The sequence below is a fragment of the Pelodiscus sinensis genome, chromosome 2 (genome assembly GCF_049634645.1).
Source record: "Pelodiscus sinensis isolate JC-2024 chromosome 2, ASM4963464v1, whole genome shotgun sequence".
NCBI lineage: Eukaryota > Metazoa > Chordata > Testudines > Trionychidae > Pelodiscus > Pelodiscus sinensis.
The window spans coordinates 255,930,852-256,053,307 of NC_134712.1; the positions used below are offsets into that span (position 1 = coordinate 255,930,852).

General features: G+C 54.3%; 5 protein-coding genes and 4 long non-coding RNA genes across 9 annotated transcripts; 5 read left to right on the top strand and 4 right to left on the bottom strand.

Annotated features, from left to right (window-relative positions):
- The first annotated feature begins 1,695 nt into the window (after nucleotides 1-1,695).
- LOC102461857 (cathelicidin-2-like) lies at nucleotides 1,696-12,832 on the top strand. The gene is made up of 4 exons (XM_006114417.4): nucleotides 1,696-1,965; nucleotides 5,867-5,977; nucleotides 10,336-10,422; nucleotides 11,760-12,832. The coding sequence occupies exons 1-4, from the start codon at nucleotides 1,786-1,788 to the stop codon at nucleotides 11,874-11,876; spliced, it is 495 nt and encodes a 164-aa protein (XP_006114479.2). The 5' UTR covers nucleotides 1,696-1,785; the 3' UTR covers nucleotides 11,877-12,832.
- Nucleotides 12,833-16,555: 3,723 nt separating this feature from the next.
- Nucleotides 16,556-23,055, bottom strand: LOC102463052 (cathelicidin-1-like). The gene is made up of 4 exons (XM_075922993.1): nucleotides 22,788-23,055; nucleotides 20,128-20,241; nucleotides 18,035-18,118; nucleotides 16,556-16,841 (listed from the first exon to the last, which is right to left on the bottom strand). Exons 1-4 carry the CDS (start codon nucleotides 23,007-23,009, stop codon nucleotides 16,749-16,751), a joined length of 513 nt encoding a protein of 170 aa, XP_075779108.1. The 5' UTR covers nucleotides 23,010-23,055; the 3' UTR covers nucleotides 16,556-16,748.
- Nucleotides 23,056-46,383: 23,328 nt separating this feature from the next.
- On the bottom strand, nucleotides 46,384-54,179 carry LOC102462075 (cathelicidin-2-like). The gene is made up of 4 exons (XM_075919840.1): nucleotides 54,081-54,179; nucleotides 51,951-52,058; nucleotides 49,852-49,935; nucleotides 46,384-46,650 (listed from the first exon to the last, which is right to left on the bottom strand). The coding sequence occupies exons 1-4, from the start codon at nucleotides 54,177-54,179 to the stop codon at nucleotides 46,546-46,548; spliced, it is 396 nt and encodes a 131-aa protein (XP_075775955.1). The 3' UTR covers nucleotides 46,384-46,545.
- Nucleotides 54,180-58,703: 4,524 nt separating this feature from the next.
- LOC102462321 (cathelicidin-2) lies at nucleotides 58,704-63,500 on the bottom strand. The gene is made up of 4 exons (XM_075922994.1): nucleotides 63,200-63,500; nucleotides 62,010-62,117; nucleotides 59,967-60,050; nucleotides 58,704-59,031 (listed from the first exon to the last, which is right to left on the bottom strand). Exons 1-4 carry the CDS (start codon nucleotides 63,377-63,379, stop codon nucleotides 58,921-58,923), a joined length of 483 nt encoding a protein of 160 aa, XP_075779109.1. The 5' UTR covers nucleotides 63,380-63,500; the 3' UTR covers nucleotides 58,704-58,920.
- Nucleotides 63,501-72,935: 9,435 nt separating this feature from the next.
- Nucleotides 72,936-89,595, bottom strand: LOC102462847 (uncharacterized). The gene is made up of 7 exons (XM_075922995.1): nucleotides 89,239-89,595; nucleotides 86,107-86,214; nucleotides 85,117-85,200; nucleotides 79,137-79,358; nucleotides 75,259-75,366; nucleotides 74,129-74,212; nucleotides 72,936-73,220 (listed from the first exon to the last, which is right to left on the bottom strand). Exons 1-7 carry the CDS (start codon nucleotides 89,422-89,424, stop codon nucleotides 73,110-73,112), a joined length of 903 nt encoding a protein of 300 aa, XP_075779110.1. The 5' UTR covers nucleotides 89,425-89,595; the 3' UTR covers nucleotides 72,936-73,109.
- Nucleotides 89,596-110,027: 20,432 nt separating this feature from the next.
- Nucleotides 110,028-114,153, top strand: LOC142827415 (uncharacterized). Its single transcript, XR_012902151.1, has 2 exons — nucleotides 110,028-110,427; nucleotides 113,935-114,153. It is a non-coding gene; the product is annotated as an uncharacterized LOC142827415 (long non-coding RNA).
- Nucleotides 114,154-114,906: 753 nt separating this feature from the next.
- LOC142827413 (uncharacterized) lies at nucleotides 114,907-115,985 on the top strand. The gene is made up of 2 exons (XR_012902149.1): nucleotides 114,907-115,332; nucleotides 115,766-115,985. It is a non-coding gene; the product is annotated as an uncharacterized LOC142827413 (long non-coding RNA).
- Nucleotides 115,986-117,368: 1,383 nt separating this feature from the next.
- LOC142827416 (uncharacterized) lies at nucleotides 117,369-118,442 on the top strand. The gene is made up of 2 exons (XR_012902152.1): nucleotides 117,369-117,784; nucleotides 118,222-118,442. It is a non-coding gene; the product is annotated as an uncharacterized LOC142827416 (long non-coding RNA).
- A 556-nt stretch (nucleotides 118,443-118,998) lies between these two features.
- Nucleotides 118,999-121,001, top strand: LOC142827414 (uncharacterized). The gene is made up of 2 exons (XR_012902150.1): nucleotides 118,999-119,539; nucleotides 120,578-121,001. It is a non-coding gene; the product is annotated as an uncharacterized LOC142827414 (long non-coding RNA).
- The last annotated feature ends 1,455 nt before the right edge of the window (nucleotides 121,002-122,456 follow it).

Below are 122,456 nucleotides of genomic sequence, written 5' to 3' on the forward strand. Positions count from 1 at the left end.
GGGCTCTAGGCCTGACCTCCGAGCAACTCCTTGCTCCCAGCCCTGTGGTCCGTCTGCTTCCCCATACTACTTCCGCAAGGTGCTTTGGACTCCGTGTGAAATGTCCCATGCTAGCTTCAGCAGGGTGACGTGCCTTCACACATGCCAATTGCTACTCTAAACCCTTTAAAAAGTTTTCTCTCCCAGGACTGCCAGGCAAGTTTGGCGATGACTCACCACAATGTTTATGGTGCTGACTCGCCAGTGGAGACAAAACTCCTGCCATAAACTGCAGCCTCCCTTCTCCTCTGCCCTCCCAGCAGAATAGTAATCTGAAGAAAGCGTGGTTCAGAGAGTTAAGCTTCCAAAGGATCTCCCAAAACTAGGTGACTGGGCAACAAAAAGGCAAACGAATTTTAATGTTGATAAATGCAAAGTATGGAAAACATAACGCCAACTAAACATACAAAACGATGGGGACTAAATCCTCTATTCTCGTTCAAGAGAGAGATCTTGGAGTCATTGTGGATAGTTCTCTGAAAACATCCACTCCACGTGCAGCGGCAGTCGGAAAAGCCAACAGAATGTTAGGAATCATTTAAAAAGGGATAGAGAATAAAATAAAAAATATCTTATTGCCTCTGTATAAATCCATAGGACACCCACATCTTGAATACTGCATGCCAATGTGGTCGCCTCCTCTCAAAAAAAGATATATTGGCATTGGGAAAGGTTCAGAAAAAGGCAACAAAAATGATGAGGGGTTTGAAATGGCTTCTATAGGAGAGATTAAAAAGATTGGGGCTTTTCAGCTTAGAAAAGAGGAGACTAAGAGGGATATGATAGAGATTTATAAAATCATGACTGGTATGGAGAAAGTGAGTAAGGAAAAGTTATTTATTTGTTCCCATAACACAAGAACTAGGGGTCACTCAATGAAATCAATAGGTACCAGGTTTAAAACACAAGGAAGTTTTTCTTCATGCAGCGCACAGTCAACCTGTGGAACTCCTTGCCAGAGGATGTTGTGACGACTAGGATGTTAACATGGTTCATAAAAGTACTAGATTGATTCATGGAGGTTAGGTCCATCAATGGCTGTCACCAGGATGGGTAGGGATGGCGTCCCCCGCCTCTGTTTGTCAGAGGCTGGAAATGGGTGACAGGAGAGATCACTTGGTGATTCCCTGTACTGTTCATTCCCTTTGGGGCACCTGGCATTGGCCACTGTCGGCAAGCAGGATACTGAGTGACATGGATCTTTGGTCTGACCTGGTCTGGCTGTTCTCACGGTTTTATTCTCTGTCGGTGAAGGAGTGACTCCTCCCTATGGTTTGAGTTTCCAGGGCCTCTATGCCAATCTACTTTGGGCCAGCCGGGAACTTTCTCCCTCAGATAGGGGTGGGGGAAAGGAGTCTCTCAAATGTTGCTGCATGCCAATAAACCTCGCAAATTTGGCTGCAGGTGTTCTGTTTTAGAAAAGCCGGAATTGTTGCCAGCTGCATAAATACCCCTGTTAAAGCGCCCCTAAGCGCTGAGGCCAAGAAAGTGCCGTGTAGCGTTCGGATGCTGAGACAGTTGGGTTAATCCCACTTGAATATGTTGCACCAGCCTGAAAGGCTTGGCGAGTGCTGCGAAAGCTTAGAGGGTTTGTTTTTGAAAGGGATGTGACTTGCCAAGTTGACGCAGCAAGTTCAAGGCCTCTGATTCATGCACCTTGTTTTCTTTCAGCTGCGGGGGGAAAAGTGCTGCGTTGGCGTATTCCACTGAGTGGGCGAAGCAGCAGCAGCAGCAGCAACCGTGGCCATGGCGCTACTCCTGGGGGCGCTGCTGGTGTCTCTCGGGGTGTCCGTTACTGCCAATCCCCTTTTGGAAGCTCAGCTGTCCCCACGCGATGTGGCTCGGGCTGCGGTCGAGGCCCACAACCAGGAAACGGGAACGCAGGCAGTGTTCCGACTGCTGAAGCTGAAAAGCTTCCACAAAACAGTAAGAACACGTTGGTTTTGGTTTCTCCTTCTCTCCATAGACTTTAGCCCACCGTGTGGGGGAGGGGGCTTTTAAAGTTTTCTTTTAGCAGGAAGAACAACAGACCAGAGGCAGGAAAGTAAGTGCTGATGGTACAGTGGGTGCTTTCGAGGACAGCCTATTAAATCAAACGCTCTATGAACCCAGATTTCCTGTGGAATTCTCCCCATGGGAGTTCACCCGGTTTAACATAAGGCGTGAATGTAAACCACTACGCTAATGAAAGGTGTGAATCGAAACCCATCCAGCTAGGCCAGTCTGTGGAGGGGACACGTTGTTTCAGTGCTGCTCTACGTAGGCTGAAAATGGATTGAATGAAAATAAAAAGGAGTTCGCATCGCGTTCGCCAGATGGGCTTCAAACCTCGTTTGAAATGGGTCCGGCGTTCCTAGGCGGACAAGACTTGAGTAACTGCTCTGGTGCTAGCAAACGAGCCTCCGCCTTCTTCTCTACCCCCCTGGGGGCTTGCACAATGCTCTGCAGGACTCTGCGTGCCGGATCCCGTGTGCTGCACACACACGGCCTGTAGAGCCCTGTGTTCTTACTGCAAGCAGCCTCCTGGTATTCGGGGTGGAATTTTTTTTTTGGATGGGGACCCCAAAACAGCTGCTCTGGGGCGGAGGAGCCTAGAGAATGCCAAAGATTCTGGGTCAATGGATGTGGGTTGAGTTTAATTCTGGGGTGGGGGAGTGTGTTATGCATGGAGTGAGAGGGAGAGAAAAAGCAGCAGAGAGCAAGCAACAGCTCCTCCCCCTGCCTGGAACTGGGTGAGGGGGGGTCTGGATGTAGCTGGGTGGTTGAAAGGCCGGCAGCAGCTAGCGCCAGAAAAGAAGGGGTGTAGTCGGTGGGGAGGCAGCTGTTGGAAAAAGGAAGAAAACGACGGTAAAGCAGAACAGCCAGCGAGCGTATTGGGGGAGAGAAGATGAAGTGAGAGGAACAGCGAAACTATGTCCCTTAGCTCGCTGGTAGTTTGGGGAAGAAGCTGACCAGGGCATGGAGGAACACACGTGTATTCAAGCTGGAACTTAAAGCTGCAAGTAAAGTTTGCACAAGAGGATTGCTCAAGATACAGTATCACGAAGCTTCCCTCCGCCCCCAAACTCAGGGCTTACAGAGACGGGAAACTGAGGAAGCCACATAGAACAGCTGGGGGAAGGGGTCTATGTTCCAGTGCATTGTCTTTGAATCCGAAAAGTTGGGTTGAATTCATACAGGCAGCTCTTAGCCGTGTGACCCCTGCAAGGCGAGCAGGGGTAAAGAGCGAGGAAGGAGAACGCCGGTCACAGCAGCTGTGGTTCTGACTGTGGCAGGCCGGGAGCAGTCATCACACAGACCAGCGGTTTTCAAACTTTTTTTTTTCCCTCCTGAGCCCGTTGAAGAAAATTGTTGCCGCGATCCAATATAATTTGACTGGAGTGTGGGTTCCAGGGTGCGGCTGAGGAGGGGGGTTTTGGGGTGCAGGTGGGGGCTCCAGCTTGGGGGGAGGTCAGGACTGGGGCAGGAGGGGCTTACCTCGAGTGGCTCCCCCTCAGCGGTGCAGCAGGGGGAGGCTAAGGCAGCTGCCCGCTTCTCCTGGCCCTGCAGACTAGGCTGCGCCCCAGAAGCAGCCGCAACAGGTTCCCAGCCCATGAGAGTGTGGAGTTAAGTGTGCAGAGCCCTGTGTACTTCCCCCCCTCCCCTCTCCCCATCAAGGAGTTGGGCCTGCTGCCGTCCACTTCTGGGGCACCGTGCAGTCTGCGGTGCCAGGACAGGCAGGGAGCTGCCTTAGCCCCTCTGCTGCTCCCCCTGCAGCACTGACAAAGACGCTTTTCGGTGCAGACTCCTGACTCCTGTCTATACCATCCCTGAACATGAGAACAGCCAGACGGGTCAGACCAAAGATCCATCTAGCCCAGTGTGCTGGCTGCTAACCGTGGCCCATGCCAGGTGCCCCAGAGGGAGTGAACAAAACAGGGAACCATCAAGAGATCCCTCCCCTGTTGCTCCTTCCCAGCCCCTGACAAACAGAGGCTAAGGACACCTCCCCTATTTTACAAAGGCATAATCCGGGGGGGGGGGGGGATAATTTTTTAGGGGGGGGGGGCCAAGAGACTTGCTTGCCAGCTGCCAAACTTGCCTGCCCAGCTTAAAATATTTCCCAGCCAGCCTGTCTGCCTGGCCATGTGCTTCATGAATAACTGAGCCCAGGAGAGGGGGTGTGGTTCTTCTTGGCTGCCTATTACTCCAACACGCAGCTCCCATTGGCTGGGCTCTGCCAGAAACCGGCCAATGGGAATGTGCTCGGGGCGGGGTGGCTCCTAAAATTTCCCTTCTCCCCCCAGTTTTAAAACAGAACCGGAGCTCTGCAGCCGTGTTTTTGCCTGGCACGTGGGGCTGCGGGGCAAGCTGGAGAGCCTGCCTGGGGCTCCACGCTGCCTCTGTGGGCCGGGATCTGGTGGCTTGGATGCAGCCCACGGGCCATATTTTGCCTAGGCCTGGCATAACCTAAGGCCCGGTAGTAAAATAGCTTGGCCAGGCCTGAGCTCTTTGACAGACTGAGTGCCAGGGCTGAGACCCAGGAGTCCTGAGTGCAAACGCGGCTGCTTGGAAGCTCCAAACGCTTCCTGACACTTTGCACACGTTTACCTTTGGGCCGGGTCTGCTCCTGCTGGTGTCCTCAGGGACGGCCTCCTGCACGGGGTGGAATCTCCCTCTTGCACCTGACTTGCCTCTTGCTCTTTCACCAAGGATTTTCTTTTTTAACCAGAGGAAACCCAAGTAAATCAACCCCCCGTTGCTGGCCAACAGGAGCCTTTAACACTCCCTACTAGCCAGTTTTGGCAGGGCCCTGTGTGACTCAGAATGGCCCATCTGTTTCTTCCCCCGTCTCTCCGTACCCACAACAATCTGCCTGCCCTGCTGCTGGCGGATGTTCGCTCTTGGGCAGGGGCCTATGCACCATGAAATCCGCAAAATAGGATTTAGGGAGGACGCAAGTGGCGCACGTGCCTGTCTGGGCGCACAGCTCGAGGGCGAATTTCACTAAGGATGTTAAGTATCGGGTAATTGACTAACCGAATAGTCAATAGGGCACCTCCGCCTTTGAAGTGTTGGAACAGCCCTTGCTACATCTCAATGGTGAAAGCACCAAAGCCCGGGGTCTGCTGGGGACTCCCTGGCGGACCCCGGGCTGCGTGCGGCACTGCCGCTTTGAAACACCTTAGCGGCGTTTCAAAGCGGCAGTGCCGCATGGAGCCTGGGGTCAGCTGGGAAGTTCCCAGCTGATCCCCGGCTCCACACGACGCTGCTACTTTGACGTACCCTCTCTTCTCCCCCCCCCCCTTTGCCCCTCTCTGATAGAGGCAGCAAGGGGTGGGGGGAGTGACTAGTTGACTAGTCCTTCACATCCCTAAATTTCGCCAGCTGTGAACGTCTTGCTGCAGCTCCCTCGCCTCTTCCACCAGTCTGAGTTGCTCTAGGGTGCTCTGGCTGGGCCCATCCTCCAGCCCAACTCTCAGGATGCTGGGTGTGGCTGGGGACACTTCCTTGGTGAGGAGGGGCACATAAAGAATCCCATCTGTCTTGACCCCCGGAGAGAGGAGTCAGGCGGGGCAGCAGATGGAGCCCACGGTGGTAGGAGCTTGCGAGTGGGCGCCCTTGGAACCATGCCAAGAGGAGTGTGTGTCATGCATGCCAGACTGCACACAGGTTGCGCATGCAGTAGCTGGTGGGCTCCTCGCAGCCCCCGGGGGGAATTGCTGGGCCTTGAGAAGCAAGCGGCTTTCCTGGTGTGAGCAGCGTGGGAACTGGCGCCCAGGAGCTGTGGCTTGTGCGCGACGCGTTGCTTTGTGATGCCACTGAAGGTTTGTCCTTGTACCTGTAGCAATTTGACTGGGGCAGGCACTTCAGCATGAACTTCACCATCAAGGAGACGAACTGCCGGAAAAGCATGGCGAGCTACCGCCTGGAGGACTGCCGATATCAGCCGAATGGGGTAGGTGTGAATCTGTCCCCTTTCTCGCTGGAGGCATGGCGCCGTTGGGACGTAGCAGCTGCCGTGGGTCTGTCTAGTCCTGTCTCCAGCTGTTATCCGTGTCAGCTGGTTCGGAGGAAGGGTGTAGGAGATAGCCTGCCTCCAGTGGAAGTTTCCTCCTGACCCCCAACAGAGATTGGCTTGACCCCTGATGCATGAGGGTTCACATCCCTTCCAAAACTTTTGTTTGTTTTTAATACTATAACTCTGGATAGCCTCATTACCCATATAAATGTCTGACCCCTATTTGGAATCTTGCTAAGCTTTCAGCCTTATGGATATCTTGTGGCAGTGAGTTCCACAGGTTGTAGTGTGAGGAGGGGGAAAAAAGCCTTTCCCTGTGCTGTCTTCTAAATGGAATTGAATGTGTCTGGTTTTTCATCAGGAGTTCCCTGTCACCCTCTTGGTGCCATTCACTTTGTGCCTGTTCTAGTCTAGGAGCTCTGGCACATCTGAGCTAGATATTTACACCCGCATGGTCACTGGGGTTGTTGCTATAGCTTGGAAAGCTCTGAAGGAGAAGGGAGGTTTAAGTGCCACCCCAGCCATGGAGCCCCGCCCCAATCTGCCACTGGCTTTCCATCCCAACTAGAGTTTTGCTAAACTCCCACAAATGAACTCCAGGGCTGCTCATCTGGTTACAATGGGCACAGATCGGTTCCTAGTTGTCTGCAAGCTGTCCAGCGAGCTGGGGTCTTGTGACAGGTGACTCTGGGACAATCGATGGGTGTTTTGGATGGAGACTTGGACAGAAGCAACAGCATTTGATCAAATCAAAAATGCAGAGTGAAATGTGGAACACAACCCCTTGCAAGTCCAACCTGCCCACGTGGCTCAGGTCACGTTGTGATGTTTGTGCCCGGCCAAGTCCATCGTGCCACATTCTGATGACCCCTCCCCAAGCCCTTTTGGGAGAGAAGGGAGGTATTTATATAACCAACACCTCCTGGGCATGGTGGACTGCCCCATCTAGTGGCACTGAGGCCACTTACAGAGAGAATCAAGTGTCCACTCTACCGCTGTAGCTGAGAACCAGCTGGCTTTTAGCTTATGCAGTTGAGGTTCATGCACTAAGCTCCAGAGGTCCCAGGTTCAATTCTGCCCACAGATGCCTGGGGTCCACACCAGTGGTTGCAGCTGTTACATGTGTAACCCTTCTGCCGGGTAGGCCTGGCAGTAACCAGGGCTGGCTTCAATATCTTGGGGTCCATCTCACATAGAACCGGCTCAAGCCCCCACCCAGTAATCTGGGAAATTCACGCAGCCCTGGGCGCCTCTGAGAGGCAATGCTTCCCCACTCGCAAGCACTGAGTCTGAGTGAAACATTTAATGAAACAGAGAGAGAAGTCATATGGCATTAACTTGGGGAAAACACCACAGAGTTCATAACCCAAACAGGAGCCAAGTCCCCACCCCAGCCAAGAATCGCCCAAAGTCCAAAAAAGTCCGACACCCCAAAAGTCTCTGTCCCTGGTCCGTGCCACCCAGAGTCCCAAAGTTCACCCGCAGGGTTTCACCTCCCAACCTGGGTAGAAGTGGGGGGATAGATAGGGGGTACCTTATACAAATCTCCGCCACACTCCACCAGCTGTCCCGTTCCACGCCTCTGGACACTCCACTGGGCACCTGCCCCCACTCCTCACCTGCTGCCACACCACTGGTCATCACTCCTCACCTGCCACTGCTCCACCCCACGCCACCTGCCGCCGCTCCACCCCACGCCGCTGGTTGCCGCCACTTCACTGGCTGCAATAGGTCTGGTGGTTTCAGCTCTTTAGCCACCAGCTGGACTAGCAAACAAATCCAGCTTTCACTGGACTAGCAAAAGAAAAGACTCTTCAGGGAGTCTGCTTTAGGTCTGTCCTTAAAACAAAGGGGGAAGGGTGCAGGCTGGGCTATTCTTATAGCTCACACCTGGCAGGTGTGACGCAGGCTGACTCAAACCTTTTAACCCTTTCCCCCAGCTCTGTTCACTCAACTCTGGAAGGGGGGGGAGGCTTGTTCTTCCGAGACCTCTTCCCATGATGGTGGGGTCTCTCCTGCAAGCACTGGTGGCATGTTTTACAGTTCCCACATTTAGGGGTAGCATGATTAGTGACCCCCACAACAGTCCCAAATTATATACACTTCTCCACATTCCATTCCAACACTGACCCTCCATCAGCCCTGGCTGAATGGGATTTACATAGCCACACCTCGGATTCTCTCCTGAGCTGTATTTACATGTCAACAGTTAACAGTTAATTACCTTGTAGAGCTAAACAACTGTAGTGGGCACACCCACCCCTCCTTTTAGCTGGCTGACAGCAAGCAGCAGTTCAGCCCCTGCTTACACATGTAAAATATGCTGGGTGGCCATGTATGTCTTGTAAAAACTGGCTTGGAGAAGAAGTGGATGTGTGTCCATTAGCGCTCATGCCTCCCCTCCAAACTCATCTGTCTGGATCCTGGTTTGGTTCCTTCTGTGCACCTTTAGTTTGTATCCTTGCTGGACACGGCGGCGCGCTGAGAGTGTGTCCCCTGTCAAAGCTGCCTGGCCTTTATCTTTGCCCTTTGTGGGTCTTGTCGAATCCTGGACTCCAGGGGAAGTCAACAGGTGGCCCACAGGCCATGCTAGGACTGCCAGATAGACCCCAACATCTCGTTATCAATATATTGTTATTGTCTTACTGTTATTTTTTCGGGAGTCTGGGCATGGGCTGTGTCTGACCAAGAAATCTGGACCTTGGCACACAACACATCGCCCTGGCTGTGCACAAACCTGCCACGTAAAACCACCCGCCATGTAAACCCAATGTAGTGTGTGAGCCAAATGTTTCAGCTCCCTTGCAGCTGCAAGAAGGCCATGCTTTGCAAAGGATCTGTCAGCCCACGCTGTAAGGTATTCAAATCACTACGAGTTTCAGAGAGGTAGCCCTGTCCCAGAAGGGGCGGGGCCTCAGGCCAAAGGGGTGGGGCTGGAGAGGCCCCCTTTGCGCCCCTCCCCCGTCAACATTCCTGGCCAGGTAAATCTGTTTCAGCAGAAAGTGCCCAAATAAATGAGTTGGTCTTGCTTTTGCTACTCGCTACAGTTACTGCAAGGAGTCAAATCATTTGAATCCTCTTAAATGTTGCAAAGAAATTAAAAATTCAGGTCAGCAGGCTCCATCAGCAGTACTCTGAGAGAGACTCAGACTCCCAAAAACGTAGTTCCCATTTTAATAAACAAGGAAACAGCACCTGTCCGTTTCTGGTCAGCGTTTACGTTCCTCAGATAATACGTCCAACTGCACAGCCACCCCGGAAAACTGGAATTCAGACCCTGTCGAAGGCCAAAGTGTTCTCACTGCAAAACAGCTGTTTCAGAGGAAGTAGCGATGGGCGCTTATTGATCATGGTGAATATGGCGCAGCAGTGGAAAATATAGCTTGGAACTGTGTCTGCATTTTAGTGGGGCTGTGTGACGGCGCGTTGGGGGTCCCCCGTCTCCTGCACCCCGAAATGGCACAAACAGACTCCACCAGCCAGTAGAATTGAGGGTGGTTTATTGCTCCTCCAGGATACAGCACAGCACAGACGTAATCTGGTTACAGGAACTGGGGCTAAGAGGCCTCAGTGCCCCCTTGAGATGGGGGGATCCCAGCCCCCTCCCCAGTTCCTTCTTCCCTGTTTTCCAGCCAGGAACCCCCACTATGTCACAGGCTGAGCTGAGGTTAAGAAGAGCAGAGTTGGATAAGTTTTTTCAGACGGACACAAATTTGGGTCAATTGGAAACACTTTGAGAAGTTGTGTGAAATTCTCCAAATTGAGTCCGGAAAAAAAAATTCCAAAAAAGCCAAAACATTTTATACTTTTCATCCTAAGTTTGATTTGTACTTCATTTGTATTAAACAAGGGGGGGAAACTCAAGTGAATTGCCTCATTTGACCCAATACAATTTTTTTTCTGATTCTTTTATTCCACTTTCTTTTTTCATATTTGTTTTGGGACCACCCAGGAAAAACCCTTTGATTCAGGCACAGAACTGAAACATGGGTGACATGGACAACTCCAGAGAGGGGCTTACGGTGAACAGCCAGAGTTTCTAGTTCAGACATAATTCTTTACTTAGACTGTGAATCCTGCACTTTGGAGTGGGAACTCCTTTGCGTTATGTCTGTCCAGCTCTTGACCTCAGTTGTGTTACAGAGTTATTTAGCATCTATTCACCAGGAGTATTACTGTCACTGGAGGTTTCCCCTGAGTTGAAAAGGATGGCAGAACAGCACTCCCTCAAAGCTTTGAACCACGGCTCCTCAGATGACCCTGGCTGAAGTAATTCTCCTTCACTCTCTCCTCAGGTTACAAAGGATTGTTCGGCCGATGTGTCAGTACTTTACTTCCTACAAGAGGCCCCTTTGACATCTGTGAAATGCACCCAGCAGCAGGTGAGCTGTTACCTGGCCAGGTAGGCGCATGACATGGGCGTCATGGAGCCTGTGACACCCTGCCAGTGGATTTTGTCCCTTGACTGTCCCTGTGAGGAGATGGATACAGATCCAGCATGTGTGTTTTCTTCAGCTGGCCATTGGTTTTCTCATCTCCGGAGTACCCACAGGACAGCTCTTCTGTACACACGTGGGGCTGCCAGCACGAGGGGGCTGTGCGGTCTCCATGGTTACACATAGTGCTGTGAAGGCCTTAGCCCTAGGTAGAGATGTGTGCCTGCCTTGTGGGCCCAACAGGTGCCTGGACATTAGTCGCTTCCAAGACTGAGGCTCCTATTCTGCCTTCCGTCGGTGTGGGCCTCAGTGGAAGCTGCTCGTGGACTCGCTGGGGGACTGGATTTTCCCTTCTCTGGTGCGGGAGGGGAGGGAAGGGCAGGAACAAGTCACCATGGGTTCCTCTGTCCTTCACTCTGACCATGGCTGGAAGGAGCAGAATCAGGGTTGAGATGAGTGACCCGGTCCAGTCTTCAGAGGCGGCTGCTGCCCCAGAGGTGACCACAGGGATCGAAGTGGTTTCAATTCAGGGCATTTGCGGGGCTGAGCAAGGGAAATTTGGCCCATGTGTAACCCACGCTCCAAGGCTGTGTCTACACTCACGGCTTCTTGCGCGAGTATGACCGTTCTTGCGCAAGAATCTGCAGAGCGTCTCCACTGCCCGCCTGCTCTTGCGCAAGGAAATGTACAGTACGGCGTGGTGAGAGAGGGCTTCTTGTGCAAGAGCTACGCTCTTTTTTATCAGGTATAAGCCCTCTTGTGCAGGAGCTCTTGCATAAGAGGGCAGTGTGGACGCTCGGCAGGGATTTCTTGCGCAAGAAAGCCCTATGGCTAAAATGGCCGTCAGAGCTTTCTTGCACGAGAGCATCCACACTGCCATGGGAGCTCTTGCGCAAAAGCACAGCTCGCACATGGCAGTGTGGACGTTCTCTTGCACAAGAGTTCTTGCACAAGAACCCTTGCGCAAGATGTTCTTGTGCAAGAAGCCTGTAGTCTAGACATACCCTTAGTGTGGTTACTGAGCAATGCAAGTGATACCTAGACCACAGCAACAGTTAAGCTCAAGAGACCTCTGCAGCATGGGCTGGGAGCCAGGTGGCTTTTAGCTCAGAGGGTAGAGGCTCCTTCACAGAGGTCCAGGTTCAAATCCACCTGCTGGTGGTTACACGTGCTCTCCAGAAGCAGCCAACTGGGGAAGATGGGCGGTTTGGTAGAAGATGATGACAAAGGAACCCGGCCTTGCAGGGGCCAATATTAACCCTTCTGATTTCTTTGAATCCCAGGGGGTGAAAAAACCCAGCAAGAAACCAAAACCCCAGGCCATGACCTTCCCCAAAGTGACTGTCGAGTACTTCCCAGCATCTTTCTCCACCGCAGCCCTGACGGTGCCAGAAGACTAAAGCACAGTCCACTTCCAAGTCTGCTGCCTTCACAGGGCCTGTGTGCTTTCCCGCCACGCCGCCTCATCTGAGAGCTTGGGGGTTCATGTTATTCCTGGCTAGGTTTTTTTGCTTTGCATTGGCAGGTCTGGAAAGTCTCTTGTGCAAGGGGGGGAATCTTTTCACGTTCATGTTGCGGCTGAGAAGAGAATAAGGAATGAAGAGCATAGTGGTGGTGCCCTTTGCTTGCAGACCTCAGACCCATCCTATCCACCCCTCCACTCCGGCTCCCTGCCAGCTTCCCTTCCAGAGACAGCCGTTCCCTGGGGGTGCCCTTTGCTCGGTAGTTGTCCAAGGTGTAGGCATTTTGGTGCCGTTGTTTTCAGGTACCACATCTGAGCGCCTTTACCAGGGCCTGATTTTTCTGCACCTGCCCTGTGAAAGCCGGGCCTGTGTTAAAGAAGTCACCAGGTAAGGGCCATGGTGATAGTTACCACCCCCCACCCATCAGTTCAAAGGGGGCAACTTCCCTGTGCCCCAGCAATTCAAAAGGACCCAGGGCTCCTGGCCGCTGCCCCCTACTGTGGCAGCAGTGGCAGGTGGAACCCCAGGTCTTTTAAATCACAGCTGGAGCTGCGCATTCTGAACAGCTTTGAGGGCTGGCTGCCCTTGTTCTCACCCCTTCTGGGAGCACAGAGGTGGTCCCCCGCCTTGCCCCGGGGCCCAGCAAGTCTGTTGGCCGCCCTGCCCCCACCGTCCCTGGCCAACTCTCACGGGATCATTGCAAGCGTCGTGACAGCTGGGGCTTTTCGTAGACCCAGCTCCTGGAGTCGTGGGATGGCGCGAGAATCTCGGCTGTTTGTGTGCAAGCCATAAAAGCAGGTGTCTCGCCCCCGCGGTGGCAGAGAAAAGCTTGAAATCCTGGGGCGCCGGGGCTCAGAAATCCAAAGGCTAATAAAAGAACCCCCGCTTTAGAAGCCTGTGACTTGTCATGTTTGTTGGTGATTTGGGGGACCCTGGAGTGGAGGGATTCCCCGGGCCCCACCCCTGTGCGATCAGCAGAGGGGGGCAGGCAAGGCAGCATCTTGCTGCGGGGAAGGGACGTGCTGCCTGGAGATGCTGTGAAGGGAAGGCTGAGAGGAAAGGGCCGGAGCTGGGCAGAACTTCGTCGCAGTTAAGTGGCTGTTTCAGGCTTACTCAGGTTTCCCCTAGTGTCCCCCTGGCAGGCTGTGTTCTCCAGCAGAGCCTCTCTGGGTAACAGCTGAATCCGTATGGGGAAAAGGCTTCCAGCAGTGTTTAAGGGCTCAAACCACTCCCCTCCCTTACACCCGGCTGCTCCTCCCCAGAGGTGCCTGCCTGGTTCCCAGGTCAACATCTCTGGCCCGGCTCCTGCTGGTCAGTATGGTGCCATAGTGAACAGCGCCCCCTAGTGACCCTTTTGGAGCTGCTCTCCCCTAGTAATTTTTTTCCCCCTTTTTCAGCAAAACACTCGGCAGCGTCTCGACAGCAGAGTTAAATCGGGAAAAGAGACGCCGTTGTTTTCTGATTTTCTGTTGAAAGAGGCTTTTCTCAAAGGGGGCATGTCTACCCAGTGCCAAATTTCAGAAAAAATTTTCTGCCCCGTGAAAGCCCAGGTGGGTTGGGCCCTGGAGTGGCTGAGGGGACAGGGCATTTGCCCAGGGCACACAGGGTGGTGGGTTCTAGGCAGGGAGGTGGCTTGGGTTTTCAAGTGGCCTAGGGGGTAGGGCATTGGCTTGGGGACCTGTGGGTTGGACCCCCACCAGTTGCTCTTTCAACATATGCCTTGTTTGAATGACATTTATGGGGATGGCAAAAGAGCGCATCCGCTTTTTCCAAATTTTTTCCAAAAAAGGAGGCGCGTTCCCTGGACATGATATTGCTTTTCCAGGATACCCTGTGACTGAGTTGGGGCTGGTCCTCCTTTGGGCAGCGGGCTGCACTTGATGGCCTCCTGACGCCTCTTCCAGCCTTATGATTCTAGGATCTCCAGCGGCCGGTGATGGGACGCTAGGTGAGCCGGGCTCTACGTGACGACGGAGAATTCTTTCCCAGGTGTCTGGCTGGTGGGTCTTGTCCTCATGCTCCTGGTCTGAGGAGTCACCATATTTGGGTTTGGGAAAGAATTTTCCCGTGTCAGACTGGGGGAGACCCTCGGGCGGGCGTTGCCTTCACTGCAGCCTGGGCCACGGGTCACAGGCAGGTTTGAACTAGTGTACATGGTGGACTCTCTAACTTGAAGTCTGAGCCATGATTTGAGGACGTCAGTCGCTCAGCCAGAGGTCGGGGTCTGCTACCGGAGCGGGTGGGTGAGGTGCTGTTGCTTGTCCCGAGTAGCTCACTCTAGATCAGGTGGGGGGGGGGGCAATAATTTTTTGCCAGGGGCCACTTCGAAAAGTTTTAAAGTGGCCTCGGGCCGCACAGGAAGGGGAGGGGCCATGATATTTCCAGGTTCCCCAACCCCAGACAACGATTGGTCTGGGGGTGAGGGAGTGCCTTTGCCCCCACCCCAAGTTCCCCCGAGGTGGCCGTGTCCCTAGTGTGGGAGGAGACTTCCCTCCCTCTCCCTCCCCCCCCCCCCCCCGCAAATAGTGCATGGTGCTAATTGGCCTGCGGGTGGGGGAACAGCAGGGCCTCCCTGGACCGGATCTACCTACTTGGTGGGCTGGATTCGGCCTGCAGAGGCCCTGTTTGCCCACCCCTGCTCTAGATGACCACGATGGTCCCTTCTGGCCTTCTTGCCGATGTGTCTAACGCATGGGTTCCCAAACTGGGGGGGTACGAGCCCCCTCTCCCCCATCAAGTTTTGCTGCCCCGGTCAATTCCTCTATTGTTGTTGTTGCTTTGCTCAACAAGCGTTGCTGCTATTGGGGGGGGGGGGCATGAGGGTTTCTCAAAAATCAGACCGAGAGGCTGCTGGGCGGCCCCATGGCTCAGTGGGGAGGTGATTCGGGCCTGCTGGAGGTCTGTCACCACAGCGCCTCGTCGCACTGTCCCGCGGGGTCGAGCCCTGGGCGCGCGTGCGAGGTGACGCCGCACGGCTGGTGCGAATCACCGGGATGCGGGTCGTTCACGAGTGTTTAGATTGAAAGGCAAAGCGCGGGTGCGATGCCTTGTCCAGGGCTGGAGAGTGCAGGCTTTCCTGCGTCAGCCACAGAGGAGGGCATCCGGGGCGTGGCCACCCTGCCTGATACTCGGCAGAAGTGGACCGGGAGCCTGGCCCTGGCTCGGGAATGTCCCTGGGATGTTCATGGCACAGCGGGGAGCCCGCCCGAATTCTTAGCCTACCTACGCGGGGTCACTTCCTTCCCGCTGCTGCCTGCTGCTCTTTCCAGCTCTCCTGTCCCTCTGCCGCTATCACCCTCCTGCCAGGGTCTCCAGTGGGACAGCCCGGCCCCGGGCATCTCGCCACGGCTGGCATCATTCAGACAAGCCCCGATGCCCGGACAGCTGCTGAGACCAGAGCTTGTTTTCTCTACCCTGGAGCAGAATGAGTGTGTGTTCACCAGTGTGGAAGGGGGCGTGCGACACAGGTGGGACGTGCAACATCACCTTCCTATTGGTGCACGTAACAAAAGTCAAGTGGTGGGCAGTGCCATCCCGGACGTAGGACCAACCGGCACTGCCCCTCAGCGGCCGCCCCAACTGTCCTATGGATGGGAGGGACCAGGGGGTCAGAGGGGCCTGGTGTGGCAGCAGCAGAGGACACCTCGCCTGCTCCCCACTCCCCCGATGGGCGGTGGGAGCCCAGCAACCTGTGCCACTCCTCTGCGCCCCCCCCCCCCCCCCGCCGGCCCGCTGCGTGCGACTTCTCAGTGGCGGCAGGACGTAGAACGCCACAGCCCACGGGGAAGCAAGGCTCAGTGGGTAGGGAGGACAGTGAGGTGGGGGGAGCATTGCCTGTGGGGGGGGCAGGGCAGGGAGACGGTAACCTCCACTGACACCCCACCAGGCCCCTCTAATCTGGCAGGCTGAGCGGGAGGGTAAGGGTATAGGGTGTTTTTGGGGCTTGGGGGCAGGGCGGTGTCTGAAGCAGGGGTGCAGTTCCTGATATCTCCAGCCAGGCAGTCCTGTGTTGGCTTTGGACCCTGGTTGGACCCCCATAAGCTGGCGGGCCCTGATTCAGCTGTATCAGTTGCCCCAGTGGAGCTGTAGTCATGGAAACAAGATGTGCCCACGGTCCATGCATCCAGGTTACAGGCCTTTTACTCTCTGGCTGGGCTATTCTGTTCCACTGCCCGTGGGTTGCACCTAGGGCAGGGACCCAGCTCCGGGCTGGACCTGAAGTCCAGATGCTAAAGCCATGTCGTGCTTCTGGCCAATGTTCTCCAATTTTGTCCCTTTGTGTGTGGAATAAATGTTGTGATGTGCACAGAGGTGTGTATGGATGTGCACCACCAGTAGAAACACAACCTGCCAGCTGTGGGCATGCCGCTAATCAGCTAGGTGGCATTTGAATCTTTCCCGGGAGGCCACCCAAGCACTCAGCTTACGGGGAACGCTGCTTCTGGCCCTTCCTGCCAAGGGATCAGGGAACGGGGCAGCCATATGAGTAATGGTGGCTTCTCACTACCCATACCCCCGGGGGGGACTGATTCCTGGCCCAGTCTCCGGCAGCGTGGAAAGGCGAGGGGTTGAGGTGTGGGGCTCAGACGCACAGGAAACGCACACAGCCCTACAAGTCTGCAAACAGCCATTTATTGAACAGAGACAACGGGGCTACGGGGGGAGCCAGGCCACGAGGAGAGCCGCCATCACCGGGGCGGTTCCCGTTCATTTCTCCGTGCGGCTTGTGCCTTGATTCCTGTTCGGTGTCCCGTGCATGGTGGCAGGGGCCGGGCTGCCACGCTCCCTTCCCCCGCCGTGGTCTCTGGATTAATTTCTCTTATTGAAGAAAGAGATGGCATGACCGGCGATTTTGGCACCTAGTCTCAGAGCGGGGATCCACCACCGGGTGACGCGAACGGGCTGGGGGGGGGGGGGGAAGAAGCGAGTTAGCACCTCCCCAGAGCCCCACCTGGTTTTTAATGCTGCGTGGGGTTAGCGTCATCGGCTGCAGCTTGCCAAACCCCTGAGGGCTGGTTCTGATGGGGGGCAAAGGTGCCCCCCCCCAGTTCTCCCCTAGCCAACTCCGCTGCCCCCAACCAGCCCTGCTTCCCACCGGCCATTCCCCTCCCCCACCCCGAGTTCTCCCCTGGCCAACCGTGCTGCCCCCAGCCTGCCCTGCTTCCTGTCGGCTAGTGTCCCCCCCCACACCCGATCTCCCCCGGCCAGCGGCCCAGGCCTGCTTTCCGCCAGCCGGTTCTCGCTCCCTCCTTCTCCCGCTCTCCTCTGACCAGCTCCACTTCCCCCAACTCCCTCCCAGCCAGACCTGCTTCCACTGACCAGTCCCCCCCCAACTCCCCCCCCGGCCAGCTCCGCTCCCCCCGACTCCCTCCCAGCCAGACCTACTTCCACTGGCCAGTCCCCCCATCTCTCCCAACTCCCACCCCAGCCAGCTCCGCTCCCCCCGACTCCCTCCCAGCCAGACCTGCTTCCATTGGCCAGTCCCCCCCCAACTCCCCCCCCGGCCAGCTCCGCTCCCCCCGACTCCCTCCCAGCCAGACCTGCTTCCATTGGCCAGTCCCCCCCAACTCCCCCCCCGGCCAGCTCCGTTCCCCCCGACTCCCTCCCAGCCAGACCTGCTTCCATTGGCCAGTCCCCCCCCCAACTCTCCCCCCGGCCAGCTCCGCTCCCCCCGACTCCCTCCCAGCCAGACCTACTTCCACTGGCCAGTCCCCCCCCAACTCCCCCCCCGGCCAGCTCCGCTCCCCCCGACTCCCTCCCAGCCAGACCTGCTTCCACTGGCCAGTCCCCCCCCAACTCTCCCCCCGGCCAGCTCCGCTCCCCCCGACTCCCTCCCAGCCAGACCTACTTCCACTGGCCAGTCCCCCCTATCTCCCCCAACTCCCCCCCCCTCTGCCGTAGGGTCTTGGTCCCAGGAATCAAGGGGATTTGATGGCTCTCTGTTTGGCAGAGGGGTTTGTGGGGAGGTTTTACCCAAAGCAGGAGATGCGCCAGTGGCATTTTCACCCTGCAGAGAGGCTGCCCCAGCCTCACTCAGTCAAGAGACACGTTCTCCCCTCCCTCACCCCCGCCCATTACCTGGTGGGAAAACTCACCCGAGGAGGGGCGACGTCACAGGTGATGGCAACAACAGGGCACGCTTCCTGGTTGGAGAAGTGTCCGGAGCAGTCTCTGACCAGCTGCAAGGGAGGGAGAGGAGGAGACAGTGGCTCAGAGCCTGTCTACACTGCAGCTGGGGAGGAGGGACTGCTCCCAGCTTGCTGGCATCCAGGTAGCTCCTGAGGAGAGGGTAAACTTACAGCGGTACAGCTACGTCTCCCGGGTAACGGCAACGCTGCAAACTTACAGCGGTACAGCTCCGTCTCCCAGGTAACGGCAACGCTGCAAACTTACAGCGGTACAGCTACGTCTCCCGGGTAACGGCAACGCTGCAAACTTACAGCGGTACAGCTACGTCTCTCGGGTAACGGCAACGCTGCAAACTTACAGCGGTACAGCTCCGTCTCCCGGGTAACGGCAACGCTGCAAACTTACAGCGGTACAGCTACGTCTCCCGGGTAACGGCAACGCTGCAAACTTACAGCGGTACAGCTACATCTCTCGGGTAACGGCAACGCTGCAAACTTACAGCGGTACAGCTCCGTCTCCCGGGTAACGGCAACGCTGCAAACTTACAGCGGTACAGCTACGTCTCCCGGGTAACAGCAACGCTGCAAACTTACAGCGGTACAGCTCCGTCTCCCGGGTAACGGCAACGCTGCAAACTTACAGCGTTACAGCTCCGTCTCCCGGGTAACGGCAACGCTGCAAACTTACAGCGGTACAGCTCCGTCTCCCGGGTAATGGCTGCGCTGCAAACTTACAGCGGTACAGCTCCGTCTCCCGGGTAACAGCAGCGCTGCAAACTTACAGCGGTACAGCTCCGTCTCCCTGGTAACGGCAACGCTGCAAACTTACAGCGGTACAGCTCTGTCTCCCGGGTAACGGCAACCCCCCGAGACCACAGCTAGGCCCACCTGCCCCTGCGTGCAGACAGCATTGGGGCAAGGGAAGAATTCTTCCACTGCCCTCCATGCCAGGTCCTTGTGACAGCGCCAGGAGCCGCCCTGCCCACCACCGCTGTGAATGCTGACACGGAAACGCGGCAGCGGTTTGGTGCGCCCTTCCACTGCACCGTTGTGAGTGCACATGGCACCCCTTAGCCCCACCCCCTCGCCAGGGCTGATAGAGGGGCGGACACGACTGAACCGGAGGACAGACCTTTCTGAGTTGAGTGTGACGCAGGCATAAGCGCTGGATCTAGGGCTGCTGGCGGGGAGGGAGCTGCATCCCCCCAAAGCTGGAAGCAGCTTCCATTGAGCCCAGGGTTTACCCTTCGGTTCAGTGGCTCCCGGCACCCCCGTGTACAAACCGTTCCAGCCTCAGGACGCTGGTGTCAACTCACTGCTGGACCCGCCCACCCAGGGCACTGGCTGCGGCTTCGCTTACAGCCGGGGATCCGGCCCAGCAGGTTCTGGGATCAAACGTGGGATCAGCGGAGGGGAATGGGCGACTGTCTCAATAGGCCTCTGGGCAAAGGGGGGGGCCCGTTATGCACCCTTGGAAGGGGCGGGGCCTCAGGCAGCAGGGGCGGGGCCTCAGATGGAAGGGGCGAGGCTAATGCAGCCAGCCCTCAGTATCACCCGGGCCATGGCACCCCTTAGCCCCCGCCATCAGCGCTAAGGTTACCAGGTAGACCCCCCCCTCAAAATACCGGACACACTTGATCATGCACGGGGGGGGGGGCGGGGCTGAATGGGAGGAAGGGGGGCGGGAGGTGGGGCTGGCGGGGCGGGGGCCATGGGGCAGGCCGGGAGGAAGGGTGGGAGGGAAGCAGAGCTGGGGGAAGGATCGGGGGCTGAAGGGACACCTGGCAACCCTACTCAGCACTGCCCAGAGTGCGCCGCACGGTGCTCCAGCGGTGATTTAAAGGGCCGGGGGTCTGCCCACTGTTGCAGGCTCTGAGGCAGTTGCCTCCTTACCGCCCGTGTCGGCGAGCCAGTATGGGATTGTTGTAGTTCAGAGCACTGCACTGGCAAGCAGCAGGCCGTAAACTCCTGCCCGTCACCCCTAGGGCCTCAGCAGAGCACTTACACGAGAGTTTCACAAGAGACCGGGCAGTGTCTCCACGCCCAGAGCCGTGCCTTACCCCGTTCTCCTTGAAGGCGCATTGCTCCACTACGGGGTTGGCCGACGCTAGGCACGTGGTCTCCATGATGGTGAAGTTCAGCTGCTGAAGCGGATTAGCTGCCTGGTCCTGGGCCTGTGGGAACACCAGGCAAGGCACAAGAGAACATCCTCAGAGCCAGCACCTCCGCCGGCCGCACGCGCCAAACGCAGCCGGGGCTTTTGGGTCCCGACCTTGCTGCCTTTCAAGGAGACCTGTTTGGAGGAAGGTATAACCCTCCTCCGCCCCGCTGGACAGTTACAGCATCCCCTGCTATCGGGGAAATGTCCCACAACTTGGAAAGGATGAATGGGCACAAATCCGATATCCGAAAAGGCAACACCCAAAAACCTGTTGGAGAACACTTCAACCTGCCCGGACCCTCAGGAATGGATCTCCAAGGCACCGTTTTGTGTCAGACCAATTCCACAAGCCAAATACACAGGGAAGGGCTGGAGCTGAACTTCATTCACTAGTTTAATTCTTATGCTGATGGTCTGAACCGGGATAGGGGTGACTCACACACTATCGTCCACCTTTTAATGATTTCACCAACCACCCAACTAATGGAGGTGCCAATGGTTCTGAACAGCCTCTTGTAACTATTTGCACTATCTACTCGCTGTCTCTCTTTTTCTTCCTCCCCTCCATTTTTGCCTTCTCCCCCCCCCCCCCCTTTCCCTTATTTCATAGAATCATAGAATACTAGGACTGGAAGGGACCTCGAGAGGTCATCGAGTCCAGCCCCCCGCCCTCAAGGCAGGACCAAGCTCCGTCTACACCATCCCTGACAGATGTCTATCTAACCTGTTCTTAAATATCTCCAGAGAGGGAGATTCCACCACCTCCCTTGGCAATTTATTCCAATATTTGACCACCCTGACAGTTAGGAATTTTTTCCTAATGTCCAATCTAAACCTCCTCTGCTGCACTTTAAGCCCATTACTCCTTGTCCTGTCCTCAGAAACCAAGAGGAACAAATTTTCTCCTTCCTCCTTGTGACACCCTTTTAGATATTTGAAAACCGCTATCATGTCCCCCCTTAATCTTCTTTTTTCCAAACTAAACAAGCCCAGTTCATGAAGCCTGGCTTCATAGGTCATGTTCTCTAGACCTTTATTTAGTCTTGGATCTGGACTTATTACACTCCAGTCATCTGAAGAAGTGGGTTTTGCCCCTGAAAGCTCATGATACCATCTGAATGTTTTTTTCATCTCTAGGCTATGTCTAGACTACGCTTTATTTTCAAAAGAGGAGATGCGAATTCTGCGGGAATCTGCATATCTTCTTCCGATCTCACTTTCGACAGCAGGTCTTTCGAAAGTGAAAGTAGTCTGGATGCGTTTTTTTGGGGGGAAAAAACCCCTTTTTTCGAAAAACCGCTCTTCCTTAAAAAATGAGGTTTACGTGGTTTTTCAAAAAAAGTTTTTTTTTCCCAAAAAAACCCGCATCCAGACTACTTTCACTTTCGAAAGATCCGCTTTTGAAAGTGAGATCGGAAGACGCTATGCAAATTCCCACGGAATTTGCATACCCTCTTTCGAAAATAAAGCGTAGTTTAAACGTACCTTAAGATGCTACTGGAGTATTGGTTGTTTTTTTTTTAAGTTTTTCCTGCTACAGACTAACTCGGCTCCCCCTCTGAAGCTCCGTAGCTTGGCTCACACGGTGAACCAGGATGGTTTTTTACCCTTGATACAGATTCCCCCCAGTGTATGGAACTATCTCAGCATCTAATCTCTCCTCTGAATGTGGTTTGGTAAATGCATTTTTAAGTGACTCAGCGCTGCACCATTCAGCCGGCGTTGAGTATTTCCATAACGCTCCAGCAGGGGCAGGGAACCCTTTTTGGGCTGGGGTGGGGGGGGGATCTGCTGACCCACAGAAAAATCAGGTGGCACAAAAGTGAGAAGCAAAAAACCCACAAAAAACCCACACCCCTCGCTGACGTGGCCCCTGGCTGAGAAGCAGAAAACTCCGCCCCCCACCTTTCCCTTGCACAGCAGAACCTGGGGGTGGGGGAGCAGGCTAGTAGATTTTGGCGGGGGAGATGTCTCCAGGCAGTATTTAACTGTACCAGCCGGGGGAGGGGACGTGGGGCTGGAGCACAGGCATCCCAATGTGACGGGGGGGCTTGAGCCTCGGGAGCCGGATCCAGGTAAGCTGGGGGCTGCATCCCTCTCCTAGGTCTTAGGTTCCCCACCTTCAACAGCGTCTACAATGCCAGGCTAACCCTGTTCCACCAGCACCCCGCCACCACCGCCGGCCAGGGTTCACCCTTCCAACCTTCATTGTGATTTTCGCGCCAGTCCTGGCAAGCAGGAAAGCAATCCCTGCTTTATTAATTCCTAACGAGCTGGGGTCCAGCCCTGCCTCTGCCACCGGCCTGCTGTCAGACTTTGGGAGAGCCCTTACTTCGCGCCGTGCCTCAGTTTCCCCATCTGTAAAATGGGGCCGATGCAACTGGCCTCCTTTGAGAGCGACTGATGCAAAGCGCGAGACAAGCGCCAGAGAGTAGATCCGGACAAGTGGCCCTTAGGTGGCTTCTGCCTCATCCAGCCCCCCTGGACTCCACGGAGCAGGCTCTGAGTGATCTGGGTGTGGGGTGACGGGGGCCCAAGAAGGGAGCCGCCAGTACTCACCACTTGGGGCGGAGGGGCTGCGAACAGGAGGCGGAAGGCATAGGTCACCGTGGGCCCTTGGTTGTAGAAATCGATAGCCTGGGTGATGGCTTGCTCGTGGGGTTGCGGGGTCTCCAGGGAGGTTTTCTGGGGGGTCTGCTGGGGGCTCTGCTGAGGGGTCTGCAGGGGGACCGCAGATGCCACGGCGACCAGCAGCAGCAGGCATGCCCAGTAGCTCGCCATCTTCTGTCCTCGTTGCTCCAAGGTGACGTGGGAAGGCAGCCCCGGGTGCTTTATACACGCTGCCTTTGTGCAAGGGGGGGCCACAGGCTCACCCTCCGCTCTTCCTCAACGCTGCAGCTTCCTCTTTCTCCCTCAGGAAATCCCTGTCGGCCGCTGCCGGCAGAGAGAGGGGCTTCCAAACCTCCCCCTCCTGCTGGACGGGGCACAAAAAATCCTCGGAGGGGGACAACACCAACTGCCCTCCCCCCACCACGGACAGCCTCTTGCAGCTGGAAAGGCATCCGTTACAAACAACGCGGTGAGACTCCCGAGCACAGAGGACCGGCTCGTACAGGCGGAGAGCCGCTATTTGTTCACTGGCATATCTGAGGAGATGGCTAAGGGCCAGTGTGTGCTACGTTTGTAGTGTCCCATGGCGAAGGAAGAGGGCTTTTTCTGTCTATGTAGTTCAATCATCTCGCTAGGCTGACAGGAAAGTCCTTCCCCCGGCCTCACCTCATCTACAGCAGGGCATAGGGATGGTACTTGGTCTTGCCATGAGGGCAGGGGCCTGGACTCGATGACCTCTCGAGGTCCCTCCCAGTTCTATGGGTACGTCTAGACTACAGGCTTTTGTTGACAGAGGCTTTGTTGACAGATACCGTCGACAAAGAGCGTCTAGACTACATCCAGTTCTGTCGACAAAGCAAGGCGCTTTGTCGACACGACAGTGTAGACACAAAGGACAGCGTAGATGCAATAATGCCTTCTGTCAACAGAACTCTGTCGACAAAAGGTGTTATCCCTCGTAGAATGAGGTTTACCTCCATCGACAAAACTACCGAGTTCTGTCGACATTATGTTGACAGAATTCGGCGGTAGTGTAGACGCAGGTGTAGTTTTGTTGACAAAAGTCCACTTCAGGGGTGTCTAGACGACAGGGTTTTGTCGACAACAGTGGACTTTTGTCGACAAAATTATACCTGTGTCTACGCTACCACCGAGTTCTGTCAACATAACTCGGCAGTTTTGTCGACGGCGGTAAACCTCATTTGATGAGGAATAACGCCTTTTGTCGACAGAGTCCTGTCAACAGACGGCGTTATTGCATCTACACTGTCCTTTGCGTCTACACTCTCATGTCAACAAAGCAAGTCACTTTGTCGACAGAACTGGATGTAGTCTAGATGCTCTTTGTTGACAGAAGCTTTGTCGACAGTATCTGTCGACAAAGCCTCTGTCGACAAAAGCCTGTAGTCTAGAAGTACTCTTGTTGACAAAACCCTGTAGTCTAGACACACCCTAAGAAATAGGTATATCTCCATATATCCTAACTATAAGGACTTCCTCACAGCTCTGCCTGACGGAGCCAGGTCGATCCAATTTTTAAGTGCGGATCAGGCCGAAGACACAAATAGAGAATGAATAGCTGGTTTGCTGAGGCTAACTAACTAGAGACCAGCAAAGAAATCGGCCCCCCCCCAGCAGCAGTGTTCCCGCTAAGATTTTCCATCCATGGGCAGAGTGAGTTTTGTCTGGTGCACCAACATTGAGGTCATGTGCGCTTGTTCAGATGTGCACCACTGTGGGGCCCAAGATATTAACCTTATATGTATTGTATGTAAGATCTATGGAACCCTTCTGCCAGGTAGCACTGACAGCAGCCAGGGCCGGGTTCAGTATCTAGAGGTTCCTTTTCATCCATCCCACACAGAACTGGCTTGAGCCCCGGGGAAATTCACACAACACCCTTGGGTGCCTCTGGGGGGCAATGCTTCCCCACTCCCAAGCACAGAGTCTGAACGAAGAGAAGAAACTTTTACTAACAGAAATCTAGCATCGCCCTACAGGAACACACATGAACAAAGAAAACCCGTAAGCAAGGTACCATCCCCGGAGTCCGCAGGGCAGAGTCTTTTGCTTAAAGATCTTTAGTCCAACCCCCAACTCATACAGTGGGTTTCCCTCTACTTCAAACACCCCACTCCTGGCTCTGTCCAGTCAGTGTACACCCAGGGTACGTCTAAACTACATGGCTCCGTCGATGGAGCCACATAGATTTGTTTGTTCAGCAAAGGGAAATGAAGCCGCAATTTAAATAATCGCAGCTTCATTTAAATTTAAATGGCTGCCCCACTCTGCCGATCAGCTGTTTGTCGGCAGATTGGGGCAGTCTGGACGCTCCCCTGCCGACTTGAAAGCCCTTTATCGACCTCCCCGGTAAACCTCATCCTACGAGGCATAACAGGGAGGTCGATAAAGGGCTTTCAGGTCGGCGCGGGAGCGTCCAGACTAACGCGCTGAGCCGACAAACAGCTGATCAGCTGTTTGTCGGCTCAGAACGGCAGCCATTTAAATTTAAATGAAGCCGCGATTATTTAAATCGCAGCTTCATTTCCCTTTGCCAATCAGCCTAATCTACATCAATGGAGCCATGTAGTTTAGACACACCTCCAGAGTCCATAGGTACATCATCAGGACGTGTCCCCTCATTGATCATGTGGCAATGCCACTTCCGTGCTGCTCCTGCCAGCTGCCCTGTAGGCCATCTGCTGCTGCTCCTGCCGGCCACCAGCCGCCTGCTGCTGCTCCCACCAGCTGCCTGCTGCTGGTCCTGCCAGCTGCCTGCTGCTGGTCCCATCGGCCACCTGCCACTGCTCCTGCTGGCTGCCCGCCGCTGCTTCCACCAGCTTCCTGCTGCTGGTCCCACTGTCTGCCTGTTGCTGGTCCCATCAGCTGCCTGCTGCTGGTCCCACCGGCCGCCTGTCACCTGCCACTCCTCCTGCCACCTGCCTGCCAGCCACCCTGCCAATCACCTGCTGGCCACCTGCCAACCGCTCCCCGCTGCTCCCACCAGTTGCCCTGCCGGCCACTGCTGCTGGCCTTGTGATGGATTTGGCTCTGGACCAAACCTAGTCATTTCAGCTTCTCAGTGATTTCAGCTCTTGGCCCACAGCATTGTCCAGCTGAGAGATTCCAGCCGCCACTGGAATAACACTTTAAAATAATAAAGAGACTCCTTATGGAGTCTGTTTTAGTTCTATCATTGTGTGTGGGAGGGGGACAGGTTGAACCTGGTTGGGCGGGGGGAGCTTTGCCTCAGGGAAGGGATACAAAGCGGATTCTTCCTGTGAAAAGGGTTTATTTTCTATTTTTAGACGCACTGGGTGGTGGCAGTGATCAGTCTTTTTCTTTTTGGCTCTCAAGGAAACTGAGACTGGACAAGTTTGTCTCTGGGGGTGTGTCTAGACTACATGCCTCCGTCGACGGAGGCATGTAGATTAGCCAGATCGGCAGAGGGAAATGAAGCCGCGATTAAAATAATCGCGGCTTCATTTAAATTTAAATGGCTGCCCCGCTCTGCCGATCAGCTGTTTGTCGGCAGATTGGGGCAGTCTGGACGCGCTGCGCCGACAAAGAAGCCTTTCTTGATCAGCACAGGTAAACCTGGTTTCACGAGGCATACCTGTGCCGATCAAGAAAGGCTTCTTTGTCGGCGCGGCGCGTCCAGACTGCCCCGATCTGCCGACAAACAGCTGATCGGCAGAGCGGGGCAGCCATTTAAATTTAAATGAAGCCGCGATTATTTTAATCGCGGCTTCATTTCCCTCTGCCGATCTGGCTAATCTACATGCCTCCGTCGACGGAGGGATGTAGTTTAGACGTACCCTGGGAGTTACAGAGACAGGTTCTTACAGAGGTTATTCTGTTAGCCGGCCCCCATCTCTACGCTCGAAGTGCCAGGTGGGGGATTTGAGCAGTGTCAAGCTTCTACAAAAGAAGGCAGAGACCTGACTTCCTTGCAGTAACTCAGGGCATGTCTACCGTAGGGAGTTCTTTAGAAATAAGTTATTTCAAAAGACTCACTCCAGAAAAAAAAACCGATTTTGCAATAGCGCTATTCCGCTTCCCAAGCAGTTATTATTTTAAAATAACAAGCCCATTCCTTTGAAATAACGGGCTCGGCGGGGTGGAAGCTTGCCTTGCTATTTCGAAATCACTCCTTAGCGTGGACATGCCCTAAAGGCCTTCCTGGAGAGAAAATATCAGGGATGTAAAGGCTGCTTAATGTTGCAGAACAAGACCAGTGGCTGGAAGGTGGAAACAGACAACTCCAGATTAGAAATAAGGCACAGCTATTTCACAGTGACGATCATTCACTATTGACAGAAACTGCCAAAGCAAGTGATGGATTCTTCATTTCTTGGTGCCCTCTAATGCAGACTCGATGCCTTCCTGGTGTTGCCCGGGTCAGAACTTAGCTCCAACGGGCTGGGACAGGCAGGGGTCAGATTTGATGCTCTAATGGTCCCGTCTGGCCTTAAACTCTGCTAATTACTGAAAAGCTGAGCGCGGCCGAAGGAGCAGCCTCTGGGGCAGACTCAGCTGCCAGTCCCTGGGGTGATCCCAAAGAAACCGCTCAAACATCCACAGAGGCTGGCCAGAGCCAGGACACCAGCCTTTTGGGGTGGGGGGGGTGTGGCAGTGACATCACAAAGGCCTGTGGCAGGACCGCACCCTATTGGGGGACAGCAGTGGGTCGGTGGTGACCTCACAGAGCAAGGGGGGGGCAATCATTTTTGACCGGGGGTCACTTTGGAAATGTTTTAAGTGGCCCTGGGCCGCCCTGGAAGGGGCGGAGCCTCTGGGGGAAGGGGCGGGGCCAGGGCTGTTCTATGCTACCCCATCCATAGACCCTGATTGGTCTGAGGGTGGGGGAATATGCAAAGTCTTTCCCCCCACCCCCTGGAGAGAACCGCCAGTTCCGAACAGCTGGCAGGCGCCCGTGCCCCTGGAGGTGGGCGGAGACGCCGCGTGCTGCCCCCTGCTGCCCTCCCACCTTGCCAGGAGTGTAGGGTGGAAGGAGACTTTGCGCGCATCCCGCCACCCCGATTGGCCTGGGGGCGGGGGAGCGGCAGGGCGCGGGCCGAATCAACCCGCTTGGCAGACCGGATGTGACCCCCGGAAGCCCTCAGCCCACCGCTGTCATAGGGAGACCTGACATCAGCCAAGCCGGATAGCGGCTCAAGGCAGGGAGCCACCTCAGAGATTCCTGCGGCTCCGCAGCAGCGAGGCTCCTCAGGGTCTCTCCTTGGGGATGGACAGAGAATTAGGGTCAATGGGCGTGGGCAGGAGGAGGAACCGCGTCGGTGTGTTCTCCTGGTCGTGGCGTGCATGGGGAGAAGGTCGGCGCCTCAGAGAGGTTTGGAGCCTGTTCAGCCTGGTTGCTTCTCTTGCATCTTTCCCCCTGTTCCCATTCCAAGCGGGGGTGTGTGTGTGTGTTTGGGGGGAGGTGGTGGCTGTTGCTGTGGGAGGCCCGCACGCAGAGGTGGGGCTGGAAGAGCACTCAGAGCCGGAGAGGACTTGTGCTGCCCTTCTGCTGAGACCCCTCCGCCCCTCGGCTCTCAGAGTCTCGGTGCTGATTGGCTGATCGGGTGGTTCTTGACAGGCGAGACTCGGGTCCTTTTGTTCTCTCTAATGCCAGGCAAATATGTCTCCAGCCGGTGTGGATTGGTTGGACCGTGCTGTTTCTGTGCATAGTCAATCTATGGAACTCCTTGCCTCAGGAGGTTGTGAAGGCTAGGGCTACAACAGGGTTTAAAAGAGAACTAGATAAATTCATGGAGGTTAAGTCCATCAATGGCTATTAGCCAGGATGGGTAGGAATGGTGTCCCTGGCCTCTGTTTGTCAGAGGGTGGAGATGGATGGCAGGAGAGAGATTGTTTGATCATTACCTGTTCTGTTCACTCCCTCTGGGACACCTGGCATTGGCCACTGTTGGCAGACAGGCTACTGGGCTGGATGGACCTTTGGTCTGACCCAGTACGGCCGTTCTTATGTTCTTAATTACTGTCTCTGGGCCGTTCCTGAGTCTCTGTAACGGCCCAGGGCTTCTCACGGCCCAGAGCAGTGGTGGGTCTGTCACTCATTGGAGAGTGCTGGGTGCTGATGTCCCAGGGGCGGGCTGGGGGGCAGGACACCAGCCATGCAGGGGAGGGCGAGGGTGGCGGTGACATCGCACAGGCCTGGTGGGGAAAGGGGCTGAGCTCACCGAGAGACCCCGACATCAGTGGCAAGGCAGGGCCAAGCTCCGAGACACCCCCGCCCTTTCCTGCTGGGTGGGAGGCCTCCCGAAGAGGTGGGGCTGGAATGGGTCTGAGCCCACCTTTGGGATGGCTCCTGACCCCTCTCAGCCTCCCGCCTCTACTCCTGCCCTTCCTTTCCAGGCTCCGGCACAGCTGGGAGGGGAGCATGGCTGGGAGGGGGAGGGCAGGGGAGTTTTCCAGGGAACAGGAAAGGTGAGAGTGGGAACCTCTTTCCCAGTCTGCGCTCCCAGTCTGCTCCCCCGGGGCAGAGCAGGGCCATGTTGAACCCTTCCCCCTTCAGGGACAGGGGCAGGGATGGGACCTCGAGCCAAGGCCCCGGCTGGCAGTGGGACCCTCAAATCCCCCCTTGCACAACTGTAACCCACACACCTAACGTGGTTACTGAGCAAGGCAAGTGGTACCGAGACCACAGCAACGGCTCAGCTCAAGAGCCCGCTACAGCAGGGGCTGGGACCCCGCTGGCTTTTAGCTCAGAGGGCAGCGGCTCCTCCACTTCGCTTCAGAGGTCCCAGGTTCAAATCCACCCGTTACACAACCTCCCTTGCTGCCGCAGGGCACGGGGCTCACAGGAGAGTCGTTATTTGAACCCGGGGGGGTGGGGCACTTCTGAAAGCCCCTCCCCCAGCCTTGCAGGAGGGACGACTGGACCCGGCGCCCCGCTGACCCCGGCGCAGGCTGTCGGATGCAGCTGCTGTGGGCGGGAGTGTCCCTTGGGCAAGGCTGAGTCTCAGTGCAGGGCAGGAGACCGACGTGAGGCCAGGTCATCTGGTCAGTGGAGACCCTGGGCCTTTAGGGGACCCTGTTCCCGGCCCTGGGTCCCTCCATGTCCTCTGGGAGCAAGTCCCCATGGAGGGCCCTGCCTACATCCCTTTGCCCCAGGATCCCTGGGGTGCAGAAGGGGCCGAAGGTCTCGCTCCAGCTCCTCTCCCCTCTCTGGTGTCTCCTCACCCCCGGGCAGGGGTGGTTAGGAGGCAGCAGAAGGCGGATGGCGCCCCCTCTGCTCCCCTTCCCTTCCAGCTCAGCACCGTTCCCCACCCTAGGGGGCTCGGGTGGGACCGTCCCTCGGAGCCCAGCCACGGACGCCAGGGAGGGGAATTGCCAGCTCCACTAAACAGCTGCTGCGCCAGAGGTGAGGAACCCCGCAGGGCAACGGGAGCCCTGTCGAAACGCCCCAAAGCTCCTGGGACTGAGGAGTCTGTCTCTCTCCTCCCCCCTGCTCCCCCTCCCCCAGGCACCAGGGAGCCCGGCTATTCTGTGGGGCCAGGGATGCACAGCCCCAAACAGAGCCATGGGGCAGCGGGAGGCACAGCTGCCTGGGGGGACCGAGGGGAGGGAGACAGCGGCTGCTGCTCCAAGAGCTGGGAGGAGGCTGGCCCTGGAGGTCCCTAGAGAGGACAACGCGCCCATCCCCGGCTGCCAGCTCCCCTTGATCCCCCTGAGTCCCGGGGGCACCCAAGGCTCTGCCAGACCCTTGTTCTCGTGGGCAGGAGGACGTCACGGCCAGGGGAATGCGCTAGCTCTGCTCCTCTGAGCCTGGCACCACGTGCCCACGGGGGCTGGAGAATCCCCCACGGGGCCAGTAGCGGGGAGGAAGGAGGCCTGGGATGCCGGGAGGAGCTGCAAAGCCCAAAGGGTTAATCCAGGCACTGCCAGCCAGACTGGCAGGTGCTAGGGGCTGGGAGGGTCAGGGGGCTGGGAGCAGTCTGGCCGGGCGGCTAACCAGCACCGAGCAGGCAGGAGCCAGGAACTCCAGGCAGCAGCCTACTAGAGCCAGCCAGGGACACTCCCGGCCAAGAGGCCAACAGAGCCAACCCCCGACTGGCCTGATTTCCAGATCCCTGGCCACGAGGAGAGGCCGGACAGCCCCCCCACCCCGTCCCAAGCGCCGAGCGAGCCGGAGCCACGTGCCCAGGGGTTGCGCCGTCGCCCTGACACCGAGCCAGCCGGGGCCTCAGCGAGCGAGAGCCAGGCCGGGGGAGAGGCTGGAGAAGGTGCAGCAGGAGTGATTCTGACCCCATCAGCGGCCCAGGCCTTAGAGCAGGGCCGGCCTTGGCCTGAGCTCACAGCCCCTCGGCTCCAACAGCTGGGGGCGCCTGGGGAGGAAGGGGGCCGGGTGCCTTGGGGGTTGTGACACGGAGCCCTGGGCAGGAGGGGTTAATCCGGCCCAGACCTGCACCGGGGCTGGGGCGACGGGGGAAGCAGCAGCCCAGGGCAGGCGACAGCAGCCTGGGGAGTGAGCCAAAGCCGGGAGGCAGCACCTGTCAGCCGGAGCTTTTCCCCACTGACAGTGACTAGAGCTATGGCCACTACCAGGCTCTGGGCTGGGCTCCAGTGGAGGGGAAGGGGCTGCCCCCCCCCATGGGGACGGAGCCTCTCTCCTGCCTCCTGTCCCTGGAGAGGAAACGACACAGCCCCCTGAGCTGGGGCAAACTTATTGACTGTAGCCATTGGGCTGCACTGCCCTGCAAACCGAGGGTGTGTTACAGACTCTGGCCATTAAGCAGTACTTCTCTGTGAATTGGGGTGGGTTACAGACTCTGGCCATTGGGCCGCACTGCCCTGCGAATAGGGGGCGCGTTACAGACTCTGGCCATTGGGCCACACTGCCCTGTGATTAGGGAGTGAGTTGCTGACTCTGGCCATTGGGCCACACTGCCCTGTGATTAGGGAGTGAGTTGCTGACTCTGGCCATTGGGCCGCACTGCCCTGTGATTAGGGAGTGAGTTGCTGACTCTGGCCATTGGGCCGCACTGCCCTGTGGATCAGGGTGGCTTTGCTGACTTTGGTGGGGAGGCCACGGAGTCACAGCACCGTGGGCGGAGCTGCAGGCCCGGCCCGGGGAGAAACCGAGACCGATATAGGAGCTCCAGAAGGGAGCCGGGCGCACTCACCCCACACTGGGTGGGGCCATTCCCACCCACGTCACAGGCCCCAGGCCCGTTTTCCGTCCGGTGCGGAGGAGGGGGAGAGACGTGCTCAGCCCAGGACCCAGAGGGGGCGGCAGCCCCTCTTCTTGCGGGGACCTTGGCCTGTCCGTTGTGCAGCGCTCTGGGAATCTGGAACTCAGCTGGGGAGCTGGACGGAGGCCCAAGCCTCAGACCCCATCACTGAGCCTGCTTGCTCCGGCGCCGCCTCTCACCCACGTTGGCGCTTCCCTAGGGGAGGCAGCCCCACAGGGTCCTAGATCTCCGACAGGCATGGGAGGGGCCGGGCCTAGCATGACACAAGGCCCAAGGGGACACGTGCAGCCCCACTCCACCCCCAGGGAGAACCTGCTGCGACCTCCGAGCCAGGAACAGGCGGGACCCAAGGGGCCTGAAGGTGACAATTCAAACCCAGCGACGGGTGGTTGTGGCTGCCGACCTGGAGGTCCGAACAGCCGGCCAAGGGGCCAGGGCCACTCGAGGTGACAGCCAGGACAAGGGCAGCCGCGGATGAAATCTGCCCCCAGGGCAGGGAAGCCAGACGAAGGCTGCACCATGTGGACCCGGTGAAGTCTCGAACAGACCCAGGGGCCTCCTCATCAAGCCGCTTGCACCAGACCAAGATGCTGGACCGAAAAGCAACAGCAAATACAGTAGACTTCCGATAATCCGGAACCTTTGGGACCTAGCTGGTGCTGGATTATCAGATAGGTACTATAAGCTTGTTATATATATATATATACTGTATACATTATATACTGTATATAAAGTGTTCTTAACCCTTTTTATTGTACATACTGTATACAGTATACTGTGATGTTTTCGTTTTTTAACCCTTTTTTACCCTTTTCGCTTGGTTCAGCTGCGGCTGCTGTTGCCTTGTGACTCGTTTTTTGCCAAAGCTCACTCACTAGGCTCTTGCCATTTTGATGCTGGACTATCAGGAGTGCCGGACTATTGGATGCCGGACTATTGGATACCGGACTATTGGAGTTTTACTGTACAAGGAGTCAAAGTTGTTGGATAATGATGAGGGGGCCGGAGCACATGACCTACCAGGAGAGGCTGAGGGATTTGGGCTTGTTTAGTCTGCAGGAGAGAAGAGTGAGGGGGGGTTTGAGAGCAGCCTGCAACTCCCTGAAGGGGGGGTTCCAAAGAGGATGGAGAGAGGCTGTTCTCAGGGGTGGCAGATGACAGAACGAGGAGCAATGGGCTCAAGTTGTGGTGGGAGAGGTCCAGGTTGGATGTTAGGAAAAACTCTTTCCCTAGAAGGGTGGTGAAGCCCTGGGATGGGTTCCCTAGGGAGGGGGTGGAATCTCCATCTCTAGAGGTTTGTAAGTCCCAGCTTGACCAAGCCCTGGCTGGGTTGATTTAGTTGGGATTGGTCCTGCTTTGGGCAGGGGGCTGGACTTGATGACTCCTGAGGTCTCTTCCAGCTCTATGGTTCTATGATTCTCTTTCTGACCGAAACATCGATAGCATTTTATTTTGTTTCCTGATTGGTTTAATGGCCTGGATAGGATTTCCACAGCTGGTTCGTGGATTTTTTAGAGTTTAAATAACACAGACTTTGCTGGCACCTGCTCCGAGGAACTTAACGCATATTTTTGGTACCAAATATTGTCTCAGACACGCAGTGCTCGTCTCCACAGAGTTGGGAATAGAGTCGGGTGACATTTTTTGGCTAGTTTATTTGTTAGGATCCTAGAATTATGACTCTAAGCCTCAACCGAGAAGTCTACATAACCAGGAAACCAACCCTTAGCCTGGGCCCTCATCCGCTGGCATGGGCAGGACAGGAGACTGATTGCTGTGTAAACAGCCCCTTAATTACCAAGTCTGCGGTGTGGTGCAGTGTTATTAATTGCAGTTGGCTTCTATTTCACCTCCCACTACTCCAGCTAAAGTTGTCCATGGTAGTAAAACTGTATCAGTCTCGAGATCGCGCCTGTGGTGTTGAAAAATAAATAATCTGGCAAATCAATTGCATGCCCTTGGTCTTAGCTCTGAAATTAGTTTTTCCAGCTTGAATTCAGGGGAGTGTTTGCTTCTGAGTTTGTCAAAGATGTTACCCATTGTCTGATGACAGCCGCTTTCTATTGTCCTCTGTGGAAAGCAATCTTGTCAGTTGAAGCAATGAACGATGGCTGTATGGTTTTCCCTTTGGCAGTTGGCTAGAATTCCTTCTTTTGATGTTTTGTAATTCTATTGACAACCGATTGCTGTAGAAATAATCTTGCCACACTATTGCAAAGGTGGGGTTGTGTAAAAGCACCAGGCTTGCTGTTGACCACCCTACCAGCCCACAGAGTTTTGTAATCCATCTCCTTTCAATACTTCTTGGAAAACACCCCTCATCGCTGCTTTTCCCATCTCGGATAGCTCAGTCCTCTTTTGTTGCATGCCCACTATTCATGTTTGAGGTTGCAACATTACAGAGGCTGGAGCTCGTGTTCCTGATATGAATCAAGCATTCTTGGGGTCTGGGGAGAAGCTGGTGGATAAAGTAAAGAAGGACATTTCCATCTGATCCAAGTATTCCATATATATGCTCATCGCAGGGTTTCTTGTACCTTCCTCTGAAGCATCTGGTGCTGCTTTAGGTTTGGGCTAAGGGTAAAGTTGACCTGAGTTTGCAACTCCAGTAACATGAATAACGTAACTGGAAACAACATACCTTCAGTTGACTTATGGTGGTGTTTACACTGTGCCTCTGTTGGTGTCAAACCCCCAACACCAGGCTCTGAAGGCTGATGCTTTAGACATTAGGCCACCTGAGAACCAAGCCTACTGGCCTACCTTATTCTTCTTACCCCCTAAATAGCACCACATCCAGTCAGGGGTAATCTAGTAGCAGGTGCTGTCAGGATTCAAACCCTCAACCCTACAGATCAAAGGCAGATGCTTCGGCCAGTAGACCATTGCAGGATAGAGTCTGCTACTTTCTTTTCAGCACCTGCCTAATCCCCATTACCCTCCCGCATCAACTTGCCTTAAGCATTTCATCCTGTGGTTGAAGACCCGCTAAATCAAGCCCAGGTGGATCGATCGTCACAGTGTCAATCCACCGAGAGTGTAGGCCAGGGCTACTCAACATGTGGCCCGTGGGCTGTATGTGGCCCGCCACCCGTTTGTTTCTGGCCCACAGTGCAATTTGGGTTTACACGGGGCTAAACACGTGGTGGGAGCCAAAACAAAAAAGGAGTCACTAGAATGGTCTTCTGCCGAGATGTGTTTAGTAGTTACATTCCTGGACTGTCGTTGCTCATTAAAAGTGCGGGCGTATGGGTGGAAATTGGGTCACTAGTGCATTTCATTAATATCAGCACAACTGACTTAAATGTGGTGTAGTCCTGCCTTAATCTTCATATTCATGCCCATTAGTGTGAAAGAAGCTATTTGCATATATTTGCATGAATATTTGCATATCTATGCAACCATCCTTAAGTTGCGGCCCTCGGCCTGTGCTATGAGTATCCTTATGGCCCCGGAGCTTCCGAAGTTGAGTAGCCCTTAGTAGACGTAGCCTTAGACAGGACACCAACATGGGGGTCTTTGTTTTGAGCCGACCCAGCAATTTCTGCGGTGTTACAAGTGAGCAGAGAATCGTGGCCTCTGCTTGCCAGCAGCTGTACATGGTAGTTTGCAGCATAGACAGTGAGGTGTAACCCACACACCTATTGGGTGTGGTGCACCGTCCTACGGAGTGACACAGAGACCGCTTGAGAGGAATGAATTTACTGTACAGCTAAGCTGTAGAGACTCATGCAAGCAGCTCCAGAGGTTCCAGGTTTGCTTCTGCCTATTGGCATTACAGAGGCGCTGCTTAGGGGAGTAGCATAAAGACAAGCTAAAATCTTAACACATGTGCACTGCATAGCTCTTGCATGCCCTAGCAGTGGCTTCTATATCTACAGTGTTAGGGTCCTAGCACAGGGAAAGGCTCTGGCACAGGGGAGTCAATGCTCCGGCAGCTCACCCTTTCACAGTATCATAGGCTATGTCTAGACTGTGGGGGTTTTCTGGGATACTGCAGGTATCCTGGAAAAACCCCTCTGCATCCAGGGAATGCGTCTGCCTCTTCTGCTTTTTTTTGCAGAACAGCAGACACACTCTTTCGGAAGCCCTGCCTTCCTCCTCCCATGAGGAAGAAGGGCTCTTCCGAAAGAGGAGGCTTTTCCGAAATTTGGCCCACTGTAGATGGGCCAAATTTCAGAAAAGACTCTTCCGAAAAAGCTATCGGAGAAAGGTACACAAATTGCAGAGCGCAATTTGCGTACCTTTTCCCGATAAAGCCCCATAGTGTAGACATAGCCATAGATTCTAGGGCTGGAAGGGACCATTTTGGCCATCTGGTCTGACTGCCTGCGTCACTCAACCCTAGAACGTCCCGCAAAATAATCCCGAGAGCAGCACTTTTAGAAATAAATCCGGTCTCGGAGAAAGAGAATAAGGATGTGTTACTTACCCTTTCCCAATACACAGTAACCAGGGGGCACTCAATGAAATCAATAGGCAACAGGTTGAAAACTAACATAAGAAAGTACTTCTACACTTTTCATGGTTAACCTGTGGAACTCATTGCTAGGGGATGTTGTTAGGGTCAAAAGTGTAGCTGGGTTACAAAAAGGGTTAGAGTCGTTCTGGAAGAATAGGTGCTAGTTACCACGAGGGTCAGAGACACAAACCTATGTTCCAGGTGTCCCTAAGCCGCCAGCTGCCAAAAACTGGGACCAGATGGTAGGGAAAAGATCACTTAAATGACACTGTTCTTTTCATTCCCTCTGGAGCACCTAGCTCTGGCTATGGTCTGATGACAGGGCGCTGGGATAGATGGACCATTGGTCTGATCTAGTATGGCCGTTCTTACGTTCTTACACTCATTTAAAAATGGTCAAAAATGCAAAATCCACAGGGACTCTTGCTCAATTGTTCCAATGGTTAATTGCTCTCACTCTTACAAATGGGTGCCTTATTTCCAGCCTGAAGGGCTGTGTCTAGACTGCATCCCTTTTCCGTAAAAGGGATGCAAATTAGACACATCGCAATTGCAAATGAAGCGGGGATTTAAATCCCCCCCGCTTCATTAGCATAAAAATGGCTGCCGCTTTTTTCTGGCTCGGAGCTTTGCCGGAAAAAAGCGCCAGTCTAGACGCAGATCTTTCTGCCTTTTCCGAAAGATCCCTTATCCCTAAAAGGCCCTAAGAGGCATAAGGGATCGTTCGGAAAAGGCTTTATTTTCCGAAAGATCCACGTCTAGACTGGCGCTTTTTGCCGGCAAAGCTCTGAGCCAGAAAAAAGTGGCAGCCATTTTTATGCTAATGAAGGGGGGGGATTCATTTGCAATTGCAATGTGTCTAATTTGCATCCCTTTTCCGTAAAAGGGATGCAGTCTAGACACAGCCAAGGTGTTTAGCTTCAATTTCCAGTCTTTGGATGCTGTTGCACCGTTCACTGCTCAGCTGAAGAGCCAGCTACTAAATATTTGTTCCACATGTAGGTACTCCCAGACGGTGACCACCCCTCCATTTTTTTTGTTATTAGGCTGACTAGACAGAGTGACTGGAGTCTGTGACGATAAGGCCTGTTTTCTAACCCTTTAAGCATTCTTCTGGCCGTTCTCTGAGCCCTCTTGAATCGATCATTATCCCCACGACAGAATTCCACTTGTCATCACCTAGCACCCACAACTGAAACCTCTCCAGTGCATTATCAACCAGCTACAACCTATCCTGGAAAAGGACCCCTCTTGCTCACAGGCCTTGGGGGAAAGGCAAATCCTCGCCCAGACCTCAGACAAATTCTTTTCAGTAACCACATAGCACTCCTCCATCATAAGCATCCAGGAACCCACCCCTGCAATCAGCCCCGGTACCATCTCTGCCCACACATCCACACCAGCGATTTCATCACTGGACCCAACCACAACAGCCACCACATCACGGGCTTGTTTAACTGCACATCCACTAATGTGATCTATGCCAGCAAATGCCAGCAATGCCGCTCTGCCATGTACAGGTGACCCCTGCACTTACAACCTAATTGGTTCCTGGAGAACCATTGTAAGTCGAACCCTGGCAATGTTATGAATGGCGGTGCCGTTCCTGACCCGCTTTGCCTCCTGGGAGTTGTAGTTTCCTGGAGCCGGCAGCATGAATGGCACCCAGAGCCGGCCGGGGGCTGTGTCAGGTAGTAGGCGGCCCCGCAGTGTGCAGGGCTCCCTGAGCCAGCCTGGGGGATGTGCTGGGTGGTAGATGGCCCCACAGCTCCAGGGGTTGCTGTAAATGCGGGGGTTGCAGGTCGGGCGGTCGTAAGTCGGGGGTCGCCTGTATATTGGCCAAACTGGACAGTCTCTGTGGGAAAGAATTAATGGGCACAAATCAGATACCCGAAAAGGCAGCACACAGACACCTGTTGGAGAACACTTTAACATGCCCAGGCACTTGTTAACGGATCTCCAAGTCACCGGGTTATTGCAGTCCAATTACATAAGCCAAATACAGAGGGAAGGGTTGAAACTTAACTGAATGACTTAGCCAACCAACCAGTGGGTAATTATAGAGGTGCAAATTGTCTTATCAGCCTCTTGCCACTTGAACACTCTAATTCACTACTTTTTTTGCTTTTTTTTCTCCCTCCCCCCTTTTCCTCTTCCCCTTTCTTCCCCTCCCCGACCTTCCCTTATTTGTTCTTGGATCTGAACTTTTAATACTCTGTTCATCTGAGGAAGTGGGTTTTGCCCACAAAAGCTCATGATACCAACCATATGTTTTGTTAATCTTTAAGGTGCTGCTGGACTATTAAAACTAATAAAAGAAAGTTCTTCACACAGCGCATAGTCAACCTGTGGAACTCCTTGCCAGAGGAGGCTGTGAAGGCTAGGACTATAACAGAGTTTAAAGAGAAGCTAGATAATTTCATGGAGGTTAGGTCCATAAAAGGCTATTAGCCAGGGGATAGAAATGGTGTCCCTCTGGTTGTCAGAGGCTGGAGATGGATGGCAGGAGACAAATCGCTTGATCATTGTCTTCGGTCCATACCCTCTGGGGCACCTGGTGCTGGCCACTGTTGGCTAGATGGACCTTTGGTCTGACCCAGTACGGCCATTCTTATGTTCTTTGGTTGTTTTTTAAGTTTTTCCAGTTACAGACTAGTTTGGCTCCCCCTCTGAAGCTTTTGTGAGTTATACATGCCGGAACTGTATCCAGGATTCCAGCGGGGGTTGCACTGGGCCATGCCCAGAGATAGAATTAATTCCAACAGGGGTCGCTCCAGTGTCATGCCCAGAGGTAGAATAATCGCTCTGCTCATGCATCTCAGGATCTCATTAGCTCTTTTGGCCACAGCCCCTGGGATGCAGTCAGACCTGACAGTCCTGGAAGGGTGGTTGAAGGCTGGTCCATCAGCCTTGGAATGGTCAAAGCCCTCTTTCCTATGAAGTGAAAGGGATTACCCTGAGTTAATTAGGGGTACCTGTGGCTAATTAAGGGCAGCCTGTGGCCAGGGGCAGTGGGTATAAGAGGCAGGGGAAAGCAATGCCAGATCCCTGGGAAGTGCAGGGGCTGCCATGCTCCTGGAAGCTGCGAGGCCTTAGGCAGAAGGGGTGGTGCCTCAGGAAAAAGGGGCGGGGCTGAGGTTTGCCTTCCCTAGCTGGCCCTGCCCACTCTCTGCCCCCAGACCCTCTCCCTGTTCAGCGAGGCTCCCCCAATCTCCTGGGGCTACCTGAGCTTCAGCCCTGCACGGCCAAGGCCTGCTTGTCCTCCCCATGCTCCAGGAGTGAACAGAATGGGGAATCAACAAGTGATTTTTCAAGGCATCTATACTGCCGCAGCTACAGTGCTTCAAGTGTGTGTGGCGGTCAGAGAAACAGGAGGCTCCACATGGTCCATGCTCGCTTGCAGGCACCACCCCGTGCAGCTCCTATTGGCCGGGAGTCACGGCCAATGGGAGCTGCAGTGGGCAGAGCCTGCTGGTGAGGGCAGAGCCAGGACAGAGCTTCCAGGGCAAGGGGTGCTCGTTGTGACAATATGGCTCTGGGGATGGGGAGGAGGAATGGCAGGGTGCAGAGCTGTCCCCTTAACCCCCCCACCCCACCCCACCCCAGACAGACCCGGTCCAGAATGCAGCACACAGGGGCTGCGTCTAGACTGGCATGATTTTCCGCAAATGCTTTTAACGGAAAAAAAATTCGTTAAAAGCATTTGCGGAAAAGAGCGTCTAGATTGGCACGGATGCTTTTCCACAGAAGCACTTTTTGCGGAAAAGCGTCCGTGCCAATCTAGACGCGCTTTTTCACAGAAAAGCCCCAATCGCCATTTTCGCCATCGGGGCTTTTTTGCACAAAACAAATCTGAGCTGTCTACACTGGCCCTTTTGCGCAAAAGCTTTGTGCAAAAGGGGCTTTTGCCTTAACGGGAGCAGCATAGTATTTCCGCAAGAAGCACTGATTTCAGACAGTAGGAAGTCAGCGTTCTTGCGGAAATTCAAGTGGCCAGTGTAGACAGCTGGCAAGTTTTTGCGGAAAAACTTGCCAGTCTAGACACAACCAGGGGCTTTAATGGCTGTAGCTGCTAAAGCCCCTTTCTTCATCCAGCCCTGGGGGAGAGGGACATTTTGTCCAGCCACAAATAAACATCCCCCCCTTTGTGATCCGTGCTGAGTGTTCCTGTGTGAATAGCTCCCTTGATGGCAGCTTGGACTGTTGGTTTGTCATGGTGGGGAAGAAAATCCCGGATAGCTCCATTTTCCTGTTTGTCCAGGACTTTTTACTTCCATCCACAACTCACCTGCAGCAGAGGGCTGTTAGGTGCCCCCCATTTGTCAGAGCATGTTTGGATCAAACTTGATGTGAGTTTTACTAAAATCAGGACTTTCACTAAATTTACCAGGACTTTTTTTTTTTTTTTTGGATAAAATATTCCCTGGCAGCAGTGTTCCCTGTAAGTTGGATGTTTGGGCGGCCACCCAGGAGAGATTCAAATGCCACCTAGCTGATTTAGAGCATCCACAATGCCCATCGCCGGCAGTATATGTTTCTACTGGTGGTGCACATTCACACATGCCTTAGTGCACAGAGAAACATTTATTCCGCACATTGATGGAAAAACTTAGCAGGAACATTGCCTGGCACATCTGCATGCCTACGCTCCAGGGCTTTCCTCAGCTGCCAGTGCGGATACCAAATATGCTTCTCTTACATCAGTGGTTCTCAACTCGTTTCAGTCCACGGACCACCAGACCAATCAAAAAATTTTCGTGGACCACCTCCAGCACATGTAGCACAGGACGAACGACACAGCAACTGCTCAGCACGATGGCGGCAGCTACACACACTGACGCTCAGCACCCCAGGTGAAAGTTACTGGCAACACAACACGGTTGCGTCCCAGGTGACGCTATGGATGACGCGCCGCGTGCTTGTGAACACGACATGAAACAGCCTCACGGTGGTGCCTGCTCACGCCGTGTGACTTTGGACGATGTTCCTGTGGACCACCGAAAAGTTACCAGTTGAGGACCACAGTCTTAGATGAAAGCGCAAATGTCTCAGTTTATGTGAGGTGGATGAGCAATGGACGAGGTGGTGGCTAAGTTGCTAATCCATTTTTCTCTGCCTGGGCGTTTGATTCGACAAATCAGGAAAGAGATCTTGGAGTTATCGTGGACAGTTTTCTGAAAACTTCCACACAGTGTGCAGCGGCGGTCAAAAAGGCAAATAGGATGCTAGGAATTATTAGGAAAGGGATAGAAAATAAGACCCAGAACATCTTACTGCCCCTGTATAAAACTATGGTACGCCCACATCTTGAATACTGTGTACAGATGTGGTCTCCTCACCTCAAAAAAGATATTTTGGCCTTGGACAGGGTTCAGAAAAGGGCAACTAAAATGATTAGGGGTTTGGAACGGGTCCCATATAAGGAGAGGCTAAAGAGACTGGGACTGAGGGGGGATATGATAGAGGTCTATAAAATCATGAGTGGCGTGGAGAGGGCTGATAAAGAAAAGTTATTTATTAGTTCCCATAATAGAAGAACTAGAGGACACCAAATGAAATTAATGGGTAGCAGGTTTAAAACTAATAAAAGAAAGTTCTTCTTCACACAGCGTGTAGTCAACCTGTGGAACTCCTTGCCAGAGGAGGCGGTGAAGGCTAGGACTATAATAGAGTTTAAAGAGAAGCTGGATAAATTCATGGAGGTTAGGTCCATAAAAGGCTATTAGCCAGGGGATAAAATGGTGTCCTTGGCCTCTGTTTGTCAGAGGCTGGAGAGGGATGGCAGGAGACAAATCGCTTGATCATTGTCTTCAGTCCACCCTCTCTGGGGCACCTGGTGCTGGCCACTGTCGGCAGACAGGATACTGGGCTAGATGGACCTTTGGTCTGACCCAGTACGGCCGTTCTTATGTTCTTATGTTCTTATGATTCCCATTTTCACTGGACTTTAGTCAAGGAAATCCTGTGGCATTTGTTATATGGGCGAGTGGGGGGCAGGCTAGGCGAGCAGTATCCTGTTCTGGCTTTATAATCTATGAATCCAGAGTTATTCCCTGCTCCTACCCACACCAGTTTTCTTGCCGTTATGGGCTTGTTTCCCAAATACTACATTTTGCAGGTGGGTTTTTTTGAGGGGGGAGGCACAAAGCAGAAGTCAGTTGTGCAAAGCTATTGAAAGCCCTTTGCTGTTTGAACGGCTATTGCCTAATCTTTTCTTTTTTCCCCTTGTTTGGCAAAAAAAAAAAACCCTCACCACCTTTCTGTTGTTGCCACATTGGGAGCAAAACCTTGTGAGCAGCCCCTAGGAATCACATGGTTACCAAATCCTCTTAGGAGCAGAGTTTGTATCCCGTCAGGACTAGCGTCGCGAGTGGATTTGAAGGCGAGAAGAGAGAATTCACTTCTTTGGAGGGTCGGCAGGGGTCCGGTATCGCCCCAGAGAGTCTGGTATTTGCGGCTTTTGTCCATTAAAAACCCCCAGAAAATACCAGGTCCTCAAGCTTTTTATTTTTTTTTTCTCAACCAATTTTTTTCCGCCATGTTTGGTATTTTTTGTGAAAGAATCTGGCAACCCTATTTCTTTAGGGGCTGATTTGTAACGCTGGTTAGAGACCTGTAACTCCAGATAGACGGCCGAGTGGCAGCTAACTGCGGCTGAAGTCATTACCCTTGCCCTCTGTTCTGAGTTGGGCAAATGCAGGGGCGGGGGCAACAGAATTGCCGGATCCCTGGGCAAGTGGGGGGGCTGCCATGCTCCTGGAGGGGGCGGGGCCTTGGGCAGAAGGGGTGGAGCCTCAGGCAGAAGGGGGGGCTGAGGTTTGGCTTCACCCACTGCCCATGAGTGCGGTGCTCCCTGTTCAGCACTGTATCATAGAATCATAGAATCATAGGACTGGAAGGGACCTCGAGAGGTCATCGAGTCCAGCCCCCCGCCCTCAAGGCAGGACCAAGCTCCGTCTACACCATCCCTGACAGATGTCTATCTAACCTGTTCTTAAATATCTCCAGAGAGGGAGATTCCACCACCTCCCTTGGCAATTTATTCCAATATTTGACCACCCTGACAGTTAGGAATTTTTTCCTAATGTCCAATCTAAACCTCCCCTGCTGCACTTTAAGCCCATTACTCCTTGTCCTGTCCTCAGTAACCAAGAGGAACAAATTTTCTCCTTCCTCCTTGTGACACCCTTTTAGATATTTGAAAACCGCTATCATGTCCCCTCTTAATCTTCTTTTTTCCAAACTAAACAAGCCCAGTTCATGAAGCCTGGCTTCATAGGTCATGTTCTCTAAACCTTTAATCATTCTTGTCGCTCTTCTCTGTACCCTTTCCAATTTCTCCACATCTTTCTTGAAATGTGGCGCCCAGAACTGGACACAGTACTCCAGCTGAGGCCTAACTAGTGCAGAGTAGAGCGGCAGAATGACTTCACGAGTTTTGCTTACAACACACCTGTTGATACAACCTAGAATCATATTTGCTTGTTTTGCAACAGCATCACACTGTTGACTCATATTCAACTTGTGGTCCACTATGACCCCTAGATCCCTTTCCGCCATGCTCCTTCCTAGACAGTCGCTTCCCATCTTGTATGTATGGAACTGATTGTTCCTTCCTAAGTGGAGCACTTTGCATTTCTCTTTATTAAACCTCATCCTGTTTACCTCTGACCATTTCTCTAACTTGCTAAGGTTATTTTGAATTATGTCCCTATCCTCCAAAGAAGTTGCAACCCCACCCAGTTTGGTATCATCTGCAAACTTAATAAGCGTACTCTCTATCCCAATATCTACATCATTGATGAAGATATTGAACAGTACGGGTCCCAAAACAGACCCTTGCGGAACTCCACTTGTTATCCCTTTCCAGCAGGATTTAGCACCGTTAACAACAACTCTCTGACTACGGTTATCCAGCCAATTATGCACCCACCTTATCGTGGCCCTATCCAAGTTATATTTGCCTAGTTTATCAATAAGAATATCATGCGAGACCATATCAAAGGCCTTACTAAAGTCTAGGTATATGACATCCACCGCTTCTCCCTTATCCACAAGGCTCGTTATCTTATCAAAGAAACTGTAGGGTGACCAGAGGGAAAATGGACCCCTCCCCCCTCACGGGCTAGCCCAAGCTCTGGCTTCTCTCTTCCCCCCCACAAAGCTTGAGCTGGCAGGCTGCCTGTCTGAGCCCTGCCTGCCCCCAACCCCGAGCTTTGGGGCTGGCATGCCCACTTGTCCCTTTGCTCCCTTATTCTTTGTCCTGCTCGCCTGCTCCGGACTGAGTAGACAAGAGCAAATGGGACAAATCTCCACTTGAGCCAAAAAATAGAAGGGCAGCCTGGATGGGGCTTAAAAAAGGACGTGTCCGGGCCCAATGCCCACCCTCCACACGGGCGGCGTTCAGCAGGGCCCCGCCGGTTGGGGGCGAGGCTCCGAGGCTCCCGCGACAGGCAGCTCCCCGCTGCCATCAATTCACGCTGGGGGCAGCCTGGGCCTCTCTTGCCTTGTCACTGGAACACGTGGGCACCTCACCGACAGTAGCAGCAAGATCAGCATGGCATCCCTGCAAGGCAGGGCAGAGGCCTCCTTGGGAAACTGAGGCAGGGCTGGCCTAAATGCCTTGCCCTAGAACTCTGGCCAGCACCTTGCTCATTGACTCACCCCACCCCTTCCTTACTGCCCCTCTTCAGGGCCACAGCCCCATGGTCAATCATGTGCTGAGAACGCCTCTCCACTGCAGCAAGGGCACCTGGCTTCTTGTAACCCTCCATCTCAGCCTCCTGCAGGGGCAGCTCTGGGACAGGTCTCCCGGGAAGGCCTAAGGGAGCTGGGACTGAGGGCCTAGACTTGCCCTTCCCACTAGGCAGTGCTGCTCTGCTGTTCACTTCCCTGTCAGCTGACTGCTTCACCTGCCCCAGCAGGTACCCATCTCTCTGATCCCGCCCCTGCTGAGCCAGCTCTGTCGGCCACACCTCCTGCTTGACAGTCGTTGTATTTGGAGAGGATGTGTGTGGGGGGGTCATAGTGCACAAGCTGTCTCCATTCCTCTTCCTTCACTGTCCTGTCAGCGCCAGGAGGGGGTGGAGCTCTCTCCTGCCCTGTGTTGCCCATGCAGAATGCTGCTGGGGCAGGCATTGTCTTATAACCCTACCAGCAATTGGCTGGTTAGGAGGCAGATGTTACCATGTATTGGGTGAGACAAGCAATATGTGGACTATCCGGATCCCTTGTGGACTGAATTAATAGCTGCACAGGCAGGCCACACTGAGCCCCATTGCTCTCCCAGGGGTAACCCCATTGCGTGTGTAACCACCACTGGGCAGATTTGAACCTGGGACCTCAAAAGCTTGGTGTAGGAGCCTCTACAGCAGCGTGTTCCATGGCACACCATGAGGTGTGCCATGGAGAGAACAGAATTCAAAATGGCCACCCTTAAAGGGACAAGTCTCTTTTTTTTTTTTTTTTTTTGGCTCAACAGCTTTTCCCTGGGCACTTTTTTTTCTCAACAAAAAATCCTTGGTGTTCCCCATAAAAAAAATGATTGTTTGATGTTCCTCAGTCTTAAAAAGTTTAAGAAACACTGCTGTACGGTTTGAGCTAAAAGCCAGCTGGCTCCCAGCTTAGGCTGTAGAGGTCTCTTGTATGTGGTCTAAGGGCTGCTGCATGGGACCGTGACGCACACTCGGTGTGTGGGTTACATGTGCACTGAGTTTCTGAGCTGGAGGGTTTCCCCTAGGGGGTAGGAGTATGGCATCTCCTTCCTGGTATCATCCATTGGCTAATAGCATAGTCAGGTGACTCCCTGGTCATGATTCCCCGCCCCTTCCCGTGGCACAAAGCAGAGGTGTGGACGAGGGCTGGGGCAAGAAGAGAAAGCGATTGACATCCAACCCATTGCAAGTGGCTGTTTATTAGACGGTGGCTGAAAGGGGCAGGATGGAGCCGGCTCCGGCACCTGGAGCACCAGTTGCCACAAGGCTGTTTGAGGATGTTTGTGTCTTCCTCCCCGGATGGCCTTTGACTCTCACTTTCTCCCTGCTGTCATGCGGCGGTGGCGGCGAACGTGTCTGGTGGGCTGCCTTGGAGTTTTGTAAGGCCTTCCACAGCTGGCCCGCCGGACCCGAGCAGGCTAGAGAGAGGGAGAAGCACGTTCGTTAGGCATCCCAGGCAGACATGGAGCCACGCTGTGTGACGCTGGGGGAAGGCCAAGCCAAGCCCTGGAGCGTATGATCTAGGAGGTTATGTGCTGGTTAGGCCTCAGTTGCAGTACTGTGTCCAGTTCTGGGCACCGCATTTCAAGAAAGATGTGGAGAAATTGGAGAGGATCCAGAGAAGAGCAACGAGAATGCTGAAAGGTCTAGAGAACATGAGCTATGAGGGAAGGCTGAAGGAATTGGGTTTGTTTAGTTTAGAAAAGAGAAGATTGAGGGGGGACATGAGAGCCGTTTTCAGGTATCTAAAAGGGTGTCACAAGGAGGAGGGAGAAAACTTGTTCATCTTGGCCTCTGATGATAGAACAAGAAGCAATGGGCTTAAACTGCAGCAAGGGAGGTTGAGGTTGGACATTGGGAGAAAGTTCCTAACTATCAGCGTGGTCAAACACTGGAATAAATTGCCCAGGGAGGTTGTGGAATCCCCATCTGTGGAGATATTTAAGAGCAGGTTGGATAAATGTCTATCAGGGATGGTCTAGACAGTATTTGGTCCTGCCACGAGGGCAGGGGACTGGACTCGATAACTTCGAGGTCCCTTCCAGTCCTAGTATTCTATAATATGATTCTCTGAAGGGTGGATGGACTCCTCCCTGAAACAGCGCCCGCCCTTCCCTGCTCGCTTTGCACTGCCCGAAGAGGGAGCTCTTGAGATTCAAGGGCATTTTTCGCTCTTGGTCCTGGGGCCAGGAAGAGCCGAGGGCCCGGAGGAGAAGTTACTTGCACGGTGCAGGGTGGGGGAGGATCCTCCCGTTGCAATTACACTTCTGGGGAACAGACAGCCTTAGGGTACGTCTAGACTGCGTTGCTATTTTGGGATACTGGAAGTATAGCAACGCCGCATCTTTAAAAGCTCCTGCTATTTCCCAAAAGAGCAGGCATGCTAGTCCGGCATCCTCATAACCCCTGTTCCACAAGGGTCAAGGGATTTGTCGGAATAGTGCCTTGTTTTGAAATGTGGTGCTGTGGATACAACGGCAAATTTCAAAAGAAGCTCTTTCGACATAGACTCGGAATAAGCAGCACAATTTGCACAGCGCAAATTGCGTCGCTTATTCCAACAGACGGGTGCTGTCTAGATGCATCCTTAGAGGGGTAGGCCAGGTCCCCAGTGGGTGTAAATCCACGCAGTCCATTGAGTGCTGTTGAGTTTGCCCCTTTGCCCCAGCTGAAGTCAGTCCCAGCGTGTGACTCTTGGGCACTGTCTTATGGGTGCCAGGAGAGCTGGTGTTCTGGAGAAGAACTTTCAGGCTACGTCTGCGCTGCCAGTTTTTGCAGCAGAAAATATGCTAACGAGGGACTCATTTGCATGAGTCACGATCTCATTTGCATCTTTTCTGCCGATCCATTTTCGCAGTAGGGGTGTTTGCGCAAAAACAAGCAGCGTGGACATTTCCTTTTTGCGCAAAATCTCCTTCCGCAAGCCCCCAAAAAAGGAGGTTTACCGATCGTGCGGAAAAAGGGTTTTTTGCACAAAAAGAAAATGTCCACTCTCCTTGGTTTTGCACAAAAACCCCGAGTGCAAAAATGGATGGGCAGAAAATATGCAAATGAGATTGTGACTCATGCAAATGAGCCCCTCATTTGCATATTTTCTGCCGCAAAAACTGGCAGTGTAGACGTAGCCTCATAGTGGCCCAGAGCTAAAGATCCAGACCAGCGAGGGGCAACCGAGGCTAGTGAGCGGGCCGAACGAATGGCCCTGCTCCATCTCAGCCGGCTGCAAGATTGTTGTGACCACCAGGGTCTCCCGGGATCGAGCAGTTCTGCTGACGGCGCTTGCATAGCTAGAGTCTGCAGGGGGCGCCGACGGAACTGGAGCAGCACCGGGATTGGCTGCAGAGGGAACGCCCGGCTCTCCCAATCAATGAGCACACACCCTTCTTCTCTGGCTTTACGTGTGTGTCACTTCACTAACACCGGTAGGGAAAACCCGCCATGTGGACAGGAACCGGCGGCATCTGGCAACCCTGCACGTGGGCAACGTTAAGCAAAATGTCTCGTAGGCCACCCATGGATCCCTGAAGGGCCCACCCCGATTCAGACCCTGCAGCGGCTCCCCGCCACTCTGGGGACGGCCCTGAGAGGCAGAAAGGGAAGAACCTGGCTGGGGCTGTTGAGTAGGAACGGAGCCTGCGTTCCCAAAGCCGCCTGCCCAGTGTTCCTTAAACTGTGTTCCGTGGCACACCGGTGGGCGCGAGGCAGTCGGAGGTGTGCCGCGGAAAACAACAGAGTTCAAAATGGACTTTTTTTTTATAGAATACTAGAATTGGAAGGGACCTTGAGCGGTCATCGAGTCCAGCCCCCTGCCCTCATGGCAGGACCAAGCACTGTCTAGATCATCCCTGATAGACATTTATCTAACGTACTCTTAAATATCTCCAGAGATGGGGATTCCACAACCTCCCTGGGCAATTTATTCCAGTGTTTAACCACCCTGACAGTTAGGAACTTTTTCCTAATGTCCAACCTAACCCTCCCTTGCTGCAGTTTAAGCCCCATTGCTTCTTGTCCTGTCCTCAGAGGCCAAGATGAACAAGTTTTCTCCCTCCTCCTTATGACACCCTTTTAGATACTGGAAAACGGCTCTCATGTCCCCCCTCAGTCTTCTCTTTTCTAAACTAAACAAACCCAATTCCTTCAGCCTTCCCTCATAGGTCATGTTCTCTAGACCTTTCATCATTCTTGTTGCTCTTCTCTGGACCCTCTCCAATTTCTCCACATCTTTCTTGGACTTCTCTTTTCCCCCTCAATAACTTTCCCCCCGACCCCATTTTTCTTTTCTTTTTTTTTTTTTTGCTCAACAAAAAGTCTTTGGAGTTCCTCGTAAAAAAAATTATTGTTTGGTGTTCCTCCATCTTAAAAAGTTTAAGAAACACTGCGCTAGCCCGTCAGCTCCCCCTGGAAGCAGTCAGCCGAGTCTCGCCCACATCCCCACTTATCTCAGCCCCATGTGAACTCCGTCACCCCTTCCATGGCACCTTCCTTTGGCCGGTGTATGTCCGACAGGAGTAGGCCCACAGCATCCCCATCTAGGAACCACCCCGGACAAGACTGCCTGGGCCCTGCCAGGTCCCTACGCTCCCTCAGCAGGGCACGTGAGCGGAAACCTTCCTTACCGCCTCGGCCGCCGGGTCGCAGGTGATCAGGATGGTGGCCGGCCCCTGCTCAGAAGAGACGTATCCAGAACAGCGCCTCACCCGCTGCCAGGGAGAAGAGGAAGAGGTCAAGGTTCAGTTCATTCATCTCTGCCGCCCTAGTGCTGGGAGCTGTCCGTGTGCCTCCGGGTGGGCGTGTGGAGGTACAGACCGACCTCTTTGAGGCAGACCGTCCCGTTCCCTTCTGAAACGTCTGCAAATCAGCCAGCGGGTGGTAGCGGCCGCTCTCCTGGAGACAGCAGCCGGGGGCAGAGTGGGGCGTGCCTGGCGACCGCCCATGCCAGGCAGTGGAGCTGGCTCCACAGTTCTGATAGGTTGGTCTCTGAGATGCTGCAGAGGAGCGCTGTTTGCTGGCACCACCGGGGCGCCGACCCTGTTCGCTGCCTCCTGGCCCGGCGCTACGCTCGGGACGTTACAACCAGAGGGGCACGGCACCGCCAGGCTGAACCGGTGCTCACGGCGCCTCGGCCCAGGGCTCCTGCATGGCAAACGGAGCCAGGAACCAGCTGCGGGAGAGGCGCTGGCTCTCAGAGCGCCATTGAACGCAGGGGACGGCTGGCAGCCAGAGAGGGGGAGGGGGAGTTACAACGGGGGGAGTTACTGACTTCCACACACAGGGGGTGGAACAAGGCTGGGAGCTGCCTGCAGGGTGGTGGGGGTGAGCAAGCAGGGGGGCCTTTGCTGGGCCGGGGCGCGTGGGCGAGAAGCCAGAGGCCGGCAGGGCTGCCCTATCGGACTTGGCATTTCTGCCAAAAGCAGCAGCCTGCATGGGGAGTTTGTCGTCTGCCATTCAGGGGCACAGGCCCTGGGCTACACCTTGTAAACAGAGGAGGCAGGGGTAGCTCAGTGGTTTGAGCATTGGCCTACTAAACCCAGCATTGTGAGTTCAGCCCTTGAGGGGAGCCATATAGGGCTCTTGGGCAAGTCTGTCAGGGATGGTGCTTAGACCTGCTGTGAGGGCAGGGACTGGACTCAACAACCTCTTAAGGGCCCTCCTAGCTTTGTGAGATAGTATATCTCTGTATGTTGAACACTAGCCAGTCTCTGCAGCACCAAGTGTCAAAGGGCAATCAGAGCAAGTCACCTGCAGAAGCAGGGGAGCTGCTCAGGCTATCAGCTTGGGGGGGTATGTTCCAATGAAGGAGCAGAGATCTCTCTGTTGCCTAGAGGGTAAATGGCCTTAGCTTATTTCCCTCTTCCAGTTCTTTCTTCTCCCCTTCCCCCTCCAGCCACGTCCCACATCTTCCATCCCTGTGCACCGCCCTGCTTCATTGGGCTTCCCCCTGCTTTCTCAGAGAAACATCGTTCCTGCCTTTTCACTCGGTCTCTTTCCCATTTACCCCCAGGCTCCGCCTGGTACACCCTTTGTGCTGCCCCCATCTTCCCGTGTGTCTATTGTCTCTGCAATCCGGCCTCCGTCTGCAATAAATCTTGGTCCAGATACATCTTAGGAAGGAATCCGAATTTCATTATCCCCGTGTCACAGATGGGGAAACTGAGGCACAGCATTTTTGCCACTGAGTGGGCCAGTGGCAGGTCAGAGGAGTTTCTTGCTCTGTCCTAACCTCAGCTCTCTGCATCATGCGGTCTTTCCTGTTGCTCAGCTGCCATGCCCACCTGTGAACACAGAGAGAGCTGGCAGCAGTCCGAGGACTATAGCTGCAATCTGGTGACACCACTCTGCAGCTTTCGGCTCTGCAGTCGCTCCCCGCCCCTTTTGTGCCTCAGTTTACCCACCTGCAATGAGAGTAATAATACAGATTTGGGAATTTAATAGCGGGACCCTGGAGATCATCTAGACAGATCACCTGTATAATCCAGGCCACAGAAGTTCACCCATTCATTGCTGCATGATACCCAGTAACCCGAGGTTCAACTAGAGCAGGCCTTTGAGAAAGACAACTCTAGTACTAGTGTTTGATAGCACTGGACTAGACCCGCTAAATCGAGCGCCAGAAGATGGATCTCCAGCGTGGCAAGAGAAGACGTGGCCGCCGCTCAAATAGAATGCCAAGCACCGTCCCCAGGCACAGTTCTCCACGTAGCACGTGACTCCTTACCCCGTCCTCTTTGAAGTCACACTCCTCCATCGCAGCTCTCTCCGACCCCAGGCACACCGTCTCTTTCACGAGGAAGTGCAGCGCTCGGACACCTGGAGAGTTCCCGTCCTAAGCGTTTCAAGGAAAAGACAAACGTCTGTGAGAGAAAGGAATCGAACTGAGGCATCAGCAGCGTTCCAGGCCTCCCTATGGGGCTTGGCCAGCAGCTGCAACTCGCCAGCAGGGCTGGCTTGATCACAAAGCCACGGAAGTCACTGGGAGTCTTTTCACAGGCTTGGCTCTGGGCCGATACCCAGCAGCCCAATACTGGCCTTCACTCACCCCACAGCCACCACTACCTCAGCGGAGGGCAATAAACCAGCAGTGGTTCACCAGGGTTAGCCCTGGTTGGCCGCTGCCACTATATTTACTTGCACCTCTGCAGGTACAAGCCATCACCGCGCCCATTGGCCGGGAATAGTGATGCAAATTGGGGGAGTTTGGTTTGAGCAGTGGGTGCGGGGAGGGACGGGGGGGGGGGTGGCGCTTTCTCAGTTGGCCTGGATTAGCATGAACACATGCTGGGAGGAGATGGGGAAGGCACACAGGCGGTGAAGCAACTGTCTCTTGTTTCCCGAATCACAGATTTAGGGCTTCACTCTCCACTGGGCTCTCAGTAACCCACAGCCCTTGATAACAGGCTCAGCCTGTTTTCGCTGCTGGTCCTCATGTAACCCACGCACCTACTGACAGCGGTGCACTGTCCGACCTAACAACACCAAGACCCCTTACAGGGAGAATGAGATTGCTACAGCCTGAGCTGAGAGCCAACTGGGTTTTCAGCTCAGAAGGTGCAGGCTCATGCACTGAGCTCCAGAGGATCATGGTTTGATTCCTCCTGCCGGCGTTACGCTAGCATCGTACAGAGGGAGTGTACGCTTTCCATGTGCTGTCAGGACCAGAAATCTCCCACTGCCTGTGAAAGGCCACATGGGTTTTAACTGGACTCAAGCGGCACTGAAGATCCTGAGCTGGTATGAAGTAGTGTCGTTCTCTTGACATCAGCTGTATTTGTCCCTCATAAGAGAGAAGACTGGGAAGGGACATGAGAGCGGTTTTCAGGTATCTAAAAGGGTGTCATAAGGAGGAGGGAGAAAAATTGTTCTCCTTGGCCTCTGAGGATAGGATAAGAAGCAATGGGCTTAAACTGCAGCAAAGGAGGTTTAGTTTGGACATTAGGAAACACTTCCTAACTGTCGGGCGGTGAAACACTGGAATAAATTGCCCAGGGAGGTTGTGGAATCTCCATCACTGGAGATATTGAAGAGCAGGCTGGATAAACATCTATCAGGGATGATTTGGATAGTGCTTGGTCCTGTAGTGAGGGCAGGGGACTGGACTCAGTGCCCCTTCCGGTTCTAGTGTCCTACGATTCATGACTTTGCCCCAGCAAAAATGGGGCGGGATTGTTTGAAGAACCAAGTGTAGAGAGAGCAGAATAAACGCGTTAATGTTACATACATATGTAGAGCGATCAATGTTGGATGACTTCGTAATGTTTTGCAATAGGTAATTCATTCTTAGGCCCTTCCCTCCCACTAGCCTTAGGCCCCTCAGAACCTTAATCCGGCCCTGGCCTGGCGTGGCCACCTCAAACTGTTTTATGGATGGGGCAGCTCTGCCTATTCTGTAGCAAGAGCAGCCCTGGGAGCCCAGGTAACTGGGGAACTCTAGACCCTCCACCTACCCTGAGCAAGGAGCCGGGGAACCCGAGAGCAGCTCCCAACCCATGCCCCTGCCTCCCAGAGATGGCCATCCAGAACAGGTGGAGGGTCCAGGTGTAACCCACACACCTAGCATGATTACTGAGCAATGCAAGTGGTACCTAGACCACAGCAACAGCTAAGCTCAAGAGACCCCTACAGCACGGGCTGGGAGGCAGTTGGCTTTTAGCTCAGAGGGTAGAGGCTCCTATACTCAGCTCCAGAGATCCCAGGTTCAAATCCACCTGGTGGCGGTTTCACGGGGGTCACCAGGCTCCCTGGGCAGTTCATACAACGGTCCATCTGGCAGCCAGGGCTGGGGAGGGCCAGACCCCATGGTGGTGGGTGGAGGGAGGCCCAAATGTACTTTGAGCCAGTGCTCCAATACCTCTAAATCATCCCAAGAACAATTGTTCACTGTCCTCTCTATCATGGCCCTGACCATATTTGTTACCAGGCCACCACAATCTTCCTGTCCTTTCCTCATCGCTCAGACTTTCTAACCCTTCCCTCGTTTGGGTGGCTCACCTCGGGACTTTCTGCAGTTTGTGTGTGTGTTTTTTGCGACGCGTGGCACCCATCTCTGGACACAGCCCTCCCGTGGGGCTGTCTCCAGCATTGAGTGGAATAAAATAAATATCCCCTGGGCCTTACATAGGACACCTCTGTGAACACCCCCAGAATGCTATTCGCCTGTTTCACCACAGCAGCTCGTGGCTGGCTCTTCCTCTGTCTTTCCCCCGACGTAGTTCTGCATTTGATTCTTCCTTTTCCCTTTGCGCTTGTCTTTCCTACGTTTTATTTTTTGATTGCAGAAGAGTTCTCCCATTTATCACGGTGCTTTTGGCTTCCGATCCCATCCTGCAAAACGCTTGCCACTCCTTTCAGGCTGGGGTTATATGCAAATGTTATAAGCAGACGCTCTACCTGCCTAGATCTGGGAAGGTGTATGTGTGAGACCAGCTCCTGGTGTGTGTCCCGATCCCTCTGGCCTCCCATCCAGGGCAGGTGGAGGGTCTGTGGCTCCGGGACTAGCTGGTAACTCTTACCCCAACTTTCTCTGTCTTTCAGCCTGGGGCTACCAAGCCATTCTAAGATCCATCCAGGCAGCTGTGGAAAGCCACAGTCCTTCTCCAGCTACCCTAGGTGGAGGATCTGAGGGGTGTGGACACAGACCAGTGGTTGCTCTTGGGGTGGTTCCCATTCTGGGCAGGTGGAGGGTCCACAAGCCATTCCTACCTGGGCGGCCAGACTCCAAGTTCAGGGCTGACCAGGGAGCAGCACCTCAGGGGGATAGAAGGGGTAGAGGGATGGGCTTGGCCCAAAAGGGGGGTGGGCATGGCCTCTAGTGTCCCCCCCCCCCCCCTCACTCCATTCTGGCATCCCTGCTACCTTTGCGATCTGGAAAGTTGCTCCAACAGACGATGAAACGACCCATTCACAAGCACGTAGAATAGAGCCGCATGGTAAGTAGCCACCAAAATGGATTTGTCAAGAACAAATCACTCCCCATCGACTTCATTTCTTTCTTTGCTGGATTTCTAGCCCGGGGCCACAGTGAAGCAACAGAGGTGACCTAGCTTGAGTTTAGTGGGGCACAGTCAGCGTCTATCCCATGTGTAAGGAAGATAATCCAGGATGGGTAAGGAATGGTGTCCCTAGCGTCTGTTCATCAGAGGGTGGAGATGGATGGCAGGAGAGAGATCACTTGATCATTGCCTGTTCGATTCACTCCCTCTGGGGCACCTGGGATTGGCCACTGTCGGCAGACAGGATACTGGTCTGGATGGACCTTTGATCTGACCCAGTACGGCCGTTCTTATGTTTTTATAATTGCTAATGGTTCCAGATTCCTTCACCTAGCTCCTTACATACCCTTGGGGTGAACAGCATCCGGCCTTGCCAACTTCAGTTCGTCTAACTTGCTGAAATATGCTTCGATCTGTCTGTGCTTGTTCTGGCTGGTGTTCATTCCCCCTTCTTGGGAAGCAGCTGGTCACAATCAATTCTCTTAGTGAAGACTGAAACCAAATAGGATGATTCTGCTTTGTATCATCCGTTATTCCCTCCCGTCCCTCCTTAAGTAACAGACCTGCCCCTTCCTTCATCTTACTCTTGTTCCTGATGCCGTTATAGAACCTCTTCCCATTGCCGGATTGGTTCCCTGCTAGCAGTAACTCACTGTGGCTACGTCTACACTGGCATGATTTTCCGAAAATGCTTTTAACGGAAAAGTTTTCCGTTAAAAGCATTTTCGGAAAAGCGCGTCTAGATTGGCAGGATGCTTTTCCGCAAAAGCATTTTTTGTGGAAAAGCGTCCGTGGCCATTCTAGACGCGCTTTTCCGCAAAAAAGCCCTGATCGCCATTTTCGCAATCGGGGCTTTTTTGCGGAAAACAAATCTGAGCTGTCTACACTGGCCCTTTGGCGCAAAAGTCTTTTGGAAAAAGACTTTTGCCCGAACGGGAGCAGCATAGTTTTTCCGGAAAAGCACTGACGATCTTACATGAGATCGTCAGTGCTTTTCCGGAAATTCAAGCGGCCAGTGTAGACAGCTGGCAAGTTTTTCCGCAAAAGCAGATGATTTTGCGGAAAAACTGGCCAGTCTAGACACAGCCTGTGTGTCCCAGCCTTCCTGGTTTAGTCCCTGCAGGCTTGGGCCGTTCCTTTACATGCGGACTTAGCGCTTGGGCCTTGTTTCACACTGTGGCGTTCAGCTCACTAACGAGCCCCTGATGCAGCCGCCGTGGCCTCTCGTTAGCATGCCTGGCCCTCACGGTGCCAAATTCACAGGATTTAAGGCGAGAGCATGAGAGCAGCAGAAGCAGGTTTGTTGTCAGGCCAAACAGCTCACGGCTGATGGGCTTTGCACCTTTCGCCAGCCTGCTGGGTGAATTGGTCCCGTTTGGTTCTGTCCTGGGAGGCGGGAAGGGAGCTATAGGGTCCTCTCTCCTTGCTAGCCCCTTGTACTAGCAGCCTGACCGCCACTGGTGTGTCTGGGTGGGAGAAACCCTGGGGCAGCCCCGCTTGTTCCTTAGGGGGGAAATTCACCCCAAGACAGAGGGACTGCAACGGGTCCTGAGCACCACCAAGCTTTTAACACGAGATCCCTCGGTGCTCCAGTGTGGTCAGCCTCCACGGAGCAATTTCTCTGGGTTTTGTGGCCAGGCCTGTGTCCGCTAGAACAGTGGTTCCCAACCTGTGGCCTGAGGACCCCTAGTGGTCCACGGTGGTACTGAAGGAAGTACTCAGAAAGTTGGGCGCTGAGAGGCTCCATGCAGGCAGCCAGCAAGTCCCTCAGCCCCCGCTGCTTCTCGACTGGGCTGAGGGACGTGGCTTAGGAATCAAATCGGGCTGAGGGGCTTGCGGGTTGCAGGCACAGCTATATTGTTTGGGGGGTCTGTAAAATTGTCAGGGATTGAAAAGGGGTCCGTATGCTGGAAGCCGCCGTCCTAGAACAAACAACCACGGGGCCTTCTCCACTTTCCGGCTGGAACAGGCTCTACGTCAGGGAAGCTGGACAAGCCCACGATGGGCGGGACCATTAACCCGGTTAAGGGCCTGAATCCATGGCTAGATACACCCTGTGCCTTACGGCCCCTGAGGCCAATGTGGCGCCATCTTGTGGTGGATGAATGAAAGTTCTAGTTTGTAAACCACAGCATGCCACGGGCCCGTGGTGGGTTATCTGCGGCTCCAGGCCACATGCAGCCCATCCGGGTTCTAGATGCAGCCTGCAAGACATTTTGTTTATCCTTGTTCCTGCATAGGGTTGCCAGATTCTGCTGGCTTCTGCCCAGGTCATTTTTTGGTTGGTTGGTTGGTTGGTTTGGGGACCAGTATGCCTGTAAAGCGAGGGCACTTGAAACAAAGTGGGGGCTGATTGCACACCGCTCTGACGGCGAGAGACGGGCCCTCCGTCTGCCTCCAAGCAAAGCCCTGCTCCGGTTCCATCAGCACAGCCCACAAACTCCAGGGACGCAAGCTCAGTTGGGGCAAGGGCTAGCTTGGTGTTTTGACCCAGGGCTGTGAGTTCAGTCCCTGGGGGGGCCATTTAGGAGGCTGGGGCAAATCTGTCAGAGATGGTGCTTGGTCCTGCCAGGAGGGCAGAGGACAGGGCTCAATGACCTCTCAAGGTCCTGTCCTGTCCTGTTCTGACCCTATCTCAGGAGACCTTCCAGGAGTCTTCCAGTCCACTTGCTAGTAGGGTTGCCAGGTGTCTGGTTTTGAGCCCGACAGTCTGGTATTTGAGCCCTGTTTTCGGGAAACATTGAGAAAATAGAAATGTCGGGTATTTTCTAAATCGGGTGGAATGTCGGTTACGATGGAATGTCAAGTGTGTCCGGTATTTTTGTTGAAACCATCTGGCAACCCTACTCACTAGCCCAGCTGGCCCATGGCTGCCAGGGGCCCTCCATTGTCTAGAGCAGGGGTTCCCAACCTGGAGTACATGTACCCCCAGGGAGTACAAGAAACTTGTCAAGGGGGCCCGGGGAATATTTGGTAAATAACTAGATTATCCTAATGGAAATATTCCAAAAGTCGTAGTTAGTGAAAAAAGTTGTGGATTCTAGAGTCTAGAATTTATTTCCCTTCATACTGAATAGGGGGTACGGGAAGATTTACAAAAGCCAAGGGGGTACGGGGACCGAAAAAGATTGGGAACCCCTGCCCTAGAGGGAGCGTTTTGATTTTGGGTGGCTCCGAATTTCGGTGCCGAAGTCAAGATGTTTTGCGGGGCCTCTTTTTCAGAGCAAAAAGGGCTCCGGCCTGTCTGAAAATCAGGCCCCTTTGTGGCCATCGTGGGTTGTCACCCAAAAGAGCGAGCTGCTTTTCACGAGCTGGGCCTCCGTGTCTGGATCTCTTGCAGTTGGGCAGGGGAGGGTTAGGGTGAGCGAGGCTGGCCTGTGACTCTGAGACAGGGGCTTTCCGTGGCCAGCGGCACAGCCGGGTGACTCCCTTCGGTTCATGTCCCTAAGCGCCTCCTGCAATATGGATGAAGACGACAAACATTTGGGTTCGCAGAGAAGCCATTTATTGTGCAGAGGAGGCTGGGGGAACAGCACTGGGGCAGCCACTGCACAGTGGGGAGAGACACTGCAACGAAGCGGTTCAGATGGGTAGGGGTCCGGTTTCTGACAGTGTTTCCTCCCGGGGGAGGAAAAAACGGAGACGCGGGTGGGTCTGGCAGCATCGGAACTCTTTTGTCTCCTCCCCTGCTGGATCCCGCTAGCCAATCAGCTTGAGACCAGTCGAAATGATTTGCCAGCGATTTCTGCGAATAAACCTACCCGCTCTCCTCTTGAATCTCCCCCAGCGGCCCCGGGTGACGATATCAGGCTAGAGGGGGGAAAGATCAGGGTGAGCATGTCCATGCAGAGCCATACCGGTCCCTACATCTCGGCAAATGAGACTTTGCGCTCTTGTGTTTTATTTCTAATGACTTGAGGCCCCAACTTTGATCGCAGCTGCAGCAGTTGCTATACAAAGGCAAAGGGCTTAACAGGCACAAAGGCTGGGCGGGGAACAGGGTGACATGCCCAAGGTCACACAGCTGGTCAGTGGCAGAGCAGGGAGGAGCACCAATGTTCCAATCCAGTGCCATCTCCCCTGGAGCACATGGCCTCTGCTGAGCCAATGAGCTCATCCAACCAGAGTCACGGCAGGCCCAGGTGGCTATGGGAGGGGAGGAGTAGCCCTCAGGAGGGAGCCTTGCTGCTGGGCTCTTGGACAGAGCTCTGCCTCTAGGGGAGGGGCAGGAGCTTGCCAGCTGCAAGGACAGCGCGCCAGGGCTGTGCCATTGAAGGCTCAGGATTATACACTCAGCCCTTACCCCACTCCCCTTGGCTGTCTCGAACCCGCACCCCCGGCTTGGGCAGGTCGCTGCTGCAGGGCAGGAAGGAAGGGCCCTGCCTGGCGCCTTTTGTCTGGTGTGTGGGATCAGGGGCCTTTCAGTGTCTGCACCATGCAATGTGTGTCAATGTCACCGGCAAAGGCAGCTGGTGAGGAGGCTCCCGGCCCCTCCCCCAGCCCCACTTGCCCTGCCCCCAGGCACTGCATGGAGCCTGAGGTTTCCTCTGTATCCCAGAGAGACTGGAATCTGCTCCCAGCGCTCTGGTGGCTGCAGGGCTCCTCCTCCAGGCTCGGGAGAGAACTTTGCAAACTCGCTGCCAGAAGGGGGAGCTCCTGAGGATGCTTGTGCAGCACGAAATACCCGGCCAGGATCTCGGCAAGGGATACCCTTAACTCTGCCCCTGCCCAGCCAGGTCACTCACCTCCTCAGACGCATCCTCGCATTTGATCATGGCAGAGGGGGGGTCCTGTTCAGTGGAGAAGAATCCAGAGCAGTCTTTGATCAGCTGCCGGGGAGAGAAGAGAGCTCAGCGTGCGACCCTCAGGGAACCTCACCACTCAGGCGGCTCCGGTAAGGAGACCTGCTTCGCAGTGTGGTGCGGGTCACAAGTGCGGCAGGAGGGAGGTTCACACTCGGGCCTGGTTTGGGCGTTACACTGAGTCACGTCCCCACTGTGCGAGGCGCAGTGCAGAGACCAGGAAGACGGTCTCTGCCCTGAGGCGTTTACAATCTATTTAAGCCAGGCCCGTGTTCAGTGGTGCCTGGCTGTGCGAGCAGTCAGAGTGGGCTCTTTGGCAGGACTTGTCTGCTCCAGCTGAGTGAGGGGGCACACAGAGAACGTCGGATGGGTAAATGGAGCTATAGAGACGAGGACGGATACTCAATGGAGCCCCGCGAGGCTGGATCACTCTAGGGCAGAGCATGCTTATCGGGCTTGCTGTTAAAGCTAGGATTTGGGAGACCTGGGTTGAATTCCCCACTCTGCCACTGCCCTAGTGTGTGGCCTTGGGCCAGTCACATCACCCGCCACTGACACTGGGATCAGAGTACTGCCTCTTGGCCAGCTTTTGCCCTAGAACTATAGATTCCTAGGGCTGGAAGAGACCCCACGAGGTCATCGAGTCCAGCCCCCTGCCCAAAGCAGGACCAACCCCAACTCAATCATCCCAGCCAGGGCTTTCTCAAGCTGAGACTTAAAAACCTCTAGGGATGGAGATTCCACCCCCTGCCTAGGGAACCCAGCCCAGTGCTTCCCCACCCGCCTAGGGAAATAGTTTTTCCTAATATCCAACCTAGACCTCCCGCACTGCAACTTGAGACCATTGCTCCTTGTTCTGCCATCCGTCACTACTGAGAACAGCCTCTCTCCATCCTCTTTGGAACCCCCCTTCAGGAAGTTGAAGGCTGCTGTCAAATCCCCCCTCACTCTTCACTTCTGCAGACTAAACAAACCCAAATCCCTCAGTCTCTCCTCATAGATCATGTGCTCCAGCCCCCTCATCATTTTGGTTGCCCTCCGCTGGACCCTCTCTAATGCGACCACATCCTTTCTGTAGTGGGGGGCCCAGAAATGGCCCTGCCTGTCTAAGATTGTGAACTTCTTGGGGGCAGGGACTGTCTGTGTAGCATCTGGCACTGTGGGCCCTGATCTCATGGGGAACAAAATGCGAGGGGTGCCACAAATATTATATTGTACACAAGGTTCATTCCCCTCCTTCCCCCGCCCACTTCCTCTGACTTCAGCGAGGGGTCCCTGGTAGACCAGTGCTCCAGCTGACAACAGCAAACCTGAGATTCAAAGCCCTGTAGACCTGTCAGGAGGTGCTGGATGGATGGATGGATGTGTGTGTAACATTGGTGTCAGCAGTAGGATACAGTGGAAATGCACTGTACCATAGCATCCTGGGCTCCATCAATTCCCTTATTGAAACGTGCATGCTCTGGGGGACCCGAGGACCTGAGCCATGTTGTTGGTCAATTGAAGGGACAGCTGTTGGATCCGGTGGTGCAGGAACAATTCTTAGGGTGGAGGGTGCTGAGTTCTGCCCCCTCCCTTACACCTCTTCGTGCTCCTCCCACAGTTGCCAACTCTTCTCGACCGGACCCACAGGATGCCAGTCGCAGCAATGGCATCCGGTCCATATGGTCCAGGAGAGCTGGCAATCCTAGCCCCTCACTGCCTCCAGACAGGATCCTGGCCAGCAGCAGAGCCTGCAGGGCCGGTGGTCTGGAACCTGCTGGCCCATGGGACCCCACAGGCTGGCCCGGCGGCTGTGATGACACCAGTGGGGCTATCGGGACCTCAGAGGCCCAGCAGGGCCCTACAGGCACCAAACAGGCCAGCACCTGGGGAAGCTGCAGTCCCTCCCCACCCCCCACCGCACCCTTACTTCCCACGCCCATGATTGGATCCAGTGAGACAGAAGAGCAGGGGCAGTGTCTCCAGGCAGCGAGTGATGCTTACCCCGTCTTCTTTGAAATCGCATTGGTTGATGTCGCGTTTCTCCGAGATCAGGCACACTGTCTCTTTAATAGTAAATTTCAGCGGCTGGACAGTTTTCGAACTCATGTCCTAAGAAGACAGTCCATGAAAGAACAAAATGAACATTCATGGTGAGCGGCAAAGCACCGGCCTCCACATTGGGCCTGTAAATGGTTTTCTTTTATGCTCCAGTATCGCCCAAGATTGGGCGTCTGAGCCGTATCGCGCTGCTTGCTGCTCACACACAATTGCTGGCAGGACTCTGTCCCTAAGGAGACCCCAGGCTAAGAACAGAAGTGTGACTTGCTCTACTCTACTGAAGTTTTAAATGAAGATTCTTAGCTATTTTGCCATTTTGTGGCCAGCGAAAAATAATGATAATCAGAGGTTAACGGGGTTTTAAAATTAAATCTGTCTTCTGCACCCAGCTAAATTGGGATCCTCTGCACAAGAAGACCCAGAGGGCACACTGAATTCAAAGGTTAAGCCTGTTTAACCCTTCCAAAACCGGTATCTTTTAACGCACAATCAACAGGATTCATTTGTAAAGGGCCAGAACCCAGACAGCAAACGGGGCGGGAGGGAAGACCTGTGCTCCACACTCGGTTGCTTTTTATCATGATTTTTAAGCCAATCCCATGGGGTTTTTTCCAGGGCTGACTCATTGTCTTTGAACACTTGTGGCTGACCGCTGCCTTTGCGCTCGGCGCTGTACAAACAGAGTAAGAGGCGCCTGCCCTGAATTGCTCCCAGAATAATGCACAAAGACATTCTCTGCCTTCTGAATCTGAATGAATTGCTGCTTTCAGGCCAGGAGCAGGCAGCCGCGGGGTGGTAAGAACGGGAAGTAGTGCACGGCTATATCCCTGCTTCTATTTCACTCGTCTTCAAAACCCCTCAGTGCCCTGCTGCTTACCAGGACTTGAGCTGACTTGTCTCTAAACTCCCTGTTGTTCCCTCCCCCCAATGTCTGCCTACTTGGAGTGTGAGCAGGGACGTGAGTGTTTGGGAAGTGCCTCGCCCATAGCTGGCACCCCCAGAAATCAGCCCTGGGTATAACAGCCACGGCGCAGCCCCCTGACTGTAGGTACACGGGCTAGCATCCGAGGCAGCGATTCCCCGTTGATCTGCGCTATGAGTTCGAGCCCCAAAGGGATTCTCAGGTCACTCACCCAGTCTGGCTGAGGCTCCGCTTCCAGGAGCCGGTAGGCCAGCGTTACGCCTGGCTCTTGGTTGTACACCTGTACTGCTGATAAAATCGCATCCTCGTGGGATGGAAGAGAAGATGTGGGTGGCGTGGGGGCTGCTGTGACCACCCCGACGAGCAGCAGGATTTTCAGGCAGGTCTCCATCCTGTGCCCTGTGGGGTCCAGTGCGAGCCGGTCCTGTCCCTCCTGGGGAAAGCTCTTTTATAGGCTGCCTCCTTTGCACAGGCTAGTGCCTCATTGGCTGCCTGCTCCCATCGTCCCTTAACCAATGGCTCTCCTCCTTCCATCTGCAGGCTATTTCCATTGGCCACCCTACTGGGGCAGGCACAGAGGGGATGTTGGTCTGGGGAAAAGAGGAATGTTTCAAATACTTGGCTGCAATCCTGGGCACCAATTGCTAAAGAATCCACAGTGGTGGGCTGTTCCACGGGGAAAGTCTGAGCTACGTGTCTTAATTCTGTTGGCCAGCTCCTTGGCTGGTATAAATCGCCGTCGCTCCCTTCTCTAGGTGACTGGGCAACAGGATGGCAAATGAATTTTAATGCTGGTAAATGCAAAGTAAGGCATGTTGGAAAAAATAATCCCAACTATACTTACAAAATGTAGAGAGATCTTGGAGTCATTGTGGATACTTCTCTGAAAACATCCACCCAGTGAGCAGCAGCAGGCAAAAAAGCCAACAGAATGTTAGGAATCATTTAAAAAAGGGATAGAAAATAAGACAGAGAATAGCTTATTGCCACTATATAAATCCATGGTACGCCCACATCTGGAATACTGTGCACAGATGTGGTCGCCCCATTTTAAAAAGGATATCTTGGGATCTGAAAAGGTTTAGAAAAGGGCAACAAAAATGATGAGGGGTTTGGAATGGGTCCCCTATGAAGAGAGATTAACAACGAGGAGTTTTCAGCTTAGAAAAGAGAAGACTAAGGGGGATATGACAGAGGTCTATAAAATCAGACTGATATGGAGAAAGTGAATAAGGAAAAGTTATTTGTTCCCATAACATAAGAACTAGGGGTCACCAAATAAAATTAATAGGTAGCAGGTTTAAAACAAACACAAGGAAGTTCTTTTTCACACAACATACTGTTAGCCTAAGCCATCCCTTCTTAGTGATATCCTGTTGCTCCCAGCCATATTCTATAGCCCACCATTCCCTATGTATCCCTCCTCATGGGGTTAACTTCTTTGTAGCCGCCTGCCCCCTTTGGGTACGTCTACACTACAAAGTTAGTTCGAACTATCGGACGTTAGTTCGAACTAACTTTCATAGGCGCTACACTAGCGCTCCGTTAGTTGGAACTTAATTCGAACTTAATTCGAACTAGCGGAGCGCTTAGTTCGAACTAGGTAATCCTCATTCCACGAGGACTAAGCCTAGTTCGAACTTACTAGTTCGAATTAAGGGCTGTGTAGACCCTTAATTCGAACTAGTGGGAGGCTAGCCCTCCCCAGGTTTCCCTGGTGGCCACTCTGGCCAACACCAGGGAAACTCGTCTGCCCCCCTCCCGGCCCTGGACCCCTTAAAGGGGCATAGGCTGGCTACGGTGCCCGTGCCAGGTGCAAGCCTGCCAGCACCCAGCCAGCAGACCCTGCACCTGGCACGGATCAAGCCACCCACCCGATGCCCCCCAGCCCTCCCCCTCTTCCCAGGACCAGGCTGGCGGCTCCCGGGAGCTTGCCTGGGACCGCAAGAGGCGGGCGCCCGCCTGGGCTAGTGCGGACATCATGGACCTCGTCCACGATCTCCGCACTAGGCACAGGAAAGTGGCCGTCTAGGGCAGGAGAGCTGCCAGCCTGGCCACCCAGGAGCAGGTGTGCATGAAAATCAAGGTGGTCCACTGAGACCCCCGACCCTGAGCCCTGAGCTTACAATGGCCGTCCTGGGTCAGACCAAAGGTCCATCTAGCCCAGTAGCCTGTCTGCCGACAGTGGCCAACCCTAGGAACCCTGGAGGGGATGGACCAACGACAGTGACCAAGCCATTTGTCTCGTGCCATCCCTCTCCAGCCTTCCACAAACCTTGGGCAGGGACACCACTCCTACCTCCTGGCTAATAGCACTCCATGGACCCAACCTCCATGACTTTATCTCACGTCCCTTTAAACTCTGTTCTAGTTCTAGCCTTCACAGCCTCCTGCAGCAAGGAGTTCCACAGGTTGACTCTTTGCTTTGTGAAGAACAACTTTCTGTTACTAGTTTGAAGCCTGCTACCCATTCCTTTCCTTTGGTGTCCTCTAGTCCTTCTTTATGGGAACTAATGAAGAACTTTTCTGTATGCACCCTCTCCACCCAACTCCTGCTTTTAGAGACCTCTATCCTGTCCCCCCTCCGTCTCCTCTTTTCTAAGCTGAAAAGTCCCAGTCTCTTTAGCCTCTCTTCATATGGGACCTGTTCCCAACCCCTGATCATTGTAGTTGCCCTCCCCTCTCCCACCCTCTCTCTTCCCCTCTCCCACCTCCTTTTCCCAGTCTCCCCCAGTTTTGTTCAATAAAGACAGATTCCATTTTTGAACACAATTGTTCTTTATTTTGTACATCAAGAAAAGGGGCTAGGGAAGGGTAAGTGGAAGGAGGTGAGGGAGGAATGGGGTACGAGCCCCCGATGGGGAGGACTGGGCTGGCTCTGCGGGCTTCTGGGGGTGGAAGCTCTCCTGCAGCCCCCCAATTGCCCTCTCTCCCCAGATGGCAGCCTGCGGCAAGTGCAGCCGGTCTGATGGCCGAGTGCTGTGATGTGCCCAGTGTGGGCACTCCGGGCACTCCAAGCCAGGACTGCTTTGCAAGCGGGGCACCCCTGAGAACTGTCTGTCTGGGGTGGGGGTCGGGACCCTTTAAGCGCAGCCCTCGGCTAGCCTGAGACAGCATCTCCACGCTCTAAGTCCTCCTCTGATGCCCTGCCGGCACTGCTTCCGGCCATCCTTAAGCCTGGTTCAGGGGCCACTTAATGTGGACATGCTAGTTCGAATAAGCAAAACGCTAATTCGAACTAGTTTTTTAGTCTAGATCCGTTAGTTCGAATTAGCGCTGTAGTGTAGACATACCCACAGAGAATAACTTATTGCCACTATATAAATCCATGGTACGCCGACATCTTGAATACTGTGCACAGATGTGGTCGCCCCATTTTAAAAAAGATATCTTGGGATCTGAAAAGGTTTAGAAAAGGGCAACAAAAATGATGAGGGGTTTGGAACGGGTCCCCTATGAAGAGAGATTAAAAACGAGGAGTTTTCAGCTTAGAAAAGAGAAGACTAAGAGGGGATATGACAGAGGTCTATAAAATCAGACTGATATGGAGAAAGTGAATAAGGAAAAGTTATTTGTTCCCATAACATAAGAACTAGGGGTCACCAAATGAAATTAATAGGTAGCAGGTTTAAAACAAACAAAAGGAAGTTCTTTTTCACACAACATACTGTTAGCCTAAGCCATCCCTTCTTAGTGATATCCTGTTGCTCCTAGCCATATTCTATAGCCCACCATTCCCTATGTATCCCTCCTCATGGGGTTAACTTCTCTGTAGGCGCCTGCCCCCTTTTTTTCCTCATCCAGCATTCACAGTGGGACAATTTTGCGTGCATGTGGCTGTGTCCCTACCCGAGCCACGCTGAATTATTTTGGAGAGTCAGATTTCATGCGACACCGTTTCAAACGTGTTACCAAAAGCCAGTTATATCCATCGACCACTTCCTCTTGATCCACTGCTCCTGCCCTTCTGTGAAGCAGAGCAATCAAACTGTCAGATCTCTGCGAGTGGGCTCTTACAATACTTCCCCTCCACATTAGATGCAGTAAGCAGGGTGGAGGATGTGAAGCCCCCTTGATTGGGATTCTGCTATGGGGCAAGAACAGGAAGTCTCAGGAAGCATTCTTTCTTCCGCTCGTTTCTTGCGCATACTGGCCGACAGTTTAGCTACGGTTTTGAAATCCAGGCAGGACGGACCAGGTTTGTAACTGACAATTCCATCCCTCCTTGCGTGGGATGTGAGTTAAAGTCGGTGCTGTGTTCACTCTGGATTGGGCGGCAGCTGCTGAAATGCGAGACATTTCTAATATGTCTTATAACACTCCCAGTCCCCACTGCCCTTTCCGATCCTTGCGTCTTGATGCAATTGAATACACGTCTTATGCCACTTCTTCTCATGACCGGACGAAGGTAGTTTTTACCTGTGAAAGCTTATGCCCAAATAAACGTGTTAGTATTTAAGGTGTCAGAGGACTCCTCGCTGTTTTTGCACATACAGACTAACACAGATTCTCTGCTGAGACTTATTATTATTAATATAACACTTTGATCACATCATGCTTTGTTCAGCAGAAGTTTCTCTCTCAGGTTAGGGAGAGCCTCTTGCATGTGCCTTCTGGGGCTTAGGTTGATGCAGAATTGTGCTTGAGTCAACTGGAATTTGGCCAATCATTTGCAGACTCTTGTAAACTCCTTGTGGGACTTCTGGTAAGTAACTTCGTTTCTCTGGGCCTCAGTTTCCCATCTGTGAATAGTAATCCTTCCTTGTTCCCAGTCTTCATCCATATGGCCTGTTTAGTTTGAACGCTCATACGGGCAAAGATTAGCCTTACTATGTGTGCATACAGTGCTCGGTCTTGGTTGATATCTGCCGATGCCCATGGCATATGAAATAGAAAGACTGAGGTGCTTGGCAGTGAAGAATCCGTCTCTGAATCTTCATCTTCTGGCGCTTTATCGAATAGTGGTTGCTCTGAGAGTCCCAGTGCATCCTTGTGGTAGCCCCAAGGTTTAGCACTGCTCAGACATGTGCAGTCTCATTGTGGCAGGTGCATCTGTAACAAAATGTTGCATTTGTGTTTGCCTGATGTCTGTGTGCTTTCTCTTTCCAGCTCTCCAGCACAGACCTGGTCACTGATCTCGGCTTCTAGAATCAAAGAATAGGAAGGGACCTCGAGAGGTCATCAAGTCCAGTCCCCTGCCCTCACAGCAGGACCAAGCTCTGCCTAAATCATCCCTGATAGATGTTTATCCAGCCTGCTCTTAAACATCTCCAGAGATGGGGATTCTACAACCTCCCTAGGCAATTTATTCCAGTGTTTAACCATCCAGACAGTCAGGAAGTTTTTCCTAATGTCCAATCTAAACCTCCCTTGCTGCAGTTTAAGCCCCTTGCTGCTTATCCTCTCCTCAGAGGCCAAGGAGAACAATTTTCTCCCTCCTCCTTGTGACACCCTTTTAGATACTTGAAAACCCCTATCATGTAGGGAACATGACCTATGAAGCCAGGCTTCATGAACTGGGCTTGTTTAGTTTGGAAAAAAGAAGATTAAGGGGGGACATGATAGCGGTTTTCAAATATCTAAAAGGGTGTCACAAGGAGGAAGGAGAAAATTTGTTCCTCTTGGTTTCTGAGGACAGGACAAGGAGTAATGGGCTTAAAGTGCAGCAAGGGAGGTTTAGATTGGACATTAGGAAAAAATTCCTAACTGTCAGGGTGGTCAAATATTGGAATAAATTGCCAAGGGAGGTGGTGGAATCTCCCTCTCTGGAGATATTTAAGAACAGGTTAGATAGACATCTGTCAGGGATGGTGTAGACGGAGCTTGATCCTGCCTTGAGGGCGGGGGGCTGGACTCGATGACCTCTCGAGGTCCCTTCCAGTCCTATGATTCTATGATTCTATGTCCCCTCTCAGTTTTCTCCTTTCTTAACTAAACAAGCCCAGTTCTTTCAGTCTTCCCTCATAGGGTCATGTTCTCTAGACCTATTATCATTCTTGTTGCTCTTCTCTGGACCTCTCCAATTTCTCTGCAATTTGCGTAGCATTTTCCGATATTTTTTTTCTGAAAAGGCTTTTTCGAAATTTTTCCCGTTTACACTGGGCCACATTTCGGAAAAGCCTCCTTTTTTGGAGGAGCTCTTATTCCTCGTGGAAAGAGGAATACAGGGCTCCCCGACAGAGTGCGTTTGCTCTTCCACAAAAAAAGCAGAAGAGCAAACGCTTTCCCTGCATGCGGCGGGGGTTTTCCAGGATACTTCTGGTATCCCAGAAAAACCCCGCAGTGTAGACATAGCCTCAGGTATCTCTACCCTGTACTGGTGTTTCTTCCCTGTATGCCCAGTCCCCTGGGTCGATAGGGCAGCTGCCTTCTACAGAGCCAGCCAGCACATCTTCCCTCTGTCCCCACTTCCTAATCCTGGAACCCAGCCACTTCCTCCAGGGTCCGTAGCACTGACACTAACAGACACGAAGGGTATGTCTACACTACATGGCTCTGCCGATGGAGCCATGTAGATTACCTTTGTAGACACAGGAAAATGAAGCACTGATTTAAATAATCGCTGCTTCATTTAAATTAAAATGGCTGCCGCGCTGTGCCGATCAGCTGTTTGTCGGCTCAGCACTGTAGTCTGGATGCTCCGCGGTTGACATCAAAGGCATTTGTTGACCTCCCTGGTAAACCTCATCCCACATGGCATAATGGGGAGGTCGACAAATGCCTTTGATATCGACCGTGGAGCGTCCAGACTATAAAGCTGTGCTGACAAACAGCTGATCGGTACAGCGCGGCAGCCATTTTAATTTAAACAGATCAAAGAATTCAGAGGGGTATCTGCCATGTTCACTATTTTTTTTAAAGTATGTGGCAACCCTAGATCCGGCTGGAACTGGCCCTAAATCAGGGAGGCTGAGTGAGTCTGCAATGGGCATGACCACTAAACTCCTTGGTGACTAAAACCATGACTTGTGTGTGCGGGTGTGACGGCGCGTTGGGGGTCCCCCGTCTCCTGCACCCTGAAATGGCACAAACAGACCGCACCAGCTGGTGTAATGGAGGTTGTTTATTGCCTCTCCAGGATACAGCACAGCACAGATGTAATCTGGTCACAGAGCTGGGCTAGGATGCCTCAGGCCCCCTTGAGATGGGGGAGACTGGGCCCCTAAACTCCAGTCCCTTTCCCTAGGCTCTCCTCCATGCTCCCAGCCAACAACTCACTAACCTTCTTCCAGCCCTGCCCCCCAGTCAGGGCAGCATCCACCTTCCTTTGTTCCTCTCCATGGGGGGTGTCTGGCCACTGGTTCAACAAGTTTGGCATTACCTCTGCCTAGTGAGGTTTTCCCTGCTGGGTCTTGCTCCAGACAGCAGGGGTCACCACAGCCCAGCAAGTACCCCCACTACGTCACAGCGGGTGACACCCCTTCTCTTATGGCACCTGAGGCTAATTTGGGGGCCCCCTGTGGAGGATGAATGAAAGTTCTAGTTTTGAAACTATGACGTGCCATGGGCCATGCATTTTTCCAAAAGAGTGTTTGTCATGATTATGAGGGTTAGCCAGCAGCCTGGGGATTAAGGGGTTAACTACACCTAGCCAGGTGGAGTGACCCATAGGAATGTAGGTGGGACTTTTCAAACTGGGACAAAGGAATTTGGTTTTTTGTCTTTTCGCCCTTTTGTCTCTGGGAGAGAGTTCTCTGCAGCTATAGAGAGGGACAAACATGTCTCTCTCTCTCTCTCCAAGACACCATTCTTCATTTTCTGTAAGTAGGGTAAAGTTTAGGTAGTTTCGTTAGGTTTTATTGTTTTAAGGATTGGGTATGGGATCTGAGATCTGGCACTGCTTAAAAGGTGTTTTGGCTTTTCTTTGTAACTAAGTTCTAGGCCCGTGGAGTTTCTCCGGGTATGTCTACACTACCCCGCTAGTTCGAACTAGCGGGGTAATGTATGCATACCGCACTTGCTAATGAAGCCCGGGATTTGAATTTCCCGGGCTTCATTAGCATAAGCGGGGAGCCGCCATTTTTAAATCCCCGCTGCTTCGAACCCCGTGCAGCGCGGCTACACGGGGCTCGAACTAGGTAGTTCGGACTAGGTTCCTATTCCGAACTACCGGTACACCTCGTGAAATGAGGTGTACTGGTAGTTCGGAATAGGCACCCTAGTCTGAACTACCTAGTTTGAGCCCCGTGTAGCCGCGCTGCACGGGGTTTGAAGCAGCGGGGATTTAAAAATGGCGGCTCCCCGCTTATGCTAATGAAGCCCGGGAAATTCAAATCCCGGGCTTCATTAGCAAGTGCGGTATGCATACATTACCCCGCTAGTTCGAACTAGCGGGGTAGTGTAGACATACCCTTGATGAGTATATTTTGTTACCTTCCTCTCTAGTCATTATACTTGCAACCGGAATATTGTTGTAATAATAAAAGTTCTTTCTTTTCTTTTTATTAACCTGGCAGTGGTTAATGGTGTGCCCTGATTTTTGTTTTAGGGGTAAGATTTCCCAAATGATCTTTCCCCTGATTTCTTTATCAACATTTGGGTGGTGGCAGCGGAAGTTTTATTCCCAAGATCTAGGTTTTTAAGATCTTGGGGGGAAGTTTTATACCAACGCCTGGTAGATAAGGCTTTGGGGTACACTTGCTGGCCCCCACTTCTGCATTTATCATGCAGAGTGGGGAAGGAGCCATGACAGTGTTGATTCTGGGTAGGCTAAGATCCGTGTGCCCAAGTAGAGAGATTCTGAAAGGGCCTTGTTTTCGGAGGGTGGGGGCTTAGCACTTTCTGAAAACCAGGCTCCTTAGAGGCCGTCCCGGGTTGGCGCCCAAAGTCACCATTAACAAGTTGGCTCTGAGTGTCTGGACCTCAGTTGCAATTGGGCAGGGGATGGTTTTGTTTAGTGGAGCTGGTGTGTGACTCTTAGTCGGGGGCTTTCCTTGGCCAGCAGAGTCAGGGGACTCATGGTTTAAGGCTCTAATCCAGTGTTTCTCAACCTTTTTTTTATAAAGTACCCCTTTTTCAACCAAAAAAAAAATTATAAGTACCCCCAGGACCTTCAGTTTTCAGACACACACCATTTTTTCTGCCCTTGCAACACATTTGTTTAAATAACTTAATCGTAGGCAGGCAGGCGATGACATTTTTGGGTGTAAAAAGTCCAAAAATAATAAAGCGCTGTAAAACGTAAAAATTCAGTTTTCTCCAAATTTCAGTTGTGTTGACGTACCCCCTCCAGACTTCTCTCGGGTACCCCTAAGAGTACTCATACCGCGGGTTATTATAGAATACTGGGACTGGAAGGGATCTCGAGAGGTCATCAAGTCCAGTCCCCTGCCCCCATGGCAGGACCAAATACTGTCTAGACCATCCCTGATAGACATTTATCTAACCTGCTCTTAAATATCTCCAGAGATGGGGATTCCACCACCTCCCTGGGCAATTTATTCCAGTGTTTGACCACCCTGACAGGCAGGAACTTTTTCCTAATGTCCAACCTAAACCTCCCTTGCTGCAGTTTAAGCCCATTGCTTCTTGTTCTATCCCCAGAGGCCAAGATGAACAAGTTTTCTCCCTCCTCCTTGTGACACCCTTTTAGATACCTGAAAACGGCTCTCATGTCCCCCCTCAGTCTTCTCTTTTCTAAACTAAACAAACCCAATTCTTTCAGCCTTCCCTCATAGGTCATGTTCTCTAGACCTTTAATCATTCTCGTTCCTCTTCTCTAGACCCTCTCCAATTTCTCCACATCCTTCTTGAAATGCGGTGCCCAGAACTGGACACAAGACTCCAAGTGAGGCCTAACCAGTGCAGAGCAGAGTGGAAGAACGACTTCTCGTGTCTTGCTCCCCACACACCTGTTCATGTGAGAAACACTGCTCTAATCTCCTCCCACACTATGAAAGAAGAGGCCAATAGCATTCGCAGAAAGGCGCTTTATTAAGCAGAGGAGCCCTGGTGAGCAGCGCTGGAGTCGCTGCTGTTCAGTAAGTAGAAGCCGATGCTCTGGAGCTGTCAGATGATTCTGACCCTTGGTTCCAATCATGCTGCCTACGCAGGAGCAATGGAGCTAAGAGCTGGGTCTGGCTGCTTGCGAACCCTTTCACCTGCTCTCTCTCTGGACCTCGTTAGCCAATCCACTTGAGCGCCGTAGAAATGATATTCCAGCGATTTTTACGAATGAACCCACCAGCCCTTCTCGTGAAACGTCTCCAGCGGCTCCGTGTGACGAGATTAGGCTAGAGGGGAAAGAGGTCCGGGTGAGATCTCCATGCAGACTGACCAGCTGGTTCTCTTGTCCCATTTGCTATAGGCAACGGCGGCAGACTCTGCCTTTGATCAAGCCTGTGGTAAGTGCTGTGCTCACGCACAGCGTGTGACAGTCTCAGGGGGAGGGTGACAGGGTGACATGCCCAAGGTCACACAGCTGGTCAGTGGCAGAGCAGGGAGGAGCACCAATGTTCCAATCCAGTGCCGTCTCCCCTGGAGCACACGGCCTCTGCTGAGCCAATGAGCTCATCCAACCAGAGTCACGGCAGGCCCAGGTGGCTACGGGAGGGGAGGAGTAGCCCTCAGGAGGGAGCCTTGCTGCTGGGCTCTTGGACAGAGCTCTGCCTCTAGGGGAGGGACAGGAGCTTGCCAGCTGCAAGGACAGCGCGCCAGGGCCGTGCCATTGAAGGCTCAGGATTATACACTCAGCCCTTACCCCACTCCCCTTGGCTGTCTCGAACCCGCACCCCCGGCTTGGGCAGGTCGCTGCTGCAGGGCAGGAAGGAAGGGCCCTGCCTGGCGCCTTTTGTCTGGTGTGTGGGATCAGGGGCCTTTCAGTCCCTGCACCATGCAATGTGTGTCAATGTCACCGGCAAAGGCAGCTGGTGAGGAGGCTCCCGGCCCCTCCCTCAGCCCCACTTGCCCTGCCCCCAGGCACTGCATGGAGCCTGAGGTTTCCTCTGTATCCCGGAGAGACTGGAATCTGCTCCCAGCATCTGGTGGCTGCAGGGCTCCTCCTCCAGGCTCGGGAGAGAACTTTGCAAACTCGCTGCCAGCAGGGGGAGCTCCTGAGGATGCTTGTGCAGCACGAAATACCCGGCCAGGATCTCGGCAAGGGATACCCTTAACTCTGCCCCTGCCCAGCCAGGTCACTCACCTCCTCAGACGCATCCTCGCATTTGATCATGGCAGAGGGGGGGTCCTGTTCAGTGGAGAAGAATCCAGAGCAGTCTTTGATCAGCTGCCGGGAGAGAAAAGAGCTCAGCGTGTGACCCTCAGGGAACCTCACCACTCAGGCGGCTCCGGTAAGGAGACCTGCTTCGCAGTGTGGTACAGGTCACAAGTGCAGCAGGAGGTTCACACTCGGGCTTGGTTTGGGCGTTACACTGAGTCACGTCCCCACTGTGCGAGGCGCAGTGCAGAGACCAGGAAGACGGTCTCTGTCCTGAGGCGTTTACAGTCTTTCTAAGCCGGGCCCGTGTTCAGTGGTGCCTGGCTGTGCGAGCAGTCAGGGTGGGCTCTTTGGCAGGACTTGTCTGCTCCAGCTGAGCGAGGAGTAGAATCTGGCTCTTAGAGAAGAGGGTAAATGTGGATGTAAACAAGGAGAGTCAAATCTGTACTCCCTTGAGCCAAGCGAGCTATTCCTAGGTTAAACCAACCACAGGAAGCTGGATCGCTCTCAGGGCAGAGCATGCTTACAGAGCTAGAAGCTGGGTCTTGCAGGCAGACTGCTGGGCTGCAGTTTGGGAGACATGGCTAGACTTCTCCACTCCGCCACTGTCCTGGTGTATCACCTTGGGTCCATCACATCACTACAGGGACCAGAGCTCTCTCTATCAGCAAGCCTCTGCTTCGCTTTGTACTTAAACTGTGAGCTTCTAGGGGGCAGGGACTGTCTGTGTCTGTGCAGCACCTGGCACCAAGGGGCCCTGATCTCATTAGGTATGTCAAAATGCTGATGTACCATGTGTGTACTATTACACACAAGATTCATCCCCCACTTCTGACTTCAGTGGGGGCTTCCAGGTAGAACAGTGCTCCAGCTGACCACAGCAAACCTGAGAATAGAAACCAGCAGTCCTGTAATTAGGGGTTGGATGGATGGGTGTTGTCTGTGACATTAATGCAAGACTCAGCAAGCTGGCTACAGCTGCAAAGGCACTGTCCCATAGCACCATGCCTTCCTTTATGTGTCTGTGGGGAACACACATTTTCCGAGAGATGCTATTGGGATAAGTGAGACAGAAGAGCAGGGGGCAGTGTCTCCAGGCAGCGAGTGATTCTTACCCCGTCTTCTTTGAATTCGCATTGGCTGCTGTCGCGTTTCTCCGAGATCAGGCACACTGTCTCTTTAATAGTAAATTTCAGCGGCTGGACAGTTTTCGAAGTCACGTCCTAAGAAGACAGTCAATGAAAGAACAAACTGAATATTTATGATGAGCGACAGGAGAGTCCAGGCTAAGCTGAGTGTAAATGGGACTTACGCTATTCCACCGACATCATGGCTGTGTCTAGACTGGCATGATTTTCCGGAAATGCTTTTAACGGAAAAGTTTTCCATTAAAAGCGTTTTCGGAACAGAGCGTCTAGATTGGCACGGAAGCGTCCGTGCCGATCTAGACGCACTTTTCTGCAAAAAAGCCCCGATCGCCATTTTCGCCATCGGGGCTTTTTTGCAGAAAACAAATCTGAGCTGTCTACACTGGCCCTTTTGTGCAAAAGTTTTGTGCAAAAGGACTTTTGCCCGAACGGGAGCAGCACAGTATTTCCACAAGAACACTGACAATCTTCCATGAGATCGTCAGTGCATTTGCGGAAATTCAAGCGGCCAGTGTAGACAGCTGGCAAGTTTTCCCAGAAAAGCAGCTGATTTTCCGGAGAAACTGGCCGGTCTAGACACAGCCAATAGGTTTTAAATAATGATTCTTAGCTGGTGTCTAGAGCCTGCCATATGTCAAACGCTGTTCAAACATTAATCTAGGGATGTAACTTCATGTGCTCTGAGTAGGGCCGGCCCGAGCGCTTTTGGCACCCTGGGCCTGGGCGCACGGCACCCCGCCCATAGGGCACGGGTCCGCCCCTCCAGGGTGCATGGGCCCACCCCCTGGGGCACATGGCGCATACGCATGCTGGCCACGGCCGCTGGCGTGCAGCCTAGGGCCCGCCCCCGGGGAGCATGGCACATGCACTGCCCAGCCCAGCCCGGCCAGCACTGCTCACGCGCGTGCCAGACTGTGCAGGGGCCCACAGCCGTGGGGGGAGGGCACTCACTGCTGGCCGGTGCCGTGGGGATGAGGGGGCCGGCGCTGCGGGAGCCGGGCGCGCGGCTCCTGATGGCAGCTGTAAGGGACGCCACACGCCCCTTACAGCTGCTATCAGGCGCCCCCCCATCGGTTGGCACCCTGGGCAGCTGCCTCCATCCGGCCCTGGCTCTGAGCTAGCTCTGGAGTAGCTCCTTTGTCTTAAGTGGGGCTGATTTGCACCAGGACCAGCCCCAGGGCTATGTTTGGAACAAATAATGAATACGTTGCAATTCCTCCCCATCTCCTGCCCTTCCCTGAAAAAACCCAGCCACTCCGTGTTTCTCTCGGTCTTTTCCACACCGGAACTGCACTGTCAGGAATTCAAAGCGACATGGTCCAAGCCAGCTCTTGGGATGGCGGGTCTTATTGCTGCTCTCTCATTGCCATAGGCAGGTTCCTGTCTTGCCAAAGATATTTGTGTGAGCAAGTGTTGGCAGGATCGGGCCCCGAGTGTGCTCCTGATGGGTAGGATTGTGCAGGGCTCTGAGCCCTCCAGTGCGGGGCTGAGCTCCGGGCCTGAATGTCCCTGTGAGCAGAGGATGCTCAGCTGCTCCCAAGACCAAGCCTTTCATTAGAAAACGGTTAGTTCCCTACCTGGCAGCCCAGCCGGTTGAATTTTGCTCTGCGGCTCAGGCTCGGCTTTTCCTTCTCCTGCCTCACCCTGGGAACCCCAGGTGCTGTGGGTGAGGCACGAGAAGGAACCGAATCCAGCTCCTGGTGCTGTGCAGAGCTAAGCAAGTGGCCAAGGAGTGAGCATCTCTGTGAGCCAGCGCCAGGGGATTAAAATGTGACCCGTGAGTTTGCGCCTCGCCATTGGGCGCCCCGTTTCAGAATCTGCTGCGCCTGGAGCTGAGAAATGTTCTGGAAATCAGACCCTTCCGAGTGTTTCAAGTTGGGACATGACATCACGCATCTCTGCCAAAAATCTTGGCCCAACACCAAGAGCTCTGACCCTGAATACGCAGGGTGAGCTGCTCTGCTGAGCAGGGCTCTCCCAAACCTCAGAGCAAGGGCAGCATTTTAAAAGGAACCCCAAGATAACCGGTAACTCTGGCAACTTTTGCAGTCCACATAGGTGTCTGTGAACAGGGCAACTAGGAAAAATGACATACATTGGAGCACTGACTTGATTGCAAGATAGTGCTCAGTGCCTCAGTTTCCCCACTAGCATGGGGTTAATAATACATCCTTTCTCTCTGTCTTTCTTATCTCTTTATATTGTAAAGTTCCTGTAGGCAGGGACTCTCTCTTTGTTATTTTGGAATAACTGACATTATTCCAAAATAATATAGTCCGTGTCTATACTACAGGTAGTTATTTCAACATAATGTAGAGCTGGAGGACTTTGTACTCTGACTCCCGTAACCCTCATTTTACAAGGAGTAAGGCAAGTTGGGGGAAGAGTGCTCTTCCTCAGACTTCCTGCTGTGTAGACAGCGCCAAAAGCCGAAAAATAAGCTATTTCCACTTAAACTACGCAATTGACGTAAGTGAAGTTGCATCACTTATTTCAGCTTTAGCCCTGCTGTGTAGACGTACCCTTAGTACGTATTTGTACAGCACCGAGCACATGATCCTGGCTTGAATGTTTAGATGCTGCTGGGTCGTGTCTAGACTGGCAAGTTTTTCCGCAAAAGCAGAAAACTTGCCAGCTGCCTACGCTGGCCACTTGAATTTCCACAAGAACACTGACTTCCTACTGTCTGAAATCAGTGCTTCTTGCGGAAATACTATGCTGCTCCCGTTCGGGCAAAAGTCCCTTTTGCGCAAAGCTTTTGCGCAAAAGGGCCAGTGTAGACAGCTCAGATTTGTTTTGCGCAAAAAAGCCCCGATCGCGAAAATGGCGATCGGGGCTTTTTTACACAAAAGCGCGTCTAGATTGGCACGGATGCTTTTCTGCTAAAAGTGCTTTTGCGGAACAGCATCTGTGCCAATCTAGATGCTCTTTTCCGCAAATGCTTTTAACGGAAAACTTTTCCGTTAAAAGCATTTGCGGAAAATCATGCCAGTCTAGACGTAGTCCTGGGGTATAAATATATTTTTGGGTTCCTCAAACAAGAACAGTATTTCATTGCCACTTTATAAATGATAACAATAAGGGGTGAACCAGTGTTGTTAAATTAAATCTGTCTTCTACATGCTAGTAAATTTGAATTTTCTGCACAAGGTGACTGAGGGATGAGATTTAATTCAAAGAGTGTCTCCTACTGCTTTTTGAACCTGCAGAAATGTAAATCAGTATTTATTCGGAAGGGCTCATAACCCAGACAGCAAAGAAAAGAAAGTACCCCACGTTTTTTTTTTATCGTGATTTTTAAGCCAATCCCATGATTTTTTCTGGGCTGGCTCTTTTGTTTAAACACTTGTGGCTGATCGCTGCCATTGCGCCAGGCGCTGTACAAACACGCGGTAAAAAGCTCCTGCTCAGAATTGCTCACAGCATAATGCACATGGAAGACTTGCCCGACCAGCTGGATCTGAATGAACTGCTGCTTTCAAGCGAGGAGCAGGCAGCCGCGGGGTGGTAAGAACGGGAAGTAGTGCACGGCTGTGTCCCTGCTTCTATTTCACTCGTCTTCAAAACCCCCCAGTGCCCTGCTGCTTACCAGGACTTGAGCTGACTTGTCTCTAAACTCCCTGTTGTTCCCTCCCCCCAATGTCTGCCTACTTGGAGTGTGAGCAGGGACGTGAGTGTTTGGGAAGTGCCTCGCCCATAGCTGGCACCCCCAGAAATCAGCCCTGGGTATAACAGCCACGGTGCAACCCCCTGACTGTAGGTACACGGGCTAGCATCCGAGGCAGCGATTCCCTGTTGATCTGCGCTATGAGTTCGAGCCCCAAAGGGATTCTCAGGTCACTCACCCAGTCTGGCTGAGGCTCCGCTTCCAGGAGCCGGTAGGCCAGCGTTACGCCTGGCTCTTGGTTGTACACCTGTACTGCTGATAAAATCGCATCCTCGTGGGATGGCAGAGAAGATGCGGGTGGCGTGGGGGCTGCTGTGACCACCCCGACGAGCAGCAGGATTTTCAGGCAGGTCTCCATCCTGTGCCCTGTGGGGTCCAGTGCGAGCCGGTCCTGTCCCTCCTGGGGAAAGCTCTTTTATAGGCTGCCTCCTTTGCACAGGCTAGTGCCTCATTGGCTGCCTGCTCCCATCGTCCCTTCGCAGGTGGCTTTTCTCCATCCTTCTGCAGCCTCTTTCCATTGGCCACCTGTCACATTACCGAATTGGGGGGAAGCAGCCAGATCACTGCTGCACCCCTAGGTGGGGGTATTGGCCCCAGAAATTGGAATAAAAGGGAGCCATGTGGGGTATTGAATGGGAGCTTGTTGTTTTCTGATCCTGTGTACACTGTTTATGTGAGTATATAATGTCTGTGTGTGTAGGTAGGAATCTGTAATCTGTGTGGAAGCTGAATATTTCTCTGAATGTGGTTAAGCATGGCTATGGACAGGCTGAGTAGCGAAGCCCTGTGGGACAATGGCTCTCAATAGGCTATGGACACACCCAAAGAATGGGATGTGTCACCTGAGGGCAGCCAGCAGAGAGAGGCTGAGGACCAGGTGACCTGCTGCATACCAGAAGAGGCCAGGAAGGGGGTATAAAGAGGCCATGTGGTCGATGCCATTTGGTTCTCAGCTCAGCACTTCATCCCAGAGGTAGCATTGCAGGGATCGAAGAGCCCGGAAGACCTGTGAACCCATCCTGATTGCAGGATGTGCAATAAGAACTTTTAAACCAGCAGCTGCAACATCTCTGCTAGAGCCTGCATCGAGAACTGGGAGATTCGGTGCATGTAACGTACTGTACTTTAACAACCTCACTCTCATGCTTTTCTTTCTTGTAATAATAAACCTTTAGATATAGATTCTAAAGGATTGGCCCAGTGTGATTTGTGGGCAAGGTCCAGAGGGTAAATTGACCAGGGATCTGTGGCTGGTTTCTTGGAACCGGACAGAACTGGTTCGGTGTAGGTGGGATTGGGTGCTAGGACCCCCCACCTGTGTATGAGGCCCGGGGCCATCTGGGGCACGGATATTGCTGGGGTGTCGGAGGGGTTTTGCTCGGGAGGCTTCAGGCAGGCTGCTGAAGCGCTCTGTGGGACTGGTGTGTGGCCTGTGTGGAGAGGTCACCAGTCAGGGGGGCTATAAAGAGCCCTGGATTCGAGCAATTCGCCCTGAGCGGACGCCCTCAGCTGTGCCCAGACACGGCCCGGTCCGTCACATCACCCTGCTGGGGCAGGTTGGTCGGGGGAAAAGAGGAATGTTTCAAATACTTCACTGCAATCCTGGGCACCAATTGCTAAACAATCCATGGTGGGGATTGGGTGTAGTCCAGGAGCCTCACCGCTAGGAAAGTCTGAGCTACGTGTCCTCATTCTGTTGGGTCAGCTCCTCGGCTGGTATAAATCGCCGTCGCTCCCTTGGCTTTCATGGATCGACCCTGATGTGCACCAAGAAGAGACCTGTCTCCTACAATCCTGACAACCAGAGCTGGACCCATCAGCTCTGAGTCCAGAAATCACACAAGGCGTGTTCCTGTAGAGCCTAGGGATTGACTTTTGATGGTGCCACCACTAAATCCAAAGGGAACGTACAGCGAATTGACGATGGATAAACACACCGGGCTGCTCCCTGGGAGGGCCAATGTGTTCTCTTGTATCCTAAGTCGCCCCCGTGTCCAATAGGAGGAACCTATTCCATCGTGCTATCCGTCTCCCTGAGTCACCCTGATGGATCCCTTCTTAATTGCTCCTAGCTGTAACGCATAGCTCAGAAGGAATCCACCTCGCTTGGCGTTAACTCCTTTGTAGGCTGGAGCAAGTTTTTCCTTAACTTGCATTTACAATTGGCCAGTTTTCATTGCCCGTAGCTGTGTCTCTCCCCGAGCCAGTTGGAATGAATTCTCAGTCACATTTCATGAAACTCTGTCTCTGCTGTAATGGCAAACGCTCATTCTATAACACTGACGGCTGCCTCTCCATCCACAGACCCTTCTATATGATTAGACCATGTCCCCTCTACCTCCTGGGAGCCTGGCTCTCACGATGCTTTCCCTCCCACATAAAATGCAATAAACAATGCGCACGGTTGTGCTGGCTGTGAATTTGCCTGGCAGGATTGTAATGGGGGGGGGAGGACAAGGCAGACTCAGGACACGTTTTTCCTTCAGCTCATCTCTTGCACATACTGACTGGTTAGGGTCTGTTTTGTAATCCAGGCAGGACAGACGGGGGTTTGTAACTGACAATTCCAGTCCTCTCCGTGCAGGACGTGAATTAAAGTTGGGGTTGGGTTGGGGAGCAGTGTGCTTGTGCCACGTACCTCTCTGTCTGTCAGTTGTCAAAATGCTAGAAATTCTCTGTGTGTTGTGACAGAGGGGCGCAGGAGAGCGGAGGAGAGGAAGTATATTAGCCCTAGTTGAGTAAATCCCCATTCCCAGGGTAAACTAACAAGGGCTAGTCCGGAACCGGCAGGAATCTGCCAGAATCAATCAGGCCAATTAAGGGGCAGCAATTGGACTCCTTGTTTAATGCGCTATCTGCATCAGCCCCCACACAGGTTGTACTTCCGCTGCACAGAGAGGATCCTAAAGACTGCCAAAGCCTTGTGGCAAACTGTGTCCTCCTTCCTGCATATCTCCAAGAGGGCCCAAAAGATTTGTCATCCCAGCCACGGGGTTTGAATACTCGTACACCCACCAGCCCCCAGGATGGTTGGTCATTTCCATGGCCAGCAAGAAAGAAAAGTAAGGACCATCCAGTTCCATCCCCCCAAATCACAGAATTATAGCATCACACAACTGGAAGGGAACTTGAGAGGTCATCAAGGCCAGTTTCCTGCACTCATGGCAGGACCAGCACCATTTTGACCTTCTCTGACAGCTGTTTGTTTAAACTGCTCTTAAATCTCTCCAGTGATGGAGATTCCACACCCCCCCGGGCCAAATATTCCAGTTCTTAACCCAAACTATCTTTGCCAGAAGTCTCCTCTCCCGGGTGTCTAGTGTGGGGTCTGGCTGTGCATGTGCAGGGCTGGAGGTGGGCTCTCAGACCGACCTGTTGGCAAAGAAGCACATGTTTTGAGGGTGCACTTGAGTGGTGCCCCAGCCAACTTTCCAAATCCATTTCCTTCTTTTCTCAATTCTTGCTGCTCTTCTCTGGAGAAATTGGAGAGGGTCCAGAGAAGAGCAACGAGAATGATGAAAGGTCTAGAGAACAGGAGCTATGAGGGAAGGCTGAAGGAACTGGGTTTGTTTAGTTTAGAAAAGGGAAGATTGAGGGGGGACATGAGAGCCGTGTTCCGGTATCTAAAAGGGTGTCATAAGGAGGAGGGAGAAAACTTGTTCATCTTGGTCTCTGAGGATAGAACAAGAAGCAATGGGCTTAAACTGCAGCAAGGGAGGTTTAGCTTGGAGATTAGGAAAAAGTTCCTAACTGTCAGGGTGGTCAAACACTGGAATAAATTGCCCAGGGAGGTGGTGGAATCCCCATCTCTGGAGATATTTAAGAGCAGGTTAGATAAATGTCTATCAGGGATGGTCTAGACAGTATTTGGTCCTGCCATGAGGGCAGGGGACTGGACTCACTGACCTCTCGAGGTCCCTTCCAGTCCTAGTGTTCTATGATTCTATGATTCAACTGTCTTTATCTCTGTCGTTTGGCCTGGTCATGGGTACAGACCCCTAGGGGACACCACTAGTTAACTCTCCATCTGAAAAGTACATTTTTCAGCAGGCTGGCCAGCAGCCCGGCACAGTCCTGGCTCGTGACAGGTCCGGGAACTACCCCCGCTGCGGCTCTGCATTTAAAGTGTGTTAGGAGCTAGGCTGGCAGGCAGGCCGGCTCCGTTCCGACTCATGCTGGGTCCGGGAGCACAGACACTCCCCCAGACAGGAGCTGCTGCCACCCTGCACTGCTGCCTCTGTATCAGAGAGTGAGACAGCAGTGTGGGGTGACAGGCAGCTGGTCCGCAAGGGGAACTGGTTTTTAAACTGCTCCCCTTGCAGACTAGCTCCAGTCTGGCACCCGGCCCTGCTGCCTCTCATACAGAGGTAGCAGCACGGAGTGGCAGGGGGCTTCTCGGTAGTGGGGCCAGAGCGCACTGGCTGCCGGCCCCGCCCTGGGTACTATAGGGTAGTCGACTAACCAATAAGAATGCATGAGGTTACTCGACTCTTCGATTCATCGATATTTAACATCCCTAGTCCTGATGCCGTGTGGCCATCCCTGGGCTCTGAGTCACAAGCCATTCAGGAGCTACCAGGAAGAGGCTGGAACTGTAATGAATTGTATTATGCTGGATTGTATTATGCTGTGAAACCACTGGGGAGGTGTGTGTGTCAAATACTTTATTTCATACCTTGGCCATTATGTTAGCAGTAACACCCGTCAAAGCATTAAAGGATCTTAGGGTGAACCCATTTGGTGGATATACGGAAGTGCTGCAGACAGCCACATGTGGCGCAGAAGACCATGACATGGTGTCAGGAGTAAACTAAGAACAGAAATAGATGGAACAAAGGTAGCAACCGAGCGAGAGGTGCAGAAGCTGCTTTGCAGCTGCCCAGGCCTCTTCCCATCAGGCCATCTGTAGTCTATTGTGTTTGCCTTTATTTCCGCCTTGGGAGATAAGCGTGTAGGAGCCTCGGCGGCGAGGCTTCCAAGTCCACTTACGTCTTGGGCTCCTGGATCTCCTGATGTGAGTAGGCTGGAGGGAAAATGAGCAATGACTGTGTCAGGGAGACTGATACCGTATCGGCGTCACTGTCTGCCCCTGGGGATTTGCGTGTCCCGTTCCTGTCCAAGCCTGGAGACCGTGACATCTCTCTGGGCGGGGAGCAAGGGGAGCCCCTTCATAGAATCCCAGGGCTGGAAGAGACCTCAGGAGTCATCAAGTCCAGCCCCCTGCCCAAAGCAGGACCAACCCAACTCAATCATCCCAGCCAGGGCTTGGTCAAGCCAAGGCTTAAACACCTCTAGGGATGGAGATTCCACCCCCTCCCTAGGGAACCCAGCCCAGTGCTTCCCCACCCTCCTTGGGGAATAGTTTTTCCTAATATCCAACCTAGACCTCCCCCACTGCAACTTGAGACCACTGCTCCTTGTTCTGCCATCCGTCACTACTGAGAACAGCCTCTCTCCAGCCTCTTGGGAACCTCCCTTCAGGGAGTTGAAGGCTGCTCTCAAATCCCCCCTCACTCTTCTCTTCTGGGGACTAAACAAACCCAAATCCCTCAGCCTCTCCTCATAGTCATGTGCTCCGACCCCCTCATCATTTTGGTTGCCCTCTGCTGGGCCCTCTCCAATGTGTCCACATCCTTTCTGTAATGGGGGGGGGGGGCAGAACTGGACACAATATTCCAGATGTGGCCTCACCAGAGCCGAATAAAGGGGGCTAATCACTTCTCTGGATCTGCTGGCAAGGCTCCTCCTCCCCAACCATATCGGTTGTACGGGCTTAGGAAAGGCTCCTGCTGCATCGGTGACCCATAAACCTTCCTGGGGCTGACTCCTGGCTGCAGAGAGCTATTCCCAAGAGTTCCCTCTCCACCCAGCCATCTCTTGGTCCAGGTGGAGAGGACACAGAGGTTTGGACTCCTCGTTTATCTCAGTGAGGAGCTTGCATTGCAGATGGGGTCTAGAGGATTCAGCTGCCAGCCCAAACGGGAGGTGTGTGGGGGGGGTCTTTTCGTGGCTCTGCCCTCACCAGATGCAGCTAGACACCCATCCCTATGTTATCTTTGCAGCCTCCAATCTCCACCCAGTGAGCCAATGGCAAAGACACCCTTCCTGCCCCATCCCCAACCCCATCCCCACTTGGAAGACGGTGCCCCAAGACCTACCTTCTGGGCCACAGTGTTGCAGCTGACCACGACGATGGGTGACACCTGCTGGGTGGAGAAGAATCCCGAACAGTCCCTGACCACCTGTGAGGAGGGAGAACTCAGCTCAGCGTCCGAGTGTTGCGGGAGCAAGGGCAGTACTCTAGCTGCCTCCACAGGCCTGGGCACAAATCCAGCGGTGGGGGAAATGGGCTGACGGCGCCAGCCGAGGTCATGATGACAAGCGGCGCCCTGGGCGGTGTGGCCCAGTACAAGAGAGCGAGACTGGGGTGGCCACTTTATCCACCAGCTCCATGGTTCAAGCCCTTGGTGATCTGCAACTACAGCCCTCAGCAGAGCAGATTACAGGTCACCTAGTTGGAGGCGACCACAGCCGGATGACCCTGGTGAGGCTACGGGAGAGAGGAAAAGGCGCAACCTCTGGGCTAGGCAGAAGGCTGGATAGGCTGTCACTGCTTAGGAAGATGGACCCTAAGCTGCTGACCAGTAGGAGCAAAAGACAGGCACGTGAACTCCATGGGTCCCATCGTTTCTCCAAGGGCATGTCTGCACAGCAGGGAGAAGGTCGCAACTTGAGCTACATCAATTAACACTGGTCATTCCCAGAAAGTGGTCTTGAGTCTAACGCTGCATCTTTCACTCCTCCAGCACAGTGTTTCCTGGAAGCTGCGCACTTATGCGACCACTCAGGAGAGATTCACATGCTGCCCAGCTGATTAGCAGAGCACCCACAGCTAAGTTTGTGTTTCTATAGGTGGTGCACATCTACACATGCATGGGTGCATGTACAAAAAAATTATTCCACACATGGCTGGAAAAGCTTAGAGGGGACATTGCTCCAGAATAGTGTTTACTCCCATGAGGAACCCTCTTTGTTTCACCATGCAAGGGCCATGGTGATGAACACTCTACATCTGTTCACCCAGCAGCTGGGTGTTAAAAGAGGAGACCGAGCACATGGAGCGGACCCCAGCGACGGTTACGGCTTACCCCATCGTCTCTGAAGTCACATTCAGTCCCAGGGAGGTTCTCTGCCACCAGGCACACGGTCTCCTTCACCGTGAACTTCAGCTCCTGCCGCGGGTTAGCCGTCATGTCCTGGGGCAACAGCGAAATAGAAGATTGGAATACGCTCTCATAGGGAATATCCACATCAGCACCCACATACAACAGGCTCTGCCTCCTGACTTAGCTCACATCAACCATAAAGTGCTCCACTTAGGAAGGAACAATCCGTTTCACACATACAGAATGGGAAGCGACGGTCTGGGAAGGAGTACGGCAGAAAGGGATCTAGGGGTTATAGTGGACCACAAGCTGAATATGAGTCAGCAGTGTGATGCTGTTGCAAAAAAAGCAAATATGATTCTGGGATGCATTAGCAGGAGTGTTGTGAGTAAGACATGAGAAGTCATTCTTCTGCTCTACTCTGCGCTGGTTAGGCCTCAGTTGCAGTATTGTTTCCAGTTCTGGGCATCGCATTTCAAGAAGGATGCGGAGAAATTGGAGAGGGTCCAGAGAAGAGCAATGAGGATGATGAAAGGTCTAGAGAACATGACCTATGAGGGAAGGCTGAAGGAATTGGGCTTGTTTAGTTTAGAAAAGAGAAGATTGAGGGGGGACATGAGAGCCGTTTTCAGGTATCTAAAAGGGTGTCATGAGGAGGAGGGAGAAAACTTGTTCATCTTGGCCTCTGAGGATAGAACAAGAAGCAATGGGCTTAAACTGCAGCAAGGGAGGTTTAGGTTGGACATTAGGAAAAAGTTCCTGCCTGTCAGGGTGGTCAAACACTGGAATAAATTGCCCAGGGAGGTTGTGGAATCCCCATTTCTGGAGATATTTAAGAGTAGGGTAGATAAATGTCTATCAGGGATGGTCTAGACAGTATTTGATCCTGCCTTGAGGGCGGGGGGCTGGACTCGATGACTCTCGAGGTCCCTTCCAGTCCTAGTATTCTATGATTCTATGTGCTGCCCCAGCTTCTCCCCCTGCATTTATCCGGCAAGAGCAGCCATGCATGGGGCTGCAGCAGCAGGGCATGCATCCAACCGTAAGGAGGCAGTAGGCAAAATTCCCATGCATCACCCAGCCAACACCACTGGGATTCAGACTGGAGCCCCAGCATTGCAATTTACAAATGAAACGAGCCTTTAGTAACGCCCATTCACAGAGACAACCGGGGAGCACATGACGCTGGGACTAAAAATCTCCATAAATCTCCTTTCAACTGGTTCTCCAGCTGTGCGCGTTCAGGCTTTCGTAGGGCACCCATCAGAGTCCTGTCTCAGGGTTTATCCTGCTGAGAGGTCAGTTCACAGTGAGGCGCCCGGTGGACACTAGGGGGCAGATTTACAAACATTTTGAATGGCACCGACTCGTGGAATGTGCATGCATAATTACCGCAAGTGAGCGTGCAAACCGGAGAAGTGCACATGCAAATGCCATTGCTGAGCCACTAGGGTTGCCAGATGGTTTCAACAAAAATATGGGACACTCTTGACATTACATCACAATCTTCATTCCATCTGATTTAGAAAATACCCGACATTCCTATTTTCTCATTTCTATTTTCGCAATTTGTTTCTCGAACAGAAAGCTCTAATACTGGACTGCCTGGTTCAAAACCAGACACCTGGCAACCCTATGAGCTGCTGGTAATGCAATTACCCGTTTGCACAAGCAGTCGTGCAAATTAGTCTACCTATCACACTGATATTTTGCACAACCATGGGCTTGCACACCTGGCCCTCAGTTTATCACCTCTCTCTTATTGCATAGCTCCCTACTGCAAACAAAGAGCGAGAGCTCTGCAACTGATGTAATATTGAAGTGTAACATGGATTTTTGCCTAGAGAGAAGCAATTCCTATCTTAATAAATGCTACGGAAAGGCTGCACTATTACCCTTCAAGGGCATTGAGCCTGGTTGTCCATATATATCTCACACATCCCTTGGGTGGGGTGCTCTGTTCCCTCTACTGGCACCAAGAGACTGATGAGTCCACACTGCCTTAGCTAAGAGACACATGGCTTTTAACTCATGCAGTAGAGCCTCATGCCCTCTGCTCCAGAGCTAACCGACAGAGCCCTGCTAATCTGCAGAGAGATGCGGGGATCCACAGCTGTGGACGCGGATGTTGGCATCTGCAGCTCATTTTTCCAGCTATGGATGTGAGCGCAGTTACAAATTTTGTATTTAGAATCCTGCTAGTTTGCGGACGTCCTCTTTATATCCGTGGGTATCCCCATCCACGGGTGTCAGTGCCAATATCGGTGGCTCGCTGGTGCAGATACAGTTGCAGATCCAATTTTCTGTCTGCTTTGGACTCTGGTAACAGATTTAACCCTGCCTGCTGACAACTGGGGTCAGTTAGCATGACAAGTGGAGATGCCACTGGGATTTCAGCGGGGAAGTCTCTAAGAACGTGGGGTGTTTCCTCAACGAGGGGAGGTAGGCAACCCCCACCTCTGTCCACTCTAATGGCACCCCGTGAGGATTGAGGCGTCTGCTACTGCCTTAGCTCACGCAGCAGCAGCTGCTGCATTACACTTCTGCAGCTCCCTAGTCTGAGCCTGCCCCGGGCTCTGCACAGCAGGAAGCTGCTGTGTTCTAAGCTAGTGTGAATATCTCACAGGTCCCAGGTTGGTTCTTTACATAACATAAGAACATAAGAACGGCCGTACTGGGTCAGACCAAAGGTCCATCTAGCCCAGTATCCTGTCTGCCTACAGTGGCCAGCACCAGGTACCCCAGAGAGGGTGGACCGAAGACAATGTTCAAGCGATTTGTCTCCTGCCATCCCTCTCCAGCCTCTGACAAACAGAGGCCAAGGACACCATTTTATCCCCTGGCTAATAGCCTTTTATGGACCTAACCTCCATGAATTTATCCAGCTTCTCTTTAAACTCTATTATAGTCCTAGCCTTCACCGCCTCCTCTGGCAAGGAGTTCCACAGGTTGACAACACACTGTGTGAAGAAGAACTTCCTTTTATTAGTTTTAAACCTGCTACCCATTCATTTCTTTGGATGGGTTGTAGGAGCCTACTGAGTCAGGGTCTGATTCGGGGGCCTGGTTTCCAGCCAGGGCGCAGGGCCCTGGAGGGAGCGAGCTGGTACTTACCCACTCGGGCCGCGGGTCCGCTTTAAGGAGCCGGAAGGCATGGTCTAGGCCTGACCCTTGGTTGTAGAAATCAACAGCCAGGGCAACGGCCTCTTCATAGCTCAGCGTCTTGTGTGGAGAAGGCTCTGCAGCGGCCACCGCGGCTACCACGACCAGCAGCAGGAGGTGCCGGCGGCCGCGCTCCATCCTCGGGCCCGTGGGAGGCAGCGTCGGCAGAGTGCCTGCCCGCAGCTGGAGGGGAGCCCTTTTATGGCTCGCCCTGCGATGGGCAGATTCATGACTCACTGTTGATGTCTCTGGGCTCCCCGGAAACCCAGGCGTTTCCTGTTGTTCGCAGGAAATCTCCCTTGGCCAATCTGCTGGTACATGCAAGGCCAGCGCAGACCCAGGGCAGTGGGCATATTGCTAAACCCTTGTCTTCCTTGCCATGGGCCAGCAGCTGCACAGAAAGAAGGAACAAGCGGCCGTGCAGCTCTCCGTGCTGTATTTCACTTATTATTAGCGCTTCATTACCAGGGTGTGGGTCAGAGATGCCCAGCGACGTGGTCGAGCACCGCCTCTCCCCCACTGCCCTCTTATTCCAGGCAACCCCACCTGCCCTTAACACAAAGTGTGAGGTCCTACCCCTTCCAGCGTGCCCCAGCCTGTGCTCTCGGCACCAATGACAGCCTGAGCCGGCAGAAATCCTGAAACAAGATCTTAGATGCCTGTATACAAAGGCAAGGAGTATGGGGAATAAGCAGGAAGCACTTGTAGTGCTAATAAATAAACACAATTATGAGATAATTGGTATCACAGGGTATGTCTATACTGCCACCCTAGTTCAAACTAGGGTAGCTAGTGTAGACATGCCCACAGAGACTTGGTAGGATAATACAGATGATAGGGATATGGGTATAGAAGGGTACAGCTTGCCCAGGAAGGATAGGCAGAGAAACAAGGGAGGAGATGTTGCCTTGTATATTAAAAATGAATACACCGGGAGGGAAGTGGAGATGGAGATAGGAAATAGACTTGTTGAGAGTCTCTGGGGCTGTCTACACTACGGGGGTTTTCCGGGATACCAGAGGTATCCCAGAAAACCCCCTCTGCGTCCAGGGAATGCATCTGCCTCTTCCACTTTTTTTGCGGAACAGCAGATGTGCTCTTTTGGAAGCCCTGTCTTCCTCCTCCCACAAGGAAGAAGGCTCTTCTGAAAGAAGGGCTCTTCTGAAAGAAGAGGCTTTTCTGAAATTTGGCCCAGTGTAGATGGGCCAAATTTCGGAAAAGCTGCTTCAAAAAAAACTATTGGAAGAAGGTACACAAATTGCGGAGCGCAATTTGCATCCCTTTTTCCAATAGATCCCTGTAGTGTAGACATAGCCAGGGTTAGGCTAAAAGGGGTAAAAAACAAGGGTGATGTCATGCTAGGGGTCTACTACAGACCACCTGCCCAGGTAGAAGAGGTGGATGAGGCTTTTTTTAAACATCTCACAAAATCATCCAAAGCCCAAGATTTGGTGGTGATGGGGGACTTCAACTATCCAGACATATGCTAGGAAACTAACCCAGCAAGGCACAGATTATCCAGTAAGTTCTTGGACTGCATTGGAGACAATATTTTATTTCGGAAGGTTGAGAAAGCTACTGGGGGGAAGCTGTTCTTGACTGGATTTTAACAAATAGGGAGGAACTGGTGGAAAAATTGAAAGTGGAAGGCAGCTTGGATGAAAGTGATCATGAAATCATAGGGTTCATGATTCTAAGGAATGGTAGAAGGAAGAACAGCAAAATAGAGACAATGGATTTCAGGAAGGCAGATTTTTAGTAAACTCAGACAGCTGATAGGTAAGGTCCATGGGAAAGCAAGACTAAGAGGAAAAACACCTGAAGAGAGTTGGCAGTTATTTAAAGGGACATTATTAAGGGCCCAAAAGCAAACTATTCCACTGCGTAGGGAAGATAGAAAGTACGGCAAAAGACCACCTTGGATCAACTAGGAGATCTTACATGATCTAAAAATCAAAAAGGAGTCACATAAAAAATGAAAACTAGGTCAAACTACAAAGGATAAATATAAGCAAACAACACAGGTATGCAGGAGCACGATTAGAAAGGCAAAGGCACAAAATGAGCTAAATCTAACTAGCGACATAAAGGATAACAAGAAGACATTCTACAAGTATATTAGATGCAAGAGGAAGACCAAGGACAGGGTAGCCCTATTGCTCAGTGAAGAGGGAGAAACAAGAACCGGAAACTTGGCAGAAGTGCTTGATGACTTCTTTGTTTTCGTTTTTGTCAAGAAGGTGGATGATGATGAGATGCCCAATATCGTGAATGCTAGTGGAAACGGGGTAGGTTTAGAAGTTAAAATAAAAAAAGAGCAAGTCAAAAATGACTTAGAAAAGTTAGATGTCTGGAAGTCACCAGGGCCTGATGAAATGCATCCAAGAATACTCAAGGAGCTGATAGAGGAGGTATCTGAGCCTTTAGCTATCTTTGAAAAATCATGGAAGTCGGGAGAGATTCCAGAAGACGGGAAAAGGGAAATCTAGTGCTAATCTATAAAAAGGGAAATAAGAACAACCCAGGAAACCACAGACCTGTCAGTTTAACGTCTGTGCCAGGGAAGATAATGGGGTAAGTAATTAAGGAATTCATTGGCAAACATCTGGAAGATAATAAGGTGATAGGTAACAGCATGGATTTGTAAAGAACAAATCATGTCAAACCAATCTGATAGCTTTCTTTGATAGGCTATCAAGCCTTGTGGATAAGGGAGAAGCGGTAGACCTGGCATACCTAGAGTTTAGTAAGGCATTTGATAGGGTCTCATATGATCTACTTATCAATAAACTAGGGAAATACAACCTAAATGGGACTACTATAAGGTGGCTCTATAAGTGGCTGGATAACCATTCCCATGGAGCAGTCGTAAAGGCGGTCCCTAAGTTACGAATGCAACCCGCACTTACGAACAGTTGGGATCCGAGTTACGAACAGTTCGAGTTACAGACCAAGTGTTGGTTCATAACTCGGAGAGCGGCGGTACATGCAAATTTATATGCATATATATTCAAATAGCTTCTTTCACACTGACAGGCATGAATACAAAGATTTAGGCAAGACTACACAACATGTAGGTCCCATTTAAGTCAATTCTGCTGATATTAACAAAATGCAATAGTTACCGATTTCCACGCAGAGGACAACACTTTGAATGAGCAACGACAGTTGAGGAATTTAACTACGAAAATGCATCTCAACAGAAGTCCATTATACTGACTCCTTTTTTGTTTTGGCTCCCACCCATGGGCCGCATATTGAACCCCGCGGAAACCCAAACCGCAATGCAGGCCACAAACAAACAGGCCCTGTGGTTCATGGGCTGCATGTTGAGTAGCCTTGGTCTAGGCAGTGTTTGGTCCTGCCGTGAGGGCAGGGGACTGGACTCTGATGTCATTTACATGGGCTCTGATGTCACTTATGTTGGAAATAATCCAGGACACTCTGGATGGAGGTGAAAACAGGCGGAGGATTTATTATACACCAACTGATGGAGTGACATGCAGGAGTTACCCTGGTGAACACTGGTTAATTAACACAATACAATATGTTACCTTTGTTTGGGCTTTAAGTGGTAAGCCCCAGTGGGAGTCCGTAGGTCCAACTTCAGTGGCCTGATGTTAGTGTTTAGCTTCTTTCCCACAATATTCCATACAAACTTTAACTCAGAGGACTGTGTATTCTTTGTCCTCCTAGTGTTCATGTGTTACAATAAACAAAATAATTATGTGTGATTGAGAGGAGGCCCAAGGCCGTGTACTCCCCATTGCTATTAGTGTGTATTTGTTCTATGTATGTGACTTGAAGGAGGTTACGTTGACTAGAGTCACTGTTTCTCTTATAGCACCAAGCATGGTTCTCAGATGTTTAATTGATAACCCATGGAATTCCATCATTCTTGAGGCCTTTTAAGGCATCAGGCACCAATGAGTAGCAGGGCAAGTAGCTGTTATTGCAATGGTGGGTGAGGTTACTAGTTTCCTCGTTGTTGTGGGCATCTTTACTTAAATATGCTGATGTCCCTCTTGCCCGTGTTGTTTTTTACAGATTTCTTATTATCTCTGGCCAAATCACTTTATGGTTGGTGTGCAAATTTGCAGAAGCTGAATATTTTATTTGTGTGGCCATTAAAGCAAAACCAATCTGATGGGGAAGGGGGCTGGTACCCGTCTCCCATCCTTCGGTTCACGTGATGCACTCCTTGCTTCCTTCCAGTTCCTTTTTTTGTTCACCTGTGGAGACATTGTTAACATTCTCCTAGCCTAAACAATTACCAAACTATTATCCTTTCCCTGAATTTTAAAGTTGCCAATTCACTAAGTTTAGAGTTGCCAATTGATTGGGTCCAATTATTACTTTTGTTGGTTTAAATTCATGCTTCTGCTTTACTCAAATTATCCTTTCATTAAAACAATATCCTACACACAACAATATTTGCAATACGTATTACAATTAAGACACACAAGACAAACTTGGACAGAACACGAACTTATTTTGTCATGACACAGAACCATGGTTTTGTGTTGTTGTTTGTTGTTTTTCTTCAGCTGGCACCAGCGCTTTCTGATGATCTGAAAGACAAGAAAACATTTCTACCCCCGTCGGGGTGGCCCATTCTAATTTAAAATACTGCCTAAGATCCGCTAGGGTAACCGGTTACAACTAGTTCCTTACCACTTCCATGGGCGAGTGAGCTGCAATTTTCCGAGAACAAGGGCACTTCATCGGTACTCGTGACCTTCCACTCCCTTGAATTACCTCTGAGTTGCTAGCCCTCCCCAACAGTGGCATGCCTCAGTTTCCCTCTTGTCCTTACCACTTCCGTTAAGAGCTGTAAAAATGCTTCATGGTCTCTATTTGTTACACCATCGAGACCAGAGCAGGAGCGGAAGGCGGTCCATATTCTTTCTGCGTAGGTAGTGACTGGCTCTTCCTTCTGTTGTGTGACTAATTTCAATGCTCCCCAACTGGTGGTGCGTACCCCCAGAGCAAGGGAGAGGGCGGCTCTGAACTCTGCTAATGTTCCTTCCTGATTGTTTGCGAGATCTTGCCCGGGGTGTTCAGGGTCCGGGGTAGGCTCCTCAGCCTAGACCCCAGTTCTCCATCGGTCCTCCAGATTTTCCCACACATCCTTGGGACATTTACATTTAATCAGAATGTGTTGATCCTTTTTATGTAACCCGTGCATTTCCCCCATGCTTTCCAGTTTGTTCCAAAATTCAGTATTCTTATGGTCTCGCTTCAAATCAGGCAACTCGGCTGTAAAAGCTTGTTTCTCTAAGGATGTAAATGGGTGATACACCGAGACAGTCTCGGAGTGGAATCCTCGGACCTGTTCGCCCTGCTCATTTACATCTCGGACTCGCCGAGTCCGTGTCTTAATTGGGGCCATAAAAGTGGTTTGGCCCTTTGTAACTATCATCTGTGCTTTTTCTGGAGGATCCGGATATAATGAGGGATACAAGGGAGGTGCGGTTGTTACCCTGGGACGCAGTAACGATTAATTTAGAATTTAATATTGGACACGCTCTGACTTATATTACAGATGGTAAATGTCCCAAGTCCCAGAAGACAGGATCGCCTGAGGCCGATTGCTTGTGGCTGTATCTGTCACCGGCGTGTGGTTTTCCAAACAAAAGAAACTTCGAGTCTTAATTTGGGGCCAAACCATATACAGGCAGTCCCCGGGTTACATGGATCCGACTTACATCGGATCCCTACTTACAAACGGGGTGAGGCAACCCCGCACTAGCTGCTTCCCCCCAGCAGACCAGGGAGACGCGAAGCTAGCGCCCCCCCAGCAGACCAGGGAGATGCGGAGCGGCTTTTCTCAGCAGACACCTCATCTTGAGAATAAAGGACTGAGGGAAGTGAGGTGTGGGAGAATAAAACTGAGCTCTGGAGAAATGTTTGGCTAGAGTTTCCCCTACAGTATGTACCAGTTCCGACTTACATACAAATTCAACTTAAGAACAAACCTACAGTCCCTATCTTGTACGTAACCCGGGGACTGCCTGTATTGTAAGGTTAAAATACAGAACAATTGTAAATTTAAAATAGAGAACAGCATGTAACAACAATTTAATACCCAAATCCCAGGGAATAAAGCAGACAGTGAAGACCCCCTAGGCACAATAAGGTTGTACTTTACACACACTCTCGTGGCCTAAGGCAGAGGAGATGCTCACGACCTCAATGCCGTAGCTAATTGGAAGCCGTGGCAGAGGAACTGTGAGGAGATCCCGCGATGTCACAGGATCTGGCCTTCTAGTCGGGCAGCGGGTGAGGAATGGACTATGGATCAAAGGCCTTCCGCTCCTTGATGGTAGCCCAATGGGATGTAGCCGGTAATCCCCGGGAATTCTCCACAGGTAATAGGCAAACCCAAAATACCCCCCACACTCACACCAACCTTACACCGTCCAGTCTCACGCTATCACTCTCTCGCTCTCTCACTCATTCACCCTACCATTCATACTACAACAGAGGGACATACACAGAACCGCACGTACTGGTACCCAGGTAGGAAAAGAAAGAAAAAAGGGAACCCAACTGCCACTGAACCGGGGTATTTTTAGCTCTCTCCAGTGGGAAGATTCCCAAGGGGCTGAGTGCTCTCTTTTGCGGGTGGGGTACATAACATTCTGAACCGTGTGCTGCTATTTGGTACTGAGTGCAAAGAATTAGAATGGGGTGCAGAGCACTAGTACCATGTGCAAGTAGGGAAAAGGCGGGAACCCCCCCTTATGGCAGGCTTCCTTAGTTCGAATTAGCATTGATAGCTCGATTCACTGCCTTAGTCGGGTCAGGACAGCACTCATAGCACTACACCTTCCCATCCGCACAATCAATAAACATATAACATACAAACTGAGGTAACACGGTTGGTATGGGTGCGGGAACTGCAAGATTGGTTCCTCCCTGTTTCACATCCTCCTGGCACAGAGCTGCTGAAGTGTGTGGATTACATGGCTCACTGCTAAAAGAGGAATTATGCTTTGGGGCATTAATCTCTTCCTGCAGGGCTTTAATTTTCTTTTCCTTTAGCGTAAGGATGTTTAACACAGTTATCACTGCTTTCTTGGTCTTATCTTTTTTTTGGTTCTGACCACCACTTGTTCAAATCCTTTTCTGATACCGCTATTGGATAGCCATCCTTTTTAGTAGCAACTTGCCGGGTTTGGGCATGTTTATATTCTAAATAGTCTCGAGGGCTAACACTTGCTTCCTGTCGTGCTGCCATATTGTACTGTGAAAATTGGACTTCTCAATTCTCCCTTTGTGGTTTTGTTCACGCACACTTACACTGAAAGGCTACGTCTACACTGGCCCCTTTTCCGGAAGGGGCATGTTAATTTCACGAGTCGCAATAGGGAAATGCGCGGGGGATTTAAATATCCCCCGCGGCATTTAAATAAAAATGTCCGCCGCTTTTTTCCGGCTTTTAGAAAAGCCGGAAAAGAGCGTCTACACTGGCCCCGATCCTCCGGAAAAAAAGCCCTTTTCCGGAGGATCTTATTCCTACTTCAAAGTAGGAATAAGATCCTCCGGAAAAGGGCTTTTTTTCCGGAGGATCGGGGCCAGTGTAGACGCTCTTTTCCGGCTTTTCTAAAAGCCGGAAAAAAGCGGCGGACATTTTTATTTAAATGCCGCGGGGGATATTTAAATCCCCCGTGCATTTCCCTATTGCGATTTCAAAAATTACTATGCCCCTTCCGGAAAAGGGGCCAATGTAGACGTAGCCCAGTTGTTTAGCTCTACAAGGTAATTAACTGTTAACTGTTGACATGTAAATACTGCTCAGGAGAGAATCCAAGGTGTGGCTATGTAAATCCCATTCAGCCAGGGCTGATGGAGGGTCAGTGTTGGAATGGAATGTGGAGAATTGTATATAATTTGGGACTGTTGTGGGGGTAACTAATCATGCTACCCCTAAATGTGGGAACTGTAAAACATGCCACCAGTGCTTGCAGAAGAGACACCACCATCATGGTAAGAGGTCTCGGAAGAACAAGCCTCCTCCCTTCCAGAGTTGAGTGAACAGAGCTGGGGGAAAGGGTTAAAGGACTTGAGTCAGCCTGCTTCACACCTACCAGGTGTGAGCTATAAGAGTAGCCCAGCCTGCACCTTTCCCCCTTTGTTTTAAGGACAGACCTAAAGCAGGCTCCCTGAGGAGTCTTTTTGTTTGCTAGTCCAGTGAAAGCTGGATTCATTTGAGAGCTGAAATCACTGGTTTGGCTGAGAGTTGAAATCACTGAGCTGAAATCACTGGTTTGGCTGAGAGCCAGACCTACTGCGGCCAGTAAAGTGGCGGACGAGGAGCGGCCATCAGCGGCGTGGCGTGGAGCGGCAGCAAGCAAGGAGCGGCCCTTAGCGGCGTGGCGTGGAGCGGCGGCAGGCGAGGAGCAGCCATTAGCGGCGTGGCGTGGAGTGGCGGCAGGCGAGGAGCAGCGACCAGTGGCCTGGTGTGGAGCGGTGGCAGGTGAAGAGCAGCCATCAGCGGAGTGGCGTGGTGTGACAGCGGACGGGGAGCGGCCATTAGCGGCGTGGCATGGAGCGGCGTGGCATGGAGCGGCGGCAGGCGAGGAGCGGCTATCAGCGGCGTGGCGTGGAGCGGCAGCAGGCGAGGAGCGGCCATTAGCAGCGTGGCGTGGAGCGGCAGCAGGTGAGGAGCGGCCATTAGCGGCGTGGCATGGAGCGGCGGCAGGCGAGGAGCGGCCATTAGCGGCGTGGCGTGGAGCGGCGGCAGGCAAGGAGCAGCCATTAGCGGCATGGCGTGGAGCGGCGGCAGGCAAGGAGCAGCCATTAGCGGCGTGGCATGGAGCGGCGGCAGGCGAGGAGCGGCCATCAGCGGCGTGGCATGGAGCGGCGGCAGGCGAGGAGCGGCCATCAGCGGCGTGGCGTGGAGCGGCGGCAGGCGAGGAGCGGCCATTAGCGGCGTGGCGTGGAGCGGCGGCAGGCAAGGAGCAGCCATTAGCGGCGTGGCGTGGAGCGGCGGCAGGCAAGGAGCAGCCATTAGCGGCGTGGCATGGAGCGGCGGCAGGCGAGGAGCGGCCATCAGCGGCGTGGCATGGAGCGGCGGCAGGCGAGGAGCGGCCATCAGCGGCGTGGCATGGAGCGGCGGCAGGCGAGGAGCGGCCATCAGCGGCGTGGCGTGGAGCGGCGGCAGGCGAGGAGCGGTCATCAGCGGCGTGGCGTGGAGCGGCGGCAGGCGAGGAGCGGCGACCAGTGGCGTGGCGTGGAGCGGCGGCAGGCGAGAAGCGGCGACAGGTGCCCAGTGGAGTGTCCAGAGGTGTGGGACGAGACAGCTGGTGAAGCGTGGCAGAGTTTCGTAGAAGGTGTCCCCTATCTATCTCCCCACCCCCATTTCTACCCAGGTTGGGAGGTGAAACCCTGCGGGTGAACTTTGGGACTCTGGGTGGCACAGAGACTTGTGGGGACAGAGACTTTTGGGGAGTCGGTGGACTTCGGGCGAATCTTGGCTGGGGTGGGGACTCATGTTTGGGTTATGAACTCTGTTTGTGGTGTTTTCCCCAAGCTAATGCCGTATGAATTCTTCCTCTGTTTCATTAAATGTTCTTTTCCTACACTCAGACTCAGTGCTTGCGAGTGGGGAAGCATTGCCTCTCAGAGGCGCCCAGGGGTGCGTGAATTTCCCAGATCACTGGGTGGGGGCTCGAGCCGGTTCTTTGTGAGATTGACCCCAAGATATTGAACCCAGCCCTGGTTACTGCAAGGCCTACCCGGCAGAAGGGTTACACATATTAAATGGACGGAGAGCTGCTCCCCGGCCACCGTTAACTGTTATCTGTTCACGGCCCTCGTGTGTTGTTAACTGTGCTTACAGAATGGTGATAGAAATGTAGCCGTGTTAGTCTGGGGTAGCTGAAGCAAAATGCAGGACAATGTAGCACTTTAAAGACTAACAAGATGGTTTATTAGATGATGAGCTTTCGTGGGCCAGACACACTTCCTCAGATCAAATAGCGGAAGAAAGTAGTCACAACCATATATACCAAAGGATACAATTAAAAAAATGAACAAATATGAAAAGGACAAATCACATTGCAGAACAGGAGGGGGATGCAGGGGGGGGGGAGGAAGGAAGGTAAGTGTCTGTGAATTGACGATATTAGAATGGGTGTGTGCGGGAGGAAAAGAATATTAACCTAAGACATTTCCTAGAGAATGATGCCCGATGATCTTAACCATTTACTCTCCCCTGCCTTCGAGAGGCTGGAAATGCCTCGCTGGACTAGGTACAGATAGATCCAGAGTCAGTAAACTCTTCTAAGGGGGGGAGGAGGAAATGGATCTTGTTGAATTAGCATCTGAACTGTTGCAAGTGCAGTGCCTGGGTGGAACCAAACTGGGGCACCTCAGGAGCTTAGGGCATGAGCCTCTGCCACGGGGCTGGGAATCTTTTTTAGCTCAGGGGCTGCTGGCCCACAGAAAACTCAGTCGGGGACCACACACATGAGAGTAGCAAAAAAAAAACCCCAATCCACCCCCCTACTGAGAAGGAGAAAGACACTCCCCATGCACCCCAGAGCCTGGGGTGGGCCAGGCTAGTTGATTTTATGCACACAGAGTGGGCCCCGAGTGCTAGGAGGGAGCCCAGAGCCTCAGAGCCTGGATCCAGGCAAGCTGGTGGCTGTATCTGGGCCCTAGGTTCCCCACCCCTGCACTATCACTTGAGTGAAAAGCCAGCTGGCTCTCAGCTAAGGTTGCAGAACACTCTCCCTTTCCCTTGCACCACACCCAGTAGGTGTGTGGGTTACACAAGCCCATCCAGACCCCAGGAGGCAACACTAGTGCTGGTTTTCAACCTGCGCGGCGCCCAGCTGAAATCGCTGGAGAGTTCTGATTAAAAACAATCAAGGCAGGATCATGTTCCGAGTGTTGGTTATTTTAGCTCTGTGAGGCAGCCAGGGCCAGCTGCATCCAGCAGATGTGGGGGCGAAACGGAGGTGGTGCCTAGAAACCCCTCTTTTGCATAGGCCAGCAGGTAGGGAGTGAGTAAGTAGCACAAAGGCCGTCTCTTGTCTGGGAAGATGTTATCTGCGTTAAGCAACAGTGTCTCAACGCTTCCAAGAGCGGGCCAGGCGTGGTACAGACGTGTAATAAACAACAGACCCTGCCCGTTGGGAAGATGAAGCGTAACAGGAGGGTGGGACAAGCAGACAGGCTGGGGGAGCGGTCGTACGGTTAAGAGGTGTGGAATTTTTAGGTTCTGAAGGTACTGATCTCAAGCTGGGCTGGGCAGAGCCAGGTTCTGGGGTTCTGGGTCGTGTGTGCAAACGCGGGGTCATGCTGTAGCCGAATGGCTGAAAGTGACGTTGATGATGATGATAAGACCAGGAAAGCCGCAGTGACTGCCAGCTGCGGTTTACCTGATGGTCCCGAGCCTGCTTCTCTCTCCATTTGCACCCTTGCTAGGCCTTCTCTTCAGCGTCTTTGCTCCTGATTTACACCCAAGTAGCAGAGAGGGAAGGTCAGGCCAACTCAGCAGATTGGAGGGTGTAGGGGGAAAAACCCAGATTTTGAAGCCCGTCAGCAGAAGCTGCCAGCCTGCAGCTGCACTCCCAGAATTGCTTAACTCTCCCCCACTTCTGCTTTGAAAATGCATTGAAGTTGTTTCTGCAGCATCGTGGTGAGTCCGTGGTTTCGCAATCCAGAGCCGGTCAAATGACCCCCTCCCCCCCACACACACACACACACATGGGGTGGCCCGTCCATATAGGCGAACTAGGGTGCCAAGTTAAATGGAGCGCAGATCATTGAGGGGTTTGGAGGCGGGGGTGCCGATTGCATGGTTCGCCCAGGGCGCCCGTTGCTGGCAGCCACCCCTGCACACATACACGCTGTAAAGGGCGTAGCCAGCCTCGTGTTTCCTAACGCTTCAGAGAAAGGCTTTGTGCAAGCGCGAAAGCCGGGAACGGTGTGGAAAGAAAAGACTTTTGTAACCTGTTTACTCGGGGGTTAGCAAATCGCGGAGGGGAAGAGCCTTGAGAAGCAGCCAGAGAGTCAAGATGAAGGAAGTCGAGTGAAGAGCAGAAAACAGAAGTATTCTTTGTAGCAACCCCCAAGGGGAAGGCCTTGTCAGCTTAGGCACAGCAGAAATCTTCCCCCAAGGAGCTGACACTCTAAATCAGTGGTCTCCAACCTTTTTACACCCAAGATCACTTTTTAAGTCTCAGAACAGGCGAAGATCTACCGCCCCGCCCCTTCCTTGAAGCCCCGCCCTCTCTAGTCTCCTGTCCATCTCTTGCTATCCCCAGCCCTTATACACTCTGTTAAACAGTTTATTTTTAAATTATGCAATATATAAAATTAAAATCACATGTTTATAGTTATGAAATAAATGGTCTGTTTTTAATTCATGCTATTTAAATGTCAAATGAAGCATTTACAATGATACATTCTGTTCTCTGCTATTTTGTAAATCTAAAATCAAGTATTGATAATTCTATATTTTTTCTTCCAATAACAAAGTCTCAGTGTGACACCTGTGACTGAACAGTATCTGCCAGTGTCTTGAAGTCTGGGTTGTAGTCTGAGATTGCTAGTCGTATACAGTCCATCAGATGGGCATCTGTGATCCTGCACTCAGCCTGGAAAGCTTGCTCCACTACAGCTGGAGCTAGATGCAGCCTCTCTGGGCTGAGCACAGGGCAGCCAGCCTGGAGGGAAGAGAAGCAGCTGCCCGGCCAGCTGGCCATGGTGCTCAGCCAGGGTGCACCAAGCTTCACATGGGCAGGCGCAGAGGAGAAGCCACCGATCAGCTGGAGCGTAGGGCAGCCTCTTTAAGCTAAAAGCCACAGTCAGCTTGCTGGGGTGATTCAGCCCTCCCGACCTCCCAGCTCCCACCATTCCTCGCAGCTACTCACCTGTGCTGTTGCGTGGTGAGTAGCTGCTCCTCAAATGAGGAAATCTAACGTAAATGTACTGCGCAGGCACGCAGTTCAGAGAGGGCTCAAGAGCTACTTGTCGTACCTCAGTGTTCTCGTACCTCAGTACCTTCAGTGGTCTGGACTGTCAGTGTCAGCGTTGTCTGGTCAGGGTTGTCCTGGCGCGCTCCTGACAGGACCCCTACTCCGTTGTTAAACTCTCGGCTGCATGCGTAACAATCGGTACGCCCTTTAACTAGAGCGTTAGACCCCGTGCACTTGGGTCAACACAAGAGATCTCTGAGAGGCCCCGGAAACGACAGCTGCAGGCCAGGTTTGAAATCAATCGAGCAGGTTTATTGTCAAATGCGAAGCTCTACCAGTTGGTAACAGAGATCGGTACAATGTGACACCACTGGGCACTATGGCCCTGTCAGCCGACGGTCAGGGCAGTGAATCCCTTATGACCGGCTGAAGTTCTTTTAAATTGTGCTTGGTTCTGTTACAGCAACTGAAGGAGTCAGGTTAAAGCTTAAACAGTTACTATTTTATTGTTACAGGGTAAACTTAGCTGTTAAATGCTACTAGTGTGTTACAGATAACACAGACACTACAAAGGACAGGACAGAAATTACACTAATAAGTCACTTACAGGTACCATGAAACCCTTTGGTTCTCTGAGCTCTTATTAAATGCATGCAAAATAGACAGATAGCAGGTATATATTCTCACCCCTGCGTTCCAGACTTGGCGTGGCCAGCGTCTTTCTCTCAATCCCTTGGGAAGAAGTAGGGCGAGGTTGGGCGTCCCACAGACCTCGGGAGACAATCAATACCTGCCAGCAGGTATAGATGATTGGAGCTCAAATGGGGTGGGCTGCTGAACCTCTTTTATACCCCTTGGGTCATGTAGGCTTCTTCCTGGTTTCAAGTGGCCAATTAGGAAAAATGGCTTTGAACACCAAGTTTCCCACGAAGGGTGCAAAGCATAATTTACACCTGGGAAAAATGCAGACAATGGGCACCTCTGGTATGTGATGGGCGAAGATTCCTCTCTGGGACAGTGCAGGCGTGTCAATTACTGGTACTAGCCATCAGGGCGACGGGAGGCCCCGGGTCGTCAGCTTGCCCATTTACTGTCTGGTTTCTGTTTATGGTAGAGTCAGGGACAGGCAGCACACCTGCATTCCCAGGGCATCAAAGGCTGACTGCCTTTCTCTTGCTCTCTGGGGGGGGGAAAAACAAGATGGGGCTCGTGGAAAAACAAGATGGGGTTTTGTGTCTGGCTACAGGCCCGCGCTGACAAGGTACCAACACCGGGCAGGCCTATTGCCATAGAACAGATATTAACAGCACTTAGTCAAAGTTAAGCTACTGTGCACTCTGTAAGTTTAGGCAATGACACCTGCCGTTCAGGCGCCTAGTGCACCCCCCACCCCCCAAGGTCGGTCGGAGAGCACCCTCTGCGGTGTCCTTTTATAGACAAGTACAAACAACTTACATCATTTCTTTACGCACCAGGTTACCACCCTCTGTTGCCTAGTTACCACCCCTCACCTTATGGAAGGGGAGCTTACTTACTATCCTTCATGCTGTCAATTTCGACCCAGTCCTGAACCTAGGTCGGTCTGTGCATTAGTTTTTAGGGAGTTTTTGTATCAAGACATTTCTTATTAAGATGTTCCATTACTCCCCTTTTGCTTACAGTCTGTATCCAGTGCCTCCCTGTGTCCTTCCATGCTCGACCTAACTTACACAATCGCACAGTTATCAATAGGGCCTCTTTCTTGGCTCCTGTTACTGAACCAAAGTCTTGCTCACTAGATTGCAGGCCTGTTGCTATTTTCATGCTACAGGCCTCTGTTTAGGCCTGCTGACTCGTTACTGACCCTCAACTTACTACACTACTCTTAGAGCCTCTGAGATCTACCGAAGCGATGAGGAGTCCTGTGGCACCTTATAGACTAACTGAAGTGTAGGAGCATAAGCTTTCGTGGGCAAAGACCCACTTCGTCAGATGCATGCATCTGACGAAGTGGGTCTTTGCCCACGAAAGCTTATGCTCCTACACTTCAGTTAGTCTATAAGGTGCCACAGGACTCCTCATCGCTTCTGCAGATTCAGACTAACACGGCTACCCCTCTGATACTTGAGATCTACCGGTAGATCGCGATCTACTGGTTGGTGACCACGGCTCTAAATAGACAAGACAATGTGCAGGAGGGGAAACTGAGGCAGGGAGACATGAAATGAATTAATTAGCAGATCAGCAGCTGAGCCAGGAACAGAACCCAGCCCTCCTCCATTGGCTACCCAGCAGGCCATGCTACCTTTTGCCAGACCTCTGTAAAGTCACAGAGATGTGTGGACAGGACAGCAGTGACTGGCCATGCCTTACAGGGTCAGGCCTCCAATGTCTTGAGCCCTGCTCTCCATCTGTAATTTGCAACCCTATAGTTACCTCTCTCAGGGGCGTGGAAAAGTTACGCTCCTGAGAGACATCATTATGCCGATCTCAATCCCCAATGTGACCAGCACTTGGGCAATGGAAGAATTACTCTGTTGCCCTAGCTAACACCTCCCTTGGACACAGCTACTGCCTCTCGGAGACGTGGATTAACCCTCGGCACAGCAGTGCGAGTCTTCACTAAACTGCCGTAAGCGCCCTAGTGTAGACATAGCCTTTGAGGCTACGTCCAGACTGCAGGCTTCCTTCGGATGAAGCTCTTCCAGAAGAGATCTTCCGAAAAAACTTCTTCCGAAAGAGAGTGACCAAAGCGCATCAAAAAAGCGATCTGCTTTTTTGACAGATAGCGTCCACACTGAATGGATGCTCCCTCACATGTACGCTGTGATTGCTATGGACGCAGTGGCCACCAGGGCACCCGGGCGTTTTCCTCTTCCCTCTTCTTCCAAAAGATCTCTCTCCTCCCCGTCCACACACGCCTTTTTCCGAAAGAGCTCTTTCAGAAAAAGGCTTCTTCCTTGTAGAATGAGGATTACCAATGTCGGAAAAAAACCCTCTGTTCTTTCCATTTTCTTTCAAAAGAATGTGATTGCAGCGTGGACGTAACTCACATTTTTTTCGGAAAAAACACCGTTTTTCCAAAAAAACTCTGTCGTGTAGACATACCCTGAGTGTCTAGCAAAGGTATAAATTGCAGCTTTTCCCCTTCTTTTCTCCCCAGGACTGACCAGCCTTTTTACCTTGACTTGCCCTTGAAGTATGTGGACTCCTTACTCTAAACCAGTGATTCCCAAATTTTTCAGCATCACGCCTCCTTTTTGATTTTTGAGAAACCCTCAGGCCCCCTCCAAAAAATAGCAACAAAACTTGTTGAGAAACAAAAAAGGAACAGACCAGGGATGAAAAACAAAAATAGCAGCAAAACTTGGAGGCGATTGAGGGTGGGGGGGCTGGGTCACCTCACGGCCCCCCTGGAATTTCTTCATGCCCCCCAAGGGGTACACCCTCCAGTTTGGGAACAGGGATTTTTAAAATCCCTGGATTTTTCAACCAGCAGTCTGGCGTAAAGCCCTACCACCCTGTAACGGGGCCCAGGCATGCCTACCAGTACTGTCTGCTCACCTTCTTGGCAATAGCTTCCTTGACTGCCGAATCAAGAGCAACCTCTCAATTCTCTAGTGTCCTGCAACTCTGCAGGCGCCCAGCCTGACATATGGTCTCAGTGTCTGGGCTGGGTCTGGGGGTAGGGTCTCCCCGCCAGGCGCTGAGGCATGGCCCTGCAGAGTCTTCCCTCCAGCTGCTCGCTCACTTCCTGCTGTGAAGCTCAACCGACATATTAATGCAGGGCCAGCAGATCACAGATGGCGCCCTCAGTTATCACACGGCAGCACCCGGCCACCAAATGCTTTTCAAGGACCAGAAACTCACGCCGGAGCGAGCCTGCCTGGCGTCTCGGCTGCAGGGGCACCGTGTGTTCACGCCGCCGCCTTGGGACAGGTCTGTGCAGCTGCACATCTGGGAGGGCTCGTGAAATACCTGCTCCAAGGGTTTGCACCCCTAGTTTGTATTTCAGTGGCATTTGGCGGGCCTGGCTGAGCGCAGGGGACCCGAGGGCGCGGCACAGACGCCTCGTGAGAGAAAGGGCTGACCCCAGCGGACTTGCAATCCAGGCAGGCAAAGGGGTGGAGCTAGGGAGTAGCGTCACCCCCATTTTACAGAGGAGACCCGAGGCCCAGCGACATTAAGTGACTGACCCAAAATCACGCAGGGGCTCGGTGGCGGAGGCCAGCTCTCCTGAGAGCCAGTCCTGTGCCACAGCCACAGGGATATCTGCCCTCTTCATGGCTGCCACAGGGGTCAACCCCCTATCTCCACCCCCAGCTGGGAGGGGGCTGGTCCCAGGCTACTCCGCTTCAGCACCACCCAGGGGAAGCCGCTGCTGGGGACGAGGGGTCTATGCACCACACATTCACCGTGGCCTCGTCTGGCCGAGCGCCTAGAGCACAGACCCCAGGGGCCGGCCTGTGGGGCAAGGCACTCACGCGGGCTCCCTTGTGATCTGGGGCCTGCCCTAGTGAATGTGGGAGCCGCTGGTGCCCTCTGGGGAGAGGCAGAGCCCCTTCTCCCGCACTGACCCGGCCCCACGGAGGAGGAGAGGCCACAGGGCTTCCCGGAGTTCTGTCTCCCTGGCCCTGCGGATGGGGGGCAGCAGCGGAGTGCCCCTGGGGCTAAGCACTTGCAGGGAAGGGCGCCGGGTGGATGGAGTCTGAGCCAGCCTGGCTGTCGCTAGCCCCCGCTTTGAGGCTGCCACGGGCAGGGCCCGGCGTTCCAGCCAGGTCACAGCCGCATGGAGAAGGCCCCATGAGCTCTCCAGCTCCGGGCGGTCCTGCCTGTAGGAAAGCTGGGCACCCCCACCCCCATCGCTAGGACCCAGCCACCGCGCATGGGAGTCGCCTCTCCACCAGCACAGCTGCCCCGGGGGCTTGTCCCTTACCCACCACTGCCCCCTGCTGTCTGCCACTGGCACGCCTTGAAAGCGGCAGGGGTTGGTCCAGTACCTTCCATTTCCGCCGGTACCCGCTCGGCACCCGGCCTGGGTCTCTCTTCGGCCCAAGAGAAGCAGGGAGGGACGGGGTTGGAGCCTACGGTAATTCCTCATTTAACACGCCCTTAACACGTTTTCGCGATCGCACGATTTTTTTTTTTTTAGGGAACCTTTTTTGAATTACACGACCACCCCCGGAATAACACGATTTCCCCAGCCGGCCCGTTGCTGGCGGCTGCGCGGGGCTTCCCCCGCCTCCCTGCAAAGCGGCGGAAGATTCGCCGTTTCCTGCTGACTCCCCTTCACCGGACGCCTTGCCCCCTCTCCTCCGCCCCCAACTGCAGGCCGGTGGCTGGGTTTCCCCAGCCGGCCTGTCACCAGCGGCTGTGCGGGGCTTCCCCCGCCTCCCTGCAAAGCGGCGGAGAGTTCGCCGCTTGCTGCGCCGTTCCCCGGCGACCCCCCCCTCTCCAGTCACAGTGCGGGTCCTGGCAGACCCATCACAGGGACACACCCCCAACCCAATCCCCCTCCCTTCTCCTCCCCTTCCCTTCCCCAGAGCCAAACTCCTTCCCTCCTTGCTGTAACCCAGTCCCCTTTCTCCCCCAACCTTATGTCCCGGTCCCAATAGACACCCCCGCTTGAAACGCAACCCCCACCCTTTCCATCATTTTCAATGGGAAAATTGACCCCGTAGAACACGTTTTCACTTAACACGATCGTTTTCTGAACCAGATCTCTAGTGTTCAATGAGGAATGACTGTACTCCCCTTGCTGTGAGAGATGGCTCATGACAAATCGACCCCCTCATGCCCACCCCGCCTCCCCCGCCCCCACCCACACAGGAGCCCAAAGCAACCCCCGTGGGCTCTTTTGTGCGTGGGGGTGGGTGGGGGGATGGGGATGCCCAGTGTTTCAGGGGTGGGGAGCAGGGATGCAGCTCACAGAAATTTGGTCTCCTGAGGGAATTTCTCTTGCCTAGGTACTTATTGTGGTGAATTGAAAACTAAATCAAAATTATACACTGGCACCTGCAAGGCTCATGGGGGGCTTCTGGTCTTCCTTGCAGGCCAGGGGCTCTGATGTAGGGAGCAGCCTGCTTTGTCTCTCTCTGTGATTCACTCTAGCGTGTGAGGCACGTTACAGCTTCCCAAGGGAGTATTTTTGAGTCTTGTCTACGTTCTCTGTTAGAGAAGACCATACCCGCTCTGTGGTCCATCACTGTAAAGCAGGACTGGGGAGCCTTTGATGGGTTGGGGGCTGCTGACCCACAGAAAAATCCGCCGGGGGCCGCACACAAGTGAGAAGAAAAAAATCCACCCGACTGAGAAGGAAAAAGACCCTCCCCACATACCCCTTCCACACCAGAGCCTGGGGGGCCCGGCCTAGTAGATTACTTGTGCTCCAGCCCCAGAGTGGGGCAGCGGGGAGGTGGGAGCACCAGTGCAGGGGGAGAGGGGAGCTTGAGCCTCAGAGGCCGGATCCAGGCAAGCCGGAGGCCGCATCCAGCTCCCAGGCCTGAAGTTCCCCACCCCTGCTGTAAAATCTGCATGTCTTTCAAATGAAACTATTGGGGGGGCATTCATAACTCAAGGTGACAAAGCTAAATGAATGGCATGACTAAGGAGGGATATGACAGAGGTCTATAAAATCATGAGGGGTGTGGAGAAAGGGAATAAGGAAACGTTATTGACTTATTCCCACAGTATAAGAACTAGGGGTCACCCAATGAAATGAATAGGCAGCAGGTTTAAAACAAACAAAATAATGTTTTTCTTCACTCAGCGCACAGTCAACCTGTGGAACTCCTTGCCAGAGGATGCGGTGAAGGCTAGGACTTTAACAGGGTTGAAAAAAGAGCAAATAGATTCATGGAGGTTAGGTCCATCAATGGCCATTAGGTCTGTGGCCTCCGACCCCAAAAAGGTTCCCCACCCCTGAATAAATCCATAAGCTATTGGTTTGGGTCCTTGTTTGACAACCCATAAGAGCACCTTACTTGAACCCTCATTCAGCCTTCATTGGGGTGGAACTGGGGAGGTGAGGCTTGTCAGAGTGGGTTTGATGGCCCATGCTGGCTGATCAATTCCCTGCACCAACCAGTTCCAGGTAGCACAGTCCCAGAATGTGGGTGGAGCCCCACAGGTGGCGGGCAAAAGAGACAGCTCTACCCAGAGAGGCTAAAGAGGCTGGGATTTTTCAGCTTAGAAAAGAGGAGACTGAGGGGGGATATGATAGAGGTCTATAAAATCATGAGTGGTGTGGAGAGGGTGAATAAAGAAAAGTTATTTACCTGTTACCATAATATAAGAACTAGAGGACACCAAATGAAATTAATGAGTAGCAGGTTTAAAACTAATAAAAGGAAGTTCTTCACACAGCGTGTAGTCAACCTGTGGAACTCCTTGCCAGAGGAGGATGTGAAGGCTAGAACTATAACAGAGTTTAAAAAAGAACTAGATACATTCATGGAGGTTAGGTCCATAAAAGGCTATTAGCCAAGGGGTAGGAACAGTGTCCCTGGCCTCTATTTGTCAGAGGCTGGAGATGGATGGCAGGAGACAAATCACTTGATCATTTTCTTCGGTCCACCCCCTCTGGGGTACCTGGTGCCGGCCACTGTCGACAGACAGGCTACTGGGCTAGATGGACCTTTAGTCTGCCTCAGTATGTTCTTATGAGAACCGCTCAGAGTGAGAGACAAGGGGTCACATACAAGTAACAGAATGGAACGGCCTGTCCTAACTCCTGCCCCTCACACCCACCCCCAGCAGCCCAGGAGGGGCTCAGGCCGGGCCCAGGGTCTCAGGCCGACGCTGCAAAGCAGCTATTGCTCCTGGCCTCCCTGCGGTGAGGAAACCCCCCGGAGGAGCCGTTAAGGGGCCGGTTTGGTGCATTGCACACGAAGCTCTTTCCTGTTTCCCTGGGGGAGGCAGGAGGTTCCTAAACCCCCAAGGACCCTCCCCCTGTGGGAGAGGGGAAGCCGGGTTAAAGTCTCTCGTACGTGCCAGTTGCTCACGGAAGGCCGAGGCCCCTCTGCCAGGGGAGCGGGTGGCGGAGGAGACGCGGCCTGGGAGGACGATGAGGCGTCGGGGGCTGGTGCTGCTGCTGGTTCTGGTGCTGGCCGGGGCTGCCCTAGCCGGGCCCGTCCTGCAGCAGCCGCTGGGCGCGGAGGATCCCGGCGCGGGGGCAGCCCCTGAAGGGGCATCGGCCCAGGTGGATGGTGCCCGACGGCAGCCGCTGGTGAGTCCTGCCCCTGAGCCCGGCCCAGCGGGGGGGGCTCTTTCCTGGTGCCCCCGTCCTGGGTACCCAGGCGGGATGGGATCAGATACCCGGGTGCCTTGGCAGGATGCTCTGTGTGGAGCCAGGGACCCTCCTTCTCCTATGGCTGCTCTGGGAATTACCCCTCCACAGGGGCCACGGCCTCCCCAGAAATGACGCTGCCCCGGGCGAGATTCCTCACTGCCCCTGCCGAGCGGAACCTTCCATGGGGCAGGAGGTAAAAGCAAAGGGGTCAGCTGGAAAAGCTGGGTGGAGGGAGACGTTCCGGTCCCAGAGCGCCCCCTGCTGGGCGTGCAGTGAGCATCACCCCCACCTCCTTTGCTCGCAGCCCGCCTCTTCCCCTGTCCAGCCAAGGGGGCGATGCCGTAGGGAGGTAATGGCCCCGTCACTCTCCCTGCAGGGCTGGAGCGGCACCCGGGTGAATCCGTCTCTTGCCCCGTCCCAGCAGGAAGGTTCCTGTTTTGCCCCCAGATGCCTAAATGCCAGGAATGCAGCTGCCAGCCAGCGCTGGAGAGGGGCCGAGCAGGGCCCAGGGCTGAGCGAGGGCCCCGCTGCTCACTGGGCTCAGCCCCTGACCCGTCCCATGGGGAGGGGAAGGGGCCAATGCAAAAGGGGACCCTCGGCTTAGCTGCCGGTGTTTCTCCTGGGCTCTCTGCCTGGCTGGGTGGGGACCGCACCGGGGTCTCCCGAGTGCCTGCCGGGAGCGGGCAGCCAGGGAGGGGGCTGGGGCCGGCGTGGCAGGGCCCTCTCGCTGCTCCGGCTCCGGCGCCAGCGCTGTGTCTGTGTTTCAGGGAGCGCGAGTGAGGCTGCGGATCAGATACTGGAGACCCGGCCGGTTCTCGTTGATACGGGGCATCGGAGGGTGAAGCTCAAAAGGCTGAACAGGCGTCCCAGCTGGCGGGGCCGGGGGAGGCTCGCTCCCTGCGTGCCGGGCGATGAGCCCTGCGGCTCCCTTGTCTTTGCATGTTTTCCCTCGCCCCAATAAAAGCCGTGAGCTGAGCCTGGCTGCCCGACCCCTTCCCTGTGCCCATTGCAGGGGTGTGGGAATCGGGGAGGGGGGAGGGCAGAGCCAGAGCCCCATCGCTTTTAGAAGTGGGGCAGGGAGGATCTGCGGGGGGGTGGCAGGACAGCAGCGGCTCTTTGGCCCAGTGGGCACGGGGCCTATCGGAGTTTGGCAAGGAGTGCTGGGGACCAGTCGGGGGGGGGGGGGTGGCTGGAGGGGCTGCCCCCCGGGAGGGGAGGAGCCAAGAGAGGCCGGTGTGCCTTGTCATTTGCCCCCCTCGCTGCTCGCCGGAGGGTTCTCGGCAGGGAAGGCCCCATGTACGCAGGGACTGCCCCGGCACTGCAGGAGTGTCCTTCCTCGGCGGCGGCAGGACCCTCGGCGGGTCGGTCACCGGCTACAGCTGCCAACTTTGTAATAGCGGAGCAGGGCCCCCCTCCCACCCTGCCCCACTTCTCCCCCCTACCTCCCTCTCTCCAGAGCCCTGCCCCATCCCTGCGGTCCTTCCTCAGCCCTGCCTCTTCCCAAGGGCCCCCCACTGCTCTCTGCTCCTCTGCTATTTCACGCCCCCGCCCGGCTGCCTGGGGAGGGACGGGCGCCCGCAGAGCTAGGGCCAGGAGCTGCTGCTGCCTGGCGCAGGGAGGAGAGGCCCCATCAGCCCTGAGCCTAAGGGGGTGGTGTGAGCCGGGCCCAGCTCCAGGAGCCACCGGGCCTGAGCGCTCGGGAGCAGGAGGCAAAGGGGAACAGCGGGAGAGCAATGGCTCCTATTGGCTGGGCGCTGAAATGCCCCCAGTGCCGGAGAGAGGCTCACCCAGGCAGGGCAGCAGCCGCGCCTTGGGGCGGGGGGGGATCTGATAGCGTGATGGGTCTCACAGTCGGGGGGGTGTGGAGGACCTGGGGATGCCCGGGGGGGCAGGAGCAGATGGGGGGCAGATGGCCTCCACCCCACAACCCCCAGCAAGGGTGACATTGCCTGGCTCCCATGTCATTTTCTGAGGGAGACCCAGGCCTGGTGGGGCCAGCAGTGCTACACGCCCCCGCCCCATCCAGCAGGGACCCCCTCAGCCAGTGGCATGAGGGGGGCATTTTTCAGGAGGAAATCCCTCCCCCCACTGCCCAGTGCTAACTGCCCTCGGCCACCTTCCGCTCAAGCCGCAGGGCCTGCCCGGTACCACGGCAGATCGGCCACCAGCATGGATGGGTCACTGGCTTCTTTGATGTCCCTCCTCCGTGGGTTTAACCACGTGACGCGTCAGTGGCCTCATTTCTCCCCCCCCCCGCCCCGGTGCCCAGAAGCACAGCAGGCAGCACAGACATTCATGCGCCTGGACGGGCTGTTGGATTAAAGTCTCTGAGTTGCCCCCGGGGCCCAGCACTGGCCGGCATGCCCACTCCCTTTGGCTCAGCCCATGTGCAGAGCTCCAAACTGACCCATGCTGGCCTGGCTTCCCCCAGGGCTCAGCGGGCAGCGGGGGCTGATCGGCAGCCTCAGAAAATCGTAGCTGGGGATCCTGGAAACTGAAACCACCCAAATCCCCAGCCGCTCTGGAAATATTTGACTCTAGCGCAGTGCTTCTTTCACTTTTTAAGATCAAGCAACACCAAACATTTTTTTTTAGGGGGAACGCCAAGGATTTTTTTGTTGAGCAAAAAAAAAAAAAAAAAGTCACCTGCCCCTTTAAGGACGGCCATTTTGAATCTCTTGTTCTCCGCGGCACAGCGGCGTGCCACGGCACACAGTTTAAGAAACACTGCTCTAGCGTCTCCATGCCTGCGGGGCCACAGGCCCTGGCCACCGGCTCTCAGCTTAACACTGGGGGGGGTCAAGATTTGCAAAAGCGACTCCTGAGTTTGGGTGCCCACAGAGCCATTCCCAGGGGCCCGGGGAGCTCAGCGCACGTCAGCAAAGCCCTGAACAGGCAGGGAATGGAAGCCGGGTTGCGTGGGACCGTGGGCGCCATCTTCATGCGATTAACCCGACACAGCGCAGCCCTCTCTTCCCGCGCCCCTCCTGTGTGCACGCATGGGGCTAGGCGTGGTGCACACGGGGGTGTGGGGAGCCCCGGGACTCCCAGGGACGCGCCTGCCCTGAGGCAGGTCAGAGCGGGATGGTCACACTTTGGTCCCAATGTCCCCGCTGCCGTACCCGGGCTGAGCTGCGCCCAGCGGTGGCAATACCGGGATGCAGGAGGGGGCTGTGTTTTAGGCTCTCCGGTGTCTCGGCCTGAGCAGAGCAGGCTGCAGTGCACGCCATGCGGGAAAAACCCCTCACTGACCTTCCCGGTCACCCCCAGGCCCGGGACACTGACAGGCCCGGTGCTTCTCCCGGGCTCCCAGCCTGGCTGGGCGGGGACCCTCACCGGGGTCTCCCCAGTGCCCGCCGGGAGCGGGCAGCCAGGGAGGGGGCTGGGGCCGGCGTGGCAGGGCCCTCCCGCTGCTCCGGCCCCAGCGCTGTGTCTCTGTTTCAGGGACCACGACCGACACCGGCCGAGAGGCCACGGACCAGATACTGGAGACCCGGCGGGCACTCGTTGATCTGGGGCATCGGAGGGTGAAGCTCGAAAGGCTGAACAGGCGTCCCAGCTGGCGGGGCCGGGGGAGGCTCACTCCCTGCGTGCCGGGCGATGAGCCCTGCGGCTCCCTTGTCTTTGCATGTTTTCCCTCGCCCCAATAAAAGCCGTGAGCTGAGTCTGGCTGCCCGACCCCCTCCCTGTGCCCATTGCAGGGGTGTGGGAATCGGGGAGGGGGGAGGGCAGAGCCGGGGCCCCATCGCTTTTAGAAGTGGGGCAGGGAGGATCTGCGAAGGGGGGGGCTGGCGGAAAAGCAGCGTCTCTTTGGCCCAGTGGGCACGGGGCCTATCGGAGTTCGGCAGGGAGTGCTGGGGACGGGTCACAGGGGGTGGTGGCTGGAGGGGCTGCCCCCCGGGAGGGGAGGAGCCAAGAGAGGCCGGTGTGCCTTGTCATTTGCCTCCCTCGCTGCTCACCGGGGGGTTCTCGGCAGGGAAGGCCCCATGTACGCAGGGACTGCCCCGGCACTGCAGGAGTGTCAGTGCCGACGTCCCCGCTGCCCTACCCGGGTTGAGCTGCGCCCAGCGGTGGCAATACCGGGATGCAGGAGGGGGCTGTGTTTTAGGCTCTCCGGTGTCTCGGCCTGAGCAGAGCAGGCTGCAGTGCACGCCACGCGGGAAAAACCCCTCACCTACCTTCCCAGTCACCCCCCGGCTCCCTGCTCCGGGTTCAAGCCCCAGGGCCGATGACAGGCTGTATGCAGGGGGTCTGGCTGGGAGTCCGGGTGAGCGACAAAGTATCGCATACGAGTAAGGGGACAGAAGAGCCTGTCCGAACTCACTCCGCCCCCCACGCCCACCCCAGCAGCCCAGGAGGGGCTCAGGCCGGGCCCAGGGTCTCAGGCCGACGCTGCAAAGCAGCTATTGCTCCTGGCCTCCCTGCGATGAGGAAACCCACCGGAGGAGCCGTTAAGGGGCCGGTTCGCTGCATTGCACACGAAGCTCTTTCCTGTTTCCCTGGGGGAGGCAGGAGGTTCCTAAACCCCCAAGGACCCTCCCCCTGTGGGGGGGGGGGCTGGTTAAAACCTCGCCCGCCCGCCAGTCGCTCGCACAATCCCCAGCCCCACTGGAGGCCGAGACCCCTCTGCCAGGGGCGCAGGTGGGAGAGTCCCCCGAGGAGACGCGGCCTGGGAGGACGATGAGGCGTCGGGGGCTGGTGCTGCTGCTGGTTCTGGCGCTGACCGGGGCTGCCCTGGCTGGGCCCATCCTGCAGCAGCCGCTGGGCGCAGAGGATCCCGGCGCGGGGGCAGCCCCTGAAGGGGCATCGGCCCAGGTGGATGGTGCCCGACGGCAGCCGCTGGTGAGTCCTGCCCCTGAGCCCGGCCCAGCGGGGGGCTCTTTCCTGGTGCCCCGTCCTGGGGATCCCTGGGGGGGTATTGGAGACGGGGTTGCTCTGGCAGCCCAGCCCGGAGGAGCCTGCGACGTCCAGCTCAGGGCGCCACCGTTGGACGTGCAGGGAGCATCACCCCCCCACAGCCGCCTTGGGTCCCAGCGGCGCATTGGCACCCGGCCTGCCTCGGGGCCCGCCTGGGGCCAATGCAAAGGGGGATCCTGGCTGGGGCTGCCGGACACTGACAGGCCCGGTGCTTCTCCCAGGCTCCCAGCCTGGCTGGGCGGGGACCCTCCCCGGGGTCTCCCCAGTGCCAGCCGGGAGCGGGCAGCCAGGGAGGGGGCTGGGGCCGGCGTGGCAGGGCCCTCCCGCTGCTCCGGCCCCAGCGCTGTCTGTGTTTCAGGGACCACAACCGAGACCGGCCAAGAGGCCACGGATCAGATACTGGAGACCCGGCAGGAACTCGTTGATCGCGGGCATCGGACAGCAAAGCTCGAAAGGCTGAACAGGCGTCCCAGCTGGCGGGGCCGGGGGAGGCTCGCTCCCTGCGTGCCGGGCGACAAGCCCTGCGGCTCCCTTGTCTTTGCATGTTTTCCCTCGCCCCAATAAAAGCCGTGAGCTGAGCCTGGCTGCCCGGAGGGGCAGACACACCGTCTCCCTGTGTCCATTGCAGGGGTGTGGGAATCGGGGAGGGGGGAGGGCAGAGCCAGGGCCCCATCGCTTTTAGAAGTGGGGCAAGGAGGATCTGCGCGGGGCGGGGCTGGCAGAAAAGCAGCGGCTCTTTGGCCCAGTGGGCACAGGGCCTTTCAGAGTTCGGCAGGGAGTGCTGGGGACCAGTCACAGGGGGTGTGGAAAAAGGGAATAAGGAAAAGTTATTGACTTATTCCCACAAAATAAGAACTAGGGGTCACCAAATGAAATGAATAGGCAGCAGGTTTAAAACAAACAAAAGGAAGTTTTTCTTCACTCGGCACACAGTCAACCTGTGGAACTCCTTGCCAGAGGATGCGTTGAAGGCTAGAACTTTAACAGGGTTGAAAAAAGAGCTAGATAGATTCATGGAGGTTAGGTCCATCAATGGCCATTAGGTCTGTGGCCTCTGACCCCAAAAAGGTTCCCCACCCCTGAATAAATCCATAAGCTATTGGTTTGGGTCCTTATTTGAAAACCCAGAAGAGCACCTTACTTGAACCCTCATTCAGCCTTCATTGGGGTGGTACTGGGGAGGTGAGGCTTGTCAGAGTGGGTTTGATGGCCCATGCTGGCTGATCAGTTCCCTGCACCAAGGAGTTCCAGGTAGCACAGTCCCAGAATGTGGGTGGGTCACCACAGGTGGCGGGAAAAAGAGACACCTCTACCCAGAGAGGCTAAAGAGACTGGGATTTTTCAGCTTAGAAAAGAGGAGACTGAGGGGGGATATGACAGAGGTCTATAAAATCATGAGTGGTGTGGAGAGGGCTGATAAAGAAAAGTTATTTACTTGTTACCATAATATAAGAACTAGAGGACACCAAATGAAATTAATGGGCAGCAGGTTTAAAAATACTAAAAGAAAGTTCTTCTTCACACAGCACACAGTTAACCTATGGAACTCCTTGCCAGAGGAGGCTGTGAAGGCTAGGACTATAACAGAGTTTAAAAAAGAACTAGATACATTCATGGAGGTTAGGTCCATAAAAGGCTATTAGCCAGGGGGTAGGAACGGTGTCCCTGGCCTCTGTTTGTCAGAGGCTGGAGAGGGATGGCAGGAGACAAATCGCTTGATCATTCCTCTCTGGGGCACCTGGTGCTGGCCACTGTCGGCAGACAGGCTACTGGGCTAGATGGACCTTTGGTCTGCCTCAGTATGTTCTTATGAGAACCGCTCAGAGTGAGAGACAAGGGGTCACATACAAGTAACAGAATGGAACGGCCTGTCCTAACTCCTGCCCCTCACACCCACCCCCCAAACACTCCAGGGGGGGCTCAGGCCGGGCCCAGGGTCTGTGGGCGACGCTGCAAAGCAGCTATTGCTCCTGGCCTCCCTGCGGTGAGGAAACCCACCGGAGGAGCCGTTAAGGGGCCGGTTCGGTGCATTGCACACGAAGCTCTTTCCTGTTTCCCTGGGGGAGGCAGGAGGTTCCTAAACCCCCAAGGACCCTCCCCCAGTGGGAGAGGGGAAGCCGGGTTAAAGTCTCTCGTACGTGCCAGTTGCTCACGGAAGGCCGAGGCCCCTCTGCCAGGGGAGCGGGTGGCGGAGGAGAGGCGGCCTGGGAGGACGATGAGGCGTCGGGGGCTGGTGCTGCTGCTGGTTCTGGCGCTGGCCGGGGCTGCCCTGGCTGGGCCCGTCCTGCAGCAGCCGCTGGGCGCGGAGGATCCCGGCGCGGGGGCAGCCCCTGAAGGGGCATCGGCCCAGGTGGATGGTGCCCGACAGCAGCCACTGGTGAGTCCTGCCCCTGAGCCCGGCCCAGCGGGGGGGCTCTGTCCTGGTGCCCCGTCCTGGGGATCCCTGGGGGGGTATTGGAGACGGGGTTGCTCTGGCAGCCCAGCCCGGGGGAGCCTGCGACGTCCAGCTCAGGGCCCCCCCGTTGGACGTGCAGGGAGCATCACCCCCCCACGGCCGCCTTGGGTCCCAGCGGCGCATTGGCACCCGGCCTGCCTCTGGGCCCGCCTGGGACCAATGCAAAGGGGGATTCTGGGCTGGGGCTGCCGGACACGGACAGGCCCCGTGCTTCTCCCGGGCTCCCAGCCTGGCTGGGCGGGGACCCTCACCGGGGTCTCCCCAGTGCCAGCCGGGAGCGGGCAGCCAGGGAGGGGGCTGGGGCCGGCGTGGCAGGGCCCTCCCGCTGCTCCGGCCCCAGCGCTGTGTCTGTGTTTCAGGGACCACGACCGACACCGGCCGAGAGGCCACGGACCAGATACTGGAGACCCGGCGGGCACTCGTTGATCTGGGGCATCGGAGGGTGAAGCTCGAAAGGCTGAACAGGCGTCCCAGCTGGCGGGGCCGGGGGAGGCTCGCTCCCTGCGTGCCGGGCGATGAGCCCTGCGGCTCCCTTGTCTTTGCATGTTTTCCCTCGCCCCAATAAAAGCCGTGAGCTGCGCCTGGCTGCCCGACCCCCTCCCTGTGCCCATTGCAGGGGCGTGGGAATCGGGGAGGGGGGAGGGCAGAGCCGGGGCCCCATCGCTTTTAGAAGTGGGGCAGGGAGGATCTGCGAAGGGGGGGGCTGGCGGAAAAGCAGCGTCTCTTTGGCCCAGTGGGCACGGGGCCTATCGGAGTTCGGCAGGGAGTGCTGGGGACGGGTCACAGGGGGTGGTGGCTGGAGGGGCTGCCCCCCGGGAGGGGAGGAGCCAAGAGAGGCCGGTGTGCCTTGTCATTTGCCCCCCTCGCTGCTCGCCGGGGGGTTCTCGGCAGGGAAGGCCCCATGTACGCAGGGACTGCCCCGGCACTGCAGGAGTGTCAGTGCCGACGTCCCCGCTGCCCTACCCGGGTTGAGCTGCGCCCAGCGGTGGCAATACCGGGATGCAGGAGGGGGCTGTGTTTTAGGCTCTGCAGTGTCTCGGCCTGAGCAGAGCAGGCTGCAGTGCACGCCATGCGGGAAAAACCCCTCACCTACCTTCCCAGTCACCCCCCGGCTCCCTGCTCCGGGTTCAAGCCCCAGGGCCGATGACAGGCTGTATGCAGGGGGTCTGGCTGGGGGTCCGGGTGAGCGACAAAGTATCGCATACGAGTAAGGGGACAGAAGAGCCTGTCCAAACTCACCCCGCCCCCCACGCCCACCCCAGCAGCCCAGGAGGGGCTCAGGCCGGGCCCAGGGTCTCTGGGCGACGCTGCAAAGCAGCTATTGCTCCTGGCCTCCCTGCGATGAGGAAACCCACCGGAGGAGCCGTTAAGGGGCTGGTTCGGTGCATTGCACACGAAGCTCTTTCCTGTTTCCCTGGGGGAGGCAGGTGGTTCCTAAACCCCCAAGGACCCTCCCCCTGTGGGGGGGGGCTGGTTAAAACCTCGCCCGCCCGCCAGTCGCTCGCACAATCCCCAGCCCCACTGGAGGCCGAGACCCCTCTGCCAGGGGAGCGGGTGGGAGAGTCTCCCGAGGAAACGCGGCCTGGGAGGACGATGAGGCGTCGGTGGCTGGTGCTGCTGCTGGTTCTGGCGCTGGCCTGGGCTGCCCTGGCCGGGCCCGTCCTGCTGCCAGTGCGGGTGAGTCCTACACCTGGGGCCCCACGGGGACGCCCTTTCCCTCCTGCTCCCTCCCCGGGGATCCTGGCGGGGGAGGGGATACCGGGTCCCCCTGGCAGGGTGCTGTGACTGGAGCCAGGGACCCTCCGTCCTTCCGACCCCGCTGTGGGAATTGCCCAGCATTCTGTGTGGGGCAGGGCTGCACCCGGCCCCCCCCCCCCCGCCCCTCTCCTCTGTGGGGGGCCGCTGTCGCTGGGGAGGGTGGGCCAGCCGCCTGCTCCTCGGCAGCTCTGGCCAAAGGGGCTCCCTCGCGAGCCGGATGCACAAGCCAGGCCACTGTGAGCGGGAGGGGCAGGAGGCAAAGGGAGACCCAGGGGGGAAGCCCGCCTGGTCCCAGCTGGGGGCAGCAAGAGACGTCCCGGCTGCAGAGCGCCCCCTGCTGGGCGTGCAGCGCACCTCACCCCGCCGCCCACTGGGGTAATTCGCACTCCGTCCCCGCAGTCTGCCGTGCTGCTGCCATGCCCCGTCATGCCCTGAAGGATGCCGGGACGGTGCCGGCTGCCGTCTCGCTCGCCCAGCCCTGGCTGGGGGTGTCCTGCGGTGCCCCCAGGCTCCTCGGTCCCAGGAGCCCAGACACGGCCTGACGCCCAGGGCCGAGCCGTGCAGGGCAGGGCCCGCTTTGGACCCCCTGCAATGCAGACAGGGCCTGGCCACAGCAGCTCCGTGGGCTCGGCCCCCGTGGCCTGACCCGTCTCGTGGGGGGGAGGGGGCTCGGCTGGGACCATTGCAAAGGGGGATTCTGGGCGGAGGCTGCTGGGCACTGACAGGCCCGGTTCCTCCCCCCAGGGCTCACGGCCTTGCGCCTCTTTCCACCCCCCACGCCACTTCCAGCCTGTCTCTTCCTGCCCCGTCCACCCCGCCCCCAGGCACCTGCGAAGTGCCGGACCGGGGTGGCCTGGAGGTGCTGACACGGGGCCTGCCGGCGGGTGCTCCCCAGGGCCCGCCTGGGGCTGGGCCCTGCCGCTGCTCCCCCCAGCGCCGTCTCCGCGTGTGTTTCAGGGCGTGCGAGTCAGGCGGGCCGCGCGGCAGCCGAAGATCAGATTTTGGAGGCCTGGCCGGCTCTCACTCTTACGCAAAATCAGGAAGGGGTGACCGGGAGCGGCTGAACGGACGCCGCGGCCGGGGAGGGGACGGCACCGTCGGCCTTTGGCTCTGGCTGCACCCAGCGCTGGCCTCCCTTCTCCCTCCTGCTGCGGAGCACGTCGCCAGGGCTGCACGCCGGAGAGACCTTGCTGTGGGCTGCAGGGCCGGGCGCGCCCAGCCCCACCCGAGCGGAGCCCAGGCCTGGGCCGTGTCGCTCGTGGGCGGCTCATTCCCCGCGTGCCGGGCGACAAATCCGTGGCATGGGACCTGCGGCGTCCCCTGTGCTTGGGCGTGTTCACGCCCCCCCCAATAAAAGCCGTGAGCTGAGCCCGACAGGGGAGATGTCTGTTCCCAGCCCCGTCCTTCCCTACGGCCTCGGCGCGGGGGGCAGGTCCCGTAGGTGCCCTGTAGGCACCCCGAGCACCCGGCCGCTGCAGTGACCAGCCCAGTGCGGAGAGAGGACCCCAGTCACCGCCCGACCCCTAGCACAGCTGGCTCCAGGTCTGTGTAGCCAGCTGCTCCCACCTGCCCATGGGTAGCGGTCTGAGACCTAGCCTGAGTCCTGGCCCCTGGGGCAGGGGCTGGTTCCCAGGCGGCCAGCCAGGCCAGAAGGCGGCCAAGTCTGTCCTCAAGGGGGTCACGAGGCAGGACAAAGTCTCTGGCCCAGGGCTACTCACCTTTGGAAGCCCCGGGGGCCACAGTGATACTCACAGCACACTTAAGTGTGGTTGCATGGCCATGCAAATATACGCAAATCGCTTCTTTCACACGGACAGGCATGAATACAGAGATTAAGGCTTAAGCGGTGGTGCCGGACCCGACCGCAGCCCATGGGAGCCAGTCAGCACCTCTCAGGCTCTGCCCACTAGGCTAAGCAGCCAGCATTTCCCACAACGCCCCGGCGCTCCCAACACCTCCTCCCTGGGGCTAGAACCGGCGACGCCCTGCACCCGTCTGTGCCCGCCCGCCCGGCCGCTTGCGTCCGTCCATGCCTGGGGGACCCTCGCTGGTGCGGGGCGTGTTCCCAGGGGAGGCCACGTGCAAAGGATCCCGCCCACGGGCCCCGTGTTGAGTAGCCCTGCGCTAGGTAGAAGCCAAGCTGCCCTGGACTCCCAGTGCGGGGACCCCCTGCTCCTCCCCTGCCTTGCCCCCGCTCCCTGGTCTTGCAATAAGCACAGGCTGGGGGCGAGGGTCTGCCAGGGGGCAGAAGCTGCTCACTGGGGACAGGTTCCGGGGGGGAGTTTGCTGCCTCTGAAGCCTCAGGACCTGGCCGGTCGGCCACCAGCCTAGATGGGCTCCTGGCCTGGCCCTGTCTGGAGCCTGCTGATGTCCCTGCTCAGCCGTTGGGAGGGGGTGTAACAACACAAGGCGCCCGTGCTCTCAGCCTCCCCAGGGCCCGGCTGTGCCGTGGGGCGGAAGAGACAGGACACAGCCTTATCGGCCGGGGCCCGGAGGCCTCGGAGTCGTCCCCTTCGGCCAACGTTTCCCACTGGGCCCAGGAATCGTGGCTCTTACTTTCAGGGTCCCAGGCGGCGTCCGGGTTTCCGAAGGGCTCGGCTGCGGGGCCCACTCGTGCAGTCAGGCGCTACGTCTCAGAACCAGGGAGCCCGGAAATTGAAACAGGCCGGACCCCCCGCCCCTTTGGAAAGATGTGCCCTTCACACTGCGAGCTTTGACGGAGACATTTCTGCTTTCCTATGGCCCGGGCAGGTTCCGGGGCAGCCGGCGTATCTCCCCGGACTCAGGGAGATCACTGAGGGACCCCGGAAGCCGAGAAGCAAAGTCAGGCTCCGCA

Coding starts and splice junctions, on each gene's coding strand:
- LOC102462075 (XM_075919840.1), bottom strand. CDS start 54,179: ATGAGGAAAGGACAGGAAGATTGTGGTGGCCTGGTAACAAATATGGTC. Junction 52,059..54,080: donor GTTCTTGGGATGATTTAGAG/GTATTGGAGCAC, acceptor TGAAACGCTTAG/GACGGGAACTCTCCAGGTGT. Junction 49,936..51,950: donor GTGACTTCAAAGAGGACGGG/GTAAGGAGTCAC, acceptor TCTCCCTGGCAG/CGGGTGAGGCGCTGTTCTGG.
- LOC102461857 (XM_006114417.4), top strand. CDS start 1,786: ATGGCGCTACTCCTGGGGGCGCTGCTGGTGTCTCTCGGGGTGTCCGTT. Junction 1,966..5,866: donor TGAAAAGCTTCCACAAAACA/GTAAGAACACGT, acceptor TTGTACCTGTAG/CAATTTGACTGGGGCAGGCA. Junction 10,423..11,759: donor TGAAATGCACCCAGCAGCAG/GTGAGCTGTTAC, acceptor TTTGAATCCCAG/GGGGTGAAAAAACCCAGCAA.
- LOC102462847 (XM_075922995.1), bottom strand. CDS start 89,424: ATGGAGCGCGGCCGCCGGCACCTCCTGCTGCTGGTCGTGGTAGCCGCG. Junction 86,215..89,238: donor CGGACCCGCGGCCCGAGTGG/GTAAGTACCAGC, acceptor CTGTTGCCCCAG/GACATGACGGCTAACCCGCG. Junction 74,213..75,258: donor GCGAATTCAAAGAAGACGGG/GTAAGAATCACT, acceptor CTCTCCCGGCAG/CTGATCAAAGACTGCTCTGG.
- LOC102462321 (XM_075922994.1), bottom strand. CDS start 63,379: ATGGAGACCTGCCTGAAAATCCTGCTGCTCGTCGGGGTGGTCACAGCA. Junction 60,051..62,009: donor GCGATTTCAAAGAAGACGGG/GTAAGCATCACT, acceptor TCTCCCCGGCAG/CTGATCAAAGACTGCTCTGG. Junction 59,032..59,966: donor GCGAGGATGCGTCTGAGGAG/GTGAGTGACCTG, acceptor TCCCCCCTCTAG/CCTGATATCGTCACCCGGGG.
- LOC102463052 (XM_075922993.1), bottom strand. CDS start 23,009: ATGGCGAGCTACTGGGCATGCCTGCTGCTGCTGGTCGCCGTGGCATCT. Junction 18,119..20,127: donor GCGCCTTCAAGGAGAACGGG/GTAAGGCACGGC, acceptor CCTCCCTTGCAG/CTGGTCAGAGACTGCTCCGG. Junction 16,842..18,034: donor GTGACGTCGCCCCTCCTCGG/GTGAGTTTTCCC, acceptor CCCCCCCCCCAG/CCCGTTCGCGTCACCCGGTG.